Source organism: Haliotis rubra, unplaced genomic scaffold (genome assembly GCF_003918875.1).
Source record: "Haliotis rubra isolate DU_JTF1 unplaced genomic scaffold, ASM391887v1 Scf532, whole genome shotgun sequence".
NCBI lineage: Eukaryota > Metazoa > Mollusca > Gastropoda > Lepetellida > Haliotidae > Haliotis > Haliotis rubra.
In genome coordinates, this window is record NW_025767227.1 from 634,323 (window position 1) to 778,501 (window position 144,179).

A 144,179-nucleotide genomic window follows, 5' to 3' on the forward strand; every position below is an offset into this window, starting at 1 on the left:
ACCTCGATATTTTACCTCGATATTTAATCATGTAAAAATATGATGTCCAGAGCTACAGATAGCTTTTTGGGTCATTGAGTTATGTACTCGCGTGTGTTCATTTCAATTGGGTATCTCCATTTTCCTTAGAGTAACCAAATTAATTGTACTCAACTCACTTAAACTCATTTGGGTATTTTGCCATTTTCCATTAATTATAAAAATATAATAAAGTTTAAATGTTAGTGTTTGTTATTTATATTTGATCTGTAATATGAGAAACGATAAGAAAGACTGCAACTTGTCAAGTTCGTGTCCTGAAATAGAACCTCTCAATATACCTCAGTTATTTTATCTATCCACCGGTACGCAATATATGATTTCATATTTTCGCGTGTACGCATGTCGGATCACATTTATTGACTATTTACGAAAAATCAAGCGTAATTGTACGCAACAGACTTAATAGGAATTGGGTTTTCACATAAATAGTTGCGTAATTTACGCAGATACGCAGCTTGTCTGTACCTCTGGATGTCTATTACGTATGCTATGATATCAAAACACACATTTGATATATTTGAATCCATAAACTAAACAACCCCACATTGCCATTTCAAAATAAATCTGAAATTGTACTTAGGTACATAGGTATATATAGGTTTTAACTAAGTACACAGCAACTGCTTATTTGTATTTCTCATGAAACAATGAAGTTCCGTTCGTATCCTGAAAACAGTGTCGGCCCACTTTTTTCAGGCAATCAAACTTGCATGCAACACAGCGATTACTACTCTCTTGCTGTAACCCTTGTTTGGTGGTAAACCTACACATATTATTTGTCATCATTCACTTGATGGTCAGTTAATGAATTTATAACAGGTATAATTAGTGATAACACCACTCAGATTACCCGACAAAGGTTCCCATTTGGCATTTCTTGTGTCTGGAGTAAATACTCATCATTATAAATTGAGGTCTGATGTGGCAAATGTATTACATCTTATGTAATATGCGCATGGAAGTGCAGTAAGAGGAATTATCAGCTGAGTTACAAAACAAACATCGATCAAAGGATTAACCGATAACACGCCGATTGATTAATTGCTTTTATCCTGCACAGCGGATTTGTCAAAAGGTAGTGTTTATGTATGTAGATTTACTAATCTATACTGAATTACACCCTGTCGTAAAGGCTTATTGTAAAAACATGTCCTTCCCTCAAAGGATTAACCGCCAATACATTGATTGATTGCTCATTATTGGCTAACTAAATTACTTTTTTAAAGAATGGCGGACATCATGCAATTAGTTGCCAGGTGGGCTATCTTGGGTGACCAATGGGACTATACACCAATGTGAAAAACCTGAAACGATAGGTCACTTTTTCACATATTAGACTGTTAAAAGACACATGACATGGAACAGGATACTTTGTCAGTTGCAGATGAATGGCATATCATTCCTTTATGTGGATATTGTTGGATACATTCCCCGAACAAGGTAATAGCCTGATATTGTTGTTATAACTTTGGTCTGTTTTAATTTTAATATTTGCATATTGTTTTTATTTATTTGTTATGGCATTCAACAGAATCATTTATTTGTTTGCCGTGAAGTGTAATGAGACAGACAACATACACTAGGTCGCATTTAGGGCGTGTGTGTGAAATATGATACACGTTGGCAATCTAAGATGTATAGATATTACAGTCATGTTATAAATTCACTAGATATAAGCAGATCGTGTGCATTATATTATATTACAAATATGATAATAAACTAATTAGGATTATAAGACAAAATATAAAGACGTACAGTGACTTTGCTATTTCAGTCCGAACATTGTGTACAACTGGCAGATGGTTAAACTTAAAATGTTTTCATTTGTTATCAAAATAATGCCATTTAATACAACATTCAGATTGACTAGTAGTGAACCCGAGCACACTACTCTGCCCCAAGACTCCCTAGTTAGCCTTCCTTTAAAAACAAGGTCATAATTATATCCGGCTTCTCACCAAATTCAAGGTCAAACAATTTCTTAAATCGAATTCTCCATCCATTTACGTAAACATTTTTATCAAGTCAACATTACTATGAAATCAAAATTTCAAAATCAGCATTTTTATCAAAGTGACTATCTTTTTATAAGAAACCAAATTATTCATCAAAGTCTACATAATTTTACAACAAAATCAACATAAGATTATCGAGTAAAAAAGGATTTAATCTTTGCTGATCAGTCTATACTTATACTATCAATTGCGCATGAGGGTGGCGCAGCAGAGGTAACGAACCAGTCATTAATTCTGGGATATCATCCGGGTACTCACTGGAGAAAAACAACAACAAAAGCAACAACCAGTCCACGGAAATTGCTCTGGATCAGTGCCCCTTTAAGAACTGGTTATATTAAGGCCCGAAGACTCAGTCATATATTTCTTGCTTGAGTACCCGGTCTTCTATTACTGCATGTACGCTTGTATTACTTAAGGACTTATGGAAGTATGTAATGTTATTGTTTCAGGTGAAGTTGGGGACTGGAAGAACTGGATAACTGTTGCTGAAAACGAGAGATTTGATGACGTCATAGAGAGAACATTTGAAGGCACTGGAATTGTATTCACGTATGATTAGATTAGCGTATGATTATAAGGTGATCGTAATAACGTCGTACAAAGTAGACGTGAAATATGATTATTATCTGCGACATGATTTATCCAGTGACATCTGGATGAAACGTCAAGCTGGGACAATGTGCCCACAAAACAAAAGAACATAATCAGAAAGAATCTCGGATGCAACATCAAGTTCTGGATTCTGCTACAACGAAAGGACGCTGCAAATGTTACCCATCCTCTGTAGTCTTTCGCTAATATACAAATATATTGTCACAGTGACTACAGTCCGTTTGAGACAAAATGATACCGATGAATTACAATCTACTACATCTCGTTTTTCTCCCTGTTCCTTTAGTTGCCAATGCTCCCTTGTAACAAACTTGGAGAACGCACAAAATAAGTGATGACCGTTTCTTAAACAACTTTTCTATTTGTGTGACAAAATTATGCACTTTTTCTACAGTTGGTCTGTTGTTTTATTGCAGTCCGCGTTGGTTTGAATCCTATATGTCTATTTGTTTTGTGTTAGATTGCAATTCATCGGTATCATTTTGTCTCAAACGGACTGTAGGCGAATGCTACCCAATTAATGTGGCCCTCTTCTTATACAGAAATACATTGTTATAGGAACTATGCAAAAGTAACCCAACTTATTCATAATTCACCTGATGAAGGGGTAAAGATATACTCCGAAACATTGTGTTCCTCATAAAAAGAAGTTGGCATCCAACTCTCCTCCCCGGTGAATTCTAGTATAACAAAGAGACATATGTTTACTTGTCTGTTTACAGAGCATTTACCATTATTCAGTAACAAAAATGAACGTTTTAGAAAAAGGCATTGACAAAGTTTATCACATATTTTTCTAAGTTGATCACATGTGCAGGAAGAATAAAACATACCAAACATGTTTTGCATGTCTGTTAATATGGTTCGGGTGACACGCGGCTTTACAGCATTTCACTTTACATTCCGTAAAGCTCGAACAAAGCATTTCCTACATGTGTGCTGCTTTGATGAGTGAGTGAGTGAGTTTAGTTTTACGCCGCTTTTAGCAATATTTCAGCAACATCACGGAGGGGAACACCAGAAATGGGCTTCACACAATGTGCCCATGTGGGAAATAGAACCTGGGTCCTCGGCGTGACGAGCGAAAGCCTTAACCACTAGGCTACCTCACCGTCCCGCTCCTTTGATGAAACCAGCGAGCCTGGGTACAGTGCTGTCACGTAATCAGGCGGCCCCTCGGCCGAGCACACCATGGCAGTTTCTGGCATGGTTAAACCATTTTACATCAGTCACCTGACCAGCCGTGAGATTTATATTTAATGCACATAAAGATCAATAAATGGTTAACGGGACACGGGAGTCTGTGAGTGAGTTGGGGTTTACGCCGTTTTTCGGCAATATTTCAGCAATATCACGCAGGACACCAGAAATGGGTTTTACACATTGTATCCATATCGAGAATTTAACCCGGGCTTCCGACATGACGAGCGAACGCTTCAATCACAAGGCTACTCGAAGTGTATATCGGAACAAGCATGAGACCCTGATAGTGAGAGAAAGGGGTTGAAGCCCATTCAATGATATTCCGGTTAAGTCACAGCACCTGAATCACGTTACGCCGCTAGGAAACGTAGGGCGAAGACGTTTGTTTACCCCTGTTGCAGTCTAATAAACCGCATCATAGTTCACTATCGGAGGTACTCGGGGAGAGACAGTTGACTTTGCCCGTCGATGTTTAGTCGAGTGCATTCCCAAGGTGCGCCGGCGCTGTAAATTAGGTCACTGTTTTATCGTAGCAGCAAAGGATTTACCCATGGCCACAGTCATGCACAAGACACTGCCGTGTTCAGGTACTTGAATGTTGCAAGTAATCGTCAGTGTCAACTCTGTCTAAACACGTGACTGGGTTAATAGCAAAGTCATGTGAGGAGTACAAAGTTGAGTAAAGAAGGAGGTCAGTTTCAGGCATTGATATTACATGTACTGTCTGACATGGAAGATCACGAGTAAGTACATGTTACTCTCAAATACACTTCAGCGACAATGCAGTGATTTTCATTCATTCACGATCACAAATGTGTTGAGTAGATGCTTGGTAAACTACGCCCCAATTTGTGGTCACGTGTAATGGCTTAACCTACTGGCCCGTACAGGATTGCGGATTGGTGAATCATATGAGGGTTTCTGAATAAACTCTCTTAGAGTCAGGCACTCTAATCGCAAGCACACAAAGTCATCGATCTAGCCCACTTAGCCGTCTGGAAGTCTAGATCAGGCACTTTGTGTACCCCTCTGAAAAGTGTAAATGACGATTAGATGCCTGACATTCAGAGTGTGGGTTCGAATCCCGGATGCAAACCGACAAATAGATGTGGGCATATGTGGGCACAGATAGGACCTTATGTCAAGTACGCCGAAATTAGGCTACTACACTTTGTTATTCAGTATCATTGTTTTGAATAATAGTCAGCTCAACACTATTGACACTCAGTTGCCTATGGAGTAGCTATTAAAGGTTCATGCGTCCCTTGTCAACCAAAGTTGACCATAATTTGGATCCTTTGTTTGTGAGCACCATATCCATTAATACTGGTAGCATCAATCAGTAAACGTCTGTGACCTGTGCCAGGCTTTCTCTAGCTCTCACAAACCGTCATAAACATCAAAGCGGCGTTAGATCCAACTAATTCGCTTTTTCCTCAAAGAACCCCCGAGATTCTGGACCACCGGAATGAAAAAGGTCACGGATGGCGCTTCTACAAATGTGACGGCATCCTCCGAAGAATTGTCACAACCCCGAAGATGATGTGGAAATGATCCGAAACGTTCAGAAGTTCAAACTGAGAGACGATGACGTCATGATAGCGGCTTATCCCAAATGTGGTAAAAACAAAGATTGTCTCAAGACGATATTATCTTTTAGTTTACAGTGTGACAGAATGTCATTGAAAGCATGGTCCCGTGTTCGGCAGCATACCCTCGCAGGTTGTCAGAGGAATGCTCTTTACGAAAAACGAGTCCAATTCACCCGCACTACTCATATCTGTCTATTCTGATCGGAAAGACTGCATAACTAATCAATGTAGCATGATGGTCAAACATTGATTACGTTGAAACGTTTCACAACAAAATGGGGATAGGCATGGAACAATTCTGTGCCAGACTTGGAGAGTTTTTACGTGTCCTCGTTTGATAGTGACTAAACTCGCCGTGTACTGCAGTCGAGGCTACTCGGTAGCTTAGTTATGGCGGATTTAGCCGGTTCATTGTACGCAGTCATAAGACATGCAGAGAAATATGAACCTGAAGATACTGAATTTTATACACGGATCTTGCTGAAGAAACTGGACGGCAACGACGTTTTCCTGAAAATTATGTTGATGTTTATGCATGCTCTAATTTACGAACTAAATTATATATTCCGATCCCTCCAGGTACCCATTGGTTGTGGGAAATCGTCACCATGCTCAAGGCAGGTAACTCTGAGTACAACAAAAGCCGAAAGGAGATCGCCATGTTGGGGATGCCGGAGTTTGAGCAGGCTGATGAACTCCCTCCCCGAGGGTTCTAAACTCACATCTATATTTCCGTCATCTGCCCGAGAAGATGGTGGAGAAGCAGATAAAACAATCTTCATCCTGCGAAATAGCAAAGATGTTAGCGTATCGTATTTTAACATGGTCAACGGAAGCAAAGGAACTTTTGGGTTTGACGGGACGTATTCAGAATATCTGGATCTGTTTCTGGAAGGAAACGGTGAGAGACACATACATACTGATATGATATTTTAAGAAGCAGTGTAATGTCTGAGCCTGATGGTATATTAGGCTTATTACCGTGTATTAATATCTTTAGAATGTTCTGATTATTTATATTCATTTCATGTCAGTGTGAGTTTAGATACAGTGTCTGCATGTTGTTTGTTTACTGAATGTGGGTTCAGATGATCCTGCCTGCTGTTCTGCCCGAATGAAGGTTCAGATGCTCTGACGTGTGGCCTGGTTGCATCACTGCAACATGTGCTGGAATATGCTTCTGGACAAATAAATACAAAAAACCCCATAAAACAAATAAACAAAAATAATCCTTGTATGTGCATGACGCTACATAAATGACCCCTTCCATGTTCCAGTAAGCGGTGGTGATTATGTCGACTACGTGAAGGACTGGCTGCAAGTGAAAGAGGACAACCCGGACTTGCCAATGTTGACATTGTTTTATGAAAACTTGAAAAGGTTTGTAGTTGTTTTACTCAACAGGAATTAATGATCTGTTTGGTACATAGTTGGAGTGCTTGTGATACGTGTTGAATCCAAAGTAGAAACAAAACGTTAACCGGGAATCAGTCCGTGAAATATCTCGCTTTGAAATCAACAAAAAGCAAAGAATTATTTATGTAATGAACTAGGTATTCTGAAAATAACAAAGTTTGCAAATTAATGCAGATCTGTACAAAATATTACAGTAGCAGTGCAAATTAGAGCGTAAAAACGGAAAGTAATACCCACCTCACTGCAACAACAGTCAAGTATCCAAAATAGGGCTAGGGACCGCATATAACGAAGAAAATACTCCACAATAAGACTAGGTACCGCATATAACGAAGAAACGACTCCAAAATAGGGTTGCAATATCCTGTAGAACTTTCGAGAACAAGTCTATAAATAGCACACAACAACTTCTCGGAATAACAACATGTGCAATGTAATTACATTATATGGGATAAGGGGCATTGTCAGATGAATGCTAATGCCCGATTACACTTGCCTGTAGCTCATCTATATGCACATAAACTGTTACACGTATAATACATTGTCAAATCGCAGATGGTACCGGTATTAAATGTATGATCATCGAATAGCCATTTCGTTATCATTTTAGATTCTAGCTAAAGTGAATACTTCCAATGGATGGTCAGTTCCCGGATATAGGCTCTACTATCCCTGTGTTTATAAAATCGCAGATGGTACCAGTATTAAATGTGTGATCATCGAATAGCCATTTCGTTTTCATTTTAGATTCTAGCTAAAGTCAATACTTCCAATGGATGGTCAGTTCCCGGATACAGGCTCTACTATTCCTGTGTTTCTAATATACTACTGGCTTCCCCTGTTAATGATTCTGTCTATCATAGGCAAAGTTGTGCTAAACCTTTACTGGCTTCACCGTGTTATTGCAGGCATTTCCTCATACTGGTATATGTGCCTCTCAATCCTTATTTTTGTTCATCACTTGCTTGGTTGACCCCTTCAACAAAACGTCGCTCTCACTGTAACACACGACTGGCGTCCCAAAAGTAGTCGGCCTAACTGTACTAAACGCCAAAAGAAACGTTACCCTCCTTCCTTAATGACGAAGGTACCTATATTCAGTTGGCGTTGTGATGCGTGGACGTCAACTTTTGGTCTGTCTACGGTGATCCTAGTCTGTCTGTAGCGCTGAATATGTCTTATAACTGTGATATGGTGGCATCCGAGGGCGTTGGCGACAGCATTGTTTGTCGACAGCATCTGCGCCATCCCAATGGCTCTTTCTCTCTCTTCAGCTGTTAATCGTGGAATATTTCTCGTACGTGTGTATCATATCATGCATTCTAGTCTATCTTTATAGACACATTCTACACGTGAAATAGATGCATATACGGCTTGAATATTGCTGCGTTTTGGCGATTGATATTGCTATGTGTCAACAGAAAATGGAAAAATGTTACTTTGCAAGCAAAAATGTTAACACAGGTAATTTTAGATGTTCTTAAACACCTTTCACAATATCAAAGACGCGTTTTACTTGTTTTCACTCATGCAAATCAGCAGAAAATGTTTTAAAAGACTGAAACTATAGGAATGATTCTTTTACAATTTCACACACTCTACAACAGTTGTTTCTTGTTTTGATAGTTGAAAATGGTGGCTTTAAATGATTTATTCTCTTTCTCAAATGAGAATTATATTTCAGCCTTTATGTTGGACTGTTATTGGTTTATTTCGGCATGGTCGAAAATAGGACAATTTAACTCTTCTGAAAAGTTGCATTTCACCGAGATATGAATGCATTTGAGAAATGTTTTCGTGATTTGCATAGAACTGTGTTGTTAAGCTTTCTTGTAAACTAATATCTTCTGACATATCTTTGATAGTTTCATTAAGGTAAGAGGGTAACGTCTCTTTTGGCGTTTAGTGTATATTCTCTATGTCCAATGTTAGAAAAGCTTCCATTTTATTTTGAAGGAATCATGAGCAAAGCCTCATTAAAATATCACAAATGTGAGTAATGTGGTTAACGAGATATTAGTCATGACAACACATTGGGATATACTAGTTCTGTAAAAATTGCAGAAAGTGAAACAATGATCTATAATTGTGTACCTCTTGGCATGGATAATGGTATGCACTCAGATAATATCATATATATAATATGTTCAGTATAGTATTGATGACGTCCCGTCATAATCAACATAAAAAGACTTGGATTGCTTGATTTATATTTAGACAGGGCTGTTTTTAAAGGACACATCCATTTTAATCCATCAAAAAGATTGTGTCCAGATATTCAAGCTGGCACTGTTTACAATATTTTGAGTGCTGACATTTGTGTGACTATTCAGTATTCAGTTTGGATCCTTGGCATCATGTATGAATACGTGAAAACATTAATAAATTATGTCCTTATGATAAAGTCATCAGCAAGGAGTTGGGTAGTGTCCCCAAAACAAGCTCTTTCAGTAAACATCATGGGGAGCCACTTTAACAAGCGATTGTAGTTTCAAATTGCAAAGGGTTTTCCCCAAACACAGATTTCCACTATTTAGTCAATATCTTGGAGAAATAGGGATGGGTGAGTCCTACACCTCCTTTATCGATCTGCAACATGAGACGATTAAAACGTACACAGCATAATTCTAAATTTCCTAATTTTTGGAAATATGGTGATGTCCAAGATTAAGATTTCACCGGGAATGGTATCGCGTAGTGCAACGGTAGGTGTGTCCACGAAGTTTGATGGGTGTATTTTACCCACACTGTATTGGTTTCAGGATCCTGTCAAGGAAATCAAAACGGTTGCGGAGTTCCTGGGAGTCTCAGTCACTGATGATCTGTGCGAGCAAATAGCAGAAGCGTGCAGCTTTAAGAAGCTGAAGGCTGCAGATAAAGAGGTGAAGGAGGGTTATGAGGGATCTTCCGAATCCTGGAAGGAAGGTCACGCTGGGATGTATAGAAAAGGTGAGATCAATAATAGCCTTGTTTATTTTAGACATATATCACATGAGGTTAGTTAGTTTGTAAGTTCATGAGTTAGTAAAAATTTAAAGTCACATCGGTAGTATTTCAGTAAATCGTGACTAAAACATGATTTAAATACATGATAAATACATTCAAATTATAAAACAGAGGGCAGTAAATATGGAATATCACATAACCAGAATTTAAAACCAGCATCTAAATCTAAAAGTGGATTTCTAAACAACTAATAATTAGATCAACGTACTAGGGACCATGGGGACGTTTATAGCACTTTGGTTGTCTGCATGGACCCCAGCCGGATTTACTAGTCGGATGTTTAAAGGAACTTTAAATGTTTTTCGACTTACGTACCCCAACAGGAGGACCGGGCTAGAATTGATCTTTAGTAACCCATGCTTGTCGACAGAGGTGACTAACGGGATCGAGCGGTCAGGCTCGCTTGCTTGGTTGACACAATGCATGTCATCGGTTCCTAATTGCGCAGATCGATGCTCATCCTGTTGATCACTGGATTACCTTGTCCAGACTCGATTATTTACAGACCACCGCCATATAGCTGGAATATTGCTGAGTGCGGCATATAACTAAACTCACTCACTCACTCACAGGAGGACAATACTTTTACACTACTTCACCCCCTGTGAGGATACAGCCACTCACTCAGCTGCTCAATTAAACTACGAATTATAGCATATTTATCTATTTACAAACCATTTATCAAAATTGATGTAACAGTTTAATTCAATTCCGTTTTAAAATGCAATACGTAAAAGATAATTAACGTATGATTACATAAATACATAAACTAGTATGTAAAACAAAACAGTTTAACAATGGAAGACGATACAATATAAAACCAGGCTACAGACTGCCAACAACAGAAGGTAGACCACCATATTAGGAACCATGGGGACTTACAATACATTTGCTTCCTGCATGTACCCTAACTGGATTTACACCATCCCTTCATCTGTTGAGCTTAGGCAGTCTTGCAAGAATTAAAATATCACACATTCTACGATTAAAGAGAGTGGTATGTTTAAATTGACTTTCAATGTGTTGGGACTTATGTAACCCCACATGAGGACAATTTTACAATACTTCAGCACCCTGTGAGGATACAGTCACTCACAATCTCAGTTTTAAACTACCAATTTTTGAATATTTATCTATTTACAAATGATTTATCAAAATTTATGTAACAATTTATTATTTTTACAAATTCAACATTGGTATATTTATCCCTTGTGATGGAAAAATCAATGCAGTTAAGCAGGACATGCTTGACCGTGATTCTTTCATCACATGGGATGCAAAACGGAGGGTCTTCACCTTTCAATAAATATTCATGTGTACATCTTGTATGGCCAATGCGACATCGTCGCATGATGACCTCTTCAAATCTGGACTGAGAACCCAAATAAGTGCAGTCAATTGTTGGTTTTACCAGATGTATTTTATTGATACCTACCTGATACCTACCATGATATGGGTGTGCCACTTCTTATGCATTAGATCGCGGATATGTGATCTACTCACAGCTTTAGAATCTGAGAATGGAATATGAAGTGGTGTCACAGATATGTTGAGTGCTGCCCTACCTGAAATGCCATCATGTCTGGGCAACCAACAGTCGTATTGGCCAGTAGCAAGATATTTATATAATTCAATTTTTCGATTAAAAGTGGATATCTGCAATATACATTTTTGACCTGATTGCATGAAAGGAAGTCTGAAAAGATGATACATTGTTTATATTTAGGATGTTTTTAATATATTTAAGATCCGTTAATATGGCGTTTGCTTTTGCTGTAAAAATAAAGCTGGTATCTGGTATTCCAGACCATATTATTCTGGACCCAATGACCACAATCCTTGGATCCATCTGTAAAAAAAAAGGATTCATATGTAACAGATTTAATTTTTATTGATTAAATTCTTGTTTATATGGTAGTTCATTAGTTTCTGAGTTTTTTAAATGTTGTCAGTGTTAGGTCAACTTGTGGCCTCACTAACTGCCAAGGAGGAGAAGAAAGCATGTGGGAAGGAGATATATTATCCCGCTCAATGCCAGCAGCAGAAAGGAAAGGCCTGACTCTCATTCTTAGAGTCAGAATAACAGACGACCTTTTCTTGTACAGATCCTCATAGAGTGGATTAAAACAGTTATATGCCGGGTTGGACTGATTAGAGTGCATTTTAGTGATATGGTGCAAAGAGATAGTTTCATACGGCGTTAGTTATGAGAAGGCTCGTCTGCTTCAACGTAAAGACTGTCAATAGGAGAAGATCCAAGACAATTAAGTCTTATGCCTTGGCGGTGGATAGAGTCAGGTATTATGAGATTGCTTTTGCAGGCTCCACCATGTATTGTTACGGTTTAGAAATTGCCATGACAAAAGGTTTGTGAGTCCCCTTGAACTGGCAAAATAGAACACAGACAAGTTTAGGATATTCAATAATATATTAAATAAACAATAAACCAGGTTACAATTAATGACAGTACAAATTTCTAATACAATACTGTTGAGTCACAGATATAAAATATTTGGTCATAAAACTAAAATAATAATTAAATGTCTATAGTTACCACAGTCTTGATTCTGGTCGATGTACTGATTGAAGTTTGTTGACGGCAGTTGAGACGAGGGGGCCGGACGATGTTAGCAGACAGATGAGCGTAAATCCAAAGCAGTCCTCGATATCGTGTCGAACATCGCAGCAACCAATCCTCATATACCTATCACACAGTTCTCGAGAATTATAGCAGTAGCTACGCCTAACTACTATTTAGGTCACACTACGATCATGTAGAACTCACTCGAATGAACGCCACAGTCCCATGCCGGAAGTAGCAAAAAGGAGGTGTTTGCAAACATTTCAAAAGATTTATAGCTTGCTGTCTCCGTGCACACTCAACTAAAAGAGCGCCGCCTCAGAGCCGTGAAACATTTGTCACCTCACCACACTTCAATTGCTTTGCATACGGCGAAAGGGTTCATTTTAACGGAAGTTCATTTTTTATTCAATAACCATAAAACATGCCCAAGAATAAAATGCTGTGGAAGAGAAATATCAGATGATAAAGTTTTTTGAAAACATTCGGGAATGTATGGCAAAAGGTGGTGGTGTGTGGTCTTATGCTTAGAGCCCAGGTCAGAAACCAGGTGAGGTGCAACTTTGTTCATGTTTAACAGCTTGACTCCTGGGAGATCAAATTTTAGTCAAGCGACTTTCATTAATAAATACCACGTAGAACAAGGAATCAAAACTTGTCATCAGGAATAGTGGTGTACAAAGTTATAAGGGCAAATGTTTCTTACAAATACAAACTTTGAATTCGACATTTTGAGAATGTTATGTAACCCTCTTGTCTCAAATACTTAATGTGAACATAGACAAAGTCCCCTCTTTAATGAGACAAATATTTGGTGCTGCTTTGTCAGACCCAACAATACATCTCTCTTTGTTATTTAAGGGCTTTGAAATCCAGCACAATAGAGGAACTGACATGTTTTGGAGACCAATAAATGGCGATGTTTATATTTCAAATGCTGTTTAAAGTAGTAATTTATTCATATGGTAGGAGGATGTTCAAGATATATAACTATATTTCAACAAATGACGATGATTGTCATTGTCAGCTTAGGGTACGGCATCTGTTTGTATGACTGGTATCAGTGCAATGAATCTCGGGAATAGTAGAATTTACAATGTCAGCTGACAAGTCGACGTTTTGCAACAAGCTAACTGACTGGAATTATATATGAGAAAAGGAAATTGATGGTGTTTCCTGAAATGAGAAACTAATTATAGACGTTTTCGGACACAGATTATGTTACTGCAATGTAAGGCATCTTGTTGGCCATTTTCATATTTAAGAACATGCGGCGTTTGTCTGAATTAGTGGAGTCGGTTTCTGTTTGGGCCAAACGTTTCAAAGGAATATCAAGAACTGCAAACTCGAGTCAATATATTAGACTCTTATTGTTGGCAGACCGACCCATCAGCAAAGATGAACTCGATTAATTACTTTGACTGATACAGAATATAGTTTTGTTCTTGCTTTGTGAAATCCCAATGGATCCTGAAAGAGAGGCATCAGTTATTTCAAATGAATGGTATCATTTGACCTTCGTCCTTTCATGTGCCCACACAGGTAATTTATTGCATGTTTTGAAGCCGTGACCACATATCTCGCCATACCATCACTCAATGGGGACTTAATAAGATAGTGCTTACCTGAGCACTCAGGTATTACTTACAAAAGAACTTAAACAAGCTTTATAGTAGACTTATGGAGCTAATCTAAAATTTGGAGTGACAAAATGATGTCCAATGCATTTCCCTGTTATCACTTGTACTATCATTCTTCCCACAGAGGTTACTTGTCATATCTTCCTACGAACCTCTGTTCCCAAATTGTTTCAGATGAACAATTGACCAGTTTATGCATATGTATATGACGTAATTCATCTTTACGTAAGTGCTTAAGGGATGTTTTGTTTCAGGTGAAGTTGGGGATTGGAAGAACTGGATAACAGTTGCAGAAAACGAAAGATTTGATGATGTCATAGAGAGAAGATTTGAAGGCACAGGCATTGTATTCACTTATGAATAGCTAACGGGTTATAATGTGATCATGTCTAGATGCCTTCGTGGAAACCTAAAGTGAAATTGGCGACATAGAAACGTGAAGCGAATCAAACAACTTATTATTATAAAATGAGCGTGGTATGTGTTCGACGCAGTTTCCTATTTCCGTTTTATCACTGAGGGTCAAATTAGCCTAACTGACCAACTCGTTGAAACCGTCGAGCGAGCAATGGCATAGTGCAGACAAAGAAATGCATATGCACAGAAAAGATCTTGGAATCAAACCCATGTTCAGCAAATCAGCTAATATTTACCGTCATTACTCTGCATAATGATATGCGGCTCCTGAGTTGAATGGGCGACCAGTGCCTCCAGACAGACCACGATGCAACTATCAAGTATGATTCTGCATATATTTATATATTGTATTTGAGTATTGTTTATCATTTGAACACGAGAAATAAACATTAACTGCCATCACACCTTATTCATTATATATAGTAAGGGTTTGAGAGAGTTTAGTTTACATTGCTTTTAGAACTGTTTCAGTTATATCAGGTTGTGACGTGGTGATTTTAAAGGAAAGCTCGAACTGCATGTCCAAGACGTTTACCACTCTGGTTACCCAGGGTACGGTGTTGACCAGAACACAACACCCACCGATGATTGAACCCACGACCAGACCTGAGGGTCGAAACTCTTACCAGTCCCAACTGAACACCCTCTTAGTGGATATATAATAATATATGACTTCACGCGTTGTTTCCTCAGAAGATGATCGTAAGATGTCTTTGTTTACATTAAAGAACATCTATACAAATTTTACGGTTGTAAGTGAGTGAGTGTGTGTGGTTAACGTCGCTTTTATCTATTTTCGAGCAGTGTCATAGCTGCAGTGACATAGCTGCTTCCAGACACTTAAAGTAGTGGCTTCCAGCATTGTACATTTTTTTTTAGAAACAAAAGAGGACTCCTGTTTCGTTGACCAACGGGTTAGCAGCAGTATGATGTGTCTTGGCAGCCACAAAGAGTGGAACCTACTTCGTGAGTTGCCAAGGATAGGTCATGCAACACTTTCCTGTAATTGAAGAACGTGGATAGGATACAGTTTGAACAGGGAAATTAAACTGGTGTTTTGAATATTGCGTGAAACTGATTATAATAATTGTACGCCATTTAATCGATTCCCATGTTTGCAAGTTTCAAATGTTGGAACATGACGTCCGAAGGTGAAGGCTACATCTTTATCAGCGAGTGACGACAGTATCACAGCTGAGACGCCATGGAGCGATGTGCCAGTTACAAATGCATACACATGCTATTGTTTGTTATCATAACATAATAGGGTCATCAGACATCTTGGCCATTGGTACAGAGATGTGACGAACGTAACTTCCCTAAGCCTATTACTGAGGCATTTTTATTGTACATCAAATCCCATGGGACGTCCGGGACAGATTGTGGTTGTATCAAGAGATCATTTATGAGAATCGGATGGCTGACTGTGTGTAAGTGAATAGTATTTTCCCACCACTCACCCACTATCATTTAATATTCTTACGTAGACCACGTTAAGAACACAGTATTTTTATAGTAAAATTACTGGTTGAAACCTTGTAAATTTCAGTTTGTTCAGAAAGTCTTACAAGCAGCGTCCAAAGGACAAAAGGGCCAAAAATGAAAAAGTCAAAAGGGCCAAAGAAAAGTCAAAAGGGCCAAGGGAAAGTCAAAAGAGACATAGATTTAAGTCAAAAGGGCCAAACTTTAAGAAAAGTAAGATTAAAAGAAATTCATTACATGTTGTTGCAGTAGTTCTAATCCTAAACATCTCAGAGTGTCTCAGCATTGTTTATTTGAAACATCTCAGAGTGGTTAAGTGTTATTTTATGAGTATAGTCAACCATACAACTGTTTATTTAATAATTACAAGAGGTTTTAACCTCACTGGTGGCAATTACACTAGTCAGTAATCTAAACAAGATTAACGTTTTAATTAGTTGTGATTGGTCTCATGACTGAGAGTGCTATATAAGACGAACAGTTCAACCACAATTCAAACTAGTAACCATGTATGTAAAATGTGTTGCTTGTAACAAGACAGCAGTTATGACTGTACATGATGATCCCAGCTCTCCACAAGAATCCAGCCTCCTACCATTACAAGTCCAGCTGCTGATGTGTGGAGTGATGATGTCTGTAGTGAACTTTAAAGATGTGTGTGAATTATGAATATTTGAAGTACATATGAACATTTCATCACATATCAACAGCTGAATGTATGATGATCACACTATAAATTATTACTGTTATTACTACATATTATTACAAACATAATAACACATATAAACTATATATTAGTTTATATGTTCTTATTTGAATTTGATCTATGGCCCTTTTGACTTAAACCTATGGCCCTTTTGACTTTCCTTTGGCCCTTTCGACTTTTCTTTGTCCCTTTTGACTTTTTCAACTTAGGCCCATTTGTCCTTTTGCCCTTTTGCCTTCAACCCTCCATAACTGGTTCATCGCCATATCGTCATGCTGTCAAATCAGCTAAGGTACGATTTGTATCCATAGTCAGTTTTGATTAATAACCCTGCACGTGAGTGACGAACCTTTCGACTGCTAACTTCATCAGATCCCCTGTAAGATGTATTTCCCAAGAAGTGCAGGAGGTGTCTAATTCCCGTTGCTTGTCAAACTGCCTAGGTGTACCATCTTGTACTTCAGTTACACACATGCCACATACATATATACACACAAAACCATACATAATCTGACATGAACGATGTAATATATATATTTTAAATCGAAAATAGTGTGGTGACCTAAGCCATGTTTGTTCCATATTCTCTACTGGAGAATGCAAATCTGCACAAATTAGTTAAGATATAATTGAAAAGCGATTGATGCGTATCTTGCGAATTTCCTTTTCGCCAATGTTTGCATCATACATGCAGCCATTCATCTTAAATAAATATGTATCTATTTCCTTTCTGAATTTTAGTTAAACACGTTTGATTGCTCATTGGACTGTACTATACCACATTTATACATATACCACGCACGGGCGCACGCACACACACACACACACTGTGCCATATGAAGGGCGTCAGCCTTGTGTTATCAGAGGTTGTTAAAAGCCAGTTTCAGTTGAAACATGATAGTTTTTATCATCCTCATTCAGGGAACATTGAGAGAAAGGACCCCATGTCCCAAAGATACATAATTACAGTGTAAACTTAAGAACGTGGGCAGAATTGTGTATTTTACAGGGATCGAACCGGGCAGTTAGTGAACCGCAAAGGTTCGGATGCGTTGACACTCAACAACGCTTTTTAGAAATTCATTTTCAAGTACATGGCGTGTGTGGTCCTGTGCGTAGAGCTCAGGTCACAATCAATTGAAGTTAAGCAACGGTTGTTAAGCAAGTCTGAATTTGAACCTTGAGCGTCTGACAGGCGACCGGTTATATTCTCCACAGGGAGTGTTATGTACCCGTTGAGCAGGGGTAATCTGTCAGCGCTTTGAGCATGCAATGTGCATGGATAAATGCGCAATATAAATGCACTATTATTCATTATTTATTTGTTATGACACAGAAGAAAATTACGGCCGTTCCCAAAGTTCATGGAGAGAGTTTTAAAAGTTTTGTATAAGACAGATAGACACTGTCAATCGGACTGGTATAGACATGTCAACACTCGGTATCGGTAACGAAATGGTGTTCAGCTCTCCTCATGCTGCATGTGATCTTTCTCACGATGTCGTCAGTTTGTGACATTCGTTACTTCGTAACGTTTTGTGGGAGGCAATACTGAAAAGTAATCTTTGCCAGGGTTTATTTTTGACACCAAATATTTTATTTCGGTGTCACGTGCTCATACAAATACATATAAAAAATGACAAGATAAAACATATTGCAAAATATTAAATATTTGGCATGTAAAAAAAAGTGAGCACCCGGCCTATGTAGGCCTATGAGACACCACAATACGTTGGAACAAATTAAATAGTAGAAAAATATTTGTGTTGATGTGTTGATCAAAGGATTGTGGCAGCGGATTTCGATGGCTTCTAACCTTTTTTTTGTTAAATCCTGATTTTTGATGGCTGAGGAAACCAAAAGTTTAGGTCTCATTTTCATCTTTAAGCTTCAAGTACTTTAAGCTCTTGATCTATTAGAAGATGTTGACATTTCTAAGTGGGAAGGAGATCTAACCCTTCATGGTCATCATCTGTACAGATTCCTTCAGTGGGGTGGTGAGGTAGCCTAATGGTTAAAGCGTTCGCTCGTCACGCCGAAATCTCGGGTTCGATTTCCCACATGAGCACAATGTGTGAAGCCCATTTCTGGTGTCCTCCGCCGTGATATTGCTGGAATATTGCTAAAAGCGGCGTAAAACCATACTCACTCACGTAGTATGTACCTAAGCTACACACAAACTCACCCAAAATTACCATCACGGATTTCTTATTTCTGGAAGATGGGTCAGTGTACAAGTGCTGACTTCATTTTGTATCTTCTAAGTGTCTTCTGTTGAAGTACCTTAATACTGAAAGTTCATAAATCCAGTATGTTGGAAGTGGCACCATGGATTTGTATCTAAGCTAAAATATCAAAATACAGAACCCATAGCAAAGCAAAAAAGCCTTGTAAGGAATGATTTGTTAATAGTGGATTTTTATTTTCAGTCTTATTTTAGGGTGGTATACAGATGTTAAAGGTTTTGAAGAAGGAAACTGTACTGAGAATTGCTTTAATGTTAGCTTCAGGGCAGGTCCAGATACATCACTGGAAACATACCGTTTACAAGCCGAACCCCCTTTACCAGATTGTTGACATGCAAAGGGAATAAAACATGAATAACTGCTCATGGCACAGCACAAATACAACTCACTCACTCACTCATCCATACTGTAACAACTTTGATTGATTCTTCCCAACTTTACCTCGATTTCAGTGTCAGCGATACAATTTATAACAGTCAGAGGTTAAATTCTCTGGTTTGACATGAACATACAACAAGAAGATGACTATTCAAAGATATATCCTGGATATTATTTTGCATTCAGTGTCCACAACCACATGATCACCATATAACGCGTTATTCATACGTGAATACAAATCCCGTTTCTTCAAATCGGCGCTCAATGACGTCATCAAATTTTTCGTTCAGGGCAACTGTTATCCAGTTCTTCCAATCCCCAACCTCACCTGAAATAGCACATGAAGTCCAAAGGTAAGTAATATACGATAGTCAGTGATACATGATTACCTCCCTAAGTACGTCATTCGTGAGGTCCACTTCAATGTAACTCACTATAGTGTTTGGCGGCTGTGACAACGGTACCAAACCACCGGAACTGTATGAACAGAGACCAGGACGTCCTCGAGTAACTACACGGATGCAGGGCAGGTATCCTGTTAACCTTGCCCTTAAACGTTTTGAAAATGCTATTATGCTTGCTCATAATCCCTCATTCGTCACCACTCGCCCCTTTCCGTAAACTCCAAGCTATTCGGCTTGTCCCGGAATAACATGAGTTGGTCACGAATGATAATCCCTTTCGACAAGAAGAATGCAAGAGCACGTTCGTTGTTTGGACCCGAAGGCATAAGGCTCTAGAGACAGGAAATTAACCTACTACAACCCACGTATGTCTCAAAACAAGAAACATCATTAGTACTTACTACTTAGACCCTTTCTATCCTCGTTCTTAATGTAACGTACGAGGGACACGTATAAAACAATGACAAACCGGGCCAAAGGCCAATCTCACCTTTTTCTATACATTCCTTGGTGACCTTCCTTCCAGACGTAGGACGGATTACCGGTATGCTGCTTGACTTCAGTGTCTGCCGTCCTCATCTTCTTAAAGCTGCACGCTTCTGCAATTTGCTCACATAGTTCATCACTGACAGACAATCCAAGGAACTCGGCAACCGTTCTGATGTTTTTAACAGGATCCTAAAATCAACCAAATAAGGGTTATCATCCCGAAAAAATGTTATAGAAATATAGAATTATGGATAGTCCAGTACACTAAAGATAAACGTACGTTTAAATACCAAATAAGCGCCATTACAGTTACCTAAAGATTTATAATCATATACCCAAGGAACTAATGATATACCTTCCATATATCACCAGATTGATAAACGAGAAATGCAAACTAACGAAAGACTCGCCAATTTTCTCAAACCCTGTGACAGCAGTACAATACATTTGGCAGGCATACGGATTTAGGCACTTATGTTTCATGGTATTTCAAATAAGCAAAAAAATTGATGATCGATGTTGCTACACTTGATAAGGGTGTTATAGGCAATATCACACGCATCATATCAATGAACACCTCAACAGATGACATGCACATGGCGCAGTTATCTGCGACTTTCGAGTTTATTAAACGTATCCTGCTGAACGTCATCAATTATTGTGATGCACCACCAGTGTTTACATTCAAATCTTCAAACCGTGTACCCAGCAAGCCATTATGACAAGGTATCTAGGTCAACTACAAACCTTTTTCAAGTTTTCATAAAACAACGTTAACATTGGCAAGTCCGGGTTGTCCTGTTTCACTTGCAGCCAATCCTTCACGTAGTCGACATAATCACCAGATATCACTGAAACATGGAAGGCATTATATATGGCATGTATGTATGTATCCGGATGTGTCGATGAAAATAATGGCACAGGGGAAGCAACGATCTGACACAGCAACATTTCAAGCCAACATTCAGGTCGGAGCATGTGGCTTACATGACATCAGCTTCTGACAGCGTGTAAATACCTATTCAGACACACCGTAATAAATCAGAGCATCTGAACCCACATTCACGCAGTTGCACTTCAGGGCATCTGAACCTACATTCTAACAGAGGCACTTCAGTCCACCTGAGCCTACATTGTAAAAGTAGCACTTCAGGGCATCTGAACCTACATTCTAACAGAGGCACTTCAGTCCACCTGAACCTACATTGTAAAAGTAACACTTCAGGACATCTGAACCTACATTCTAACAGGAGCACTTCAGGACATCTGAACCTACATTCTAACAGTAGCACTTCATGACATCTGAACCTACATTCTAACAGGAGCACTTCAGGACATCTGAACCTACATTCTAACAGTAGCACTTCAGGGCATCTGAACCTACATTCTAACAGAGGCACTTCAGTCCACCTGAACCTACATTGTAAAAGTAACACTTCAGGACATCTGAACCTATATTCTAACAGGAGCACTTCAGGGCATCTGAACCTACATTCACACAGCAGCACTTCATGACATCTGAACCTACATTCTAACAGTAGCACTTCAGGGCATCTGAACCTTCATTCACACAGCAGCACTTCATGACATCTGAACCTACATTCTAACAGTAGCACTTCAGGGCATCTGAACCTACATTCACACAGCAGCACTTCATGACATCTGAACCTACATTCTAACAGTAGCACTTCAGGACATCTGAACCTACATTCTAACAGTAGCACTTCATGACATCTGAACCTACATTCTAACAGTAGCACTTCATGACATCTGAACCTACATTCTAACAGGAGCACTTCAGGGCATCTGAACCTACATTCACACAGCAGCACTTCATGACATCTGAACCTACATTCTAACAGGAGCACTTCAGGACATCTGAACCTACATTCTAACAGTAGCACTTCAGGGCATCTGAACCTACATTCACACAGCAGCACTTCATGACATCTGAACCTACATTCTAACAGGAGCACTTCAGGACATCTGAACCTACATTCTAACAGTAGCACTTCAGGGCATCTGAACCTACATTCTAACAGGAGCACTTCATGGCAATCTGAACCTAAATTTTAACAGGAGCACTTCAGGACATCTGAACCTACATTCTAACGGTGGCACTTCTGGACATCTGAACCTACATTCTAACGGTAGCACTTCTGGACATCTGAACCTACATTCTAACAGTAGCACTTCAGGACATCTGAAGCTACATTCTAACAGGAGCACTTCAGGACATCTGAACCTACATTCTAACAGTAGCACTTCAGGACATCTGAACCTACATTCTAACAGTAGCACTTCAGGCATCTGAACCTACATTCTAACAGTAGCACTTCATGACATCTGAACCTACATTCTAACAGGAGCACTTCAGGACATCTGAACCTACATTCTAACAGTAGCACTTCAGGACATCTGAACCTACATTCTAACAGGAGCACTTCAGGGCATCTGAACCTACATTCTAACAGGAGCACTTCAGGGCAATCTGAACCTAAATTTTAACAGGAGCACTTCAGGACATCTGAACCTACATTCTAACGGTAGCACTTCTGGACATCTGAACCTACATTCTAACGGTAGCACTTCTGGACATCTGAACCTATATTCTAACAGGAGCACTTCAGGACATCTGAACCTACATTCTAACGGTAGCACTTCTGGACATCTGAACCTACATTCTAACAGGAGCACTTCAAGACATCTGAACCTACATTCCAACAGGAGCACTTCAGGACATCTGAGCCTACATTCTAACAGGAGCACTTCAGGACATCTGAACCTACATTCTAACGGTAGCACTTCTGGACATCTGAACCTATATTCTAACAGTAGCACTTCAGGACATCTGAACCTACATTCTAACAGGAGCACTTCATGACATCTGAACCTACATTCTAACATTAGCACTTCAGGACATCTGAACCTACATTCTAACAGGAGCACCTCAGGGCATCTGAACCTACAGTCTAACAGTAGCACTTCAGGACATCTGAACCTACATTCTAACAGGAGCACTTCAGGACATCTGAACCTACATTCTAACAGGAGCACTTCAGGACATCTGAACCTACATTCTAACAGGAGCACTTCAGGACATAATATGAAGCTACATTTATAACAGGAGCACTTCAGGGCATCTGAACCTACATTCTAAAAGTAGCCCGTCAGGACATCTGAACCTACATTCTAACAGGAGCACTTTAGGGCATTCAGGCGTCAGACACGGGACCTCACATAGTCTAAAACCGAAATCACAGACGCCACAGACACACTTCATCCTCACGGAGACAGAACGTGTGTCAACTTTTATCTGATGAACTTGGAAAATGACAGAAGGTATATCCTGACCCCAGCATCTGGTTTCTCACTTGGACTCTCTTTTTGTTGTTAATTAAATATAGCAATTATGCCTTCAGATTAATATAAACAGGTAAATGTATGGTTATAAACTCATTATACCACCCCACTATGTTATGATCATGAGGCTTGGTATGACGTATCAGCATCACTCACCTTTTCCTTCCAGAAACAGATCCAGAAATTCTGAATACGTCCCGTCAAACCTACCGCTCACTTTTAGTCCGTTGAGATGGTTATAATAGGATACGCTAACATCTTTGGGATTTCGCATGATGAAGATTGTTTTTATTTTCTTCTCCACCAGCTTCTCGGGCAGATGACGGAAATATAGATGGGAATTTATAACTCTCGGGGAGGGGAGTTCATCAGCCCGCTCAAGCTTCGGCATCCCCAACATGGCGATTTCCTTAGCCTTCTTGTTGTACTCAGAGTTACCGGCCCTGATCATGGAGACGATTTCCCACAACCAATGGGTACCTGAAGGGATCGAAATAGACAATTACTTATAATGTAAGTGAGTGGGTGAATTGGGGTATACATCTGTTTGAATGGTATTGTGTCTAGACCAGCATGATCTACACAACACAAACCAGGTTAGGTTATAATAGGTGAGGTGAGGTGAAATTGGGTTTAACGTCGTGCTTGAGAATATTTCGCTCATATGACGACGTGCATGGGTGTGTATGTGTATGTGCGGCTGCTTGTACTAGCCCAGACTTAAGCTGATTTTATAGTGCTAGCTCACTGAGATACCATGCCCCAGTGAAGCATGAATACCCCACTCAGACACATTATACTGACTCCGAGCCGACCCGTCCTTGTTGTACCCATTAATGCCGAGCGCCAGGCAGGGACAAACAAGTACCATATATTTTAACGTCTTTTGGTATGACGCGGTCGGGGATCGAACCCGCGACCTTCCGCTCTCCGGGCGGACGCGTTAAGCGGAGCGTTCTCTTTTTGCCTGCAGGTATTGTTTGTGGATTAAAATCAGTGGACCGTAGTAATCCTTATAACAATGGTGATTAAATCTATGGTCTATATTAGAAATGCATATATGCCAGCAAATAAGCATGAACATTTCGTTTGTTTCACATAACACCCGCCAATACAATAAATACACGAATATGAATCATTTGACAAATATGGTGACATTTTTAACTTTACTAATATTGCATGTGACATCAACAAATACACAATCTTTCTTACAGCATCTCCGGTGGACAGTTTGGTTTCTTCTTGATTTTACTCTGAACTGATAACCATTGAATACTGAACTCTGGCCACCCCAGGAATTGGGAACAAATTGAATACGTGCCTCTGCCATTGTAGAATGACTTGTCGTAAACTAAAATTGCTGTTTCTTAACCCCCATGCATCATGTCATATTTGATTACTTTAAATGACTGACTTCACTAATCATTATGAACTGTGTTTAGTGAACTCCACTTACTCGAACAGACTATAAGTTTGCAAGCTATGGACTGAATCCTATTCCGCTTATAACCAATTAAAGTGCAGGCAAGAAGAGAATACACCTGTTTAGCATGGGTTCTTACCACATTTGGGATTTGCTGCAATCAAGAAGTCATCGACCCTAAGTTCAAATTTCTGAACTTTTCGGATCATTTCCATGTCATCCTCAGGGGTTGTAACAATCGCCCGGAGAAGACCGTCATTTTTGTAGAAGGACCATCCATGGCCATTCTCATTCCGGTAGTCCAGAACCTCGGGAGTTCTATGAAGCATCACAGGTTGGGCTTGATTTAACGCTGTTTTGAATGTTATGACGGTTTGTATTCATTGGTGCGAGGAGCCTGCTTAGTGCTACTTACAAAATCACCATTTTGCCCACAAACCAAGGATCAATATTATGTCGAAACTCATGGATTCTAGCCCTCGCAAGGGACGCAACAATGTCCATTTAGTTGAGTGACAGTCGCATTTAGATGAATGATATCAACACTAAAAGCGAAAGACAAGTTGCTGTTGTTTTAATTTCTCTTAAATTCAACGATTACGTTCCTGTGGTTAACATCATACACACGTACACTCGTGACCATGTCGCCTCATTTAGACTGACTTACTGACTAAGTTTGGTTTTACGCCGGTTTTAGCAATATTCCTGCAACATCACGGCGGGGGTCACCAGAGCCTCATTTAGAAACAAGATGGCTACGGACAAAGCACTGCACTGACAGAGAATAATGAGGGAAACAAGTACTTACCCCTGACCTTCCATATTGATCAGCGATCAACGCTTGTAACTGACGTTCTTGAACACACAACCGTGTACGCTTCGCGTAAAAAACAAAGCGACTTTGTTACGAAACTGAAGAAGTATTCATCCCAACCAATATACCAGTTCCATGTTTATAAGCAGCACTGTTCGTGTCGACTGTGTAAGTGTTGATTCTAGGGGAGCAGGGCAAGGACAGCTCTACACGAGGATGTTGAGGCAAGATCCACGGGAGGATGTGTCATATTCACAGAAGTCAGTATACTCGTTGCGTCCCTTGGGCCCAAACAAAACCTGTCTAAATATAGATAGTAGAAAAACCTATTGTGTTGGAAAATCAGAGGTATATAACGAAATTTTAATAGCTCTAGATTTCATTTAAAACCGCGTTCGGTTTTAAATGAAATTTAGAGCTATTATAATTTCGTTATATACGTCTGATTTTCCAACGCAGTAGGTTTATCTCCTAACTACCAGGACATTATTATGAACAATTTTAGTTGGAACTCTTTCTTTGGTTACGAGTCAATACGTGAAGTGGCCTCGTATTCCAATCTCAAGTGGCATCGCCCGAAACGGGGTGATTGGTGGAAAACCGTCAATAACTAACAAACTCCAGATTCAGTGATAACAAATAACGTTTGTTTTTTCCAATGCATTAATCACCAATCATTAACTGATAAGTTGGAAAACATGTATCAAATAAGTTTTAAAAGCTTGGTTCACATTTGAAAATTCCACCGTAGACCCTTTCCCCACCAGAATAAATGGCAGCAACCTCATGGCCTTGACCTTTTCTCGGATGTCATTCTTTACATTTACGTGCAAATTTGGAAAGATGCGACAGGAGAGCCTCTGACAGTTTGCGCAATGTTAACCTGATTGTATGACTGAGATAGTCTTTGATATCTAATTACTGGTACTGGTACAAAATTTAAGAGTAGATGCGCTTTTGCTGTAATGAGAAGTCCGTATTTAGATACTGTTGAATTTTGCGCCCTGTCAACTTGAGGATTTCACGCACTTCTACTTCTGCGTGCTACAGAAGAGTCACTTTGGTGACTATTACACACTCATGTGTGCACTTTGTGCTCAAATTCGATTCTACGGATATTATTATTTACATTTTGGAAAGTGTTTTGTGACCTAGAGGCTTCAAAGTGTAGTGATTCAAATTGAATCGGATTCGCTGGCATGTTCGCGAGTCTGTTGACAAAGAGCCAGATTTGTGGTGATATTTCCGAAAGGATGGAACAGGACATGAGGGTGTACCTCTGGCATAAACACGGTAAGGTCATTAATTATACTTTAATAGACTACTTTAGATCAAGCAGTGTAATGGATAAGAGGGATCATGACTAAGCTCAGTCATTTTTTCAACGATATTATATTTTTAGAAAAAATATGTTGGGCTAAACAGAACGTTTTGCAGATTCTGTAATTGTGTTTTAAATTTCTCAAAAATATATCATTTTGTTTGAATTGATAACCCAACTGTTTATTTAATGTGGACGGAAGGCATTAACATTTCTTCGGCGTTCAATGTTAATGCATCCTCCGTTACCGGATCAAGATCAGTGGCGATATCGTTGAAAGCTGATAGTAAATTTAATAAGGAAACTATGTAGCAGTCTATTGCTTCATCTTTTTTGACATAACATAGAATCAACGTCAACATATTTTTCTTGCTGAATGTTTATTCGGAAAGCAGACGATGTTTTGATCTTGTTCGACTGAATATTTGTTTCCATGCCGTAATGTATCGATGCATCGGTAGGCTGTTTGGTGTCCGCCATGTTGGTGGGCAGACAATAATAGTGCATTACCGTAAACCATGTATAATGGCGCACGGAAAATCAGAGACCTGTATAACATGATTATATACCTCTGAATGACTTTAATTAACCAATCACAATCCAGTGTTTACTGAAGTCGTGGTAGAATGTGGTTTGTGGAAGGCCAGTAAACACTGAATAATTTCCCCACGCTATATCCATAGGAGTGAGTGGTGAATGTGATCAAATGTTACGCCGGGAAATATTAATTGCTTCAAACATCAGTTAAGAAGATGCGACAAAAAACGAACTCTCCAGTGGAATATTTCCAATGTGTCAGCGACCCACGTTAACTGTTCACATAAGCTACACTATTGTCATAGAAAGACGCCGTAATTTATGACGGTACAACCTTGCTTCTGATCTAAACAAAAAGGCGCAGATAGACTGTGTTGTCTATAACCCCAATGCACTTCCTGGCATATCACCACGTGTTTGTGTTTCACATCAAAATTGTACCTGAACTGAGTGGGTGAATTTACGAATTTTCGCCAGTCGCGAGTATGCCACAGAGGTATATGTGACACGAGTGTGATTTGGCCATGAGATATAAACATACAATACACATAAACGTAATGCACCTTGTCTTCATTAGCTTCACAAGATACTCGTCCCAGATTTTGTCCTATGCTCGTTATCGTTGTGACAATGGCAGGTGCGATATAAACCTACAATATATATAAACGTAATGCACCTTGCTTATGTACATTATCAATGTGCCCCTTGGCAGGTGAGACATAAACATACAATATATATAAACGTAATGCACCTTGCTTATGTACATTATCAGTGTGACCCTTGGCAGGTGAGATATAAACATACAATATAGATAAAGGTAATGCACCTTGCCTCTATTAGCTTCACTGATACTCGTCCCAGATTTTGTCCTATGCACGTCATCAGTGTGACTCCTGGTAGGTGAGATATAAACATACAATATACATAAACGTAATGCACCTTGCTTCTATTAGTTTCACAGATACTCGTCCTAGATTGTGTCCTATGCACGTCATCAGTGTGACTCCTGGTAGGTGAGACATAAACATACAATATACAAAAACGTAATGCACCTTGCTTCTATTAGTTTCACAGATACTCGTTCCGGGTTTTGTCCTATGCACGTTATGAATGTGACCCTTGGTAGGTGAGATATATACATACGATATACATAAACGTAATGCACCTTGCTTCTATTAGTTTCACAGATACTCGTTCCGGATTTTGTCCTATGCACGTTATGAATGTGACCCTTGGTAGGTGAGATATATATATACAATATACATAAACGTCATGCGCCTTGCTTCTATTAGCTTCACAGATACTCGTCCCAGATTTGGTGCTATGCACATTATCAGTGTGACCCATGGGAGGTGAGATATAAACATACAATATACATAAACGTAATGCACCTTGTTTCTGTTAGCTTCACTGATACTCGTTCCAGATTTTGTCCAGATGCACGCTATGAACGTGATCCCCAGATAGTGTAAAATAGTGGAACGTGGCAACTAGTCTGTGAAATATTCAGTTTTCAATAACATGTATCATCGTAAATTATTTGTCAGTTTCCTCCATGTTAATAGTAGTACCACTTATATTAAGGAAACTGACAAAGTTAAACAAATAATTTATGACATACACCGTCATAAATTTTTTTTTAAACTTTGTCAGTTTCCTCCGCGTTAATATAATGGTTATGGGAAGACCTTTCTTCTGATTATGGAAATATTTGTTTTCTCTCTATATCTTTTTATACCAAGGTGACTTAAGACCGCAGAAAAGATTGCCGCCAACGACTCGTTCTGATGTTCTAATAAATGTCAACCAACGTATTTGTGAAACTCAAATACCGCTAAATACATTGTAAATATACACTTCCATACTATAAATATCGCATATGATTTGTTAACGCTTATAATTCCTCTCTAAATTATAAGTTCGGGTTCCCCTACTTTTAAAGAGTGCACTTCCCTCAGTTATTTGTCAAGTAAATAGTAAAAAGTCGGATAACGGTTCATGGCACAACACACACACAAAAAGTCAGTCCTCCATGAAGTTCGAATTCTGGAAAGGCAGTTAGAAGTTGGAGAAACATGAATACATGACACGTTTTATGGATAACAACTTCTTTTTTTTTGCGTTATACGACGTTTCATACCAAACATAATCTATCTATCTATCTGTCTATCTGTCTGTCTGTCTGTCTGTCTGTCTGTCTGTCTTTGCACTGCCTCAGCATTCACCTGGGGCGGTGGGGTAGCCTAGTGGTTAAAGCGTCCGCTCGTCACGCTGAAGACCCGGGTTTGATTCCCCGCATGGGTACAGTGTGTGAAGCCTATTTGTGGTGTCCCCCCGCGGTGATATTGCTGTAATATTGCTAAAGGCGGCGATGAACTAAACTCACTCACTCACTCACTCAGCATTCACCTGATGAAGGAGCAAGAATTAGCTCTGAAATGTCGTATAAAGCATAAACATCACTTATCCATGAAACGTGTCATGTATTAAGTCATCCATCTCGTAACAACATTGATAGATTCTTCCTAACTTTGCAGTGTCAGCAAAATAATTTGAAAGGATCAGAGGTAAAACTCTGTGGTTCGACATGAACATACAACATAGATATAAATATTCATAAATATATCCTGGATGATATTTGGCATTCAGTGTCCACAACCCCATGATCACCATATAACGGTTATTCATACGTGAATACAATGCCCGTTCCTTCAAATCGGCGCTCAATGACGTCATCAAATTTTTCGTTCTGGGCAACTGTTATCCAGTTCTTCCAATCGCCAACTTCACCTGAAACAACACATAAATGTATATGTTCAAAGGTGAGTAATAAAATTTAAGGTCAGTAAGTAACACATGTCTAGCTCCTTAAGTACGACCATCATGAGTAATTCCTGAAGAAAGTAAAACAGATGCATTCTGTAATTTGTGAGTGTCACAAACCTTCGTGTGAACATTGCCTCTTAGGTTACCCTCAGATCAAGTAATTATATTGTGTGCAAACTATACTGAACATCAGTTTGATCTATACATCCACATGTTCTCATGAGCCCTTCGGTAAGATATGTATGCTTGCATCCTTAAATATCTATAGATGTAACAATTCTAACCCACGTGTGTCTCACATCAAGTAACATCATACTTTGACCTACTATGAACAACGTGTGTCTCACAACAAGTAACAGTATTAGTACTTAGACATACTCTAACCCACGTGTCTTGATTTGATGTATGAAGGAACACAATGACAAACAGGTCTAAAGGCCAATCTCACCTTTCCTGTACAGTCCTTGGTGACCTTCCTTCCAGACGTCGGACTGATTTCTGTTGTGGTCCTTGACCTCAGTGTTTGCGGCCTTCTACCTCTTAAAGCCGCACGCTCCTGCTATTTGCAGACAGAATTCATCACTGACACACACTCCAAGGAACTCGGCAACCGTTCTGATGTTCTTAACAGGATCCTACAATCAACCTAATAAGAGTTGACATCCCGATCAAAGGTTGTCTAGAGAACTTACCCTTCCGCTACATGCAGTGCCCGAATCAAACCCGATCAAAGGTTGTATAGAGAACCTACCCTTCCGCTACATGCAGTACCACTGTCGTTGGAGAAATACAGAATTATGGACAGTCCAGTATACCAAAAGTAAACGTATGTGTAATTACCAAATAAGCACCAGTACAGTTAACTAAAGATATATGAGGATATATAAGGAACTAATGATATACCTTCCAAATATAACCAGATTGTTAAACGGCAAATGCAAACTAACAACACACTTTCCCCTTTTCTCAAACCCAGTGACAGCAGCACGTCACATTGGCAGACAAACGAAAATATGTACTCATGTTATATAAATGATCAACAAATTGATGGTCGATGTTGATGCCCTGATACGGCAACATCACACGCATCACAGTCATCAATGTGCAGCACAGATGACATGCACAGGACGTAGGTATTTGTACATTTCAAGTTTATTTGGAAGCTCCAGCTGATCGTCATCAATTACTGAGATGGATCACCGTTGTTTACATTCAACTCTTCAAAACGTGTACCCACCAAGCCATTCTGCATTTGACTACATGTATCTTGTAAGGCCTCTAGGTCAGCTACAAACCTTTTTAAAGTTTTCATAAAACAATGTCAACATTGGCAAGTCCGGGTTGTCCTGTTTCACTTGCAGCCAATCCTTCACATAGTCGGCATAATCACCACAACTTACTGAAACAGTGGAAGGAATTTTGTATAACATGCGGCACAGTTGACACAACGATGAAATAGCGCAGCATTGACACAACGATGAAATAGCGCAGCATTTCAAGCCAACATTCAGGTCGGAGCATGTAGCTCACATGACATCAGCTTCTGACAGCGTGTAAATACCCATTCAGACACACCGTAACAGATCAGAGCATCTGAACCCATATTCATATAGTAGCACTGCGGGACATCTGAACCCATATTCATATAGTAGCACTGCAGGACATCTGAACCTACATTCACACGGGAGCACTTCAGGGCATCTGAACCTACATTCACACGGGAGCACTTCAGGGCATCTGAACCTACATTCACACGGGAGCATTTCAGGGCATCTGAACCTACATTCAAACAGCAGCACTTCAGGGCATCTGAACCTATATTCAAACAGCAGCACTTCAAGGCATCTGAACCTTCATAAATTGTATATCACACGAACGACATTGACATTCTCAGGAGTGCACCGCACATGACATACCATATTACTGTTCTGTTGTTTGTAGAACTGAGTGGAGTGTAGTAGAACACAAAAGCACGTCTGGACATCTGAGCCAACATTCGCAAATCATCATGTGTATGCTTCTAAACCGACTTTCAGGAGGATTAATATCTACATTCAGCCATCGGAACGTCAGAATATTGTACACGTATGAGCACCATATTCAGGTGTTTAGACCTACAGCCCATCAACAACAAGTCAGAACATCTAAACTTTCAGTCAGGCAACATCGTTTAAGTCCATATTTGACAGCATCACGTCACAGAATTTAAACCATGCAGCATGCCAGAACATTGAAACCCGCACTCAGGAAACAGTAGGCCAGAGCATTTAAACTCATTTTCATGGAGCAGCCGTTCAGAGAGTTTTAGCGTGCATTTAGGCACAGCAGATCAGAGCATGCAGACCCACATTCAGACAGCATACGCCAAAGTGTTTATACCCACATTGTAACAACAGTATGTCAAGTCCTTTCAGCCCACATCCAGGAACGATTATGAAAGTGTTGGTACCCGTCTCAGGACTACATCTCAAGTGTACCACATCGGTACATATGATCCTACATACAGGAAGCAGTGCGTCAGAGCATTCAATTATTCAGTTAGACTTTCAGTTCGACTTTACAGCCCCACTGAACATTTATGAAGCAACGTGTCAAAGCATTTGAACCAGCAATCATCCAGCGGCTCACCAGAACGTTCAAGCCCTCATCTCGAATTCAGCTCGTCGCAGCATTAGATATTCACTTTCAGAAAGTGCATCATCATCTCTGAGCGTTTGAACCAAACATTCTGGCAGCGCAGCACGTAAGAGCATTCCACCCAATATTCAGGCCGACTTAAACCAACAGATACATTACCTTACATAGTCTAAAACCAACAGACACTTTACCTTACATGACCTAAAACCAACAGACACATTACCACACATAGTCTAAAACCAACAGACACAGGACCTCACATAGTATAAAACCAACAGACACAGGACCTCACATAGTCTAAAACCAACAGACACAGGACCTCACATAGTCTAAAACCAACAGACACAGGACCTCACATAGTCTAAAACTAAATTCAGACAACACAGAACATACGATGCTACTTCTCTCACTGAAGCAGCGGAACGTCAACACGTATTAAACCCTCATGAAGACAGCAGCACTTAAGGGCGTGAGGAGTAAATATTTTTCCGATGGATTCAGAAGGTGATAGAAGGTCTATCTTGACCCAAGCACCTGCAGCCCCACCCATTATGCCTACAGAGTGAGCATTTCGGGAAACCTACATCTGGTTACCTTCTTTCCGAGATGCCGACATAGAGAACCATGCAGCCTCAATGGAGATGCTATTAGACATGGAATATCAAATCTCGCTTGGATGCAAATGTTTGCATTTAGAACCATAAAACGACTGTGAGAATCATGTTTGGGCGAGTGAGTGCTTTGAAAAGGTCCCACATATTTCCACCTTGTTGAAACCCACGAGGACGGGTATGGTGCAAGCAAACCTATAAACATGGCCGGGTCACAAAGTCCACATATATTTGTGGCATATTAAACGGGACACCGTGAACTGCATTAGGTTTAACTGTTGAAGACAAGGACAATTAAAGTATTATATCTGCTATTTTCTGTAAATGTTAATTAAATATAGCCATTATGTCTTCAGATCAATATAAACATGTAAATATATAGACCGCCATATAGCTGGAATATTGCTGAGTGCGGCGTAAAACTAAACTCACTCACTCACTTTAAATACATGGTGATAAGCATATTATACCACCCTCCTCTGTTATGACCAGGAGGTTTGGTAATAGCATCAGAGTACTCACCTTTTCCTTCCAGAAACAGATCCAGAAACTTGGAATACGTCCCGTCAAACCTAAAACTCGCTTTCATTCCGTTGAGTTGGTTATAACAGGACACGCTGACATCTTTGGGATTTCGCAGGATGAAGATTGTTTTTATATTCTTCTCCACCAGCTTCTCGGGCAGATGACGGAAATATAGATGTGAGTTCAGAAATCTCGGAGCGGGGAGTTCATCAGCCCGCTCAATCTTCGGCATCCCCTGCATGGCGATTTCCTTAGCCTTCTTGTTGTACTCAGAGTTACCGGCCCTGAGCATGGTGACTATTTCCCACAACCAATGGGTACCTGGAGGGATCGGAATAGACAGCATAGTTTGAGTACGTGAGTTTTCTGGTGTATACGCCTGTTTGAATTGTATTTGTTTTGTTTGTTGTATTTTTGTCTGTCTGATCTACACAGTGCACAAATCAGGTAAGAAAATGTTGGATGGGTTCACAATGGATGGGTCATGAGTGTCTAGTCTTATGCAACCACATGCTTACTGCAGAGTTCAAAATCATTCATTCCCACAATTATACAGTACATTACCCAGCTTACCACATTTGGGATATGCTGCAATCAAGATGTCATCATCCCTCAGTTCCAGTTTCTGAACATTTCTGATAATTTCCATGTCATCTTCAGGGGTGGTGTCAATCGTCCGGAGGATGCCGTCATTTTTGTAGAAGGACCATCCATGACCATTCTCATTCCGGTAGTCCAGAATCTCGGGAGTTCTAGAAAGAATCACTGGTTGGGTTTGAATGACGGTTTGGAATCACTTGTGTGAGGAAACTGCTTGGTGCTACTTCCAATAATGACTATTATGCCTTCAAACCAAGCATCAATATTATGGCGAACTTGTGTTTGGACTTCGTGGATTCCAGCCCACGTGGATTCGTGGATTCCATCCCAAGGGATGCAATAATGTCCATTTAGTTGAGTGACAGTCGCATTTAAATATATGATATCAATACAATAGTGAAAGATAAGCCGCTGTTACAATCTGATGGAATGCGCACTTGCCTGCACAGTATGCACCCAGAATAACGAGAGGAACCAGTACTTACCGCTGACCTTCCATTCTGACGCACGTGCGATCAACGCTAGTAACTGACTTTCTTCAACGCACAAATGTGTCCGCCTCGCGTGACTTTGTTACTACCCTGAAGAAGGAATCGCTCCAACAAATGTACCAGTTCCTTGTTAAGAAGCAGGATTGTTCCTGTCGACTGTGTAGGTGTTGGTTCTGGGGGGAGCAGAGACTGGACAGCTGAACCTTGATCCACGGGAAGATGTCTCCCAGCTATTTCAGACAACCCTGACACTCTGTTATCAAGGCTGTTTATACAAGGCATGGATCTGTAAAAGGGTCTGTTATTGAGATAACAAACAAGTTCAGTATATCTGCTGTGCACAGTTGCGTCCCTTGGTTTGGGGAAATGCCCGTTTGCACTGACTATGTCTGCTGGTTTCTCTACGCCATAACAGGTGGGTTTGCCGAGTTGTTCATGTGATCACTCTTTAAGCCAGGTTAATTGCTGCAAGCATCAGTTATGTACATCCGACCCACAATCGACTCCAGGAGAATATTTCCAGTGTGTCAGCGACCCGCGTTTGTTCCCATACGCCACTACCAGAAGTGAATATTTCTCTTGATCACAAGTGCATTTTCTGTATGTTACTCACTGTGGTAAGTAGAGTTATCTTCTCTTGTTCTGATCTCGCAACTTTCAAAGAGTCAACGTTTACTTTATTTGGAGCAATATTCCAGCATCTCAAGCCTCTGGTGTCAGCAACACACAGTTTAGGTACAATCGAGCATGATCAGTTACATCCAAATTTTCACAGCACTGTTATTTTCAGGGGGGACAGTAGACTTGTCTTTGCATGGATATATAGAGCATATCACCCAAGTCTCTACTGATATCAATACTATCAACACGGGGTGATAAAGTTACAAATATTCGAGGCTTGCCGAAGATATTTTTACTTTTATCAGCGAGTGTGAGGTTCTATTTATCATCAAAAAAGACTCTTCATAAGGTTTCAATGAAAAATGTACATCTCTGAACACGGTACTGCCATTAGACTTGTAGTGGAGCGATGTCAGCATTGTGGCTTTATCAAGTTTTTGACGTCATAGGATTGTGAGTCATATAATTGATGTCGTCAGGGCATTGGACAAAATCTACTGTCAAAACGATATCTCCTAGGAGATATCGTTTGATCTCACACAAGCAATATCTCCAGTGGAACACAGTTTTGGATGATAAATTTGTTCACCTTTTCGCTAATTCCTGTTATCAAGACCTCGGTTCGATTCCCTACATGGGTACAATGTGTGAAGTCCATTTCTGGTGTCCCCCGCCGTGATATTGCTGTTATATTGCTAAAAAAACTAAACTCACTCACTGATAACAGTTGACTAAGAAATGTTCCTGGAACAGGATAGTTAAACAGATTCCTTATTCGGGAGAGATTTCGTATGAAAATTAAAAGGGGAAACTTGCATGCCACTGCTTATCAGCTGTTGGGAGTCCTTCCATTTGGCTTCGTGTTCTGCTTATGCATGGTTTTTAGCAGAATATCAGTTTTATAATGTTGCTTTTGATGCTGGCAGACCTAGTTTCCCATTGCTGCTGTTAACAATTACCTTGCCTTTGCATGTTTGTGCGACCGATGATGCATGACAAAATCACGTTTCTGCGAACACCTGGTACCGTCACTATTTTAACAGTGAACCGTTATGATAATGCTTATGGAAATGGTTTTGTTTGCTTTTATTCATCATACCAAAGGGACCACAAACGAAATTTACAACCCTCGTCGCCAAAGGCTTGTTATGACTGTACAATGAATGTCAACCTAATTGTTTGTGTCCTCACATGTACACATATACGTCATCGTGGATCCGAATGTCCAACAAAAATTGAAATCTCGAGTGTGTCTGAGATATTATTGTAATGAGCCTGTAAGTTATTATACAGACGTGCTTGTATCAGTGATTGAGGGATCGGACATAAAATTGGCAATTAGTGTCCACAACCACATGATCACAATATAACCCGTTATTCAAATTCGATGACGTCCTCAATTGTTTCGCTCAATTGTTCAGGATTTCCTCACACATAAGTAGTTCCTTTAAAGATGCATCGAACTAACAATGGATTGCAATTGTTGAATCTCCGATAGCAATTAACCGATGGTAGAAACACAAAAACTATCCACAGTTTAGTAATTGACTTCCGTTGATAAATGTGCAGCGGAAAATACAGGATGTTTGGGTGCAGACTTGCAGCTCCATTGAGTTTATGTTGTAACTGTTTACTTGATCTGGGCTTCAGGTTTATTGTCAGTTATTAAAAGAGACTGAACTATTCCAACTTGTTATATTTTTTATATTTCATATAAACTTTCATTCTCTTCCCACAGAGGTTACTCCTGTCATATCTTCCTACGTAACCTCTGTTCTAATACGGCCCTTTCATGGTGTGAGCGTTCAAGACTCGTGATTGGAGGCAATCAGATTTAGTTGTGCAATCAGCGACGTTGTTTCAAAAGTGATCATTCGCAAGGCCTCGGTAATTTCTGTATGCTTCGAGAAAAACTAAATTTCTTCCCCTGTGCGATGCGCAAACGTTTCTTCTAGACAGAACTCAGTCATGTTATGGCGGATCAGTGGCGTCTCCATCGCCCTCGTTGACAACGGACAAGCTAGCCATTAAACGTCTTGTGTGTAACATCAACACAATTCCCCGGCAGATGGGGGATATTTGTGGCCCCGCATTTGCTTGTGTTAGTCAAATTGAATCTAAGTCGATGTAACACGTGTTCTGATTGGATAGAAAGAAGGGAGATAATTCGTGTTGCGATCTTTTGCCGCTAGGGGATTTTACGAGAACCGGGAAATATGGCCGTATTAGAACAGAGGTTCGTAGGAAGATATGACAAGTAACCTCTGTGGGAAGAGAATGATAAACTATACACTCATTTGGAAAATGGCTTCAAATGAGACAATTCAAGGAAGGAAGTCAAACCCGGTGTAGTCAACCACAGAAATCTGATTTTCACTTGACATTGTTTAATTTAGTGACTAAAACTGGGTGAGACATGAAGTCAGTTAATTGGTACATGTTTCGTGAGAATAGATGTAAAGCGTTCACTCGGCACGCCGAAGACCCGGGTTCGGTTCCCCACATGGTGTCCCCCCGCCGTGATATAGTTGGAATATCGCTAAAAGCGGCGTAAAACCATACTCACTCACTCACTCACATATTTATTTTCTCTTCTCGAGACAATAACGAATCATACGCCTTTATGGATAACAACTTCTTGTTTATTGCACAGAGCGACGTTTCACTGTCGATTTATTCTTCATTATCAAGCTAACAGTGGCTACAATCAAGTGATGAGAAGTAAATATACAAAGTGCGTTGTGACCATCAAACTGGCATTAACAACAGCATATAATTGAATAACAAGTGGTACATGCTAGGAAGAGGCCAGGTGGGAAGTGAGAACGACAAACAGCACGGGCCATGCAGCCATTGAGCAGGAACGATTTGGTGGTAAACCAGTAAAATACAGACTCATAGTTTGCGAACAGAAACAGTCTATAGCTTGACTATCTCTTCGTAGGCCGATGGTATGCTTGTGGCAGCGGATTTCGATGGCTTCTAAACATTTTTCTTTTTGTTCAATCCTCATTCTTGTCAAACTGGATTATATGGCTTGGGGATGTTTGTTGGTGGGAGGGCTGATTGGTCCTGTACAAACAAGCCTGGCTGATGTACGTGACACTGGGGTGTGTGAGTTTCGGTCATGAACAATAGTGTGGTAGTCTATCTGCCTTAGTGTATGTTTTCCATAGGGTCAGCCTAATATAGTGATTTTATTTTCCAGACCATGTCTTCGAATTAGCCAGTTCTGAATGGAAAACGCATCATGCCAAGCAATCACACAGTTCCTCATAAAAAGCAGAAGAGCACTACCGATTTACAAATCTCAGCTCACGAAGAAATAATCGCTAAATGAGTGAACCATGGGAGAACATGTCGAGGTCATTTAGGACCTTAGAGGTATTCAGTCTGCTTTTGTCAGAAAATCTGTCAAATATAGGAAGGGTTGTGTTGCTTTTTTATCAATAGTGAGTAGTATACACATTGGTGTGTCCAATTTACTTCTACCTACATCAGTGCGATTCAGTTTGTCCCAGGGTAGATGTGATGTATTCAGATTTTGGCTTGGGTAAGGTAAACGGACCTGGGATACCGATCTATAGGATCCGTGCCGACAACGACATCTTCAGCTCAAATAAGAACACAGAAATGTTATTCAATCTGCTTTGGGCAGAAATCTTTTGAATATGATAATTGTTTTGTTGTATTCTCAATATATCAGTAGTGAGTGGTTTCGTGAACTTACTTTTACCTCCATTAGTGTGTATGTTTTTGTCTCATGATAGATCCGAACGACGTCATTCAGTTGGTGTCATTAATCACAACTACCATTACCGTCGAAGCACAACGCCATGACATTCTGAAGAACCTATACCGCTAATACGCTAAAACTTATTAGCAACAAATTCATTAAACGTGGAAGGAAGGGCCATAATGAAGTCTGTCATGTGTTACGTAAATTCATAAAGAAAGCATCGTCTGACATCATCTTGCCCATGTAAAATGATTTTATGAAACATTATAAAGCACCATGTTCTTAGCGATCATAATTTTGAAATATCAGTTTGCATGAAGCCATTGCATTTGCTTCGATCTCATGCAGGCGCATAGGTAAACTCGAAACCAGAATCCTTCATCTTGGCATTCCATATTTGATCAAATCTCTCATTTTCTGCCACAGTGAACCAATTCTTCCAGTCTCCGATTTCACCTGAAACAGAAAACGAATTATCAAGGGAAGCGTACTGGCAACAGGCACCCATTTGTCAAAGAGCCATATGATGGAAACATAGTAATGAACAACAAATACAAGGTGCGTTAGTTACATCTGGAACACTATGTATCTTGAAGAAGCGTGTATTTATATCATAATACGGAAACTTCTGATTTACATGCGTTGGTACAAGTACAGATGGCAACATTTACTGTATGTAGCTCCTTGTACCATTAGATATGTCGACAGTCAGACATGTCAAGTAGCATAAACCCATGATGTGTGTATGTGAAGGGTACGCCAAAAGGGTACTATTACGAAGGGTATTATTTTATATATATTTATTTCTAATCACCTATGCATTTCCAAGACTAAAGTGATAACTTCTTGTACCTTTTCTATAGAAAGTTCCTTCCGAGCCATCTGCCCAGATCTTCATGTCTAATTTAGTTTTCATTTCCTGATCAACTTTTTTCATCTTCTTAAAGGAACATGCATCCGCAACGTCTTCACAGAACTGGTCTGTAGATGAAAGGCCTAGGAATCTCGCGATGTCTTTCACAGTCCTGAGAGGGTTCTGAAAGTAGTGGTGTTAGAATCTTTGCTGCTTGTTTCAAAAAATGGTCACAGTTCTTGTCTGTTTGTACCATTGCATGTATATCATTAAGCATAGATTGTGTGATTTGTAAATCTCTGTAAACTCAAAAAACTAGTTTTAATATTATATTAGAGAGGCAGTTATACAATAATGTACATGGTTTACTTCATGTATATGAAACTTCCATGTTTGGTCAACAACGAGGTTTATGCAAGTTTGGAAAGAAAAACGAATATTTGTTGTTGGATGTCAATACTTACAAGGAGCATCTCCTCATAAAACAAATGCAAGACTGGTAAATCTGGTGCAGCTGCCAATTCAACTTTCCATGCACGCAGATAGTTGGGATAGGATCCATCCGGCACTACAAATAACGGAGCGTAGGATGAAGTTGAATCAATGGCTTACAGCTGAATCACCTTACACTTTATCTAGAAAAGTTTGATTCTCCAACACGTCAAGTTCCTGTCCATGAGTAGCATCAACCCCAAAACGGTTGTCGTAATACAGACTTGTGCCAGTTCTAGTGCTGGGATTAGGACATTGACGTGTTTGTAAATATAAGTTAGACCAAGTTTCAGGCTGCAACAAGATCATGTGCTAGGAACCAGTACCAAAGTATCTGGTGTTCTTTTGTAACGTCGTGGCTTTGTTTGAATTAAATCATTTAAATGGACATGGATCGTGACCCTTTGTGGACAGGACATTGACGTGTTTGTAAATATAAGTTAGACCCAGTCTCAGGCTGGAACCAGGCCATGTGTATTGCCACTACAAATAACTCCAAATCGTCACTCAACTCGAATCCTAATGTGTGGTGAACCTGTTGTTATTATGGAGAAGTCATGACAGCTAAAATAAGGAAGATCAAAGTCAAACAATGTGATCTAAAACTGAATCCATTTGCAGGTTAGCTGGAGAAGGGTCGAAGTTGGATATACAACTCATTTCCAGTTCCCGTCCCTGCATGGATAGGACACTGACGTATTTGTGAGTACAACTTCGACCCCATTCCAGGCTGAAACCAGCCCGTGTATGTTGACAACACCAGTGGATTCATTGCCTGATTTGACGTGTCATCGGCACTGATTAAAATGAACTTGTTTGTGTCCGTATCGCTGGAACAGGCGAGTACTCCACAATCTGACCTAGTCTGGTCACGGTGAAAGATAAACACCTTTTCCACATGAACGAGATATTCTTACTTTGATCAACCACTCGTTGTACTTACATTTCCCTGCGAGAAATGTCTCTGTAAACTCGGAGAAGTCCCCGTCATAACCCCACGGTTTTGCCCTGTCTCTGAGGTGGTTGAAGTAGGACACACAAACATCTTTAGGATTCCGCATGATCTGGATACACTTGATCTTCTTCTCCACGACCTGTTTAGGGAGCATGCGCAGAGGGAGATGGGTGTTGAAGACACGTGGAGGTGGCACTGCTTCTATTCCATCCTTGAAGGTCCATTCCAACATCCTGGACTCTTTCACACCCTTTTCATACTTGATGGTCCCACTGATAAGCATCTTGGTGACTTCCCACAACCAATGGGTTCCTAAAACAGTAATGCAGTTTTTCACCTGAAATGGTATTCTCAAATTGCAATACAATAGGCCAACCCAGTCCCTGTCGTTAAACCCCGCCCACAAGCTCTTTTTATATGTCGGGAGGCCAACTAAATGGCCAATCGCTATGGCGTCACTGCCGGCGAAATTTGGTTGAGCCAGTGGTGAATTTTGTGATACTCTGGTACTCTGGTGCAAAATAGAGGAGTAACTGAATTTTGTTGGTTGTTGTTATTGTAAAATTCCCATCGTATTATCATATAAACCCTAAACACAAGCACATGTCCAAGTTGCAGATTCTGCTACTATTTGGGTTCCCCTCATATCAGCAGGGCAACGGTCTCTGTCTCTCAGGACACCTTCACTAGTATTGAGAGTCTTGTGTGGCTAATAAGGTGGCTGGTTGATTCACTGTTTTACACTTAATGAGCGGACAGTCAGATCGTAAATAACAATGCCATAAATAGCTTTTGATGTGGCAAATGGATTAATTTTAGCAGTTCACCATCAGTTGAAGATGCCACCAAAGTTCCGTTCCAGGCATCCGAAGATCTGTTTGTTGTACCATTAATATAACAGAAAGTTCACCATCTCAGATCCCCACCCACTATGGTGTATCACAAGGACAATGTTATATGCCAGTGGAAGGCAAATTGAAAATTGATCAGTCCACCAGATTGGCCCCTGAGCCACCGCCTTCTGGGCATCCAGGCAAATTTCATAACAGCATGCTACAAATGCAAGCTGAGTTAAATGAACAATTCCAAATCATATATAAGTACAATTAATGCACAGGGCTTGGCATGACTTGCCGAACGATAGATTTGGGCCCATTCTACCACCCGTTTAGGTGAAGTGAGGGTCGACACATTCCGCAAGTTGTGAGAAACTGCGACACGCCATAATGTAACTGAGACATATTATAATAGCATGAGGCATGCGTTGACACGACCAAGATGCCATTCAAATCACAATTGAACAAAACTGCCTTCAGGTATGTCTTAAAAGAAGTCACTGTGATTCATCTTCATCCTCACTGTGTGAGGGTAGAAGAAGTCCTCAGTCTTTCATTAATGCTACAAGACCCATCTGAAATAGGAAAGGGGAGATCATCGAACCCTATGACGTGGCAGAGTTTCAGTACTCATTCTGTCAGAGGTTTGTCTGGATTAGACCCTCTCCTGGTGTCGCAGTGACGTAGCTGGAATAACTATGACAGCAGCATTGAATATAATTCGGGTAAGAATGGTTAAACGAATTGTCGTTAAAAGCGACTAACCGGATCAGGTGATCCGGGTCGCTGATTTGGTTGACACATGTCATCATGTCCTAATTGCGTAGATGCTCATGCATGTTGATCACTGGATCGTCTGGTCCAGTCTCAATTATTTACAGACCGCCGCCATAGTCCTGGAATATTGCTGTGTGCGGCGTTAAACAAAAATCAGTCAGACAGTCAGTCAATTGTATATGTACCTACCACATTTGGGATACGCACAGATCATGATGTCATCGTCCTTCAGTTCGGCTTCGCTGATACTTCTGAGTTTGTCTACATGATGACCTCCCTTCAGTACGGAAGGGGGCGGCACAAACAAATACAGTCCATCATATTCGTAACAATAGAATCCATGTCCTTTCGCGTTCCTCAGATCGAGCACCTCTCCAATGTTGGGATTCCTGGAAGCAACATTCATGATCAAGATATGTATGCTAAGTGATATCCATATTCGTGTCAAACTAAAATCCACCTACAGTACCACCTACAGTGTTACTGGAAGGTCGTTCCCGTTAATTTGTCACACCAACATGTGGCTGCCCCGGGTTTCTGGGCACAGGAGCAGAGTGAGATCTGTTACGCAGAAAAAATGAAACATCGAAAGCAATGTAAACAGTGAATGCAATGCGTATGTTTCATGATGTTTCTTTTGGTTGAAGTATGAATTACAGGGAAACTACTTTTTCCTAGTGGTAAGCAATTAGCTTGGGGGTAACTATACTGCTCTTTGCAGGGCCCTGTTGGGTCATTAAACCTCGCCTCTCTCGTTAGTTTACACGGCAGTGCTCGTGAATACTGACTATGGACCAGATTTTCTACAACCGCGTAAAAGCTCGATGTCATTTTGGAGAAAACACTCTTCATTCCAACCGTGAAGAGATTGAACTGTCAGTAAATAACAAGATTTCTCTTTTGAGAGATGGATTTCTTCAGATTGACAAGAACCTTTTAAAAGATTGAAATTCGATTCGGAATTCTTGGTCAAGGGAAGGCGAGATATGCTATTCAAAGCCATGATTTTGCAGAAGGAGAAAAGTTGATGGAAGAGGAGATAGAGAGGTTGGAAAGAGGATATAAATTGATAAAGATAGCTGATTCACCTGAAAGGGTTGTAATTACTTATCTAACGAAGTAGCAGACGATTGTAATGATGATGATGATGATGATAAAAAGATTGCAAAAGCAGATTCTGACCTTGTGATTCCGGAATATCAAGTCAGTCACTTTTCAGTATTTCTAGTTGTATTCATTTCGTAATGTTAGGCTAAGCACGCAATGGATTCCCAGATCAGAGAATCAGAGAACTGACAGCAAAGTCGTGGACTATGACTACTGGGCTATGCTAAAACATTTTTTAGCAAATACATGCCAAATGGAAACCCCGATCACACTGACGTTAACCCAGATACCCAATCCCAATGTCTGAATTCCAGCCATTGCAAATCCAGGATGCGACGTTGCTGATAGTTTGACTATCAACTGGAACAGGGTTGTTAATTAGGTCGTCCCTCCTGTTTGTCTAATTCAAAGAACCATTTGGCATATGTTTGAATGTGGTGCCATGGGCACCTTGGACGTTCCAAAATGGCACTCGTCATATTTCTGGCCAGTGTTATCAGCAAATTCTTTGTTTATTCCACAGGTTTCTGAGTGGATGAACTTACCTAGAGCCTGAATTGGCTACAAATATCTTCCTAGAGCCAAAAAGTCTTATGTAATTTCTAGAGTGAAAGGAGGATTATTCGGTGAACATAATTTGCATTTTAATATGTTGGCTTTGCGTGTTGATTTCAGAAGATTCTTATCTTTTATGTTCTGTTTACAAATGTGTTTGCCTGTACCTACAGAGATGAGATCAAGGTTTTGCCAAGTGGTTTTCGTGATTTAGCTGCTGTTTTGCCAGAGTTTTTGTGCACAACTTATGGTCTCGCAGCATCGAATCGGTAGACACATTCATGTTGTATGTCTGAGAAATTACCATTGTAATTTGAATCGTTTGAGTTGGTTCAAATATCATTTTAAAGCATTCGTCATGCTCATGTGTGTGTTGGTCTGCCGAGTCCAACAGTTTGATACAACTAAGAATCGTTTCAATGCGCTTACTTGCCCATGCTGTTTGTTTCTAAATCAATGGAACTTCTTCACATTGCAAGATCTAATATTGTATTATATGATACGCATATGATGCTTTTCATTGAACAATCAAAGATCGATGTTTATGGTTCGTTATTGGTATATTCTGTGTCCTGTGGCTTATTTGGAGCATATCTAGAATTGGCTAAAATACATCCAGATTCAAATGAATATACAGTGGAAGCCCTCTAAACCGGCATTCGTTGGGACCAACATAACATGCCGGTATAGAGGGGCACTTTTTCCTTTTCAACCTGAGAATGATCTTCCCTTTGCCGTAAAATACAACTGAGCAACGTGTTGATAGTCATCATATTCGCCGCTCACTTTGAACTGTTTGATGTCGTATCGTGCCATCCAGCGTGCCAGCCAACCATCTGATGCCTTAAACATGTTGACATTTAATTCTGAAGCAAACTGAATACCTTTCTCTTTTACAATAGGGCCAGAAATGGGCATGTTTTTTACAGCGGGCAGTCGAAAAATAATCATGCATCAGTGTGTTAATTTTGTCAAATTTACTGTTTTCATTCACACGACATTTAAACATGTGTCTAAACTCTTTCAGACGATGTCCCTGTGTCTTATTCTCGCCTAAGACAATTGTTCATGGATTCTTTTAGACAATTTGTGCCTGCATAGCTTACACAGCATCCTGCCTGGATGCTTCTGCTGCAGCTAACAGCGGTGTTAAGGATCCCATGTTTAAAAGACATGGTAGATGGAGAAGTAGGAACGCCAAAGATAGCTACATCAAGGGTAGCCTGCAGAACATGTTAAACGTTTCCCCTTTCCTTGGTCTGTAGACTATCTTTGTACCCTCAGCATTGCCACATCGTGGTGTGTGTATGTGTTCACACGAGAATGGGATGGGAGTTTTGTTGATGATAAAAAGAGGCCGCGTACTGCTATGTCGTGTACGTGCAGCCAGTTCCAATGCATTTTGTAGTTCGTATGTATTACATTGCGATAGGGTCTGTAAGAGAATGGATATTTCTGCAGAATACCGGCTCCTCTGTTTGTACACAGTTGGTGTTCATCTCAAACTTGCATCACGTAGGGTTATGAGTGCGTGAGTTAAGATTTTTAGTCGCATGGGTATTATTCCAGCCATATAGTAACTAAATCAAGTTATACATTGATAAGAAATAAAGTTTCATAATCTGTCAGCAAAGGACAGTAAAAACAACGAGACTATCACAGAAAGAGTCAAAACTAGCTAGCATATATCATTAAAAGTAGAACACTATTTTGTACCATACAATACAAAACTGGGCTGTTACTGATCGCCAACAACTGAAGGTAGATCACCATACTAGGGACCATGGGAACTTACAGTACTTTTGATTCCTGCATGGACCTTAGCTGGATTTACACCATCCTTCCAGCCGCTGGCGATTGTAGTCAAATTTAGCCATCATATAAAACCACAAATATGCTAAGCTTAAAGTTACTGGTACAGCCATCACTTAAAACAAAAAATATACTCAGATTAATAACAGGTAGATACATAAGTACCTAGAGAGACATAGACTAACATATCCATATCATAACATTTTTAATTGCAAGTATAAAAATATGCCAATTGTCAATTAATTCAATTATATTTCAAAGTCACTGAATAAGCGAGTGTGTGAGTGAGTTTATATTTCTCGTCAAATCAGCAGTATTTCAGTCATGTTGTGACGAGAGAATAATATACGTATATGACAAATGTATATCAATAGTATAAAATCCCGTATCACAGTTTTCTAAAAACTAGTTTGAGGGCAAATAAAATGTTATAGTAAACGATCAATTGACAAATACAATATAACAAGGGATCGCTCACTTAGGGTTATGCAACATTACTTTAGTCAGTACTGAAGTGGCCTGTAATAGCAGCCAGAGTTGACGCTAAAATAGGTCCAAAGAACGCTTCTCAAATGGCAAGCGAAGCCTGTATAAGGGGAACTTAAAGCAGGGGATTAGACAAATACTAAGCCATGAAACACATGTCTGACTAAAGATTACTACTAATAAATAATTCAGAAATATACAATCTTCAGAAAATACTTACATCACAGTTTGTTCATCACTTTGAGTCGATGACATTTTGAACAGCTGAAAAAGGAGTATGTCATCCAGTGTATCAGTGGTCTGCCACAGCGAGATAATCATGTCACTTGACAATGAAGCATGGACTTTGTATTTATTTTATCTTAACATCACAGTAACATCAATCAATCAATCAATCTTTATTCATACTGAAGGTCACGGGCCCATAGTATACAAGAACATAGTACACAATATCATAGAAAAGAATAAAAATAGTCAAATCACAATATGTCATATCTCATCAAAATGTATCACATCATATAACATCGCATTACACATACTTTGTCGTATCACATCATATCAAAGCACCCCAAATTACATCATGTCATATCATACCATGTATCATATCATATCATATCACATCGCACCACATCATACCATTTCGTAACAAATAACAATATGAGTACATACATTCTATGGATTATTATGTTTATTTCTTAGAGACAATGCTTGATAGATAAAGGTTGATAACTTATGGATAAGAACATTGTCATCAGTACTCATTAACAAAGAAAATTTCACCCTATCGGGATATACAGAATAATATCTTGGGACATTTTTTTTTCTTAACTCACAATATAATGGGCAAATTAAGAGGAAGTGATATTCATCTTCTACACAATTAAGATCACAAAATGTACAAATTCTATTTTCCCTCTCTATTTTATGATATCTCCCTGTTTCGATAGCCAAGTCATGTGAGGAACCCCTAAACCGAGCAAAAGCCTTTCGAAATTTCTTGATATTTAGTGACAGCAGATAATTCTCTCTGTATATATGGGATTTAAACATTCTATAATAGAAACATTTACTTGACAATGACAGTGCTCCTACCCATTCTTGTGTATATATATCTTTAAGCCTTTGAGTAACATTATTCACAAAATTTGTATGAAAGTCAACATTTTGCCTTTGCCATACCTCCCAGTAACATGAGATAATAAATAAAAAAATAGTATGTCAGGTATTTTTTCTTTAATTGCACTGAAAGCCACAGCCTACACTGAAACAGTGGAAGCAGTACATATGCTTTGAAAATTAATATCGTCTATTAAAATGGTACCTGTAACATTTTATAGTCTGATTAAACACAAATTTAATTGAAATTTGAACCAAAAAAATACATTGCGATAGCGATCTGAGACAAATGCACAAAAACGTGAACATCAACGGTGCTCAAAACTTGATTGCATTGGTGATGAATTCTGCGGCTTGTGGTACTTTGGTATCCGTCATTTGTAAATGACATCGAAATACGAAGTTTGTAAAATCCCACTGTAAACACAAGCACATGTGCAAGATGCAGATCGTGTTTTCTAAAAGTAGAACGTGAGCGGTCACAGCATTACCTTTGTTTGTTTATCCATTGTTCAAGTGAAGTTAAACCCATAATATGAATTCATAGGGTTATTGTGTGTTGTAAGGGTGCTACTATAAGAATAAATCGTCCATTTTGAATTTATAATGAGGTCCATGGTTTTGAGTCTATTTTTAGATGATGAGTCACTGCTCTCTATTGTATATTGAGATCTATTGTGTGAACACCTGGTGTGTCTATTTTTTGATGATGAGTCATTGCATCAGGTCTATATTTAGACCATGACTCATATCAACATCTGGTGTTTCTATTTTTAGACTCGGGTGGGTAATATAAAGTCCCCCGAACAGTCCTCCATATCATTCTGACTTCAGTCGCCAGAGACATCGTACGGATCTTATGCTCTTGACTCTACTGGTTCTATTGGCCTTGAAAATGGAAACCATTCACCGCGAGATCCTCAGGAAGAACCGCTCCAATCTCGTGACAAGTATACAACGTGTAGAAGATGTGGTCAACAAACTGATGCAGTTTGGTGTGCTTACTTGTTTCATGAAAGCTGAGATTATTGAGAAACCATGGACGTCTTTTGATCGGGTCTGAGAATTGTTAGATATGCTTCCTAGACGGGGCCCTCAAGCTTACACCCTCTTCTGCAAAGCATTGCAGGAATGTGGAGAGATACAAGCGATGACATTGCTGGGTCTTGAGACTGACAAGCAGATGACAGAACGACAGGATCCCAGATGCCATTTACATCTGGGGGACAACGTCTATGTGACAGCCACGACATGGGATGGCGTATTGAACATTCATGTGAGGAAGTATGAAGTGTACCCGAGTGGCAAGACCTACTCAACCAAACAGGGGATTGTGTTGAGTTTGAAACACTGGGTGGATCTCCCAGGAGCTATTCGATTCATTGAGGAGGCTGTCAAGGAAGGGAAACCTAGCCCCCAGTGGCATTTGGGAGCTAATGTGTTTGTTGTCATGGATAACACAGGTATAGAGATTCGACAGTGTTGTTGGGATAACTCTATGCAATCTATGGTTCCTTGTGCCAAGGGTATCCTGCTGTCCCTGGACCAGTGGAAGAAACTAGGATTCTGTGTGGAAGTGATGCCTGATTTTGTGCCCAAACTGAAGGGCATGGTCCCCTGTATGGCACAAGAGGATCATCAGAATCAGATGGGGTACCTCCAGTGTTCCTTCTGCAACCCTAGTGACTACAGTTACTGGGTGTAAAGCCATTCTTGGTTTAGACACTGTACTGTGCAGACGTGTTACCATTGGTCTGGGATATCATGGATGTGTGTGGACATTACCCATTCGACAAGACTGTCGTTGCCGATTGCTGTGCAATCAAGACTGAATGGACTTCATTCCTAAAACCCAAACACCTCCCCATATGCGAGTTTGTCCCAATGCATTCAGTTTAAAAGGACACCTCCAAGCCAGGACAATTCAGTCCGAGTTAGATGTTAAGCGTGAGCAGACGTGTGAAGCAAACCTCACAACCATGCCATCTTGTGATGACTGTGGACTCATATTTCAAGATGTGCAAGATTTGCAAAAACACAGAAGAAACTGGTGTCCCGAAAAGTCTTCAGTGGGTCCTCCTGGGATACCCCAAGTGAAAAGGCAGTGGGAGGAAGACAACAACTTCTCACCTGTGAAGAGACCACGTCCTCTGGTGGACTGTGACTATTGTGGTCAAGTGTTTAGCACTAACCATAACTTACAAAGACATTTACATGATAAACAATGTCCTGAAATGGAAAATGAGGACGATGATGTTGAATCATTAAGCGATGTCACACACAACAGGAAAAATAAGATGGCTGATCTTGAAGAGCAAGGTATAAGACAAATGTATTCACATACGCGTGAGCTGAATAAAGACTTTTTGGATGAGAAATGACAGCTGTACATAAAAAGAGGTTTAAATGAAGACATGATTCAAGCCAAACTGAACAAATTGATGTGGAGCACGTTTAAAGAGACGTATGCCCAATCTATTACTTATCTGTACCATATGCAGTATGGTCCAAAGACACAAGGAATACTGAAACAAGTAAAAGACACAAATAATATGTATCATGAAGTGATTTCAAAATTGTACCAATATAAGTCTTGGGTCGAAGGCATGACTGAAGATGAAGACATGACATCTGATGAAGAGAGTAAAGATGAAGGGTAATAAGACAACAGATGTAAAGTAGGCATTTGGGAGAGCTCCTATCCTAATGTCTACTCATTTGAAACGGAGCTAATAAACAATGAAATCTGTATATCTGTCTTGTTTCTAAATGTATTGTACCTCTGAAGGTCTGGGTTACCCTTCAGTAACCCATGCTTGTCATAAGAGGCGACTAACGGAATCGGGTGGTCAGGCTCGCTGGTTGACACATGGCACATTGTGTAGAATGACGCTCATGCTGTTGATCACTGGATTTTCTGGGCAATTATGTACAGACCACCGCCATAGAGCTGCTGAGAGTGTACTAAACTCACTGAATGAATTGCTGTAGGATTGACATAAGACAACTGTTGTACAATTCTTGGTTTTTATAATACCAATTTCAACCCTATTTCACTGAATCCACAGAAATGTTTAACCTCCTCATACTATTATCAGACATACAAGTTTCAGTTTAAACGTCATTCCTGTTCATTGTATTGAAGATAACAACTGTTTCAGTTCATTGTATTGAATATAACAACTGTTAATGATCTGTATTGAATACAACAATATTTTAATGATCTGTAATATATATATATATATATATCATTATATATATATATATATATATATATATATATATATAATATATATTCATTACAGATCATTAGAATTCGTTTCATTAGTGACCATTTGTAATAAGCAAATGTATATATAAACGGCGTTTGTAGATAAATATATATTTATAACACTAGTGACCATTTATATATAGCTATACATATATATAAACGGTTTATAAATACACAAGCTATTACAAATGGTCACTAGTGTTGTAAAGCCATTTTTGGTCTACAAAGCCGTTTGGGATATGTAGCCGGTTTGGTTATGTGGCCGTTTTGAAAGTGTCGTTTGCGAACCGGTTTGACACAGAACCGGTTTTTAGGCTGAGACACGTATATACACATATGTGATGGATGTATTGTGGATTTTTTAACTCTGGACTGGTAAGTCGATCTATGCAGTGTCTAACAGTATTTCAAGCACGTTGTTTTCATGGTCTGGATGCCTTTAACGACGTTACGGGTGTTACATAGCACACTGAACGATTGCAAAAGTATTAGTTGATTTTCGTATGAATAGTGTATATCATGTACATTTTGTAATACATGCTAAGGTTGTGTTTATTCTATGTATTTTGTATTTCTGTAGTCATTGTGTATTTCAATCAGGAGAAAAAAATGTTTGTCTTAAGACATGTTTTTTTGGTGTCGGATTGTCCAGGTAGTTTGTGTTACATTCCCAATGTACGGAGCTCGAATTCATGTTAAAAATACTAACATTTTATTTGTGCAAGCCTTAACATTCAATATGGCAGCCTGACACGCAATAGTGACATACTTTCATCCAGATATTGGGGGAGTTAAGCATGTTGTTGTTATCGTTTTGCATGCGAACGTTGAACATAGTACACAGAACGACTGTAAAAGTATTAGTTTAGAGCATAATTTTCGCATGAATAGTGTATATCATGTACATTTGTATGACACACCGAAGTTTATTCATATTATTGTGTTGGATTGACATAACACATGTTGCTCATTCTACAGGGATTCTAATATTCTGTATGCATAGCGATTCTACAGGGATTCTAATATTCTCCACAAGCTATGATTTCCACGATTTTCATTTTTTATAATTTCAATAGTGTCATTGGGTTTCAAAATGGCGGCGGGGGACGCGATCTATGACCTGGTTTCTTCAATGGGCGTGAAGGCCGTCATGCTTCTCGGTTCATTGAACGTAGGGAGAGGCAATGTTATGGCAGAATGAACATGGCACACCTCACTAGGAGGCTGTCGCAAATTAAAAGAAAGAAAAACAGTATTAACATGGACACTCGGTAACATGTATTTGAAGTTATTTATTTTTCACTCCATTATACGCTTGTTTTCTTAATCTTCATGCTTGGGTGGGAGAGGGGATTCCCTTCCCGTAAACATAGCTTTGAATGGATGTAGGTCGGACTTACGGGTGGGCAAATGAGTCATTCATTGTTGGAGTACAGTATGAATCAATCTGTTTCTTCACATGAATGGGTTACTTGTTCCAACCCCTCTAAACATCTAGATTTACCACCACTGTTTGCCTCAATAATGGATATACCCATTCATGGACATAGGTGTGCTGCTGGAAACAATGCATATATGTATTCATGGAAATATGTGTGGATACAATGGATATGTGTGTGAATCGATCTGTTCATGGACATATGTGTGAAGCTTGTGGTAAGGGATTTCCTATGGATCACATGAGGTAAGTTGTCTCAATTCCCTATTCTGATGTTAGTATGTTTCCACAAATGTGGAGGGTAACTTACCTTTATGTTCTGTTGATGTATAGTTGAGAGGCTGATGTACACAGTACACTCTGAGTCTGTTTAGTAATCCAGTGCACACAGTATAATCCAATGAGAAATGCACTCTGGTATATCCACAATGTGTGAAATCACTTGAATGTATATCCACTAGTGACTTCAGAGACTGAGTATGACTTGAGGCTGTTTGGTGGGGCTTATATACCAGAGTCTAAAAATACGTTGCGGGAAAACCCATGTACAACATGACTCATACTCTAAATATAGACACACCAGGTGTGCACACAATAGATCTAAATATAGACCTGAGACAATGACTGATGGTCTAAAAATAGACACACCAGGTGTTCACACAATAGATCTCAATATAAAATAGAGAGCAGTGACTCATCATCTAAAAATAGACTCAAAACCATGGACCTCATTATAAATTCAAACTGACGATTTATTCTTATAGTAGCACCCTTACAACAATTGTTACCTAAAAAAGCAATGAATATACGGAAATCCGATTTTTCAACAATTCGTTCTTTTTCAATTTCTTTTTTGCCATGGTTCACTTGGAATCCTAATTTAGATACAAATCTATGGTCCCACTTCCAGAATATTTGACTTGTTGAAATATCTGATAACGTTGAAAGGATCCGAGTTAAGTCAGCACCTGTTTAGGGCCCATCTAACAGATATAGGAAACTTGTGATGCCAAATTCATTTAACAGAGGGTCCCAGTTATCCAAAAAAGTTACCTTGCATTGGAATAGGATACCACAGCAAAAGAAATTATTATATTAACCTTTATTCAAAAGTATTATCATTACTGCTAATGTGAATTAGGTGGAAAGGTGCAATAAGTTCAAAATGTTTGTCAATTACACTGCCCATTAACGAAATCATGGCTTCTTAATCAGTAATAATCTTTGTTCTATTGGATCTGAGACGGTATCCCCATGGGACATAACACAAATTAAGTTATATTGTACATATCTAGGAAAGGCACAACACTAGTGAAGTGGCATGTATTACCTGTACATGAAATGACAGATGTTCAGATGCAGCTCAGTGAGTTTCATTTCATGTCAAAATATACATTAAAAGTATGCTTCATAAATACTGGTGCAAAATAACTTAACTCATCACAAGGCATACATACAACAATTATTCAGATAGATCCATTTGCTAAGATAATACTGATCTTCGTCCAAACTATATGCAAGTTGTTCTAAAATTTGGTGAAGTCTTATCAAAGTCTGGAAAAGAACACAATGTCATGAAAACGTTCTGAAGCATTTGTCTTCGGCAAACCACTGTGCAAGTAAATATATAACACATTTTGCAAATATACCAGCTTAGGTTTTTATCCATCAAATATGTTGACAACCATATATATATATGCTCAGATCGGCTCTTGCTCTAATATGTATCAGAGCAAGAGCCGATCTGAGCATCGGTTTTCCTATGTCTTTATGATAAGTTTATCCCATGGTTTGAAGGATTTCTGGGACACTCCAGGTTTATTTTCTAGGTTGAGAGACACAAAGAGACACGCTCGAGGTCGGCCCTGTGCAAACAAGCCTGTAAGGTGTGCGTGACACTGAGGTGTGTGAATCACCGACTAAAAATAAAGTAGTTTATCTGTCGTTTTCCATAGGTCAGCGTGATATAGTGATTTCTTTTTCTAGGTCACGTCTCCGACGACAAGCAAGGACATAACTCTTTATAAATAGCAGAGGTGCCCTGTTGATTTGCAAATCTGAGCTGATGAACAAATATTTACATAATGCAGTCGATTATCTACTGTCAATCTGAAACAAATATCCGGTAAGGCTGCAGGGTCGGCACAGGTACAAATATATGTATAGAGAAATGTACGATAAACAAAGTCAAAATACTTAAACGTACCCGGCACCCTAATCGCTGGACGAGTCCAAATTCCGAAACCAAAACCCGAAACCAATATAGTTGTTTCCGTTCAACCAATCCCATGTGGTATTGTACAAGTGATATCGTTGGAACCTTGATGACATAGGTAACAGTACTCAGCCCAGTGAGACATGTGTGAGATATGACGTAACATGTGTGCCTGAATCCTTTTTAGAGTCTACATTGTGTGTACAGGTTCTTAATGACACTATATCCAAGTTGGAATCGTCACTCGGATGTGGATGCAGCCTATACTAACTTCCTAACTACAGTTAAGCAGGAAATGGAGTCAACGCTGCCACAAAAAATGTGACATTCACCTGGGGACCAAATAAGAGAAAGAAGTTGCGGAAGAAAGCTTGGTGGACTGAAACTAACTTTGTTGTGGAATGAAATGTGTAGAGCTGAACGTGAATGGTGCAGATGTAATAACGTTCGCAAACGGAAGTAAAGAGAGTTGTAGGTCAAGAAGAGGACTGTTTTTGATAAAGAAACTAAACGATGTAAACAACGCTACAACAAAGAGAGTTTATCAGAAGTGGAAAATCTCTGTGAGGAAAATCAAAAAGGAAAAGTTGGAGTTGGTTTTAACAGAATTCACATTATCCCAACTGAGGTGAGACTTCCTGATGGTATTTTGTCTGGGGACCAGGAAACTGTGTTGAATACATGGAAAGACAGTTACAGTAATCTGTTAAATAACGGTAACTCTGATGTGATTTTCAATTCTGCACAGGAGCCAAGGGAGGTAACCGACGCAGACGACTATACATCTCGGCTCGATAACCCCTTCACGTTGGATGAAGTGTATGAAGCGAGGAAAGGGAAATCACCAGGATGTGACAACATACCTGTTGAGGTTTTGAAAAATAATACCAGTATTAAGTTTTTACATACACTTTTTAGCATGTGTTTTGCTAGTGGGAAAATACCAAGTGAATGGGCTATGAGTATCATCAAACCTATCCCGAAGTCATCATGTGCTGATAAATATTACCCTTTATCATACAGAGGTATCTCCTTGACAAATTCAAGCTATAAACTGTACTGTTCGGTGCTGAATACAAGACTGTACAAGTATACAGAAACCAGGGACTGTATAGCTGAGGAGCAGAACGGTTTCAGGAGGGGCAGGTCCACAGTAGAACATATATCATCACTCACGTCCATAGTTGAAACTCGGAAATCTTTAAAGAAATCGACGTTTTTAGCATTCATAGATTTTAGAAAGGCTTATGATAATATTGATAGGTCTATATTGTGGAGAAAACTGTCTGATCTTGGAATCTTTGGAAAGATGTATAAAGCTATTATCTCCCTTTACAAGAGTGTGAAGAGTTGTGTCAGAATATATGGAAATATGACTGAATGGTTTAACGTCAAGTGTGGGCTTAAACAAGGATGCCTTCCCTTCCCTCTGCTATTCAACGTCTACATCAATGATTTGATAACTACCATAAAGAGTTTCAATATTGGTGTGACGTTTATTGACGAAACACTGACAGTGCTAACTTATGCAGACGGTCTGATCCTGTTAGCTGAAGAAGAAGAGGACCTAAAAGTACTTTCGGACAGTTTACATAACTTGTGTGAGAACAATTTCATGACTGTAAACTCTGATAAATCAAAAGTTCTACACTGTAGACCTGTAAATATGCCAAGAACGACTTGTGCTTTTCAGTGTGGTCCTACGTGACTAGAGCTAACGGACGGTTACTGTTATTCAGTTTCTGGTGATCTATAGTCCGTGTTTATATTGTACTCTTGTCATTAGCGCTATATTTTGAGATGTGTGTTGAGGACCCACCTTAGGAACAGCTTCCTACCCTCTTTAGGAACAGCTTCCAACCCTCTTTAGGAACAGCTTCCAACCCTCTTTAGGAACAGCTTCCAACCCTCTTTAGGAACTGCCTCCAACCCTCCGTAGGAACTGCTCCCAACCCTATTTAGGAACTGCTCCCAACCCTATTTAGGAACAGCGTCCAACCCTCTTTAGGAACTGCTTCCAACCCTCTTTAAGAACTGCCTCCAACCCTCCTTAGGAACTGCTCCCAACCCTATTTAGGAACTGCTCCCAACCCTATTTAGGAACAGCTTCCAACCCTCTTTAGGAACTGCCTCCAACCCTCTTTAGGAACTGCTCCCAACCCTATTTAGGAACTGCTCCCAACCCTATTTAGGAACTGCTCCCAACCCTATTTAGGAACTGCTCCCAACCCTATTTAGGAACTGCTTCCAACCCTCGTTAGGAATCTGTTATTCAGGTATATTTTACGACCTTTTCGCACTTGACCCACTTCGATCAGTCTTCAACACTTCCCAGTATTTGCCTATTAAGCCATCCGTTGTTTGTGTTTCTCATCATTATTATGGGTAGGGATAAAAATTCAAGGTGTGAATTTAGAAACATACATAAATAGCTATACTTAGACGATTTTCGATTATCACATCAATGCCACATGTTGATGGGTTTCAAGTGAAAATGACATGTAGTGGACTTAGAATTAATCCCTGGACTACGGGTTTCGTTGAAAGACCTTTCTCATGTGCTCAAATGAAAATATCCTATTCTGACATCACCAATTGATTTAATTGCATATTATTTCTGTACAACTCAGCATGGGTGACTTATGTAGTCTCTATAATTGTGATGAAGATGAAACATAGCATGGCCAGGAGAGGAATATGCTCTTTGGAAATGCGGGGAGGTATCGCTTGATTTGGCAATTTGAGTTCAATAAAAGTATTGACATGTCACAGTGATCACCAAATGAGTTGTACGTTGTACCATATTAATGTCCTACGATTGTGTTTATATACCCAATCACTTATGAACTAATTTTACGAATAACTTCTACGAGAGAGATGCGGGAGGGGTTTAGACGTCTGTGTTCCGTTTACAACTTGTCCACGTTGTTTCAGAACCGTTCTAACAAGCCGATCTGAACGTCGGGTCTTTTTATATCATATCTTTATAAGTTTGCCCCATCGTTTGAAGTATTTCTGGGACACACCAGGTTCAATTTCTGGGTTGATAGAGATACAAGGAGACGGTGTCAGTCGGTCGGTCCTGTACAAATAAGCCTGTCTGGTGTACGTGACACTGAGGTGTATGAATCTAGGTCACGAACAATAGTGTGGTAATCTCTCGCAGTGCATGTACGTTGATGTTTTCCATAGGTCAGCGTGATATAGTGAGTTCATTTTCTGGGTAACGTCTCCGAATCAGCCAGTATATATACTCGGCGTCATTCACGAAAGGGCAAGCTATTGGTAACACTATTTCTTAAAAGTTGTAAGATCTTCGTTTTTGTTTGAACTGTATACAGCTGAATGTTTTACAAACTTTCTTAACAGTATGAAAAAACACATAAGGCCGTTGAAATGTCATTATTACGTTCTTTAATGTCCGATACATTCTGTTACAAATGACACGTTTTCTATTCAAATTGTCAGTATGGAAATGCACCTGCCTTTTGGAATCTGGTCGACCTCATCGCCAGGTTGCTGTCCGCTCTACTGTGAGTCAGAGTATTATTGGTAAAAAGTGGCAGAGATTTCAAGTCAATAAGTCCGTGGAATATGCACGTTGATCAGGTCGCCCCAGAGTCACAGAAATCTTAGACGATAGGCACATGATAAACATTGCGTTACGTAACAGATTCCTTAACGCAGCAGACCTTCAGACAGAACACATCAATGTTAACAATGTAAGGATATCCAGGAGCACCGTCCGTCGTTTAAGCGCAGCTGGACTCTGCTGTAGGCGACCTACAAATCGTCCATCACTAAGACCACGTCAAAGGCAGGAGCGTTTGAGATGGAGGAGACATCATGGCCACTGGAATCGATGGTCTTGTATGCTCTTCACAGATGAAAGCAGATTCAATTTGTCCGTCCATGATGGTCGGCAGAGGATGTTTCGTTGCAATGGAGAGCGAATCTCAGATGCAGCTATGGCCACGCATAACCGATTTGGCGGGGTCGATCATGGTTCGGCAGGGATACCTCCTACTGGACGTACACCACTGCACGTGGTCGACGGTAATCCTACCGGACAGCGTTATCGGCACGAGATTCTGGCTCCTATAGCAGTGCCATTCCAGTATTTCTGCATGGCTTTTATCTTCGATCCGCTTTTCTTAAAGACGACAACGCTAGGCCTCATAGGGCCAGGAATGTCACGGAATTCCATAGGCAGCATGGTGTAGAGCCAGACCTCAACCCAATTGAGCATGCCTGGGATGAACACGGTCGACGTGTGTACACACGTCACCCATCACCAGTGGATCTCCAAGGACTCCGCAGAGCTCTAGTAGAGGAATTCTTTATGAACTTGATAAGGAGCAGGAGAACAAGGTGCACCTGGGTCCCTAAACGTCATGATGAATCTCTTACTTCTATTATTTCTGAGAAACTTTTCTTTATATATCATTTGACCCTATATTAATGACGCCTATTATATACATATATATAGTAAATGGGAACACAAGCAGGGACATAACTCAAAATAAATAGCAGAGGTGCCCTGTTGATTTGCAAGTCTGAGCTGATGAACAAATATTTATTTAATGAGTGAATCATAGTACAATCAGTCGATTGTCAAACTGCAATAAATATCAGCTAAGGCTGAAAGGGTAGTTGTCGGCACAAGTACACAGATATTTCCCACAGGTACGTTTCTACATTCGCCTCAAAATACAGGAACGTACCCGTTACCCTCATATTCCGCAACCCCAAAACGAAACCAATGGAGTTCCCGTTCAACTAATTGCAAGTGGTTTTGTGCATCGCGAAATATTCGTTACTGTGGATGCTCGTTTCTCATGTAACCCACTCAACTGAATATAATAGAACAGAATGGACTCGTTCTTGGGTACGTTTCTGTACGTTGATTTTGGCTAGAGTACGTTTCTGTATACACAATCGTACCTGGAGTACACATCTGCAGTACGCGTGCCGACAACGACCCCTTCAGTTCAACAAAGAAAAATAGTTTTACATAGAAATGATATTCACTCTGCTTTTGGCTGAAAATGACATTGTTGCATTGTTATCAATAGTGAGCGGTATACACATTCGGTTTCGTGAACTTACTTTTACCTATATTAGTGTGACTGTTTTTGTCTCATGATAGATCCGAACGACGTCATGCTTCAGTTGGTGTCATTAATCACAGCTACAGTTCCTGTCGCAGCACAACGCCATGCCATTCTAAAGAACCTAAACCGCTAATACGGCTAAAACGTATCAGCAACAAACGCATTAAACGTGGAAGGAAGGGCCATAATGAAGTCATGTGTTACGTAAAGTCATAAAGAAAGCATCGTCTGACATCATCTTGCCCGTGTAAAATGATTTTATGAAACATTATAAAACAACATGTTCTTGGCGATCATAAATTTTAAATATCAGTTCACATGAAACCCTTGCATTTGCTTCGATCTCATGCAGGCGCATAGGTAAACTCGAAACCAGAATCCTTCATCTTCTTGTTCCATATTTGATCAAATCTCTCGTTTTCTGCCACAGTGAACCAATTTTTCCAGTCTCCTATTTCACCTGAAACAGACGACGAATTACTAGTATCAAGGAAAGCGTTCTGGCAACAGGCATACGTTTGTCAACCAGCCACGTGATAGAAACACTGTAATGAACTACAAATACAAGGTGCGTTCCTTCCACCTGTAACATTATGCGTCTTGAATATGCACGTATACACAAAGAACTTAGTTAAGCACCCCTGACATTTCTCACGATTGGAGGAGCCCCGACCCTAACCCTTTGGAGCACCCTAATCCTCCTGTAGAGAAACACTTGGAGGCTGCTTTACAAGAGGAATGGTGTAGACTGCCCCTTCGGAGGTTCAGGAGGGTGGCGGGGTATGAGGAGAAGAGTGCAGGCTGTCATACAGTCACATGGAGGTTACTCTCGGTACTGACCTTGAATCGTGTAAGACACGCCAAATGGCATTTAGAATGTTCAACATTAAACATTCGAGAGCCATGCTTGTACAACCATGGTTTTGTATGAAAATCGGTGTTTTTTACGTGTTGAAAACCTATCACTGGAAAAATACAGGGGGTGCTTAATTACGTTCTTTGTGTATATTTATAACATAACAACATGCCATAACAATAACCATTAAATATCTGATCTACCTGGTAATAGTAATAGAAGCGACATAACACTTTCTACATTCATAAGAAATTGTACAATAGTGACCCTATCATGGGCATATATTTGTTTCAACAGGAACACTGCTACCATGAAAGATCGCTAGAATGCTATTAATTTCACGTGCGAGGTACGAGTACAGACGGAAACGCTTACTGAATGCATTTCCTATTTATTTGCGTCATTAACCTGTCGACAGTCCGATTTGTCAAGTAGTGTACACCCATAATGTGGGCACGGTAGGAATATTCCAGTGTTCCAGTGTTGACAATCACCCTCATCTTAATAAGTCCTTAAATTAAAAGACCCATCTTATGTATACAATACGCGTACGGATACATATTGTTAAAGCTTGATATCTGTTATCTCACAAAGTAGATGACACTCATATGTGTCTATAGTAAAGGCATCGAGTCCTCCATGGTGTATTCATTGCACAGATGTTGACGTAAAGCAGTCCTTGTCTGGGACATGGTGTTAGCCACCCTCCCTATCTACTTGCAATATGTGACTTGTGAACATCCGGGTTATACTTGGTCTTGGCAACCCGAGCTTAGGCGACTAACGGGATCGGGTGGTCAGGCTCGCTGACTTGGTTGACACATGTCATTGGTTCCTAGTTGCGCAGATCGATGCTCATGCTGTTGATCACTGGATGGATTGTCTGGTCCAGACTCGATTATTTACAGACTGCCGCCATATAGCTGGAATATTGCTGAGTGCGGCGTAAAACTAAACTCACTCGCTCACTCACCTTTCCTATAGAAGGTTCCTTCCGTGCCATCCGCCCATATCTTCATGTCAGGTTTAGTTTTCATTTCCTGATCAACTTTTTTCATCTTCTTAAAGGAGCATGCATTCGCAACTTCTTCACAGAACTGGTCTGTGGATGAAAGGCCTAGGAATCTTGCGATATCTTTCACAGACTTGACAGGATTCTTGAAGTAATGGTTTTAGAACTTTTACTGCTTGTTTGAAACAATCATCACATGAGGCACACAACTTGAGTGGAGGGAGTTATTTGTCAATTTTTATCCCAAAATACTAGTGATTTTACGGCAGGGGCATGTGCAAAATGATTTACAATTGTTAATACATGTATATTGGTCAACGGTATTTTTGATACATATATATTGGTCAAATATATGTTGCTGGATGTAGATACTCACAATTTTCATGTCCTCATAAAACAAATTCAGGACAGGTAAATCTTGCACAGCTGCCTTTTCCTCTGTCCATGCATGCAGATAGGTGGAATAGGATCCAAACGGCACTACAAATTAAGTTTGAAACAGTGGCATATAACTGAATCCATTCCGACTTTATCAGAAGAAGGTCGAAGTTAGAGTTTCAAACACGTCAAATTCCGTTTAACGATTCGTATCGATCCACAATACGATTGTGGTAATCCATACCTGTGTCAGTCCTAGCTAGCCTTTGTTACTGGCGTGTTAAGGTAGACCCAGATTCTGGGTGGAACAAGGATATGTGCACCGCAAGTGACAAACGATCATCAGACAGTACGAGGTTATCCATACTTCCTTGTGCTGATGTAATACAAAGTGACAAAATGTATCCCAAAGCTCATACAAAATCTCCACTACAATCAGATTGTACCGTGAGCCTCTTTTCATCAATACCTATAACAAAAAGTGATGACACTAGAAATTAGGAAGATAAAGTTGAAACAACGTGGCATAAAATTTAATCCTTTAGCTGGAGAAGGGACGAAGCTGGATTTACAATCACTTCCTGTTCTTGTTCCGTTACCTGTCTGGACAGAACATCGCCGTGATTGTGAATACAAATTCGAGGCCATCGGAGGGTGAAACTGGCCTGTGTATGTTGCCGGTAGCATGGGATGCATTGCCTAATTTGACGTTTCATCGGCACTGTTTAGATTGAATCGTGACTCTGTTACACTTGGACCACGCCACGAATACAGAGTATACCAGTTTTTTTTCCTCTCATCGTAATGCTAAGTTCCATCAATTAAGAGAATTTTTGTTTAAGGCGGATGTGGATCGAACCACCGGACCACTGCTGTCAAGGCAGACACGGTATCCACTTTACCACAGAGGCAGTGAAAAGTCCTTGATGTCACTTAATATGTTGCAGCATGATCTCCTCGTAGCGTATATGGAGCGGTGGGGTAGCCTACGGGTTATACTCAATCAATCACTCGTAGCATTTATAGAGCGGTGGGGTAGCCTAGTGGTTATACTCAATCACTCACTCGTAGCGTATATTGAGCGGTGGGGTAGCCTACGGGTTATACTCAATCAATCACTCGTAGCATTTATAGAGCGGTGGGGTAGCCTAGTGGTTATACTCAATCACTCACTCGTAGCGTATATGGAGCGGTGGGGTAGCCTAGCGGTTACACTCAATCACTCACTCGTAGCGTATATGGAGCGGTGGGGTAGCCTAGAGGTTATACTCAATCAATCACTCGTAGCGTATATATGGAGCGGTGGGGTAGCCTAGAGGTTATACTCAATCACTCACTCGTAGCGTATATGGAGCGGTGGGGTAGCCTAGAGGTTATACTCAATCACTCACTCGTAGCGTATATGGAGCGGTGGGGTAGCCTAGTGGTTATACTCAATCACTCACTCGTAGCTTATATGGAGCAGTGGGGTAGCCTACGGGTTATACTCAATCACTCACTCGTAGCGTTTATGGAGCGGTGGGTAGCCTAGGGTTATACTCAATCACTCACTCGTAGCGTATATGGAGCAGTGGGTAGCCTAGGGTTATACTCAATCACTCACTCGTAGCGTATATGGAGCGGTGGGGTAGCCTAGCGGTTACACTCAATCACCACTCGTAGCGTATATGGAGCAGTGGGGTAGCCTAGGGGTTATACTCAATCTCTCACTCGTAGCGTATATGGAGCGGTGGGGTAGCCTAGTGGTAATACTCACTCACTCACTCGTAGCGTATATGGAGCAGTGGGGTAGCCTAGTGGTAATACTCACTCACTCGTAGAGTATATGGAGCAGTGGGGTAGCCTATTGGTTATACTCACTCACTCACTCGTAGCGTATATGGAGCGGTGGGGTAGCCTATTGGTTATACTCAGTCACTCACTCGTAGCGTATATGGAGCAGAGGGGTAGCCTAGTGGTTATACTCAGTCACTCACTCGTAGCGTATATGGAGCAGTGGGGTAGCCTAGTGGTTATACTCAATCACTCACTCGTAGCGTATATGGAGCGGTGGGGTAGCCTAGTGGTTATACTCAATCACTCACTCGTAGCGTATATGGAGCAGTGGGGTAGCCTAGTGGTTATACTCAATCACTCACTCGTAGCGTATATGGAGCGGTGGGGTAGCCTAGTGGTTATACTCAATCACTCACTCGTAGCGTATATGGAGCGGTGGGTAGCCTAGTGGTTATACTCAATCACCCACTCGTAGCGTATATGGAGCGGTGGGGTAGCCTAGTGGTTATACTCAATCACTCACTCGTAGCGTATATGGAGCGGTGGGGTAGCCTAGTGGTTATACTCACTCACTCACTGCCTCGTAGCGTATATGGAGCAGTGGGGTAGCCTAGTGGTTATACTCACTCACCCACTCGTAGCGTATATGGAGCGGTAGGGGGTAGCCTATTGGTTATACTCAATCACCACTCGTAGCGTATATGGAGCGGTGGGGTAGCCTAGTGGTAATACTCACTCACTCACTCGTAGCGTATATGGAGCGGTGGGGTAGCCTAGTGGTAATACTCACTCACTCACTCGTAGCGTATATGGAGCGGTGGGGTAGCCTAGGGTTATACTCACTCACTCACTCGTAGCGTATATGGAGCGGTGGGGTAGCCTAGTGGTTATACTCACTCACTCACTCGTAGCGTATATGGAGCGGTGGGGTAGCCTAGGGGTTATACTCAATCACTCACTCGTAGCGTAAATGGTTGTATCATTTGTCTGCATCCATATCGCTGAAACCAGCGAGTACTCGGCGAAACTCGCCGCAATGTGACCATGTATATCCACGGTGCTAGATGAACGCCTTTTTCACATGGACTTGAGGTTCTGACTATGATCAATCACACGCTGTACTTACATTTCTCTGACAAAAACGCCTCTGTGAACTCCACAAAGTCGCCTTCATAATTATACGGTTTTTCCATATCTCTGAGGTGGTTGAAGTAGGACACACAGGCATCTTTAGGATTCCTCATGATCTGGAAACACTTGATCTTCTTCTCCACGACTTGTTTAGGGAGCATGCGCAGGGGGAGGTGGCTGTTGAAGACACGTGGCTGTGGCACCGCTTCTATTCCATCTTTGAAGATGAATTCAATCATCCGGGTCTCTTTGACATCCTTTTGATACTTGATGGTCCCACTGATTAGCATCTCGAGGACTTCCCACAACCAATGGGTTCCTAAAACAGTAACACAATCGTTCAACCGAAATGCTATCCTCAAACTGAAACTTTTGTTTCAAACTAAGATATTTATTACATATACCATGTCTAGAAAGGTAGTTTACAGTTTTAACACGTCAAAGATGCATTCTAGAGACATCATTGTGGGCGTGCGATGCTGCACTGGTCTGCAGTATCTGCTCCCTTAGCCATCCCACGATCCTGTGATTGGTGGTTCTATCAGACATTTGCCTTTTGATCTTCTGCTTGTAAGCTACAGCCACTGGTGAACAAAGTGATGACATAAATCCTCCTGGGACTTATGTAGGAAGTAGAAGAACCTTAAGTCCCCTTGATCCCCAGGACGGTGGTCTAACTGTTGTCGCTAGTGGTCTATAACCTAGTTTTAATTCATGCTGAATACAAGGCAGATAATGTAATATTATTTTAATAAAGATTAGGTTTGTTTTATACTTACACTGTGATACTAAACATACTGTGTAAATGCACTTTGTAGACAGACTTTTACTATTATTAAAATTGTTCTCATCGCAATATGGCTGCAATGTTGCCGATGCGATGTAAAATTCTAACTCACTCACTTTGCTTGACAGCAACAAATACTTGGTGAACATTTATGACTAGCGTTAATCACACGGACTCGGCGTGATAGAAGTGAGACAACGTGATGCAGCTCAGACTCGGCGTGAAAGAAGTGAGACACCGTGATGCAGCTCAGACTCGGCGTGAAAGAAGTGAGACACACACCGTGATGCAGCTCAGGCTCGGCGTGATAGAAGTGAGACACACACCGTGATGCAGCTCAGACTCGGCGTGATAGAAGTGAGACCCAAGATACAACTCAGACATGGCGTCACAGAAGTGAGACACACACCATGATACAGCTCAGACTCGGCGTGATAGAAGTGAGACACCATGATACAACTCAGACTCGGCGTGATAGAAGTGAGACGCACACCATGATACAGCTCAGACTCGGCGTGATAGAAGTGAGACACCATGATACAGCTCAGACTCGGCGTGAAAGAAGTGAGACACCATGATACAGCTCGGACTCGGCGTGATAGAAGTGAGACACACACCGTGATACAGCTCAGACCCGGCGTGATAGAAGTGAGACACACACCATGATACAGCTCAGACTGGGCGTGATAGAAGTGAGACCCAAGATACAACTCAGACATGGCGTCAAAGAAGTGAGACACACACCATGATACAGCTCAGACTCGGCGTGATAGAAGTGAGACACCGTGATACAGCTCCGACTCGGCGTGATAGAAGTGAGACACACACCGTGATACAGCTCAGACTCGGCGTGATAGAAGTGAGACACACACCATGATACAGCTCAGACTCGGCGTGATAGAAGTGAGACCCAAGATACAACTCAGACTGGGCGTGATAGAAGTGAGACGCACACCATGATACAGCTCAGACTCGGCGTGATAGAAGTGAGACACCATGATACAACTCAGACTCGGCGTGATAGAAGTGAGACACACACCGTGATACAGCTCAGACTCGGCGTGATAGAAGTGAGACACACACCATGATACAGCTCAGACTGGGCGTGATAGAAGTGAGACCCAAGATACAACTCAGACATGGCGTCAAAGAAGTGAGGACATTACACCATGATACAGCTCAGACTCGGCGTGATAGAAGTGAGACACCGTGATACAGCTCAGACTCGGCGTGATAGAAGTGAGACACACACCGTGATACAGACTCGGCGTGATAGAAGTGAGAGACACACCATGATACAGCTCCGACTCGGCGTGATAGAAGTGAGACCCAAGATACAACTCAGACTGGGCGTGATAGAAGTGAGACGCACACCATGATACAGCTCAGACTCGGCGTGATAGAAGTGAGACACCATGATACAGCTCAGACTCGGCGTGAAAGAAGTGAGACACCATGATACAGCTCGGACTCGGCGTGATAGAAGTGAGACACCGTGATACAGCTCAGTGAGTGAGTGAGTGAGTCTAGTTTTACGCCGCACTCAGCAATATTCCAGCTATATGGCGGCGGTCTGTAAATAATCGAGTCTGGACCAGACAATCCAGGGATCAACAGCATGAGCATCGATCTGCGCAATTGGGAACCGATGACATGTGTCAACCAAGTCAGCGAAACTGACCACCCGATCCCGTTAGTCGCCTCTTACGACAAGATAGTCGCCTTTTTATGGCAAGCACATGGGTTGCTGAAGACCTATTCTACCCCGGATCTTCACGGGTCTGATACAGCTCAGACTCGGCGTGATAGAAGTGAGACACACACCGTGATACAGCTCAGACTCGGCGTGATAGAAGTGAGACACCGTGATACAGCTCAGACTCAGCGTGAAAGAAGTGAGACCCATGATACAGCTCAGACTCGGCGTGAAAGAAGTGAGACACCGTGATACAGCTCAGACACGTCTTGATATAACTGACACGGTTCAATTATAACACCACATAATATAACTGATATGTTCTGTGATATAACTGCAACATGTCATTGAATAACTCAGACACCTGTAATCAAATGAGACAGATGTGGACGCAGTGATATAATTGACACATTCTGTAATGTAACTGAAAAATTATGGGCTTTCACGAGGACATTCAGTGATATAACCGAGACTCTTTGCGATATAAATGTGACACGATGTAATATAACTGAGACTTGTTGTGACATAATCGTGACACGCCGTTATATAACTGAGACTTGTTGTGACATTACTGTGACACGCCGTTATATAACAGAGACTTGTTGTGACATTAATGTGACACGCCGTAATATAACTGACACTTGTGACATTACTGTGACATGCCGTTATATAACTGAGACTTGTGACATTACTGTGACACGCCGTTATATAACTGAGGCTTGTGAGATAACTGTGACACGCCGTTATATAACAGAGACTTGTGACATTACTGTGACACGCCGTTATATAACAGAGACTTGTGAGATAACTGTGACACGCCGTTATATAACAGAGACTTGTTGTGAGATAACTGTGACACGCCGTTATATAACTGAGACTTGTTGTGAGATAACTGTGACACGCCGTTATATAACTGAGACTTGTTGTGAGATAACTGTGACACGCCGTTATATAACAGAGACTTGTTGTGAGATAACTGTGACACGCCGTTATATAACAGAGACTTGTTGTGAGATAACTGTGACACGCCGTTATATAGCAGAGACTTGTTGTGAGATAACTGTGACACGCCGTTATATAATTGAGACTTGTGAGATAACTGTGACACGCCGTTATATAACAGAGACTTGTTGTGAGATAACTGTGACACGCCGTTATATAACAGAGACTTGTTGTGAGATAACTGTGACACGCCGTTATATAACAGAGACTTGTTGTGAGATAACTGTGACACGCCGTTATATAACAGAGACTTGTTGTGAGATAACTGACACGCCGTTATATAACAAAGATTTGTTGTGAGATTACTGTGACACGCCGTTATATAACAGAGACTTGTGACATTACTGTGACAGGCCGTTATATAACTGAGACTTGTGACATAACGTGACACGCCGTTATATAACAAAGACTTGTTGTGAGATTACTGTGACACGCCGTTATATAACAGAGACTTGTGACATTACTGTGACAGGCCGTTATATAACTGAGACTTGTGACATAATCGTGACACGCCGTTATATAACAAAGACTTGTTGTGACATTACTGTGACACGCCGTTATATAACAAAGATTTGTTGTGACATTACTGTGACAGGCCGTCATATAGCAGAGACTTGTTGTGAGATAACTGTGACACGCCGTTATATAATTGAGACTTGTGAGATAACTGTGACACGCCGTTATATAACTGAGGCTTGTTGTGAGATAACTGTGACACGCCGTAATATAACAGAGACTTGTTGTGAGATAACTGTGACACGCCGTTATATAACAGAGACTTGTTGTGAGATAATCGTGACACGCCGTTATATAACAGAGACTTGTTGTGAGATAACTGTGACAGGCCGTTATATAACAGAGACTTGTTGTGAGATAACTGTGACACGCCGTTATATAACAGAGACTTGTTGTGAGATAACTGTGACACGCCGTTATATAACAGAGACTTGTTGTGAGATAACTGTGACACGCCGTCATATAGCAGAGACTTGTTGTGACATTACTGTGACACGCCGTTATATAACAGAGACTTGTTGTGAGATAACTGTGACACGCCGTTATATAACAGAGACTTGTTGTGAGATAACTGTGACACGCCGTTATAAAACAGAGACTTGTTGTGAGATAACTGACACGCCGTTATATAACAGAGACTTGTTGTGAGATAACTGTGACACGCCGTTATATAACAGAGACTTGTTGTGTGATAACTGTGACACGCCGTTATATAACAGAGACTTGTTGTGAGATAACCGTGACACGCCGTAATATAACTGAGACTTGTTGTGAGATAGCTGTGACACGCCGTTATATAACAGAGACTTGTGAGATAACTGTGACACGCCGTTATAAAACAGAGACTTGTTGTGAGATAACTGTGACACGCCGTTATAAAACAGAGACTTGTTGTGAGATAACTGTGACACGCCGTTATATAACAGAGACTTGTTGTGAGATCACTGTGACACGCCGTTATATAACAGAGACGTGGTACAACATTACAATTTGTACTATTTTTCGGAACTGTTATAACCTAATTGCGACCCAGTGTTGATTACAATTCTCTCACTAAAGTTTGAATATGTCCAGACCTGCGAAGAAAAGCAACTAACGGGATCAGTTGGTCAGGATCGCTGACTTGGTTGACACATCAGATCCCAATTGCGTAGATCGTTGTACATGATGTTGATCACTAGATTGTCTGATCCAGACTCGATTATTGACAGTCTGCCACCTTATAGCTAAGAATGTTGGTGAATGTGGCGTGAAACAACAATCAGTCTGTGGGGTGAGGTGAGGTGAGGTGAAATTGGGTTTAACGTCGTGCTTGAGAATATTTCGCTCATACGACGACGTGCATGCGTGTGTATGTGGATGTGCGGCTGCTTGTACTAACCCAGACTGAAGCTGGTTTTATAGTGCTAGCCAACTGAGATACCATGCCGCAGTGAAGCATGAATACCCCACTCACACACATTATACTGACTCCGAGCCGACCAGTCCTTATTGTACCCATTAATGCCGAGCGCCAGGCAGGGACCAACAAGTACCATATTTTAACGTCTTGTGGTATGACGCGGTCGGGGATCGAACCCGCGACCTTCCGCTCTCCGGGCGGACGCTCTAACCACTACACCACGGAGGCGGTCTGTGAGTTGAATATGTGGAGTACCTACCACATTTGGGATACGCACAGATAATGATGTCATCATCCTTCAGTTCGGATTCTCTGATACTTTTCATTCTGTCTACAGGATGACCTTCCTTCAGCATGGGAGGGGGCGGCACAAAAAGGTACAGCCCATCATGTTCGAAACAAAAGAACCCGTGTCCTTTTGAGTTTCTCAGATCAGCGAGCTCTCCAATGTCAGGATTCCTGGAAAACAACATTCATGATGAAGATACGTGTGGATTATTAGAGATAGCATATAATGTCAAACTAAAACTCTACCGTCAACCCACCTACAGCACAACCTACTGAACTATCAGAAGTGCTCCCCTTTGTTTCACCCTCCTGTGGTTGTCCGAGCTCTCTGAGGACAATGGTCTGTGGGGTAGACTAGTGGTTAAAGCGTTCGCTCTTCACGCCGAAGACTCGGGTTCGATTCCCCACATGAGTACAATGTGTGAAGCCCATTTGTAATGTCCCCCCGCCGTGATATTGTTGGAATATTGCAAAAAAAAACGGCGTAAAAATCACTCACTCACTTCTGTCAGATATGTTAAGCAGAAACATACTGAAATCGAGGTTGCGATACTTGAAATTGGGGAACAATGGAAGACCTGCCAGGCACCTATGGTTTTGGGTTCGAATCCCGTTTCGCCCTGCTTATGTGTCTTGGTATGGCTACAGAATACCGGGGCCCGCTGTTGTAATTATGTTCAACTAGGATAACGTAGGGTTATGCGCCCACATAAATTGATACACTAAAATATGGCTGAAATAACTGATTAATTGTACGAATGGTTGGATGAGTCAATATGGGTTCGGGGTAATATCCGTCTTATAAATTGCCAAGAGCGTTCTTTGGGGAGCTCTGGGACGAGCGAGCTTTGGTCCACGGACAGAAGACAGGAGTCAGCGGTAGAATTGATGATGACAGGTGTTAAGTCTATTATGGTTGGAGAATAATGGTCGAAAGTTGGTTGTAAACACCGGGACCTGGGGGTGGGTGGGTGTGTGTGGAAGGAGGGGAAATGGGGGCGGGGGCACAATGAGTGTTTGAAACAGTTAGGTATTTGAATATATATGAAGTTGTGAAGAAACTTATTGCAATGGTTTGCTCTATGACATAAAAATTGAGCAAATCTGTCCTTTCACATGTACACTGCTTCTCACATCTGTTGTTTAGTCATTGTTGAGCAATTCCGCTGGAAATTCCCCATAATCCCCCCTCTACTGACCACTAAAAACCTTTAGTGGTAAATCTGCACATTTGCGGCAATATGTTTATATGGAGTACCCTTGTTCATTAACAGAAATAAAGTAAGTACACAAGTGACATACTTTCAAGGTTGTCATTACTGCCCGGGTGAAGTAGGTTTGAGCACTTTCAACACACAAATGTGATTACTATAAACTAACGCTTAGTCTCTGAATATATAATTTTGATAGTAACAAACAAACCCATTTGAATTGAAAAGGAGCTTCGGGGATTCATATGAGGGAAACTAGACTTGCTTCATTTCGGGCTTTAGCACTGCAGAGAGGGCTAGGCAGAAGGGAAAATAATGTTGTTCAGGGACTGTGAGACAGACCATTGATTTCTACAGTGGTGATGCATTGATCGGTGTGAGAAGTGGCACGTCCCTGAACCTTCAACATGAGTATAGTCAGGACTGAAGTAGCCATAATAGCAGCCATAGGTCGCAGCTTCCGAAATTGCCTGCCAAACCCACGCATTTGTATGGTGAATTTAACGCAGGGATACCACAAGAACTCAGCCAGATAACACACGTGTGTATACAGAATACTACAGAGAAATAATTCAAGAATGTATAATCTTCAGAAAATACTTACATCACAACTTTTTCATCACTTTGACTCGAGGACATGTTGCATGTCAGTGGCCCAGTTCAGTTTTTCTTCTTAAAGCTCGCAGGTCGGTCACTGATAAGCGACGCGGGGTCAGGCAGCCTGACAAAAAGCCGGTATGCCTGTCTCGTCATGCAAGTGTGTCAGCGGTCTGAGGTCACGAGAGGATAATGTCAAATGTAAACAGCGGACTCTGCATTTCTGATCGGGCAGCATCACAATGACTCGGCAGAAATAGTATTTTAATTATTTTCTCTTCGTATTGCGCTCAATGCCATGCGCTAAAGCAGCTTCGTGAGTTTCGTTCGTGCGTATATATGTTACAGTCAATCTGTGTAATCAGTCATTTCGCGTAATGACTAAATGAATCAGTCATTTCGTGAAGTGCCGTGAAATTCGACTAAAATCTATAGCCTTCTCTTACACATAATGCCTGACTGAAAATTTTGCAAATCAGACAATATGTGTGAAACACAAATCTGGTCAATTCAAAGGATATTACTTACTGTAATTGAATGCAGTCTTTAATCACTGTTTTTTTTTAGTTGGTTTGTGTGTGTGTGTGTGTGTGTGTGTGTGTGTGTGTGTTTTGTAATAGCATTCTTTCTGGCTTGTGTCACATCTCTTTGCACAAATCTATATACACGTTCATTAATCAAACATCACTTTCATTAAGTGACAGGTACGAAAACAGTACTTGTTGCAATATATGCCTTGAAAGTTTGTTGTTTAACGCCGCACCCAGCAATATTCCAGCTGTGTGGCGGCTGTACGCTAGGGTGTATTGAACAGCAGCACCGTGGGCAGGTTCCCCCCAGGGTGTTATGTCAAGTAAGAGGTGGCTCTGACATCTATGCAGTGACTGGGAGGTCCTTGTGGCTCTACATCAAGTTGAAAGGATACCGTTGTTCAAAGGAGTCGGGGTTGACCGTAACTCCCATTCCCTATGGCTGTATTTGTACAACAGCACACCATGAGCAGGTTCCCCGAGGGCGTCGTGTCACGTAACGGGTGGCTCTGTAATCTATGCAGTGACTGGGAGGTCCTTGTTGCTCTACTTGAAGCTGAAAGGCGTCTCATGCTCGAAGCGGAGAACGATATATGGTTCTACACCATATACATATACAACTTGAAAGTGTTTTTACTCGTAAAAACAGATGTCTCCCCCTTCCCCCAATTCAGAGTTGAGACCTCGAACAATTCGTTTGATTCCTTCAATTTCAAAATCTCTAAAATCTCTGGAAAAACATATTATACAAGTTTCATAGCAGTACATGTATATGGTTGATGCTTCTAAGCTTACTAATTATTGGTATTGGAATTATGTACACAAACTTCGATGAAGATAGGTGAAGTGGTTTCAGAGTTATGCTCCGAACACAAACCCTACCTTTCAAAAAGACCAAGTCCAAATTTGTTGCCATTGAAACAGAAAAAAAATAAAACTGAAAGAAAAGTTCAAACCCCCAGAAGGCACATCTACATGATATGAAGAGGCAGTATACCAAATTTGGTTAAGATTTTCAAGTAGTTTTAGAGTTATGTTCTGGAAACAATGGGAACGCCGACGCCAACGCCAACGCCAACGCCAACGCCAACGGAAACTCAACCCAAAACAATATCTCTCCCGACCCTTCAGGGGCAGACATAATGCGCATCCGCATGTTGAGTTCCTTGTTGAATGGTTGGTTGGTTACTTGTTTAACGCCTCAATCAGCAGTATTCCAGCTATGATGCCGCGGTCTGTAAATAATCGAGTCTGGACCAGACTGTCCAGTGACCAACAGAATGAGCTTCCATCTACACAATTGGGATACGATATGTGTCGTCTCTTACGACAAGCATGGTTTGCTGAAGAACAATTCTAATCCGGATCTTCACGTGTTCAAAGGAACTGTAATCCATCGAGGCAGTGGTGTGTCGACAGAAGACTATTCAACGGTGGATAAATCGTGGACATTTCTAATGCGCTTTAAACTCATCGTGTTCATTTTGTTGTCGAAAGTCTGACTGCCCTTGAACAGGATGGTGACTCGAGATCGAGGTCCCTTCCAAGTTTCATTTAGTCTTTTGATTTCATCAGTGGTCTGGTTGTTACTGTGCACTTTAGCGTATAAACGATTCATGTTTTAACGTGCAACCATTGATCCCATACGAGCCTCTTGTGAAGCTGTGCTTTTCATCCGTGAAGGTGCAACTGCATGGGATAGGGTCAAAGAAAGCCTAGGATTTGCCAAGCAAATATGACCCTTCCAAGGTTTTGTTGGACTACAATACCGCTGGATGTACATCTGAAATGAACTGGAAGAGGAACCTGTTAATTTGGACTACAATACCGCTGGATGTACATCTGAAATGAACTGGAAGAGGAACCTGTTATGTCCCTTGCCTGACCATTTGTCACAGCACTTAGAACAGAGACTGTTTTTTGTCCGAGTGGTTGATTTGAAACACACCCTTCGGTGCCAGTTCATTACATAACCTGACAGATGAAATTGGGGAGAGAGTATTTCCAAAGGACACTTATAGTAACTGAGCGGCCCATTTAACTTCTTCACGTCCGTAGGAATCTTGATTGACTTTGATCCAACTGTTCACCGGTTTGCAAAACAAGAACCATGCTCTGCTTTGTTAGTATTGTTACCAGATACACCTCTTGCAATTTGTCCGCAAATATAACCTTCCTCTTTGATAGATACATCCTTCGAACCTGTTTGTGTTTGGTTTTGCCATTTTGCATTGTCCATTATATTCTATTGTTAAAAACTATTCGCATTACAATTTCTGTTTTCATTGACCTGGTGAAACGTTTGAAAGTACGTTACGTGGCATATACTATAACGGTATAAGTAATTATAAGCATTTGCTTGGACTTATTTTTAGAAGTCATCTTGCTGACTTGATTCGAACCAGTTTGTGTTTGGTTTGCTCTATTTTTCTTTTTACAGCGCAACTGTGAAAATGTTTAATACTATCCTTGATTGTATAGTTATCTATTTAACACAAATAATTTCAATGATGTTTTGTAGGAGAGGTAGTTGATGCATTCAGGAGTTTACAGTTACTAGCTCCCTGGCTACTGCCCTGCAAGAATTCTATTTCAGAAGGAGGTAGAGGAATGTATAGTATGACGACGTTGTAATGGTATGACATTGAGTAAGAGCAGGACAGTTGTGTGAAAATAAGTTGCTATGTTTACACAATGTCAAGGACAGTCTGGAAGCATCTAGAACAACACATTCAGATTCTATATGTATGCTGTGGGCGTATGCATATCTCAGCTCACATTACACATATCAGTCTATGAAGATGTTTTCTCATTGGATATTCAGATTATGGACATTGAGATCCTAACCTTCTTTTCTATTGGCCTTCCATGAATAATAAGGTAACTTATATAGCGCTTAACTCAAAGGAATAGGGACAGAATAGTTGTATTCTAAAAATAGCTAAGTTTACATTTCAAAAGGAATCAATACAAAAGTATCAGTCACCATGGCGGTACAAACTAGAGTGGTAGTGCAAATTCAAAGTTAATATAATAAAGAGCGGTGATTGTGATATTCTGCCATGACTACGTGAAATACTCGGACTTGATTGGACAATCAATAAAATTAGACACTATCAATCTTGGATTGAAAATGCGTCTGATTTCATGACCGCTTCACTGCGCACGTATACAACACTGCCGCACTACTTCAGTTTGACCACCAACATGGCTAACATCAACACAACACAGACGTGATGGAAATGCTTATAAAATATTTATCAAACTCGAAAAATACAATTATATTTTTTTTTCCTCCACAATTATTATGGACCCTCACTATCTCATTACCTTCTATTATAAAGATATTCAAACTCAATTACAATGCACAGCCCCAAACATAAACAAACAACATCTAACTTAAACATCAGAAAGCCTTGTAAAAATACATCACTATCTATTCACAATTTGCAGCAAAACACCAAATTTATTCCACTCATAGTATGAATCAACTCCATCATGTCCTATGCATCGTTCAAAAAACACATGTCAAAAATTGAATAACCAGAATTCTGCTCTTTGTCAGCTTCTCGCAAGGCTGTCACTTCTGGTGATCTATGTTCGTACACTTTTAAAATAGCTTGGCCACAATCCAGCCCCAAATGATGAATAAAATTTCCATGGAATCTCAGATGAGGGGCAATGGGTAGCTCCCTTATATACACACAAATCAGAAACTCGAAAGTACTACCCCGCAGCAGCTTCCAGAACTTTCTGTTTAAATCTAGTAATGTCTAAATATAGCACCAGTCTACATCTAGCACAAGTCTAAATATAGCACTAGTCTAAATATAACACACCACTTTCCCTCACTGACTATCCACTTATACAATGTATTACTTTAGAACATTGTTACACCGAAAATAACGCTGACAGATAACACATTGAAGAGTACTATTCGTATGTTTATCCTTTTGTAGCTTCTTTTTGTTTGTGGGCGACTAACGGAATCGGGTGGTCAGGCTCACTGACTTGGTTGACACATGTCATCGGTTCCCATTTGCGTAGATCGATGCTCATAGTGTTTTTATTCAGTGATTGTCTGGTCCAGATTCGATTATTTACAGACCGCCGCCATATAGCTGGAATATCACTGAGTGCAACGTAAAACTAAACACACTCACTCACTCTTCTTGTTGACCCGTGAAGATGAGGATTAGAATTTATCTTCAGCAACCCTGTTTGTGGCAAAAGGCTCTTAACGGGATCGGGTGGTCGGTTGACACATGTCATCGGTTCCCAAAAGCGAAGATCGATGCTCATGGTGTTGATCAGTGATTGTCTGGTCCAGACTCGATTACTTACAGACCGCCGCCATTGCTGAGTGTTGCCTTAAACAACAGCCAACCAACCAACTTCTACTTGTTACAATGACTGACCGAAAGTTACGGGAATTGTATACACTTGTAAGCGCACTGCAATTGAATTTTTGCAGTCTTGCGCATGCCTACTGTTAGACTAAGGCTTAGTCTCTGAATATATATAATTTTGATAGTAACAAACAAGCCCATTTATATTGAAAAGGAGCCCTAGGGAGACCAGAGATCCTGAACCTGAGGAAACCTAGACTTGCTTTATTTAGGGCTTTAGCACTGCAGAGAGGGCTTGGAAGTAGGGAAAATAATGTGGTTCAGGGACTGTGAGACAGACTAGCCTACTGTGTACAGTGCCACAAATAGTAGATTACGAACGTCCTTCACCTCAGTGCAGCTTATCATTTATATGACCCATTTTGATGGTGTAATGCATTACTGCATTGAACAAGGCCGCGGAAAGTCACCATGGCTTCAGAGGGCGAAACGTCTGTGATGTAAGTCTCTTCTTGTTGTTTTTTTTCTGAATTGGTTTCAAAGTCCCTACACAGTCTTCACAATTGTACTGACTATTAAAAGTGTTGAAAGTGCATGTAAATTTGACTGTTTAATGGAGGTATGGTTCTGCAAACGTACAGCTGTTCTGAGATACATGTTTCAATACAGAGTAATCGTACAAAGGGTGGCGCCCGTTTCTGGCGTCCCCCGCTTTGGTATGCATGCTAAACTAGGTTTTTGTTCTGACATTTCCCTATCCTATTGACGATCCCATGAATAGTGCTAGAAGGTAAGGTTATAATGGAGAGGCCTGCATAATGAGGTCGTTGCGGAGATGCATGCAATTCACCAGTAAGTGACGATGTAGTTATCAGGGTGTATTTGTGTGTATTATGACAATATCTGACTTAAAGATACACCAGAATAGTCTTTGGTATTCAGTAGAAAAGACTGACTAATTATGTAGCTAATGTTTTCATTTTTTCCATTTTCCATTGGTACGTGAACTCCATAGATTGAGTATTGTTTCAAATATATCGCTGCGTATCAACCTGATAAGGAATGATGCAAGTGTTTGATGTTTGAGCGCAAGCTAAAAGTATAAAAAGGCCGAGCCTTGATTCGAACTCACAACCCTTGATTGCAGGCACCGGTACACTTCGTCATTCTTCAGTGTTTGTTTTGCGTAGATAACTTATTTGCAATGGATGGATTGATGAAGAGATGGAGGGATGGTTGGATGGATGATTGATGGATTAATGGACGGATGGATGGATTGAGGGACGAGATTAAGGATATAATCAAACACAATGCCTATATATCTCGGTTATGACCAGGGACCCTGACCTGAGTGAGCTTGCCGATACGAAGAATTCGAAAGGACATGGATTCCGCTGTTTCAAGCATGATGGGCTGTATTTCTTCATGTTGCCTGAACACCTGGTGAAGGGACAGAAACAAGCAGACAGAATAAAAAGTGTCACAGAAGCCGAACTGAAGGACGATGACATCATTATCTGTGCGTATCCCAAATGCGGTATGTACTCTGTATGTTATTACATGTCATTAACAGTGTCCCCAGCTCCTGTGGCATTATTGCCACACAGGGAGTGATTCAACAACCGGCAGTCCTTTGACGGAGAGCGATCTCTGCCATCTGGGTGAGATGGAAATCACATATATACCTGTGCATGGAGGAATGGTTGATTTAACGTCAGTAATAGGCGTGTATGTACAAAACTCAGCACGGGTATGATATTGAGATGAATCTGTGATAGAATCTCGGATCCCGACGTCGCTAAGGGATCAAACAAAATGTTGATTCAATAATACTGAAGTAAGTTATCTCAGTCAGTATTAGGTGTACAAGACAATTATGTGGTCGAGCATGTCTTTACAGAAACAAAGTGTAGCCTGGTGGTCAAATCGTTAGCTCAAAGATCCAGGCTCTATTCCCTTGTGGGTACAATGTGTGAAGCCCATTATATGTCAGTATTATTTGTGCAGGAGTGAGTGAGTGGGTTTGGTTTAACGCCGCTTTTAGCAATCTTCTAGCAATATCACCACGGGAACACCAAAATTGGGTTTCACACATTGTATCCATGTGGGGAATCGAACCCCACCGCCCAGGTGTACAGAACAACTGGATGGTTGAGTATGTCTTCACAGAAGAAAAACGGGTAGCCTGGTGGTTAAAGCGTCCGCTCAAAGATCCAGGCTCTCTTCGACCGTGGGTATAATGTGTGAGGCCCATTTCTGGTGTCTACCTCTCTTTTGCTGCTCACGCAATGACGAAAAGGACACACACACAAAATTCATTGATTTCACTTACGTGGGACGAGGAGATCTTCCTGTTTCAAAGTCCATAACTGTGCATGTTTCTGGACATGTTACAAAATATATAGCAGACACAAAATATGTTTAAACTAAACGTTAGGTTTTTGTGGAGGGTCTGACTAGATTTAACTGTTTTAGGAACCCACTGGTTGTGGGAAGTCCTCGAGATGCTAATCAGTGGGACCATCCATTATCAAAAGGATGTCAAAGAAACCAGGATGTTGGAATTCATCTTCAAAGAAGGAATAGAAGCAGTGCCACAGCCACGTGTCTTCAACAGCCACCTCCCTCTGCGCATGCTCCCTAAACAGGTCGTGGAGAAGAAGATCAAGTGTATTCAGATCATGCGCAACCCTAAGGATGTCTGTGTGTCCTTCTTCAACCACTGCAGAGATGTGACTCCACCATATAACTATGAGGGGGACTTCGTGGAGTTTACAGAGGCGTTTTTGTCAGAGAAATGTAAGTGCACTGAGTGGTTAATCACTTCATAGTCCATAGTTCATACAGTTCATCCATCAACCTTCAATGCTTATTAATACTTTCTGGAGTAATCGCCACTTGCTGTTATGTTTATGCAAGAATTCAAGCAAAGGCCTGATTCCATCGTGCAAGCAGCCAACGAGAACAAACACCAAAATGATCACAGGTGTTATCGTATGAACAGTCACGATTCTCACTTGACAAAGTCTGCAACATGTCCAGGCAGTCATCTCAGCGCATATGTGGCCAAGTGTACAGAGCGTCCAGTCAGAGATCAGGGGCCGTATTTATAAAAATTCTAAGAATTAAAAGTTACTCCTAAGTGTAGAAAATACTGAGATTTTTGTGAGAGTTACTCTTAAGTTTCAGAATTTTCTTAAGACCTAGTTATAAAACATCTTTACTCTTAAGAGTACTCTTAGAGTGAGCAAATGTTAGGAGTCCTCACAGAGGACTCCTAATCTACCTAAGAATTTTCTTAACTCAACAAAATGGCGGCCGCTAGACAACGCATCCGTCACCTCAGAAACTTTCGAGAACGTAAGGACGTTTTAACTTTTTACGATGACAATGAATTAGTCAAAAGATTCCGTTTTGATCGAGCGGGAATCATATTTTTGACAGATTTGGTGAGAGAATCTTTGCAATCACCCACGGACAGAAATTACTCTATCGCACCTGAACTGAAAATTGCCATCACCTTACGCTACTTAGCCACAGGTAAAATGCAAATGTGCAATGGAGATGACTTGGGACCGTCACAGTCCACGGTCAGCTGTGTCATCAATGATACATTAAATGCTTTGACATCGCCATCTATCGTCAAGCAGTTCATAAAATTCCCAGTTCATGTGCGTGAAATACAAAGAAAACAAGCAGCGTTCATGAACATAGCAGGTTTCCCAGGCGTCATTGGTGTCATTGACGGTACACACGTACGAGTAATTGCACCGTGAGATCATGAGGCAGAATACGTGAACAGAAAACATTATCACAGCATCAACACACAGTTTGTATTCGATGCCGATTATTACATTTTGGATGTGATCGCGAAGTGGCCTGGTTCTACCCATGACGCTCGCATATTAAACGAGAGTGGTTTAAAAGTGCTGTTTGAGAGGAACTACATGCCCACAAGTTGCCATCTACTCGGAGACAGTTGCTACCCCTGCAAACGCTGGTTACTAACGCCATATTTGAGACCTCTACCCGGCCCCCAAACAGATTACAACAGGTATGATATGTGTCCTTGTTTTGTTTACCTCGTGATCTATAAACGATAGATACGTGTGCTAAAAAAAACCATTATTACGAACTTGCATTCATAAAAACTACATTTTACCTACCCACAGAGAGTTCTGACGGATATGCACACATGTTCAGCCTGTCATAAAAAGGGCACGGTCTGCAACATCCCCTTTAACTTTATTGGTTAGAGTAATTTCCCTTTCTTTGTGGGTTTCTACTAAAATCATGCAGGACAATCCCAGAAATAAGATCATTATTCCTTGTATATATTAATCAAATTGTAACACAAGCTGTTATTACTTTACCCTGCATCATCACAAAAGTATACATGACTTCACTACAATCCAGTTATCAATATGAATATTTTTAAATACATACCTTTACTCCCATCAAATTAAAACCAAATGATATTTTTGTAAATACACAACATCTCTGCCATCGAGTTATCAGAACATTTTTTTAAAATACATCACTTCACTGACATCCAGTTAGCAAAAAAAGATATTTTGAAGCCAATAATCTGAAATAAATATATTTTAGAAAAAAAAATTCAATTGAGAAGACTTTATGCAAATAGTCCTTACCAATCTTATTTCAGTTTTTACATAGTTATTTTAATGGCAAATAAAATATGATTCTAAATACATTCTGTATGTATGATATTTGTGAAAAGAAACACTTAATAGATGCAATGATTCATGATATTGATTATATTGTAGAAAAATGACACCTGCATTTAATGAATAAATAACTTACTAAATATACAAGATGCTTATAGCTCTTAGGTAAAAAAGACTTTCCACTTTATATCCATTGTTACATATGTCATGTATATTTGTTTGGGAAAATATTTTATGACAAGACACTGCACAATGTAAGTTCCAACTTCTCTTTGATAGTGACATATGTTCAAATTTCATGTTTCTTTTAAGGGACAGAGATATACTGTCAATAGAAAATTAAAAATTTTGTTTTGCTTATATTTCAGAGCACACAAGCGCACAAGAGCTGTTGTAGAAAGGGGGATTGGTCAGCTAAAGCGAAGGTTTCATGTTTTGCATAGTGAAGTGAGGGTATGCCCAGAGAAAGCATGTAGGATAATCATTGCTTGTGCCATACTGCACAACCTATGCAAGCAGAGGAATCTTTATATACCTCCTGATGAAGGCACTGATGATGAGGGCGATGAGGATGGGGACAGTGATGATGGTGAAGATAGTGTTGATGGTAGCCTTCCCCCACAACAAACTTCCACCGTTGATGGACAGCGATACAGACAGCATTTCCCAAATGTTCATTTTCAGAGTATGAAGCAACATTTATTTAGAAAATGCATGAAAATCAGTACAAACATTATTTTTAAGGAGTAACTGCAATATCTCTACTATAACCATGTTACCCCTGTACTAATTCAAACAATTTTGATATTGGAAAGCATGTACAGACATAGTTCTTGCATTTACTTATCAGATTGATCTGTCTTCATCTTTTCCAATTTAAGCATTAATAATTCTTTCTGAAGCTGAAGCACGTCAATCTGCAACAATGTTTTTTTCCTGGAAAGTTCTTTGTCACTGAGGTGTCCGTTCATTGTGCAGGGTAGAACTTGAGTGGAGAATGCTGCTGTAGCTGCACAGCTGGGCTGGGGTGAGGCTAGCACATCCAGGGGGAAGCAGGCTTCAGCTTCAACGACAGCAGCTTCCTGACTTCTGAAAAGAAATATTTAACTGTATTGCATGACAAATCTATGAGAAGAGTTTTCTGTAAATTCAGAATGACCTTGCATGATTTCAATGTAAACTCTTAGCGTAAATATAACAATTTGAATCCAAGTGAAATTTTATGTGTAAAATGTAATAGCAACCACGTCGACGATGAATATCATGTGTGATTTGTGTGCAAGCACTATCGAGACCTGCGAAATAAATATCTTCCAAACTTATGTACAGGGTATAAGGATCAACATTTTATGATAAATCTTTTAAATTCTAAGAATGAAGATGTTATTACCTCTGTTGCTCGTTTTCTGAAAAATGTGTTTATATAATATATATTTAATACATGATAAGTATGTACATTTTGAAAATGTGTAACTTTACTATGTGTCACTTGGCCTAAATTACTGAATAAACTGTCTGTCTGTCTGTCTGTGAAAAGAAATATTTTAAATGAATGTTTGAATGTAAAATTTAAAGTGAATATTAAAAAAGTATTGTAAACCAAAAGGAAAAATTGTTAACCAGTTTGATATGTCCATGACCTGTAAAAGGGTTGAATCGAAGCTCCCCTCAATTCCACTTATGCTGACATTGGATTGGCCAAGAACATCATAAACTGCTTCAGAAACAGCACTCAGCTTGCTTGGACCAGGCCCTCCACCTGCAAACATTTCAAAATTTTGAATGCTTATGTACTTTTTGATGCATTTAATAACCGATATCAAATAAAAGAAATAAAAAAAATTATTAATTTTTGCATAGATCAGTCTTTTGTTAGGTGTAGAAAACATGTGAAATGTGATCATTCTTCTAAACACTGGTTCTATACTAGTGGCTCATGTCTATTGTATCATGGTTCATATTACTCAATTATGTAGCTATCATGTTTGAATTTACAAGATAGTGTATAATAAAACAAACTCTGAAAATAATTACAATTAATATGTTTTACTAACTTTTTTTACATTTATTTATGTTCTAGGAATATGCCCCTGTAGATTATGTTGTATAAATGAGAACACATCTCTCACGTAGAAATACAACATACATGTATGTACAAGTATCAAGCAATGTTTTTCAGTTCATACACTGGCCCATATATCAGTATAACTAACCTTATTTTAAAAACTTGTATTGAAACAAAATACATGTAGCTCTTTAATTCTCATATATATCTACGAGTGTGTGTTCACATGTACTATATATCTGTATCTAACTCTAACTTTGTGTATACTTGAAATAATTGAGGCTTGTATAGTGTGCATAAAAATTTGAAATTGAATAATATTATCATTTTCCAAGATATCTGTGATCAAAAGACTTAGAAATGTAATTACTTACCAGTGCCACTGAGCTGTCTCTTGAAAGCAGATATTTCTTGCCTTGACTTGGACTGGATGTTGTACCATCTTTTCTCGCAGTCATCGTTTGACCTAACAACGTTAGGAAATGCAGCATTGATATTGGCTGCCACCTCCCCATGCCCCCCATGCCTCCTTCTTCATTCTTGATGTTACTCCCGGTCCAAACTTGCCCTTGATGATTGACTTCCGCTCATCAACAAGTTGGACCAACAGCAATGTCTGGTCAGATGTCCAATTTGGCTTGCGTCACGTGGTATAAAGTTTCGCCTCCAAACCGGAAGAGTGCTTTAAATTCTAAATATAGCACAGGGAATCCCCTGGTTACGACCAATGTCAGCTCTAAGAATTACGCTCAGAGTTTCCTTTTCCTCTTAGCTAAGAGGTACGCTCAGAGTCATTATAACTACACTTTTAAGTGTAACTCTTAGCTGAGAATTTTCTTAGCGACTTAAGAGTATTCTTAAGAAATTTCTGAGAATTTTTATAAATACGGCCCCAGAAAGTCTGTGGTTCGATCACGGTCGAGTGACAAAAACAGACCTCCTGACTGTGAAGATATTTTGTTCTTGCCACCTTCCTGGCGCTCAATATTAAGGAAATAGATCAATTTCTGATCGGCTGGGAGTATACAGTGTGTGAGGGGTGTATCCACGTGGCATAACTTGGTGGACTAACTTTGTGAAACACTCCTTGTATGGTTGGTGTCTTCACGGACACCTGGTACCATCACTATTTGATAGTGATTATGATTATGATGACACCTGATTATGATAGATGGAACTGCATAGTCCGACATCCACACGTCCCCTGTTAAACAGGAAACGGATTAAGTTTTGTGTTTCATAGTTATCTATTTCCTATCTACTTCCTAGGTCCGTTTGGATCCTACTCCACCTATCTGCTATCATGGAAAACCGAAGTGGCAGCTGCACCAGAGTTACCTGTCCTTGATATGTACTACGAGTACATGAAAATTGTAAGTATTTACAATTATACAACAACGCAAGGTGTTGTATGTTTTCTTCTATTGGCTGCAAACTTGCAAAAGTATTCTTGTTTACACAGACCTGGGGTATTTGTGTACCCTATACTATACAAGAACCATTAAAAGTTATGATTACACAATGCCGTTTAGAAAGTGGTCAAATGTAACATATGTTATATTTGGGATTACACTTTCTTAGTAAAGTACAAATTCTAGTACTTTTTTGAGTTGAGCCCCATCCGGGATTCGAACTCACACCCTCAGAGTCAGGCACCTAATCGCCAATAAAAGTTGTACGATATTTCACAAATTTCGTGCAGAGCTAATATGATAATCGTTTGAGCGAAAACCGGGTTACAATTGATCTTCAGCGCTACATGCTTGTCGCATAAGGCGGCTGATGCGATTGCGTGTTCCGACTCGCTGAATCAGTTCAATATTCGGATTACATCCTTAAATTTGAATCAGTAAATCAGTAATCGTGTGAGGGATAAATGAACAACATTCACTGATATTTAGATGGGTCTAGAAACTATGTTTTATGGATAGACAACTTCTTTATTCAGTTGCAATTATTGTAGATGCCATTTTGGTGTCCCCCGCCGTGATGTTGCTGGAATATTGCGAAAAGCGGCGTAAAACCAAATTCAGTCAGTCAGTATTGTAGATGCGACGTTTCGGTGTATCGATATCCACCAACAGAAGCTATTTCCAATCGAGAAAATCGTATAAAGATATGCCATAACACAAAACAATGTTTTAAAACATGGCGACAAAAATTCAAAACTGTTAACACCACTATTTCCAGAGTCCTGTTAAGGCTGTTAAAGACATCGCCAAATTCCTCGGCCTATCATCTACTGACAAGTACTGTGAAGAGGTCGCACTTGCTTGTTCCTTTAAGAAGATGAAAAAGGTTGACGAGGAAATAAAAGGTGACGGTCCAATGAAGATCTGGGCAGACGGCAGCGAAGGAACATTCTACAGGAAAGGTATAAGGCGTCTCATTTCAATCTGAATCTCAAACCCAAGGCAACAAAGTGATTACATTTTTTTTTAATAAAATCGATTTATTTGTCAGTTATCTGAAAAAAAATATACAACCAAACATCCAAAGAAAGATAACATTTCTGAGGTCCAAGATGTCTGCAAGACATTCATATTTCCCGGGAAGATGAAACTACTATGAGAAATGAATGGGGTCTTCAAAGCATTATAGCACCATATATATCAAATGCAAGAGGGGTCGCTATTTTATTTAAAAATAATTTGGAAGTAAGTATCCACAAATTCATGACTGACAACAGTGGAAACTATATAATAGCAGATGTAACTATAGAAGGAATAAGAATCACATTGACTAATATATATGGTCCTAATCAAGATCAACCTGATTTTTATAATGCATTATTTCATAAAATTGATGAATTTGAAAATGAATCTTTCATGATATGCGGAGACTGGAACTTAGTTCTTAATCCTTCCATAGACTTAGAAAAGTATAAAAATATCAATAACCCAAAAGCAAGAAATGTAGTGTTAGATAATATAGAAAAGTATGATTTGACAGACATTTGGAGGGAGAGAAATTATGATGCAAAGAAATACACATGGCGGAAAAGAAACCCTAAACAACAGTCCAGACTTGATTTCTTTTTAGTTTCTCCAGATTTAGCAAACATGACAACTGACTGTTCAATACTTCCAGGATATACATCTGATCATTCAGCAATTACCATGTCTTTTTCTAATCAACTTAATAAGGAACGGGGTGGAGGATACTGGAAACTAAATACATCATTACTTTATAACCAAGAATATGTAAACACAGTGACATTGAAGATTCTAAACTACAACTTAATATAAGCGACACTTTGTTCTTAGAAACATTTTAATGAAAGTAAGGGGGGAAACAATATCATTCTCTTCCTACTTAAAAAAAATCAAAACTGAAAAAAAAAAAAATTTAGAAGGAAAATTTTTGCAGTGGAAGAAGAAATCAGAGAAAATTTCCAAACCATATGTGAAACTAAACTTTCTGAACTATCCAAATGTATTAGAGTTTGAAAAATTAAAAGAAGATGAAATAAGAGGTATACAGATAAGAAATAGAATTCAGTGGTATGAGGAAGGAGAAAAACCAACCAACTATTTCTGTCATCTCGAAAAAAGAAATTATACCATTAAGCTTATGAATAGTGTTATCAATGACAAAGGGGAAATAATATCAGATGGTAAGGCTATATTAAATGAACAAAGACAATTTTATGAAAATCTATACTCATCAGGTGGTAAAATAACAGATGAATATATTAATATATTTGATGATATTATTACACCCAAACTGCACACTGTACAGGCTGAAAATCTTGAGGGTGATATTACTATAGATGAAATAACACGAGCCATTAAATCAATGAAAAACAACAAAAGCCCAGGAGCAGATGGTTTCCCAATAGAATTTTTTACATTTTTCTGGAAAGATCTTCATATTTGAGTTTGTAGATATATATCTGAAGCATTCAGGCAAAATATGTTAAGTCCAACAATAAACAGAGGCGTCATCACATGTATTCCAAAAGCTAACAAAAATAGACAGTTGTTAAAAAACTTGCGCCCAATTTCCCTACTGAATTCTTTGTATAAAATACTCAGCACATGTATAGCCAATAGACTTAAAAAAACATTGAATACTCTTATTCATGAAACTCAGACAGGTTTTATACCTGGAAGGTGTATTAGCGAAAACATTAGATTATTATACGACATTATGTTTGAAGCAAAAGTACAAGATAAAAAGGGACTCTTGTTACTTATTGACTTTGAAAAAGCTTTTGACACTGTCTCTAAAGAATTTATAATTTTAACAATTGGAAAGTTTGGCTTTGGACCCAATATGGAAAAATGGATCAAAATATTAATCAATAATGCTACATCATGTGTTATACAGAATGGTCATTTATCATAATTTTTTGACATTGAAAGGGGCTGTAGACAAGGGGACCCAGTCTCTCCCTATATATTCATCTTAGTGGCTGAAATTTTAGTAACAACACTGCAATAAAAGGAATTACATTGAATAACACTGAACATAAAATTGGACAGTATGCAGATGATACTGAATTATTTCTCGATGGGCGTGAAGAAAGTTTAAGGGCAGCAACTGACACTCTCAATAATTTCTACAAAATGTCTGATTTAAGAATAAATATAGATAAAACCAAAGCAGTGTGGATTGGCTCAATGGCAGGTAATAGCATGATTTTATGCCAGGATCTTAAGCTTGATTGGCATAATGGGGATTTTGATATTCTAGGAATAAGACTTAATCCTAATTTAAATAACATTTGGGTAATTAATACAAGAAGAAGACTAGAAATTATTAATAGAACTCTAGGGAATTGGAGGAAAAGAAAGTTGACATTAATAGGGAAAATAACTGTTATTAAAACTTAAGCACTTTCATCATTGGTGCATATATTCACTTCACTCCCAAATCCTCCAAAGGAATTCATTGACAAATTAAACAATATATTTTATAAATTCATCTGGAATGATAAGCGGGATAAGATAAAGCGAACGACACTTATTAGAAAATATGAAGAGGGGGGACTCAGAATGGTTAATGTACAGGTATTCATAAACTCTTTAAAACTGTCAGTTTTACATAAATATCTTCAAAATAATAGCAGTTCTAGCCCTAGTATCTTTCCATTTAAAGATATATTTCTGCTTGGAGCCAATATTGAAAATTATGTCAGTATTATGAATCCCTTTTGGAAAGATGTATTGGCTGCATGGGGAATATTCTATAAAACACATAAAACTGATTTTACAGATATTGATCAAATCTTATCCCAACCCCTTTGGTTCAATCACCAATTCCAAAATAGTAATTTCATTATAAGACATTGGCATCTCAAAGGTATTCACTCTATAAGAGACTTGTGTAATGATCAAGGTATTTTGCCATTTAGTGAACTTAAGAAAACTTACAAAATTAAAGGCACAATTCTTGACTATGATCAGGTTCTTTCAAATATACCACAAAAATGGAAAGGAACTATAAGAAAGAATTTATTGATTGTTCATAATAATTATCGTAACACATCACTGATAGATTTACTTTCAGCACCAAAGAGATCCAGATATTTCTATGATAAACTTATAACCACTGAAAACCTACATTCAACATGTGAAAAATGGCAAAATATCTTTGATATTGCAATTCCATGGCAAGATATTTTTTGAAAATATAGAAGATGTACAAAAGATACTAAATTGATTGACTTCCAGTTTAAATTTATTCCACAATATTGTCTAAACAAAGAAAGAATGATTGAGAATGAAATTAGTAGATGATGAACCTTGCTCATTTTGTAATTGAATGTTAGAAAAGTTGATACCTGTTTATTGGGAATGTGAGTGTGTGAAAACGTTCTGGCTGAAACTGAAAGAATATATTGAAGATAAATCATCAGAAAACTTTTACCCTGACAAAATATACAGTCTTAATTGGCGGAGATAATAACGACCTTATGAATCACATACTTCTTGCCAGTAAACAATATATATCCATATATCAAGTATTAAAAAAAATAAGTTATCACTGGATACATTTGTAAAAATATTGAGTGATATTTTCAAGACAGAAAAGTTTATTGCCAGTAAGAATAAAAAAATATTACAATTTGACAGAAAATGGTCATCTCTACTGCACACATTCCCAGCCAAATGAAGATCCCAATATCTGTAATGCCAACCCATATGCTGTTCTACGATGTACAAGTGTTGTTGCATCATGTACTTTGTATACTTGTATCTACTGATTTTGAATGAATAAAACAATTATTATTAAAAAAAAAAAAAAATTAGTAGTAGTAGCAGTAGTAGTAGTAGTAGTAGTAGTAGTAGTAGTAGCAGTAGTAGTAGTAGTAGTAGTAGTAGTAGTAGTAGTAGTAGTAGTAGTAGTAGTAGTAGTAGTAGTAGTAGTAGTAGAGGTAGTAGTAAATGGTAATGATAGTTTACCCCCTACCTTTGCTTCATCCATTATTACGTTTCCAACATAATTCGCCTTTACAAACATTTTCATATCACAATACGGGTTCTTTGCTACATTCGTTTTCTCTTTCAGGTGAAATCGGAGACTGGAAGAATTGGTTCACTGTGGCAGAAAGCGAGAGATTTGATCAAAAGTGGAATGCCAAGATGAAGGGTTCTGGGTTCACGTTTACCTACACACCCGTGTGAGGTCATGTAGCGAGTGTCAGCTGTATTAACCTTACCATTCCACGTGCAATACTAGAACCCGCCTATCCTTCCATGAAGGAAAAAAGAATGTGCTTATTGCTTATAATATATAAGCATACTTTTTTATCTTCAGTTTATTAAAACCTAATTTCAAAAGAATTCATAGAAATGTGCCTTGAATAGATTGTTGGCTAAGATTTTAACCTACCTTGTGACATTAAACGTATCGAAGACAAAAACTCATAAAAATCAAAAACGTTCATGTGACTAAACGTCAGGACTAAACGTAAACTAAAACGTACACCTCTCACAAGTGTAAGCTGCAACTTAACGACACCCACGGCCGAAAGCATGTCACACTTGTCGGAGGGGTACACAAAGTACGTGATCTAGACTATCAGTTGCCAGAATTCCACTTGGTGTAAACCGCAAAGTAGGTTAGATCGCTGACTTTACCGTGCTTGTGATTAGTTGTCTAACATTGAGAGTGTTGGACAGTACTCAAAACATTAAAGTACCAGAATCTGTACCTTAATGAGAAATCATGTGATATCACACTGAATGTTGATCATTATCTGAAATAAAATTTTTAATTCATTATTCATACGCACATTTTACATCATTAACTGAAAGTGTAAACAGAAGGACAGAATGAATGATCCTGGAACCTTTGTTCACTCATCCTTGACATCAAAAGAATTACCATATATGCACAACGAGCTTGGCCAATGACATCACGGAATTTCCGGAAACATCAGCGCATTGGTAATTGTTTTTATGCTTTTCACTGTAACCAAGACAGATAGTCAGAACTGTCAATGAATATTGTTGCCCGTGATTGTGCGTCACTCATTGGGTCTTGCAGAATGGAAACTTTGATAGTTTCTTATTTATTTACGAAATCAGTGTACGACACTTGTTTATCACACACTAATTCTTGCGACGATACTTTACTCCTACATATTCTGAACAGCATTAGCCAATCTAGGCAAAGAGACGACGAACGGATCCCTCAAAGATGGGGAAAATGCTACACGGTGTAAAAATAGATTTTTGTTCTTTTGACATTTCATGCAGTTGCAGTATTCGAACCAGGGTAACGATTCTAAGGTTGCTGGTTACGTTTCATAATGAATCATTGATAATCAAAAAGAAGAAAACCCATGATTATTAACATGCTATTTATAAAACTAAAATCTCCATATAAATATTTGGTATTCTGTATCCTGTGACTGGCGATTTAGTATATTATTGAAAATGATGAGTTTTATGTTGTACATGATTTTCTAGGTTAAAACAGTATTGCAACTTTTCTCAAACTGTTGGCGATATACCACATTTCACAACTTTGAAGTGTACATTTGATTCACCTTGAATTTAATATAACTTCAAAGTGTTCCAGTGCAATCAACATGTAATAACGGATGAAGCCAAGCCATACTGACTTTTATATAGTAGCCAGTGAAGGACTATACCAGCCAGCTTATTTTACATTTGCTTTACTTACTGTTGTTGGTTACTTAACAGTTGGGCCGTTAGATCAAATAAGAGACTTAATAAAATACTATATGATATACAACTCATTACAATTTATGTTCGGCACAACATTTTGAATGGCAGTTCTAACACCGCAAGCCGATGTCAGCGAGAATAACGTGACTCTCCAAGATGTTTGACGGTCTGGCCTTCTGGAATATTATTATACTTTGAAGAGTTATGTGGCCTGTGACGGCCATTATTTAAAACCCATCGGCTTTAACTGCAACACTATCCGCGTAGAACGGTAAAAAAGGTCATCAGAGGTTCAGGGCTGGTATATAGCTTGTGTTAATGGTACAGGAATAGTGTTTATCGAGCTTGGGCGAGCTGAATCAGTGTGGGGTAGCCAAGTGGTTAAAGCGTTCGCTCGTCACGCCGAAGGCCCGAGTTCGATTCCTCACATAGGTACAATTTGTGAAGCTCATTTCTGGTGTCCTCCGCCGTGATATTGCTGGAATATCAGTCAGTCAGTCAGTCAGTCAGTCAGGGTAAGTTTAGTTTTACGCCGATTTTAGCAATATTTCAGCTATACAGCGGCGATATCAAACGGTTTTACCACTAGGCTACCCTACCGCCCCGGAGCCGATTTAGGGCAGGGACAATCTGCATCATTGAATTGATGCTAACATGTGACGGGATGGTTTAAACCCAGCTAGGATCCATGCAGGAAGCAAATGTACTGTAAGTCCTCATGGTCCATAGTATGGTGATCTACCTTCAGTTGTTGGCAATCTACAGCCTGCTTTTATATTGTATTGTAATTTATAGTTAAAATATTTTAGATTTAATGACAAGTCTTAAATTTATATCTGTGATAATCTTGTTGTTTTACTGTCCTTTGCAGATCGGCAAGAATATTATCAAAATTTGTTTTTATTCATTTATGAATTTATAAATTTCTTAGTGACGATATTGCTGAAATACTGCAGATGTGACTTTGAATTTTAACTCATTCACTTATTGAATTGATTGCTACAAGTCACCAATAACACCAGGTGTTCGCCGAAAGTGAACGCAAACACGTCCTACCTTTACCATTGGCACCCACTAGTCACACGACTTGTTTATACCGGTGCGTATAGGAAAGCTGGTAAGCTGGTATAAGTCATGTATGGAAGGATTCGAACCCGGGTCTTCATAAAATAGGTAGCTTGTGATATGTTCACGATGAGTTCCATAGATGCTCCCACTGCCCGCTTTACTACACCGAGTGGCAACTAGACTGACGCTTAGTTTCTGAAAATATAATATAATTTTGATAGTAACAAATAATCCCATTTAAATTAAAAGGAGCTCTGGTGAGATTCGAACCTGGGGAAATCTGAGATTGCTTCATATAAGGCTAGTTAATGGCGGCGACGATTCAGGGACTGTGCGACAGACTAAGGGGCAACCTGCGGCACGTCAACTGATTGTTCACTCTTTGCACAGATGTTTAACAAACACGTAAGTACACCATCTGGCACATTAGCAAAGTTAAAAGGTCAGAAAATAGTTTCACACATGCCAATGTTGACAAAGGTGTGAGTGAGTGAGTGAGTTGATATGTAACGTTACATCGGCAATATCTCAGCCATATCGTGACGAAAACAATTTATACAATAAAGATGAAACCATCTCGAAGACTAAAACCTCTCGACGATGGACAGTAAAAATGTTGGGAGAGGTTTCCCTTTGTTTTTGTATACTGAGGCTCATTATTATTCGTTACACTGCTATACTGAGTCCAACAAGCTCTGGTAGAAGGTCGCGTCAGATACCACTGCAGCACTTTATTTTATTACCCAGACACCCGTCAGCACTGATATAGATGACACATTCTGCAATGTAACTTCAACATGATTTTTTTTCATGAGGATAGTCAGTGATGTAACCGAGACTCTTTGGGCCATAACTGTGACACCCCGTAACATAACTGAGACTTGGTGCTACATTTCTGTGACACCCCGTAATAAAACTGAGACTTGGTGTGACATTTCTGTGACACGCCGTAATATAACTGAGACTTGGTGCTACATTTCTGTGACACCCCATAATAAAACTGAAACTTGGTGTGACATTTCTGTGGCACGCCGTAATAAAACTGAGACTTGGTGTGACATTTCTGTGACACGCCGTAATAAAACTGAGAATCTTTGGGAAATAACTGTGACACGATATGATATAGCGGAGACTTGGTGGTTCATAATTGAGACACGCCGTAATATAACTCTGCATTTATGTTCGCGCACCATCACAATGACTCTGCAGATATAGTATTTTAAGTATTTTCTCTGAAAGCCATGACGACGCTGAAGCAGTTTCGACAATTTCGTACTTGCTTATATATACACATTCATTAAGCAAACACCGCCCATATTCGTTATGTGACAAGTGCTAAAATAGTACTGACATGTACAAAAACAGTACTTGTCGCAATATATGCTTTGTACAACAGCACACGCTGAGCAGATTCCCGAGGGCCATATGTCAAGTAAGAGGTGGTTCTGAAATCTATGCAGTGCCTGGAAGGTACATGTGGCTCTTGAACGCGGAGAATGATAAATGGTTCTAAACCATACACACAATGCTGATCCGGATGTAGAGTACCTTATTACAATGTTAGAGTTGTCTTTGTTGTCGCAATCAGCAATATTCCAGCCATATGGCGGCGGTCTGTAAATATTCAAGTCTGGACCAGACAATCCAGTGATCAACAGCATGAGCTTCGATCTACGATGACATTTGTTATCCAAGCCTGACCACCCGATCCCGTCAGGTGCCTCTTACGACAAGCATGAGTTACTGAAGATCAATTCTAATCCGGATCTTCACGGGTTCAAAAGAACTGTAATCCAATGATACAATGATTGAACGGTGGGCAAATTGTTCAAATTCCTAATTCACTTTAAACTCATCGTATTTATTTGTTGTGTGTTTGGTTCGCCATTTTCGCATTGTTCATTATTTTCAATTATTAAAATGCATTGCATTACAATTTCTGGTTTGTTTGCATGTGAAAGGTTTGAAAAGTAAGTTTTCATATATACTAGGCACATAAAAAAACTGTGCATACAAAAATTTAAAATCTAAATTTATCAAACCTGTGTAGACACATAAGGATTTAAACTCAGAGTTTAGTGACATGTATCCAACATCCTTGAGACTTGCAATACGTTGTTGCACGTGCATTCTGGGAAAGAGAAACAGAGCAAATGACACACAATACTGTCACTTTGGAAAGCTCAACCCCTGCCCTTGCGATCGTTAAAAAAATTAAACGGCCATTGAGACGCATAGCATACCAAGGCTCACGTCTGCACAACGTCATGAGGCCATTGGGATGGTCCGTGGGGGAATGTCTCAACGACAAGTGGCTGCACATTTCCACTGCCACCGGAACACCATTTCTGCACTGGTGAGACGCTACCAGAACACAAATAACTTCATCGATCGGCCACGTTCTGGACGTCCATGTGTAACAACGCCAAGACAGGACATATGGATGACTGGATGATGACTGCCCGAACCATCCCAGGACTTCGCCGTATCCACCCCAAAACAGTTCGACAACGTTTACGTCATCATGGGATCAGACCGAGACGTCCCGCCATACGGCCTATCCTGACATAACGTCATCGACAAGCTCGCCAAATGTGGTGCCGAAATCATGTCTGCAGACCCTTGTTTTGGTGGAGAAATGTTGTTTTTACACATGAGTCCAGGTTTAACATTTCCCATAGTGATGGACATCAACGTGCCTATAGACGCGTGGGAGAACGTTATGCACAGGCCTGTGTCTTGGAGAGGAATCGCTTTGGTGGTGGTTCCGTGATGATTTGGGGTGGATTAACAGCACGCCAAAGAACTTCTTTGGTGATTGTTCAGGGCAACTTAACTGGTGTGGGCTACAGGGATCAGATTCTGCGACCTGTGGCAATTCCTTTTCTGCAACGTCATGGCCCTGGGTTAACATTCCAACAGGACAATGCCCGCCCTCATACGGCAAGGGTTGCTATGGATTTCTTGCAACACCACAACGTTGACGTACTGCCTTGGCCTGCAAAATCACAGCATGTTTGGGACGAGATGGATCGACGTCTACGCCGTCTTCCTCATCCGCCAGATAACGTCCTTGACCTTGCAACAGAACTTGAAAGAATCTGGCGTGACATCCCACAAGCCTTCCTTGCACGTTTGATAGGCTCTATGCGTCGTCGATGCACTGCTGTTCTCAATGCCGATGGTGGACATACCCGTTATTAAGCTTGTGACAAGGTCGTTTGACCCCTGTCCCGCTTGTGGACTCGTGACGTCATTGTGATTGACTTTTGTCATCAGTTCAGCGCAAATACCTGCAATGTTTTGTTGGGGAGGTAGTTGATGTATTCATGTGTTTGCAGTGACTAGTTCCCTAGCTACTCCCCTGGAAGAATTATATTATTATTAATAATTAGCAGTATATTGTATAATATAATGACACTGTAATCTGATGACATTGATTCATGGAAATAAGTTGCTATGTTTAGACAAAGTCAAGGACAGTTTGGACAACACACATTAAGATTGTATATGTATGCGGTGGACGTATGCCAATGTCAGTTAACATTACATATACACCAGCAGTCTATGAAGATCGATTCTTTTCACATTAATGTTATGGATATAAAGATCCTTTCCTTTTTTTCTGTTAAGACTACTACATATATATCGCTGAACATAATGGACATTATTGACAGACAGACAGGCAGACAGACAATACTGTATTACCTTAAAAGGATTTCGTTTTGGATCACAGAGCTTGACAAAAATACGAATAACACAAAATATGTAATTACTAAAAAAAAACATAAAAGAGATAAATATATGCTTAAAATAATTAAGTGAATAAGATGATAACTGGACATTCAACATTTGTTTAAACTTGCAATACTTTGAGGTACGTTCGAGCTCGTTTAGTCTTGGTGATTGGCACTGTATAGCGGGGGCCCGAAGGTAGAAGCTTATAGTCTAGATTTAAAAAATGTGTTGTGTCATTAATGATTTTTTCAAACGTTGAAAGTACTTGCCGCTCATAGAGAAGTGAAAGATTATCAAAAGTGACCCCAGTATTACCCCGGAGAACTCAAGCTGCTTGAGTAATATAATAAAGAGCAATATGTAATATTCTCCTCTAAGCAAAGGTTTTCTCAGCTTGCTTAAGCAGGGTTCCCAGGGTATCGTATGATGATCATCACACACAATGCTGGTATTCTTGTTACTTGAGATGTCATGTGAGATAACAGGCAATAGCTAGCTCCCCATATATACACGAGAATAGGAAGCTAGAAAATTAAACTTTGTAGCAGCTTCCTGAACTTTCTGTCTAAATCTAGTATAACTCAAAATATAGCGCAATCTCACCGACTGTCCACTTGTACAATATATTACTTTGGAACATTGTTACACATCGATAACTCTGACATATAATACATCAAAGAGTACTATTCATATGTTTATGCTTTTGTTTTTTCTTCTTGTTACAATCGGGGCGGTGGGGTAGCCTAGTGGTTAATGCGTTCGCTCGTCACGCCGAAGATCCGGGTTCGATTCCCACATGGACACATTGTGTGAAGCCCATTTCTGGTGTCCCCGCCCGTGATATTCCTGAAATATTGCTAAAATAGGCGTAAAACTAAACTCACAAACTCACTCTTGTTACAATGACTGACTGAACAGTACGGCAATCGTATACACATGTAAGTCACTGAATTTTATGCTGACTCAGTTGTCTACTGCTGTGGTTACTACTTGGCAGTCATGTGCATGCTTAGTGTTACAAAGAAGATTACACACGTCCTTCGCCTCCGTGCAGGTTATCATTTACATGACCCATTTTGAAGGTGTAATGCATTACTGCACTGAACAAGGCCGCGGACAGTCACCATGGCTTCAGATGGCGAAACTTCTGTGAGGTAAGTCTCCTCTTGTTGGTTTTTTCTGAATTGTTTCCAAGTCCCTACACAGTCTTGCGGTTTTAGAAATTATATTATCACCAGCTTAGGGTACGCCTTGTGCATGAGCAAGATTCACCTGCAACCACGAGCACTGGGTCAGTGTGATCTGTATCGTTTCAAAGGTTCCTTCACAATTGTACTGGCTATTAAAAGTGTTGAAAGTGCATGTAAATTTGACTGCTCAATGAAGGTATGGTTCTGCAAACGTACAGCTGTTCTGAGAAATATATGTTGCAGTAGTTATATAATGGGGGTTGTATTACAGGGTACCTATAGGTTTATTTCTACGTAATTCAGCGCCTTGTATAAAATAGTAATTTTCGAGCAGAGACATCATTCGATGTACAACCGAGCTCGCCAGCCTAGACCCTCATCTCATTTTCGCTAGGTCTACCCATTTTTTCAGCAACTACAAATCAACTACTGACTAGACCTTGACATGCCGAGTGGAGTTTCCTTTATAAGGGGTCTTGGAAACTCCCAACGCGTCGAGGTCTAATCAGTGGTATATGAGCGTGTGTCCGTACCCGTAAGTCGTGACACCGTCGACGGCGATCCACCGTTTGGTATCCATGGGCGACAAGGAGGTTTTATTCAGGGTGATTCCATAGATGTTGTGTTTGTCGCTTCTCAACGCATTCATTCGGTGTTTGAACGTTTCATTCTTGAACAGAGCTTGTTTGAAGAGGGCATGTTTGATGTGTTGTTTCACCACATATTTTTTTACTCCTTTCGCCTTTCGGATCTCACCGTTGGCGGCTTTCAGGATGGAATACATCTTGGATCTCAATCCGATCTATTCGGCGATGGGTGTGCCCGCGCATTCGTCTTTCATCTTGCCGAGGACCTTTTTATTGGTCGTGCTGTGTAGGGCGTGGTCTTGGGCGTAATCGCTGGTATCGTACAAGTGGCTGTGTTTCGCCATGTCCTCGTACACGTCCTCGGTGCGTATATTCAACAACAAGGAATCGGTGTTGGTATACAGCAGCTCGCATTGATCGCCGTATTGCTTCTTGAGTTGGTTGTAGTAGAAATCGTACATGAGATGTTTGGACAGGTCGAGGATGCTCATCCCCACGTAGACGCTTGATGTGGCTTTTGTTCATGTGGAGCGCTGCCAAGTCGTTATCGAATACCTTGCTTCGGTTGAATGGCGGGCTGGCGATCGGTTTTCTGAGTTATTCCTCCTGGTGCAATCGCACGAGTTTTACGTTGACGCGTATTCTCAAGTTTCCTATGGTTTTGCCGAATACCGAATTGTTCATGAGTTTTTAGAGGTGTTTCTCGAAGTCGCTCGTGGCTCGTTTTCTCAATTCGGTGTTCAACCGAATGTACGGTTCCATCCAGGGTTTTTTGATCAAATTTGAGCACTCAGTGTATTTTGGTCAGCTTCATACCCAGCGACAGGTACAGCTGCAGGTTGCAATAGAGCAGGATGTACTTGGTTTTGTTCATCAGGTTGGGGACGAGTTTTTCCACCTGTGCCAGTGTGTTCTCGCCCAACAAGTCTCGCTGATAGTTACACATCCATCGACTGACCATCAATCGTTCGGGAGCCAGCGGATAACTGTTGTGCGATTCGTGCAATGCTTCGGGGTACTCCAAATCCACTTCGAACAGGTAGCCTATCTCGAAGTTGTCGGGGATGGCCATTATGTTCTTCGGATTAAAATGCTCGCTATTAACCCATTGGAACCCGCCTGTAGGCAAATACTGACTCATAACCCAGACGTACAGGTTGTTGGCATGGAGATAGAGGGGATGATTGGCGGGCTTGTTCGAATCGTATTTTTTTCACGTATTGGTTGTTTGCTTTCGCGTACCGTTTGGAGACCACGGAAATCCCGCCGCGCATGCCTTTCTCGACGAACAAGTGCATGTCGTAATCGGTGAACAATTCCAGTTTGACGCCCGTTGTCTTCAGCAGCGCGTCCCGCGAGAGACCGGGGCTGGTGTAGTACCACGCGGGATCGAGTTTATACTGTTTCAACATGTCTCGAACACGTCGGCCAGCAGCAGCACGTCCGTTTTCAGGTAGAGATTGTGATAATCGCCTAAATGCAGACAGCCCAGTTTCTCACACACGTTCTGGGCGTGGTCGTAATCGCCCTGGGAGATGGTGAAGTCGGTTAAGTTGCTGTAAAATCGGTCGATGGGAGGTAGTTGGGTCTCGTCGAACTTAGATCAATCGTTCATGTACTCGTACGGGTACACGCCCTTTTTTAGCAGCAGAGGTCGAGTCGCCTCATTGGTGTATCAATGGGTGATGGCGAAGGTATCGTTGGCCTTGACCAAACTGTCGAGCATACGTCCGAGTCAGTCTCATGCTAAGATATATTTTGTTCTGACATTTCCCTATCATATTGACGATCCCAACAATAGTGCTAGAACGTCAGGTTATAATGGAGACGGCTGCATCGTAAGGACGTTGCGGAGGTACATGCAACTCACCAGCGATGTAATTATCAGGGTGTGTTTGTGTGTATTATGGCACTATCTGACTTAAAGATACACCAGAATGTTGTTTGGTACTCAGCAGAAGACACTGACTTTTATATAATGTATTTATTTTTTCCATTTTTACATTGGTACATGGACTCCAGAGATGCAGTGTTGTTTATAATGTATCACTGCGTATCAACCTGATAAGATGGAAAGTCCGAAGTGTTTGATGTTTGAGCACAAGCCAAAAGTATATGAATGCATTGATTCGAACTCACCACCCTTGATTGCAGGCACTGGTACACTATGGGACGTCATTTTTTGCGTAGATAACTTATATGAGATGGAAGGATGGATGGATGGATGATAGATGGATGATAGATGGAGGGATGGATGGGGGGTGGAGGGATGGATTAATGGATGGATGGAGGGATGGAGGGATGGATGAATATATGATGAGGGATGATAGATGGAGGGAGGGATTAATGAATGGATGGATGGAGGATGGATGGATGGAGAGAGGGGGTGGGTGGATGGAGGGATGGATGGATGGAGGGTGGATGGAGGGTGGATGGGAGGGATGGATGGTGGCATGGAAGAGGGATGGACGGAGGGAGGGATAGATGGGAATGGATGGAGGAGGGGGGGGAGGGAGGATGGATGGATGGATTAATGGATGGAAGGAAGGGTGAATGGATGTAGGAATGGATAATGGATGGAAGGATGATGGTTAGATGGAGGGATGGGTGGATGGAGGGATGGATGAGGGTTGGAGGGTTGGATGGATGAGGGATGAGGGAGGGATGGAGGGTGGGCTGGATGAGGGGGTGGATGGAGGGATGGATGGATGAGATGGATGGAGGGATGGATTGATGAGGATGGACGGATGGATGGATGGGGGGATGGATGGGGAGGGAGGGTGGATGGATGAGGGATGGAGGGTTGGATGGATGAGAATGGATGGAGGAAGGATGATAGATGGAGATGGATGGAGGAATGGATGGAGTGGATGGAAGGAGGATGGATGAAGGGAGGGAGGGATGGATGGATGGAGGAGAGGGTGGATGGAGGGAGGGTTGGAGGGTTGGATGGATGAGGATGGATGGAAGGAGGGTGGATGGATGGAGGGATGGATAAGTGGATGGAGGGAGGGGTGGGTGGATGGATGGATGGATGGATGGGGGGATGGAGGGTGGATGGATGAGGGTTGGAGAGGGAGGATGGATGAGGGATGGAGGGAGGGAGGAGGATGGATGGTGGAGGGATGGATGGATGGATGGGGGAGGGATGATGGATGGACGGATGGATGGATGGGGGGATGGAAGGAGGGATGGATGGATGGAGGAGGGATGGAGGGACGGATGGAGGGATGGAGGATTAATGGATGGATGGAGGGGACGATGGATGTAGGAATTGATAAATGGATAGAAGGATGATGGTTGGATGGTCGGATGGATGGACTGATGGATGGAAAAGACCAAAATTGTTGTTTTTCGTAAGGGTGGCCCAACGGCAGCTACAGAAAAGTGGTACTTTAAATGTGAACGTATGACTGTTGTTAACGAATATAAATATCTAGGGATACTGTTTACACATACACTAAATCTGAACAAATCCATTATTAATTTGGCAATTAGAGGGAAAAGGGCCCTACTTCAATTGCTCTCTGTTATACCAAAGTTGGGGGTTGTTGGTCCCAATATATTTTTTTCAAATTGTTTGATTCCCAAGTACAGCCCTATTCTTTCTTTATGGGTCTGAAATTTGGGGCAATAAGAATTTTATGCCATTGAAAAGGTTCACCTTCTTGCATGTAAAAGGTTTTAATTGTTGGGATGTCTACCCCGAATAATATGGTATACGGTGAATGTGGGAGATTTCCTTTGTACATAATTTCTTACTCTCGCTGTTTTAAAGTGCTGGTGTAAAGTAATAAATGTGCTTGTAGAACATCGTCTGCCCAAAAACCTACATATGATGGTCCATCTTGATAATGTGGTAAAATACTTGGGCAACCCATAATCGTATTCTTTTGTTTAGATACGGCTTTGGATTTGTTTGGCTATCCCAAACCTGGGCGACGTTAATGCATTTATCAAACTCTTTCGTACCAGGGCTGTGATATCTTTAAACAAGACTGGCATTCATCTTTATATGAAAGCTCAAGATATGATTGCTATCGTGAGTTCCCAAACCTTTACTTGAACCTGAGTCATATCTATACAACTTACGTAGTAAAAGCTTCGTAGTGTTTTCATGCGCCTGAGACTTGGCCTAAATGATTTATATATCAATCAAGGAAGATATTCATCTATTATAAAATCACAAAGGTTCTGTCCATTTTGTTTATACTGTAGAGAATGAATTACACTTTCTATTTCTTTGTCCTGCATATAATGATTTAAGGCAACTGTATTTTCCACAATGGCTACAATCAAATATTAATGCTACAAAACTATATTCAATACTTTCATGTAAAGCATCCCTATTACAATATAAGGTAGCTCTATTTATTTATCACGCGCTTATATTGAGAAGACATTCAATGTAACGTGTGTGTCGCATGTTGTATATGTTGTACATATCATACATATTTATTCTGTATATGGGCCTCTGGCCTTCATGCAATAAACTATGAAGAAGAAGATGGAGGGTGGATGGATGGATGGATGATGGTTGGAGGGTTGGATGGATGAGGGGTGGATTAATGGATGGAGGGATGGAGGGAGGGATGGATGGATTGATGGAGGGAGGGAGGGGTGGATGGAGGGATGGAGGGACGAGATTAAGGATATAATCAAACACAGTACCCACATATCTCGATTATGACCAGGGACCCTGACCTGAGTGAGCTTGCCGATACGAAGAATTCGAAAGGACATGGATTCCACTGTTTCAAGCATGATGGGCTGTATTTCTTCATGTTGCCTGAACACCTGGTGAAGGGACAGAAACAAGTAGACAGAATCAAAAGTGTCACAGAAGCCGAACTGAAGGACGATGACATCATTATCTGTGCGTATCCCAAATGCGGTAGGTACTCTGTATGTTATTACATGTCATTAACAGTGTCCCCAGCTCCTGTGGCATTATTGCCACACAGGGAGTGATTCAACAACTGGCAGTCCTTTGACGGAGAGCGATCTCTGCCATCTGGGTGAGATGGAAATCACACATATACCTGTGCATGGAGGAATGGTTGATTTAACGTCAGTAATAGGCGTGTATGTACAAAACTCAGCACGGGTATGGTATTGAGATGAATCTGTGATAGAATCTCGGACCCCGACGTTGCTAAGGGATCAAACAAAATGTTGATTCAGTAATACTGTGAATCATAAGTTATCTCAGTCAGTATTAGGTGTACAGGACAATTATGTGGTCGAGTATGTCTTTACAGAAGAAAAAGTGTAGCCTGGTGGTCAAATCGTTCGCTCAAAGATCCAGGCTCTGTTCCCATGTGGGTACAATGTGTGAAGCCTATTTCTGGTGTCCACTTCTCTTCTACTAGCTGCTTACTCACGCAATGACGAAAAGGACACACACACACACAAAATTCAATTACTTCTTAATGTTTCAGTGTCAATAATTGTGCATGTTTCCGAACATGTTACAAAATACATAGCAGACACAAAATATGCTTAAACTTAACGTTAGGTTTTTTGTGGAGGGTCAGACTAGATTTAACTGTTTTAGGAACCCATTGGTTGTGGGAAGTCATCGAGATGTTAATCAGTGGGACCATTCATTATCAAAAGGATGTCAAAGAAACCAGGATGTTGGAATTCATCTTCAAAGATGGAATAGAAGCAGTGCCACAGCCACGTGTCTTCAACACCCACCTCCCTCTGCGCATGCTCCCTAAACAGGTCGTGGAGAAGAAGATCAAGTGTATTCAGATCATGCGCAACCCTAAGGATGTCTGTGTATCCTTCTTCAACCACCTCAGAGATGTGACTCCACCAGCTAACTATGAGGGGGACTTCGTGGAGTTTACAGAGGCGTTTTTGTCAGAGAAAAGTAAGTACATTGAGTGATTAATCACTTCATAGTCCATAGTTCATACAGTTCATCCATCAACATTCAATGCTTATTAATACTTTCTGGAGTAATCGCCACTTGCTGTTATGTTTATGCAAGAATTCAAGCAAAGGCCTGAATCCATCGTGCAAACAGCCAACGAGAACAAACACCAAAATGATCACAGGTGTTATCGTATTAACAGTCATGATTCTCACTTGACACAGTCTGCAACATGGCCAGGAAGTCATCTCAGCGCATATTTGGCCAAGTGTACAGAGCGTCCAGTCAGAGATCAGAAAGTCTGTGGTTCGATCACGGCCGAGTGACAAAAACAGACCTCCTGACTGTGAAGATATTTTGTTCTTCCCACCTTCCTGGCGTTCAATATTTAGGAAATAGATCAATTTCTGATCGGCTGGGAGTATACCGTGTGTGAGGGGTGTATCCACGTGGCATAACTTAGTGAACTACCTTTGTGAAACACTTCTTGTATGGTTGGTGTCTCCACGGACACCTGGTACCATCACTATTTGATAGTGATTATGATTATGATGACACCTGATTATGATAGATGGAACAGCATAGTCCGACATCCACACGTCCCTTGTTTAACAGGAAACGGGTTCATTTTTGTGTTTCATAGTTATCTATTTCCTCTCTACTTCCTAGTTCCGTTTGGATCCTACTCCACCAATCTGCTATCATGGAAAACCGAAGTGGCAGCTGCACCAGAGTTACCTGTCCTTGATATGTACTACGAGGACATGAAAACTGTAAGTATTTACAATTATACATATATATGTTTTCTTTTATTGGCTGCAAACTTGCAAAAGTATTCTTGTTTACACAGACCTGGGGTATTTGTGTACCCTATACTATACAAGAACCATTAAAAGTTATGATTACACAACGCCATTTAGAAAGTTGTCAAATGTAACATATGTTATATTTGGGATTACCCTTTCTTAGTAAAGTACAAATTCTAGTACTTGAGTTGAGCCCTATCCGGGATTCGAACTCACACCCTCAGAGCCAGGCACCTAATCGCCATTGAAAGTTGTACGATATTTCACAAATTTCGTGCAGAGCTAATATGATAATCGTTTGAGCGAAAACCGGGTTACAATTGATCTTCAGCGCTACATGCTTGTCGCATAAGGCGGCTGATGCGATTGCGTGTTCCGACTCGCTGAACCAGTTCAATATTCGGATTACATACTTAAATATGAATCAGTAAATCAGTAATCGTGTGAGGGATAAATGAACAACATTCACTGATATACCATGACACAGAGACACGAACTATATGATTATCCGGCAAAGAAAACCTTCTTTTAGAGGCGTCTAGAAACCATGTTTTATGGATAGACAACTTCTTTATTCAGTTTGCAATTATTGTAGATACGACGTTTCGGTGTATCGATATCTATCAACAGAAGGTTTTTCAAATCGAGAAAATCGTATAAAGATATGCCATAACACAAAACAATGTTATAAAACATGGCGACAGACATTCAAAACTGTTAACTCCACTATTTCCAGGATCCTGTTAAGGCTGCTAAAGACATCGCCAAATTCCTGGGCCTATCATGTACAGACAAGTACTGTGAAGAGGTCGCACTTGCTTGTTCCTTTAAGAAGATGAAAAAGGTTGACGAGGAAATGAAAAGTGACGGTCCAATGAAGATCTGGGCAGAGGGCAGCGAAGGAACATTCTACAGGAAAGGTATACGGCGTCTCATTTCATTCTCAATCCTCAAACCCAAGGCAACAAAGTGATTAGCTTTTTTAATAAAATCGATTTATTTGTCAGTTCTCTGAAAGAAATATACAACCAAACATCCAAAGACAGATTACATTTCTGAGGTCCAAGATCACTGAAATGCCAGTGAGTGTGATTGACTGGAAGATCTGTCGCATTTACACCTTGTTTTGGGGTCTGTTAGTTGACAAGTCCGACACGAAGAATTACTCTCAGTCATCGCTGTTATCAGTCATTTAAATTTAGGAATTCTCATCAAGATACTGGTCAAATATTATTTTGACAGTTTTGCTTTCTGGTATTCTCGTCCACTGAAACTGAAGATCATATAAAAACAAGAATTTGTCAACCTGGCCTACTGGAGTTTCTACTGAGCCAAAACCATGACATTTTGAAATGCAGTGAAATATCGACTTGTTAAAGCAGGAGACAAATTCAGTAGCAGTAGTAGTAGTAGTAGTAGTTGTAGTAGCAGCAGCAGCACTAGTAGTAGTAGTTGCAGTAGTAGTAGCAGTAGTAGTAGTAGTAAAGGTAGTAGTAGTAGCAGTAGTAGTAGTAGTAGAGGTAGTAGTAGCAGTAGTAGTAGTAGTAGAGGTAGTAGTAGTAGCAGTAGTAGTAGTAGTAGTATAGGTAGTAGTAGTAGTAGCAGTAGTAGTAGTAGTAGTAGTAGAGGTAGTAGTAGGAGTAGTAGAAGTAGTAGTAGTAGCAGTAGTAGTAGTAGTAGCAGTAGTAGAAGTAGTAGTAGTAGCAGTAGTAGAAGTAGTAGTAGTAGCAGTAGTAGTAGTAGTAGTAGTAGTAGTACTAGTCGTAGTAGTAGTAGTAATAATAATAGTAGTAGTAGTAGTAGTAGTAGTAGAGGTAGTAGTATATGGTAATGATATCAAAGTTTACCCCCTACCTTTGCTTCATCCATTATTACGTTTACAACATAAATCGCCTTTACAAACATTTTCATATCACAATACGGGTTCTTTGCTACATTCGTATTCTCTTTCAGGTGAAATCGGAGACTGGAAGAATTGGTTCACTGTGGCAGAAAGCGAGAGATTTGATCAAAAGTGGAATGCCAAGATGAAGGATTCTGGGTTCACGTTTACCTACACACCTGTGTGAGGTCATGTAGCGAGAGTCAGCTGCTTTTACCTTACCCTTCCACGAGCAATACTAGAGCCTGCCTACCCTTCCATGAAGGAAAAGAGAATGTGTTTATTGCCTTTTGAATTATATCAGCTTTTTTTTTATCTTCAGCTTATGAAAACCTAATTTCAAAAGTATTTAAAGAAATGTGCCTTGAATAGATTGTTGGCTATGACTGTTACCCTACCTTCAGCATGACGCTAAACTTATCTAAGACTAGGGCAAAAACGTTCATGTGATTGAACGTAAGGACTCTGCTAAAACGTACACCTCTCACAAGTGTAAACTGGAACGACTCCCACGGCCGAAAGCAGTTTACACTTGTCGGAGGGGTACACAAAGTACGTGATCTAGACTATCAGTTGCTGGGATTCCATTTGGTGGAAGCAGCGTTGGCTGAGTGGGTTAGATCGCTGACTTACCGTGCTGGTGATTAGTTGTCTAACATTGAGAGTGTTGGACAGTACTAAAAACATAAAGTACTAGAATCTGTACTTTAATGAGAAATCATGTGATATAATGAATATTGACCATTTTCTGTAAGGAATTGAATTTAATTCATACGCACATTTTATATAATAACTGAAAGTGTAAACAGAAGGATAGAATGAATGACCTTGGAACCTGTGTTCCCCCATCATTGATATCAAAGAAATTACCATATATGTACTTCAAGCTTGGTCAATGACATCACGCAATTTCCGCAACATCTGATAATTGTTTCTATGATTTTCACTGTAACCAAGACAAATAGCCAGAGCAGTCAATGATTGTGCGTCACTTATTGGGCTCTGCTTAATGGAAACTTGGATAGTTCCTTATCAATGTACCAAATCAATGTATGACATCTGTTTATACTATCCTAATACTGCAACAATTCTTTACTCTTGCACATTAAGTTATTCGGTGCAACAATTCAATTCAACATTAGCCAATGCAGGCAACGAGACGCAAGAATGAATCCCTCAAACATGGAGAACATGCTAAACAATGTATAATCTGAGTTTTGCTTTGTTGACATTTTCATGGAAGTGCAGCATTCGTAGTACAGTATTAGTTTTTGACCAGGGTAACGATTCTAGTTTTGTTGGCGACGTTTCAGAATGGACTATTGTCGATTTCATAAAGAAATAAACAACAGCGATTACTAACATGTTATTTTCCAAAATACATTTTACGTTGTATGTACTTTTCTAGGTTGATACAGTTATGTAACTTTTCCCAAAATGTTGGCGATATACCAAATTTCACAACTGTGACGTGCATTATGTGATTAAACAAGAATTATTTTTAACTTCAAAGTGTTCCAGTGCAATCAACATGTGATAACGGTTGATGCCAAGCCATTCTGACTTCTATATAGTAGCCAGTGAAAGGACTATACCAGCCAGTGTATTTTACATTTGTTTTACTTACTGTTGTTGGTTACTTAACATTTAGTCCGTTAGATCAAATAAGAGACTTAATAAAATACACTAAGATATACAACTCATTACAATTAATGTTTGGACAAGACAAATTTGGACAAATCTAAAACGGAATACTGGTCGAGAACTAAAGCAGGAAGCAAGCGGATGTCAACGAGAAGTACGTGCATCTCCAAAATGTTTGAAAGGAACTGACCTGGAATATTATTATACTTTGAAGAGTTATGTGGCCTGTGACGGCCATTATTTAAAACCAATCTATATTGACACTGCAACACTATCCGCGGTAAAACGGACAGAGAGGACATCCGAGGTTCAGAGCTGTGTTAAGGGTACAGGAATTGACATGGTGTTTATCGAGCTTGGGCGAGCTAAATGAGTATGTAAGTTTAGTTTTACGCCGTTTTTAGCAATATTCCAGCAATACCACGGCGATGGCGAACGGTTCTACCACCAGGCTACCCCAACGCCCGTCGCTGATTTAGGGCAGGTGCAATCTGCTTCATTGAATTAATTGCTACAAGTCACCAATAACACAAGGTGTTCGCCAAAAGTGAACATAAACACGCCCAGCCTTTACCAGTGGCGCCCATCAGTTACACGACTGGCGTATAAAGGTGCGAACAGGCTGATGTAATATGACATACTCCTTTCATGTGTCACGAGCAGACAAGAACAACTAGTGACGAGATAGCACATGTAATGTTTGTACTATTTAATGTGTACAAACGCTGTAGGCTTATGTGTAAATCTAGGTCGTTTAAACATGTGGAGCTGGTCACGATAGTGCACAAATCCAAACTAGTGGAAATCGTGCAATATGTTAAATGCAAGTCAAAATCTGGGACATAACACCAAGACGACAGTACAAAAGGGTATGTTAAGTTGAAGAACACTGTATATAACATTTTGATTATAAACTTCTGGATGTAAAACCATGTACATTCTGTGAACAATGTTTTGAATGTACAGGTTCGATAGTGACAGAATAATTCAGACATATTCCGAACTGGCCGAAATGGCGGCTGGGGTGTTTCTCCATCTGTCATTAAGTCCAAGATGTGTGGAATATATATTATTGACAGTGGCTATGTTCACTGCTACCTGGTAGCAAACCCTAAGTTTGAATCAATTGCTAATTACACAAGTGGTACGTCGGGACCTTAAATTTGGTAAGTTGGCGTAGGGCATCGGGTGTTTCGGATACCCATCATCTCATCCGGAAATAGTCCAAAGATACACGACGGGAAACGTAATGTGTAATGCCTATCTCTAGCTATTCCACAACAGCTGTCGCGCTGCTGATGACGTCATTGCTACGGCAGCGTACTACTTCTATTACAGGTATACAGGTAATGAAGTCTGTCACAGATGCACAGATGTTTGACAAACACTCAGCACACCGTCTCGCATATCAGCAAAGTTTAAAGGTCAGAAAATAGTTTCACACATGTCAGTGTTGACAAATGCGTGAGTGTTCGATGGGTGTGTGTCATACATACGGATAATGTTCAACAGAACAACGTTTAAGCCGTACTCGTTATTGTCACGTGACCATGACATCAGTATTGTACAGTTCTCGACTTGAATGAGTCAGCATTTCATGTGAGGAGAATCTGCCCCGGTCTCACAAGGTCTTATAAGATTCTGTTCACTGCTCCAGCTTCAGCAAACATACACTGGACATCCACCATGGAGGGTGTTGACAAATCACTGCAGTAAGTAACCATTCATACACACGTTGCCTGTAACAGCTGTATGGTGTTTTGTAGATCTTGATAACATTATGAAGCTATAAACCAGGGTCGGTTGATACAAACAGGTCTGAGTCTCGCAAAGACGGAATTGCGTAATAGTGAAATATCTTGTTGTTGTCAATGTGATCCCCCTCAAAGCAATGCCCCTGGTCAGCAAATTGTTCAGTGCAAAATGCCACTACACAATAATTGGGTCCTTGACCTTTGAATTGGAACACACGGTTTGAGGAACGTACGGCGATGCAGTACAGGCAAAAAGAGAGCTTAAAATGAAATGAAATGAAATCAGCAAAGATGGATTGGTTGGTTGGTTGGTTGGTAGGTTAGTTGGTTAGTTGGTTAACGCCGCACTCATCAGTGTTCCAGCTATATGCAAAGATGGGTTGGTTGGTTGGTTGGTTGGCTGGTTGGTTGCTGAACGCCGCACTCATCAGTGTTCCAGCTATATGCAAAGATGGGTTGGTTGGCTGGTTGGTTGGTTGGTTAACGCCGAACTCATCAGTGTTCCAGCTTATATGGAAAGATGGTTTGGGGCAGATGTGGAAGTAGGCATGAAGACTGCTGCTTTGGGATATGTATCCTGCTTCACTGGGTCAGTACATAGACTAGACATCGCCGTGGTCTCAAACAACCGACCTTCAAGAACCTGTAACTCCAAGAATCGCTTCGAGGAATGTGATTAGTCCCGAACTGAATCAACAGCTTAACTCTACCAGAATGCCAGTAGTCCGAATTTAAGTGTATTTGACTCAAAACAACATAAAGCCCCTTTTACAATAACGTATTCTTCGAAGTGATTAATTTGAAACATTTACCACTATGGTGTAGCACCTTTGCAAAATATTGCACATGTACGTGTTATACGTCGTTAGAAGGGCATTTTAAAGGGCTTTCATGTGAGCTATAGAAATGAAGGATCGAACCAGAGGTATTGCTGTTTTGGTTAGATTCCCAAACTATTGTACTTTTAGTTCTGTCAAGCATATTCATTCCTGTATAGCTCAACTATCTAATGTTGCACAACAACATATTACATATTTCCAGAATCCCACATGAATGATCTTACACATGCTATATATATAAATATTAACACCGCCGGTACGTATAGCTGGTGTACAGATTCATCTAAATTCCGCCAATCTATATCACGTCCCATATATGTTATAATACTTATATGGCTCCACTACTTAATGTGCAACATGTGCATGTTATACATTGTCTAAAACACGCCTTAACTGGCTTTCAAACGCACTATATAAATGTATTTTCTGAGGTGATGTGTAAGAGTAGTAGCCGTTATATCATGACTGCATGATGTTGGCGAAAAATTGGTATATCACAGAAGAATTGAACTTCAGTAAAATTACACAAAACATCACGTCGAAGTTTCAATCTGGACTGGTTCCCAGCATAATATTCACGTTTGCATATTTGGAGAGAGCGTTTCCTCAGATTTCCAACAATGTATAACATGCATAGATACGACAAAGTAGAAGGCTTCCAAAATGCAATGGCGCGGACGACTTTCCACCGGAGGCTGGGTGGAAGACTGACTGACTGACTGAGTTTGGTTTTACGCCGCTTTTAGCAATATTCAGAAAGCAATATCACGGCGGGGACACCAGAAATGGGCTTCACTCAGTGTACCCATTTGAGGATTCGAACCCGCTGGGTGGAAGAAAACGCAAAGCTTTTAATCACAGAAACCTTAAATGCTCGGGTATAAATTTGCATAAAATCAAACGGAAACATTCTCCGTGTAGCTCCAGGATCCAGCTATCCAACGATACGCAGCATGCGCGTGTAAGGCGATTTATGCAGCTCCCAAAGGAGCCGTGCTGAAATAGGTGATACAATCTGGGAGGATCATCAAAGTAGTCTATCAACTCTACATGCACGCTCAGCCAATACGTCCAGTGATGTTGAGAGATATATCTGAAAGCGCTTATATTTTATTTTAAACATAAATGAGCACTGACTGACTGAGTTTAGTTTTACGCCGCTTTTAGCAATATTCCGGAAGCAAATATCACGGCGGGGACACCAGAAATGGGCTTAACACATTGTGCCCATGTGGGGAATCGAACCCGGGTCTTCGGCGTGACGAGCCAACGCTTTAACCACTAGGCTACCCCACCGCCCCCATAAATGAGCAAGATGTTTTAATGAAAGGGTGCTCAGGTTACTATGCTATTTTAGGACGGAAATATTTTCTGCGTCAATAATTTTCAACGTACAACATTGCAAGAGCAATTCGCGATGACGGTTTACGGTGCTTAACTTAGCTTATACAGACAATCAGTAAATACCCAGCACTGTATTCATGAACAGTGTGGACAAGGTAAATATAGCTACAACAGGTAGGAATCAAATTAGGTGTCATATGTTTTAGCGTCATTTGTTGTGAATAAGAAGGTGGCCATGTCCTAAAGATGTACGATCAGAAGGGATGTAGTGATCTTCGTAAAATACCTTCGGACAGTCTCCTGTACTTACTGATTAGTGTTCTATGAAACAAAATGCTCCTTTACACTTCATACATGGTTCTTGGATAGGATAAATTCATTATCTCGGTGAACGTATAACCAATGCATTTGACTGGACCTCACATGGGCGAATAAGTAAACTCAAGCCCAGAATCCTTCATCTTCTTGTTCCATATTATATCAAATCTCACTTTGTGCCACAGTAAACCAATTCTTCCAGTCCCCGATTTCACCTGCAGCAGAAAATGAATGTATCAAAGCCAGCGTACTTTAAACAGGTGTACGTTTGTCAACAATTGTGTATTGTGGAGAGGTTTATTCCCACAGTACTGTTATTAGAACCTAATTTTGGGTAGGTGAGTGGATGAGTGGATGAGTGGCTGAGTGAGTGCCGAATGTGGGATGCTTTACCTTTCCTATAGAACGTTCCTCCAGTGACATCTGCCTACAGCTTTAAGGGAAGTTCATTTTCATTTCCTGGTCAACTTTTTTCATCTTCTTAAAGGAGCAAGCATCCGCAACCTCCTCACAGAACTTGTCTGTAGATGCAAGGCCAAAGAATCTAGCGACGTCTTTGACATGACCTGACAGGGTCCTGAGATTCAATCGTTAGAGCGTTTTGAAATGATCATACATTTCTTGTCTTTTGATCTATAATAGTCTACACACGACCCTTGTTTTTGTGAAGCACAAACTCATTAGAGTGAATGAATGCTTTTTTATCGATTGATTGATTGACATATTGCACTTAGGAAGCTGAAGACCAATTCCTACCCAAATCTTCACGGGTTGTCATTCAAACGTCCGTTGTGTTAAGGGGACAGGGCATCTTACAAAATGGCGCAACTAGCTTGCCTTACAATTATGCTTCAGTGTTTGTTCAAGAACGCCATTTATACATGCGTGTAGCTACTCAAAAGCATGGAGCCATCAATACTTACAATTTTCATGTCCTCGTAGTATATATCAAGGGTAGGTTACCCTAGTGCAGCTGCCACTTCTGCTTTCCATGACTGCAGATAGGTGGAGTAGGAGCCAAACGGAACTAGGAAGTAAGAAAGTTAAAGTTAAAGCAATGAGATAATAAGTGAATCCTTTCGAACTATATCTGGAGAAGGTAGAAGCTCGAAACTCCAATGCTTTAACCCAGGTTCGTGAGAATCGTAGAGGCGAGGTCGACCGTGCCGTGTCCATCTTGTACATCTTGTACTTACGCTTCTCTGTCAAAAACGCCTCTGTAAGCTCCACGAAGTCTCCTTCATAATTATACGGTGGAGTCCTGTCTCTGTTGTGGTTGAAGTAGGACACACAGGTGTCTTTGGGATTCCGCATGATCTGGATACACTTGATCTTCTTCTCCACGACCTGTTTAGGAGCATGCGCAGAGGGAGGTGCGTGTTGAAGACACGCGGATATAGCACTGCTTCTATTCCTTTTGAAGAGGAATTCCATCATCCGGGTCTCTTTCACATCCTTTTGATGCTGGAGAGTCCCACTGTTTAACATCATGATGACTTCCCACAGCCAGTGGCTTCCTAAAACAGTCAAGTCCAGTAAGATATCCGCAAAAAGCTTCATTATTGTTTTATTGAACAGGATTTTCATTTGAATGCAGATTCACCCAAATTGTCTCGGTCTGTTTATTTTGTAAAGGGTATGATCATAAAAGAGCTTTGTTGTATACTGAAAGAGAGATATGATTATTGCGACACAGACTCAAACAACAAGCAACGTGCATAGTAGAATACACGCTGTTCTTGGTCTTTTAGGTATCAAGAACACAAAGGTATGTTACAGTATGAATAATATTAACACCTCTCCTCAATGGACATTAAAAGTACTGGAGTATCATAGATTGTGGTTTAAAACTAGCACGAGATCGCAGAAAACCCAAAGGGACCACTGATTATAATGCTTTATAAACGTAGTTCGTTATATGACTTTCGACTACAATAAGCAGCAAAGGACCAGAGACAGTTCTGTATATCCGTCAGTTAGTTATATGGATTTCGACTACAATAAGCAGCAAAGGACCAGAGACAGATCTGTATATCCGTCAGTTAGTTATATGGATTTCCACCACAATAAGCAGCAAAGGACCAGAGACAGATCTGTATATCCGTCAGTTAGTTATATGGATTTCGACTACAATAAGCAACAAAAGGACCAGAGACAGTTCTGTATATCCGTCCAGTTAGTTATATGATTTCGACTACAATAAGCAGCAAAGGACCAGAGACAGATCCGTATATCCGTCAGTTAGTTATATGGATTTCGACTACAATTAGCAGCAAAGGACCAGAGACAGTTCTGTATATCCGTCAGTTAGTTATATGGATTTCCACTACAATAAGCAGCAAAGGACCAGAGACAGTTCTGTATATCCGTCAGTTAGTTATATGGATTTCCACTACAATAAGCAGCAAAGGACCAGAGACAGTTCTGTATATCCGTCAGTTAGTTATATGGATTTCGACGCTACAATAAGCAGCAAAGGACCAGAGACAGTTCTGTATATCCGTCAGTTAGTTATATGGATTTCGACTACAATAAGCAGCAAAGGACCAGAGACAGATCTGTATATCCGTCAGTTAGTTATATGGATTTCGACTACAATAAGGCAGCAAAGGACCAGAGACAGTTCTGTATATCCGTCCAGTTAGTTATATGGATTTCGACTACAATAAGCAGCAAAGGACCAGAGATAGTTCTGTATATCCGTCAGTTAGTTATATGGATTTCGACTACAATAAGCAGCAAAGGATCAGAGACAGTTCTGTATATCCGTCAGTTAGTTATATGGATTTCGACTACAATAAGCAGCAAAGGACCAGAGACAGATCTGTATATCCGTCAGTTAGTTATATGGATTTCGACTACAATAAGCAGGAAAGGACCAGAGATAGTTCTGTATATCCGTCAGTTAGTTATATGGATTTCCACTACAATAAGCAGCAAAGGACCAGAGACAGTTCTGTATATCCGTCAGTTAGTTATATGGATTTCCACTACAATAAGCAGTAAAGGACCAGAGACAGTTCTGTATATCCGTCAGTTAGTTATATGGATTTCGACTACAATAAGCAGCAAAGGACCAGAGACAGTTCTGTATATCCGTCAGTTAGTTATATGGATTTCCACTACAATAAGCAGCAAAGGACCAGAGACAGTTCTGTATATCAGTTAGGTTATATGGTATGGATTGATCAGTTAGTTATATGGTTTCGACTGCAATAAGCAGCAAAGGACCAGAACAGTTCTGTATATCCGTCAGTTAGTTATATGGATTTCGACTACAATAAGCAGCAAAGGACCAGAGACAGTTCTGTATATCCGTCAGTTAGTTATATGGATTTCCACTACAATAAGCAGCAAAGGACCAGAGACAGTTCTGTATATCCGTCAGTTAGTTATATGGATTTCCACTACAATAAGCAGCAAAGGACAGTAGTAGACAGGATGACAGTCCTGGACCAGGGTAATCTAAGGCTTCATTTAATAGATAAAGCCTTAGTTGGACCCTTACCATTACCATCTACTACAGAGCTTTATTTCATAAAATAAGACTTTAGTCGGGGATTTCAAGCAAAATGTCCCCGGCAGCCACAATTCCCAAAGAAATGTATTGCGCTTCCTCCCAAGGGGAATTGTGCCGGCTGCCATCACACAAAGTTGCAGAGACAACGGCGGGATACGAACTCCACCGGGTATCTTACCTCTATGTCGTGTTGACAGGAGGTAATACTGTGTCATACGGTACGATCAACAATTCTTCTTTTACAAACCCTCTGCCCGGTCCATCCATCAAGTAGTACAAGTTAGGTTCGTCGGCTTTTATATCCACTTTATCTATGTTGTAAGTTTTGACCGACCATATCGGATCGGTGGCACGCTTGCGACTATCACCCTCATGTTCTCCCGGTTGGTATAGATACCTCACGAGAGCTCGGTCGGGTATCTGTTTCTCCTTACCAACCCGTGATGGAGCAGCCGGTTCGGCCATCACTGATTTTAATTTGATAGCGTCTGCCGGTTTCTTGTCAGTGAGTCGTGTGATTTCATGGTTGATTGCCGACACCACCTTAGGGAGCCGTTCAACCCATTCCGTCGATTGTTTTCCTGGGTTGGTCATCTCTCTAGCGTACTGGTGCCCAAATAAACGTTCAGCCAAAGTCCTATTAAATCTTTCAACTATGGCTTGACTGCGATGAGCCCCGGCAGTACCACGCCTAACCCTTGTATCGTGCTTAGTCAGCAACTGCGATACGGCACCCATGAACTCTCGCCCGGGGTCAACTTGCAGCTCTGTTGGCCAAGTCAGTGGACTGCGTTTGTATATGCGTTCCATGGCTTGAGCCACCAGATTCGAATCTTTTCGCGGTCAATGGTTCAGCTTCCTTATACCGGCTGGCTACATCCACGATAGTCAGGGCATACTTGTAGGTTTTACGTCTCACCCTGTCGTGAGGTAGGAACAGCAGGTCTGCTTGGTGAACGTTATTAGGTATATTAATACCAAACTTCCTTCTAGGCACATAGCGTGGTGGTGGTAAATATATCTGCCAAAGTGCTTGTTTTTCAAGCCATGTTTTGACCTCCTCCGGGGATACTCGAGTTATTTTAGCCAGCTTATCTACAGCGCTAGCTCCTTTCCAGTACCCACGCGGACTGTAGTAAATAGCCTCAAACTTTTTCTGGTTCCGTGACATGTCACCATTTATTTATACCTATGTTCTTGGTTCAATTTTCTCATGCCCGTACGCGTACGTGTTTATCCCATCAATAGCTATCCAACGTTTGGTATCCATAGGGGATAATGATGTTTTATTTATAGTCAGCCCGTATATCCTATGCCCATCACTTCTAAGTGTGTTCATTTTATGTTTAAAGGTACGGGTCTTGAACAGAGCTTCCTTGAATCTGGCGTGTTTGATGTGTTGTTTCACCACGTACTTCTTAACACCCTTAGCCTTCCGGATTTCACCATTGTCGGCCTTCAGTATGGAGTACATCTTAGGCCTCAACCCTATGTACTCGGCTATGGGCGTGCCAGCACACTCGTCCTTCATCTTACCTAGGACCTTTTTATTCACCGTGCTGTGTATGGCATGGTCCTTGGGGTAGTCGCTGGTGTCGTACAAATCGAGGTGTTTTTTCATGTCCTCGTACACGTCCTCGGTTCGAATCTCCATCAGCAGGGAATCCGTGTCAGTGTACAGCACTTCGCACCTGTCGCCGTACTGTTTCTTAAGCTCGTTGTAGTAAAAGTCGTACATTAAGTGTTTGGATAAATCGAGGATGCTCATCCCAACGTAAACAGGTCGGTTTAATATTATGTGACTTTTCTTCATGTGTATGGCAGCCAGGTCGTTATCGAATATCTTACTACGGTTGAATGCAGGGTTAGCGATCAGCTTCCTGAGTTTTTCCTCCTCATTCGACCGAACCAGCTTCACGTCCACGCGTTTTCTCAGGTTCTCCATCGTCTTACCGAATACCGAGTTGTTCATGAGCTTATACAAGTTTTTCTCAAAGTCACTGGTGGCAAGCTTTCGGAGGTCCGTGTTCATTCTGATGTAAGGCTCCATCCAAGGACTTTGGGCAAACTTCAGCACTCTGTGTATTTTGGTCAGTTTCATACCCAACGACAGGTACAGCTGCAGGTTGCGATAGTGAACGATGTACTTGGTCTTATTCATTAAGTTAGGCACGAGTTTTTCAACGCCCGTCACCCGCCTATCTAACAAGTTATGTTGGTATTCAGACATCCAGTCTGGGTTAACCCTCATACGTTCGGGGCTAGGGGGTAACTGTTGTGTGATGTGTGTAATGCTTTGGGATACTCCAAGTCAACTTCGAGGATATAACCTTTGTTCGAATCCGGCGCGATGCTCATAATATCGAAATCGGATGATACCCATTCGAATCCCCCTGTGGGTAGATACTGGCTCATTGCCCAGCCGTACAGGTTGTTGGCGTCGAGATAGAGAATGTGATTGGTTGGCTTGCTAGGGTCGTAGTCCTTCACGTATTGATTATTTGCTTTAGCGTATCGTTTGGCTGCCATGGAGATCCCACCTCGCAAGCCTTTCTCAATGAACAGGTGCATGTCATAATCAGTAAGCAATTCCAACTTAACTCCGGTCTTTTTAAGCAAGGCATCCCACGACAGGCCTGGGCTGGTGTAATACCATGCCGGATCTAGTTTATACTGCTTGATACATGTCCGTCTAAATGTCTCAAATACGTCGGCTAATAGTAGTACATCCATCTTCAAGTACAGATCGTGATAATCACCCAGGGTTTTACAACCAAGTTTATTCCATACATTAATAGCGTACGAGTAATCGTCTTCGGATATTTCCGAGTCGGTCAGATTGCTGTAAAATTCTCTGATGGGGGGGTAGTCTGGTCTCGGCGAACTTAGTCCAACTATCCATGTACTCATAGGGATACACACCTTTCCTCATAAGCAGAGATCTAGTCTCGGCGTCTGTGTATCGATCGGTGATAGGGAAGGTATCGTTGGCTTTAATCAGGCTGGCTAATGACGACAATAGAAATTGACACGAGTCAATGAACCTAAGTCCGTCTAAGCTGAAAGAGAGATATTTCTCCATGTTGTTGGGGATGCACGTTATATTACCATCGATTTTCGCGATGGCCTGCATGATTAAGTGAGAGTCGTACCCTCTCAAGTTGTGAAAGACAACGGGAATGTTTATTGTTTTAGGGTTGATTCTAAGCTTGAGGTTACACTCGTTATGAGCGGCGCCTCTATACTTACCGGTTATGTGACAGTGATCTCTCACCGAATCACCGTTCAGTGGTGAGTCACACACGTGACAGTTAATGCTACGGGAGTGAGCTAACCTATCGGCTCGGGTCATACGCATGGGAGCGATTCTATACAACGCCTTCCTAATAATTTCTTCTTCCTCCTGCAAACACTTTAGAAACCTTTCAACCGCGTCAGGACCCCCTGTATACTACGGGAGATTTCGTTTCACCGTCACAACGGACGACTATGTATCCAAATCCACATGCTTCATGCTCTTGTGTTTTTGTGTTTGTGGGTAGAGCATTGAAGCCCCAACAACCCTGCCTGTGGGAGTATCCTCAACAACCTTAATTGGTTTGACCAATGCTTCAAAGTCGGCGTATATAATATAAGGCACGGACATTTGGTGCTTGTGGTTGTAGAATTTTAGGATATTGTCACCTTCCTCGGGCATGTCGATGCGTATAGCCGTCTGTCCCACACCTTGGCAATACTCCTGGTGGGATTCTAATAAATCAGCTCGGCTGAAACCGTGCAGACATCGCATACAAAAGTGTTTTTTCCCATCGTGTTTCGACTGATCGTGCAACAACCGACTGAAATGTTTTATCCACGTGTAGTGATACTTTTCACCTCGTTGGATCATAAATATATTGATAACACGTTTCCCCACCAACGAGCTGAGCCTGTGTATTATTGTTGTGTCGTCTTCGTGTCCAAAGACATTTATAGCTAGATTATTCTGTTTTTCTACTTTAGTGATCTGAGATATGGTGGTTGGTTCATCTATACCATCCCAGTTGAGTCCATCGTCTTGGGGATAGCTAGAAAGCCTGTCTGAATGAGTGTCAGCTGGAAACAAAGCTGATCTGATAGCTAATCTCAAGCAATCGTTTCCTCTATTCTTAACGTTGACCATGGCATGTTTTTTCTTATAGTATGGAGGCAAGTCTAGGTATGACCCGCCTCTGAACGGCACGTAGTTAGCTATGTCTAGATAGACAATATCGATTTTATCTACAGCCCACCCGGATCCCAAGTGTGTGTAGCGTTCTAGGTGTTCCTGTATCTGCTGAAAACTAGTATCGATCGATGTGTTTATAGTCTCTATCTGGGTCACGACCTCTTGTACACCTCGGAAGTAAGGCTGAACGTACTCAGTAACATCCCCTACGTTCTTCTCGAGTGTCATTTTAATTGTGATTTGAAATTTAATACTTCCAAGACTGGCTAGTTCCTGTTTTATTTTATCATCTATCAGGGGCTTAATATCTGAGACATCTATATTCCTATTAACATGCATGCGCCAGCCTCTTAAATACTTACCTACAGCGCGCGCTCAGTGCGTACGAACTGTATAGTATTCATAATTGCGTACACACCTAAGGAATTAATGTCTAATTGGGCCGCCGTAAATGTAAAAAAATCATAAGGTGTTATATATCCTCTCCGTCACCCCAACCAACTATATTTAGATGGGCTGTTTCGATCCAGTGCTCACACTGTTTGATATAGTATTCCTTGAAGTTTAGCAGGTATTCCGATATACTTGTATAACAATCTATCTGATATTGAGTCGTGATGTTCCCCACACATACGAAGGGACGAGTATACTTAACACCATCTTTAATCCATACCATTTTCAATATTACCTGAAATCTGAAGCGTCTCCGTAAGTTCAGTTTATCTTTGAGTATGTTTTTTTACCCGAGATTCGATGTCTTCACTGGGATCAAGTTCCACAAACATATCTATATGTAAGTGTGTAATAATCTCTAATTGGGGCATAGTCAAAGGGAGGTAACTCACACTGCTATCTTGAGAAATCGCCTACGTTCTTTTATGTAGGCCTTTTTATTCTCGTAGATGAGGTGATGTCTGACTACGTTCGCCCCGTGAGCTTTACATAAACAATGGTGTCCTTTGACTCCTATACCACACACAGAACACGAGTAGTTGGGACTTCCCATGTGGGAATAACAGTACCCATGAGTACCGCATCCCCTACCACAGGTCTCGGTCTTCCCCATAAGTATATATTCACATCGGTACATGTTAACATATTTATATGTGTATTAGTCTAATTGTTTCACAACCAAAGCAGTCGCCGCTATACCCAGCGCTATGAAGGTCAGTTCACGGTCCATTTGTCCCTTGGATGGTGTGTAGTACTGAGCGAGTGTTGGCTTCTGTAGTGGCTCCAATCGTTTACCAGTTAATAAGTAGTATTGTCTCGCTGCGTCGTCGACATCGTGGAATGTTTGAACGGCATGGTTTTCACGCCTGAGTTGTTCGTTAATGTAATCGATCCGCTGGAGGCGTTGTTTAGCGTACTCGGCCTGTGCTGCCTGTAAATTCTCAATAGCGAGATCGTGCCGCTTCCTCTCCGCCTGTATTTCAGCCGCGTGTGACTCTCGTAGTTTAGAGAAGAGGAAATTACTCCCGGAAAATGCCAGGGCATTCACTAACGCACCACCGACCATCATAGCAATCGTAGCCATCCTTATATTTATTTCATAATATCTTCAGGTATTATTCCTTGTTTTACTAGGATGTCTTTTGTGGCCATCGCCATACCAAGGTTCATTATTAGCATACCCATATCCTGCAGGTTGAAATCTAGCTTGATAGTTGGTTGTTTAAGCACCATTTTGGTCAACCGAGCGTATCCTACGGCTAGACTGGCGACCACGGTGGCGTGGTATGCGTCGTTGACGAACGTTTTCCCCTCAGACATTATGTATATGATATAAAAATATATATTTTATTGCATGATATGCGGGTTGACCTTTAATTCCGGGTGAGGGGACTCACTGCGTCGTGTATATAACCACGAGATAGCCACGGCAGCAGTTGCGCATACAACTAACAAGAGTCGCTCCGGGTGAGTCACCCTGATAATTTTATGTTGGTTACACCACCGTTTTTTACCGGCAGCTACTCTCTTAGGATTCTTCTGCCTGGTCACCTGTGAAGGGGTCACCTCCAGTTGTGGGGTCTCCTCTGAAGGGGTCTCCTCCAGTTGTTGGGGTGGGGTCTCCGCCAGTTGTGGGGTCTCCTGTGCAGCATCCATCTATACTATTATTATTATTTTTCCTCTCAAATTGACAATGCTTTGCCGTGATAATCGCCGCCGTCACCGGGGCTAACAACATACCGTATTTGTGATACAGCTCGCAGCTAATAGAGCTCAAGGCGTGTTCGATAAAAGGGTCTTTCTCGAGGTCTTCCCACAGGTAAAGTCGGCGCTCCGGGGGGATGGGAAGGAAGTATGACGCAATACCAGTGTATATCTGGGTCATAGCCGATCCTATTGTCTTTGTCATTTCTGAACCTAGTCTAGCCTCGTATTTAGCGTACAGTTTATCGATTTCTTCGGCTGACATTTTGTGAATTTTATCCGGAGTGTACTCCCCAAAGTAATGTTTGGCTTTGCCACCAACAGCCAACGCCACCAGTTTCCTCTCGCTTATCATCATCCACCTGTGGTGATTGGGGTACCAACAGTTGCTCTAACAATTCCTCACACTCCATCCTATAATGTAACAAGTAAGTTTTAGTTTTAACTATATAATATACGATATAAGCGAAACACAGAGAAATAAAAGTTAAGTTGAACACGACAAACACTTCAAATACCATAACTATACTAAGCATTGCTAAGCATTGTTAAAAATTTACTAAGCATTTGCTAAGCATTGCTAAGAATTTACTAAGCATTGCTAAGCATTGCTAAGCTAAAACACACTATAGGCTACTGGTTGGTCTGTCTTAAGCACGAGCTTAGCGTGTTTAGTTTCAGCGAGCTGTTTCTTCACCCGTTCCCGTTCTAATTTGCTCATCACATCGTTCTCTCTCAAACACTCTTCGAACGAATCCCTGTCCTTGCAGTGAAATAAGGCCACCCATCGCGTCTGCTCCCTGAGGTCTTTCAACACCGAGTTGAACTTCTGCGTTAGCACCCAGACGCTGTGCTTTGCGTGTCGGCCTGAAAATGCCAGGTACGATAGCATATCTCTCTTTTTTGTTATCTCGCGATTAGCTCTGCAGTCGTCCAGTATGAACAACGTCGACTCCCCTTTAAATTTCATATGGTAAGCTTTCAACCAGTCCTGTAGACGTGGCCCCGGATCGACTCTGTGTACGTCCGGGTCCGTCATCACCCAAGGTCTTTCCGTGTACGTTTTATTCATGCTCAGAGTAGGGCACATGATAACGATGTGGTCGAACACATCCCTGTAGTACCCCTCCAACATATCCAACACGAAAACGGTCTTCCCACAGCCAGTCTGCCCGCACACTATGGCGCAGTGTGGGTCGCGGTGTGGGTCGCGGGGAAAATCAGTAAATGGCTTGCACGAATCTCCCATTGTCTATATTAAGTTGCGCGTCCATAATTACGTACAGATATAATTTCAACTTGCCAGCGGGTTGAGCCTTCTTGGTAATCTGGATAGTAATTCCTTCGCTACCATTGTCTATTCTACGGCCGCTACCGTGTAGTTTATCGTCATCCGTGGATCGCATGTCCAACCACAGCGCGTACTTGTTAGTTAAGTATTCACCGATTTGCACGGATGATAGGTCCAGGTCTTTGGCTATGTATGGATGTTTGCTCGGCAGCTTTTTTATCTCATCCCACTGCTGGTACGCACGCATACCATGACTAAACAGCTGGTTGGGCACGCCCTCGATGGTCACTTCCACCTTTTCAATCTCGGGGTTGAAAAACTTCTCGCTGTCCCTCCGGAACGGTTCGTAATCCTCCACGGGGACGACCAGGATGCCTTTCATCGATCGCGCCGGCACGTTCAGGTTGATATTCCACACAGTGTCGCTCTTATCCCGCACGATGGATCTATGCCTCAGTACGCGATCGTACAGGATGGCCACATTACCCGAGTACTGGTTTCGAACCTGCCTGGCCAGCTCCGGGTTAGTGACCATGTCGAACTCCAGAGAGATGTTGTCTATGGTATAACTAGCCTCATCGCCGTTCGGCGTACGCACTACTTTGCTGTAGTCGTTAAACGTGAGCTCGTATTCAAGCCTATCACCCAGCGCGGCCTGGTAAAACGGCGCGTGTTCCGTGAGCAACTCGAAGTCGAGCGGCACGCAGAACCTGTTCCCGTACGCTTGAGCGATGGCCTTTTCACCGTCCGATAGCTTGTCTAACTGGTCTGCCGTGAAGGCATACCCAATGCGCGACCTGGTCGATTTACTGATACCTTGGTACACGTCATTGACGCGTTCTCCCTCGCTTTTCCAGAGGTCCCTGTAGCAGTGAAACACGTCGCTGTCGTCGATACTCAGCACCTCGTTACCGGTGATCTTGATGGTGGTTTTCTTGATAATGGCTCGACCTACGTTCCGCACTAGCTCGCGTTTGTCGTTGTCGGAGGTCAACGTGATGTTGAACGCCAGTCGAACAGTGCCTGGTACAATGAGGTCATTCGCGCCAAGGTTTGGAAATCTAACCAGCAGCGTTTGATTCTGGTCTATCTTGCTGGGATTGTTGGTGATGGTCACCGACTGACGCACGGCTTTGACACCTAGTGGCTCTCTCGATCTCCTGAAAGGATCTAGTTTTCTACCGTACATTGTTATATAAATGAAATATATAAGTTTTAATACTAAATAATGGCTGAAGGTGGTTATGAGGAAATACCTATGGAGGATATGTGGGAGGATGAAACCTCGTTCCCCTTAAGTACTGAACTTGTACAGTCGGCCGTCGATGATTATTACGACGCAGTTGAAAATAAAGACAACATCAAGCCGTTGGGGAGGGACTATTCCAAGTTTATGGTCGATAAGAAGGGCACGCTGCGATTGAAGGCTTACCCGTGGGCTGATATCATAAAAAAAGACGGGAAACCATATGCTTTGTCAACACTCACAAGTCGCCCTGGTGGGAGTCAACTGCTCCGTGGGGAACTAGGCTTCATAGATTACGGTGGCGCACGGTCTAAGCTTCCCCCGAAGGTCGTCCAAGATCTGCAAGTAGCCAGGGCCAATACTGGGGATGCTAAAGAAACATCGGACAGTATCGAAAAAATATTGGCTACGTACCATGACAAACCCTTGCCTGGGCTCGAATTTCCCCTGAGGGAACTGCGAGGTTTAGACGAAGCCTTGAAACATGTACGTGGAGAACTCGTTAACAACATGGGGAAACTGAACGAAGTCGACGAGCGCATCGCTCGCGAGAAAATAAAACTCGCCGAAGCAGACGATGATATGAAACGTCGTATCGAGGAGAGAATAAAAAACTTGGAAGACGAGAGACGGACTCGGTTGGAATCCGCTTCCTCAAACCGGGAAGCCCTCCGATCGCAGATCAGTCGAGTACGGGAAACCATCGATCGAGTCCTAAATGAAGACACCACGCTAGCTGATAGGATTCGGACCCTGTTCCGGGAGCAAGGCATCACCATCGCCAGCATTCTGACTGCACTGGGCTTCATCATATCAACCCTGGTGGTGTCACTGATGCCTGCCGGCGGCGGTGGGGGTACACCCACGCATGCACCAAGTGGTGGTGGTGGTGTCAGAGACTGGATTAAAAAACTAGGGGAAACTCTGGCTAAACTGGCTGGTAAGGCTGCCGAAGCCCTACCCGGCATCCTGGGTAGCATCGTCTCGTGGTTGCTGAGCGCTCTGGCTAAAACTGCCACGTGGCTCAGTCAAAACCTGTGGGCAGCCATCGTCGCCGTGGCGGGTCTGGTGTACGTAGCGGCTAAGGAATTTTTAACCAAATGAGCCCCAAAGCTACCCCACCAACCACCATGGCTGTTTTACGATCGATGTGCTGCTGATTGGACGCTGCAGGCTGGGGCTGTAGGTGTGTGTGTTGAACCCTAGGCTCCGGGGGTGGCGCTACTATACCCGTTTCACCGGTCGTGGGTGGTGGGACGTGGGGGACGTTGACATCGAGGTTGACGCCCAACTTTTGACCCGCCGTGGCTATAACTATTTCGTTGTTGTAGCCCACCACTTTTTTTACTCTCAGTTGCATATCACTCGGAGCCATGTACAGTCCCACGTCGAACACGTAGTCGACTTTCGACCTGGCATATTCCAACACGTCTTGGTAGCGTTTGATGGCACTCGGGAGATCAACTGGAGCATTGATAGCATCCTCAACGTTGACAACGAACTGTTTCTGAGCGTCGTAAGCAGTCCCCTTACCTAGGATATTGGAACGCGTTTGCGTCTGCGCACCCAACAGTGCCCACACGTACGTTCGAATCGAGTCATTCAAGCGTTCGGTGCCGGCACGAGTATACCCTTTCGATTCCAACATGAATTTTTTCCAATCACCCCCCTGCTCGAACCTCCAAACTCGGTAATCCTTGCTGTCGTCGAATGCCATGTAACGGTCATCCCACTCGTTTGTTGTGATATGATGATACGACTTGTATCCCCAATCTTGCAACTTCTCGCTGGCTTCCACGAGAGGCATGTTGTGAACGATAGGAATACCCAATCCGTGGTTCGGTCCCGGCAAACGCCAATCCGTTTTAGTGTCGATTCCGAATTCGTTGCAAATACGTTCGTAGGCCCGTCTATCGTATTGGTTGTTTACTGCATTCCACGCTTTTTCTTGTGAGAGTGGAGCGCTGATCTCTTTGAGGATACGCCTGACCTGGTAGTACACGTGAAACGTGAACACAGACTGACTCAGCGGTCCACGCCGAGTGTCGGATACACCACACCCCGTTGTAGCGCACCACACTGCGAAGTTGAGTTGATTCTGCCAGAACTGCATCGGGTTGTTGAACCAAGCGTGCACTGTCTTAACGTTAGTCACCGAAAACTTATACTTATCGAACACATCTATGAACTGGGCGTCGAAATACAATCCATCAGCGACCACGATCTTCATGTTTTAAAACTATTATATAATGAGTTTATATAACATGTACATAACACTTCCAGGAATAACGAGCGGCGAGGCCGTTCAGCTGACGCACGCGATCGATAACACGTCGGGTCAACTCGAAGTAGCACTGTGCGATATCACCTACCTACCACGATGGACTAACATCAACGCTAGCAACAATAAACTGTTCGTAGGTGGCGCTAGCAACAAGATAATTGACGGTTACTACAGCGTGTGCTCTCTAAGCGACGAGGTCTTCAAACCATTGGGAGCCGAACTCAAGATGAACGACTCAAACGGTACAGTGGTGTTAATCAACAACGGAAGAAACTCCTTGAGGCTCGGTCGACCACTGGCGAGGACACTCGGTATACACCCTTAAGAGATAAAACCAACGACTACCGTCACAGGCACTAAGTTACCCGACTTAGTACCGTACCGAGAGCTGTGCATTCATCTCAGCCAGGTTAGCACAACGGACAACATTCAAGGGGGTCACCCTTCCACTATACTGAGAGCCGTACCGGTGAAAACGGAGAAATACAACGACGGCAGAACCGAGTCGTTTTCACCGCGGCAGTATAAGAGGTTAACCCAGGGCAACATCCCTGAGCTGATAATATCGGTGTTAGATATAAATCATAATCTCGTGAATATAGGATACCTCAGCGTAACGCTGCACATAAAATGACCAGCGCACAAGGTCCCGGAATGAAGTTGAAAAAATGCATCAATGTGGGGATCTCCGATCTCGGGGACACACGCGGATTCGACGACCCGGTAGATGGTAAAGTGTACGCCTTGCAACTTAAAAACAGCATTTACAAACGCGTTGAAGTCCCCTCCGGTGGTACTAGCAACCTAAGCGATATAGTAGATACCTCAAGAGCGGCAGTCAACACTAAGTACACCCTTGTCAACACCGGTGATAACTGGATGATATACCCATCGTTCGGGGGCAAACTGTTCGACTTAACCGATGTTGAGAGCACTACCGTCGCCCGAAACAAACCATATACGCTCGTCTTCACCGATGATGACAAGTGGGTGTTATTACCGGGTAAAGTCGACTGGTTTCTCAATATTAGGCTCGGCTCCCCCCTACGTGTTCACGGATAACAAAGACAACCACCTAAACAAAGTCGTGAACAATGGAACCCTGCTCGTGGCTTACATCCCGACTCATAGACGTAGCGTAGTCATCAGCCCACTCGCCAGTATGGCAGCCCACATGCTATCGAGTAAAGCGGGCATGCAAAACGTGGTATTGCAGTTGGTGTCTGAATTCGAAGGCGTGGTCAGGATCCTGGAGAGTCTACCGGCGAACTCAACACTTATCATCCAAGTCTACCTAGGGGAACCATCGCGGGATGATGTAGAGATCGTGAAGGGGGTCAAACTCCGGTGGGGGAAACAACAACAGTATCACGTTTGCAACGTTTACGTGCGGGTGGGTGTCGACTCCAAAACCAGTCTGCAGGGTGTCACCGTGGTCGTGGAAGACACTATATCACTAACCAAGATCTTCCTACCCGACAACATACACTTCATGGGGGTGAAGTGCACCCCCTGAACTATTATCAGAAAACCAGTTGGAAATTATATCGTAATAGTATTATAGCAATGTCTTGGCTTCGCCCCAACACTACGATTAACGACTTAGGGGACACGGAGGGATTCGACCAGCCTGGTGAGGAAGACACCTTGTACGTCCTGCAATTCAAAGACAACGTGTATAGGCGGGTATCGTTATCAGATTTTAAAGAACCTGAATGGTTAGTCAACTTAACCCTCTCCTCACCCTATATCTCCCTGAAACAAAATAATACTATCTCCGAGATTAAGAACAACGGTATAATTCTAGGATCGTTCGTTCCGGAATCTAGTGTACAAGTCATACCAGTACCGGGCTTCCCGGGTAACATGTTAATTTCCAATGAGAAGGTAAAGACAGAGATCAAATTTCCCAGTCCCCGATTAATTAGAAGTGTCGCGGAAAACTACACATTCATCATAGACGTCTATCTCGGAGGTAACCCGTCGCCTGGGGTGTATATTTACATTATAGATGATATGATCATATATTGGGAAGCCAGGTGTAATAACCAACGTTGTCGTATTACTAAGGTATCGGGAGACAGACCTTTAGCAAGCCTTGATGGGGTTCGTCTCCTTAATGGGAGTAGTGTTGAGACCCTGCTTTTTTACACGCACGTTAATCTAAGTATTATCAGCTTTAAGTACATTAATCGAAGGTTAAATGAAACCCAATTAAATTATCTTTTGCAATATATATTATAGGATGGGACTGTACCCAGGCATAGATGAAGTAGCGAAGACCCTGGAAACCGTAGACGGGTTCCGCTTGAGGCAATTATGTGATGTAAGACGTCAACTAGAACAAGACCGCGATAAGCGGAAAGCACTTTATAAGAAGTACCATAGAGCTTTCAATGCCGTGGACGGGACCGATACTACCCTTATGGCAGCCAGCATGGGCCTAGGGGTGGCAGGTGTTGGGTTGTTAGCTACCATCGTGGCCGCACCTATAGTGATGGGGCTCGAAATAACGGCTGGGGTGACAGGGGTGTTGGGGTTGGGGCTTAAGCTTGTATCCCGCAGACTGCATCGTAAAGCATTGAAACACGATGAAATCAGGGTTCTGGCTGAAGCAAAGCTGAACACGGTGAGTGAGCGTATTTCCACGGCACTCACTGACAGTAAGATCTCGGAGGAGGAGTTTCGTTCAATCCTCTCTGAACTCACAAAATATGACAAAATGAAACAAGAGATTCGATCCAAGTCTCGTAAGTCTGCTATCAGCGAGGACGAGAAAAAAAAGTATATAGAACAGGGGATACAAAAAGCCCGGCAAGCTTTTATAACGAACACCAAAGAGATCATAGGCGATTCACATTAAACTGTTTCATCGAGGCCAACGTGACATAGCGGCACGTGGACATAGATAAAACGAACTACTTGAGGGATGGGCCAGGCAGACAGGAATTATTGATTCCAGACAACGTGTCACGTGATGCGTGGGTGCGCATGATCTACCCGTTAAACTGACCTACTTCAGCTAAGTCCGCGGTAGCTCAGTCGGTTAAGTGGTGCGGCCCATTATGTATAGTCTGCGCAAGCTGTGTATGTGGGTTCGTATCCCGCCGTTGTCTCTGCAACTTTGTGTGATGTGTGAGACACAATTCCCCTTGGGAGGAAGCGCAATACATTTCTTTGGGAATTGTGGCTGCCGGGGACATTTTGCTTGAAATCCCCGACTAAAGTCTTATTTTATGAAATAAAGCTCTGTAGTAGATGGTAATGGTAAGGGTCCAACTAAGGCTTTATCTATTAAATGAAGCCTTAGATTACCCTGGTCCAGGACTGTCATCCTGTCTACTACTCAGTTAGTTATATGGATTTCGACTACAATAAGCAGCAAAGGACCAGAGACAGTTCTGTATATCCGTCAGTTAGTTATATGGATTTCGACTACAATAAGCAGCAAAGGACCAGAGATAGTTCTGTATATCCGTCAGTTAGTTATATGGATTTCGACTACAATAAGCAGCAAAGGATCAGAGACAGTTCTGTATATCCGTCAGTTAGTTATATGGATTTCGACTGCAATAAGCAGCAAAGGACCAGAGACAGTTCTGTATATCCGTGAGTTAGTTATATGGATTTCCACTACAATAAGCAGTAAAGGACCAGAGACAGTTCTGTATATCCGTCAGTTAGTTATATGGATTTCGACTACAATAAGCAGCAAAAGGACCAGAGACAGATCTGTATATCCGTCAGTTAGTTATATGGATTTCCACTACAATAAGCAGCAAAGGACCAGAGACAGTTCTGTATATCCGTCAGTTAGTTATATAGATTTCCACTACAATAAGCAGCAAAGGACCAGAGACAGTTCTCTGTATATCCGTCAGTTAGTTATATGGATTTCGACTACAATAAGCAGCAAAGGACCAGAGACAGATCTGTATATCCGTCAGTTAGTTATATGGATTTCCACTACAATAAGCAGCAAAGGACCAGAGACAGTTCTGTATATCCGTCAGTTAGTTATATAGATTTCCACTACAATAAGCAGCAAAGGACCAGAGACAGTTCTGTATATCCGTCAGTTAGTTATATGGATTTCCACTACAATAAGCAGCAAAGGACCAGAGACAGTTCTGTATATCCGTCAGTTAGTTATATGGATTTCGACTACAATAAGCAGCAAAGGACCAGAGACAGATCTGTATATCCGTCAGTTAGTTATATGGATTTCCACTACAATAAGCAGCAAAGGACCAGAGACAGTTCTGTATATCCGTTAGTTAGTTATATGGATTTCGACTACAATAAGCAGCAAAGGACCAGAGATAGTTCTGTATATCCGTCAGTTAGTTATATGGATTTCGACTACAATAAGCAGCAAAGGACCAGAGACAGTTCTGTATATCCGTCAGTTAGTTATATGGATTTCCACTACAATAAGCAGCAAAGGACCAGAGACAGTTCTGTATATCCGTTAGTTAGTTATATGGATTTCGACTACAATAAGCAGCAAAGGACCAGGGATAGTTCTGTATATCCGTCAGTTAGTTATATGGATTTCGACTACAATAAGCAGCAAAGGATCAGAGACAGTTCTGTATATCCGTCAGTTAGTTATATGGATTTCGACTGCAATAAGCAGCAAAGGACCAGAGACAGATCTGTATATCCGTCAGTTAGTTATATGGATTTCGACTACAATAAGCAGGAAAGGACCAGAGATAGTTCTGTATATCCGTCAGTTAGTTATATGGATTTCGACTACAATAAGCAGCAAAGGACCAGAGACAGTTCTGTATATCCGTCAGTTAGTTATCTGGATTTCCACTACAATAAGCAGCAAAGGACCAGAGACAGTTCTGTATATCCGTGAGTTAGTTATATGGATTTCCACTACAATAAGCAGTAAAGGACCAGAGACAGTTCTGTATATCCGTCAGTTAGTTATATGGATTTCGACTACAATAAGCAGCAAAGGACCAGAGACAGATCTGTATATCCGTCAGTTAGTTATATGGATTTCCACTACAATAAGCAGCAAAGGACCAGAGACAGTTCTGTATATCCGTCAGTTAGTTATATAGATTTCCACTACAATAAGCAGCAAAGGACCAGAGACAGTTCTGTATATCCGTGAGTTAGTTATATGGATTTCCACTACATTAAGCAGCAAAGGACCAGAGACAGTTCTGTATATCCGTTAGTTAGTTATATGGATTTCGACTACAATAAGCAGCAAAGGACCAGAGACAGATCTGTATATCCGTCAGTTAGTTATATGGATTTCCACTACAATAAGCAGCAAAGGACCAGAGACAGTTCTGTATATCCGTCAGTTAGTTATATGGATTTCGACTACAATAAGCAGCAAAGGACCAGAGATAGTTCTGTATATCCGTCAGTTAGTTATATGGATTTCGACTACAATAAGCAGCAAAGGACCAGAGACAGTTCTGTATATCCGTCAGTTAGTTATATGGATTTCGACTACAATAAGCAGCAAAGGACCAGAGACAGTTCTGTATATCCGTCAGTTAGTTATATGGATTTCCACTACAATAAGCAGCAAAGGACCAGAGACAGTTCTGTATATCCGTCAGTTAGTTATATAGATTTCCACTACAATAAGCAGCAAAGGACCAGAGTCAGTTCTGTATATCCGTCAGTTAGTTATATGGATTTCCACTACAATAAGCAGCAAAGAACCAGAGACAGTTCTGTATATCCGTCAGTTAGTTATAAGCAGCTTTTAGCGTATTTGTGTCTTGCTATGACTATATGTGCCATGATATTCTTGAAACGCCTGATAATATAACTGAACGACCAAATGATGAAATAGCTGAGACATCTGGTGACATAACTGAATATAATAGACATGGGGCGGTAGGGAAGGCACGGAGACTTACAGTCCTTTTATCACCTCCATGGACCCAAGCCGGATTACACACACCTTGATTTAAGTGAGACATGTCAGAATATAACTGAGTCACGCCGTGATATAACTTAGGCATACGGTGATATAACTGTGACATACTGTCATATAACGGTGACATATTGGGATATAACTGTGACATACTGTGATATAACTAAGAGACACTGTGGTAACTAAAATATAATATAAGAATACTGATACAACTGACGCAAGCTGTGATGCAACTGACACAAACCCTGACACAAGCTGTGATGTAACTGACACAAACCTTGATGTAACTGACACAAGTCGTGATGTAACTGACACAAACCTTGATGTAACTGACACAAGTCGTGATGTAACTGACGCAAACATTGATGTAACTGACACAATTCGTGATGTAACTGACACAAGCCATGATACAACTGACACAAACTGTGATGTAACTGACATAAGCCGTGATACAACTGCCACTAGCCATAAAATAACTGAGATATGCTATGATACAACTGACACAAGCCGTGATATGACTGAGATATGCTGTGATATAACTGACACTAGCCGTGATATGACTGAGATATGCTGTGATATAATTGACACCAGCCGTGATGTAGCTAAGATATGCTGTGATACAACTGACACTAGCCGTGATGTAACTAAGTTATGCTGTGATACAACTGACACAAGCCGTGATATAAATGAGATATGCCGTAAAACAACTGACACAAGCCGTGATACAACAGATATGCCGTAAAACAACTGACACAAGCCGTGATACAACTGACACAAGCCGGTATGTATGGGCCAGTTTTGCACTTACCCGATGACGTGGAGGCTTTGTCTGTGGAATTGTACAGCTAAATAACATTCAGTCATTCATTGTGACACGTCGTGTACCTACCACATTTGGGATACGCACAGATAATGATGTCATCGTCCTTCAGTTCGGCGTCTTTGATACTGTTTATTCTGTCTTCAGGACGAGCTCCCTTCAGCATTTCCGGAGGTGGCACAAACAAATACACCCCATCTTGTTTTGTAGCAGTGGAATCCGTGTCCTTTCGAGTTTCTCAGATCGTCGAGATCCCTGGAAAACGCCGTTCATGACCATCACTAGACTAACGCTTAGTCCCTGAATATATATAATTTTGATAGTAACACATATACCCATTTAAATTGAAAAGGAGCCCCAGTGAGTTGGGAGATGAGCCTGAGAAGATCTAGACTTGCTTCATTCAGGGCTTTAGCATTGCAGGGAGGGCTGGGCAGTAGTGAACATTATATGGTTCAGAGACTGTGAGACAGACTAGATCACCACATGTATGTGTTGTGCTAGATAACACCCTTATTCGTATCTAACTTTTCCATCCACCCGTCAGTTCTTACCTGTCAGCCTGTCTGACTCTCAAAAGGTTCTTCGTGATTTGGGAAAGAGACAATGTCAGATCTCAAAAGTGGAAGAATCTTAATATCGAGGCTCTCGATATTTGAAATGATATCTAGAGTAGAGGACAGACAAGGCAGGAAGCAATGTGTGTCATATCGTTATAGTGTCTACTATGTTGCTGTTGCATGTTGTTTGCGGATATTTCTCAAATTGACAAGATAGGTCCACCTGCGGGTCAACAACATTTTATTGTGAACTCTCTACTGGGAGCTTAGTGCTAAGGCCCAGTTACTAACTCGAACAGAACTAACGATGTTGCTTCTGTTCCTAACAAGGTAATATCGCAAGGCCATAAGGCACCTCGTCAACAAATCATGTGTCTCTTGGGCACTGGTCATTTTACTCTTGACGGCACAAATATGCAGTCTTGTGATCTCGTTACATACTCCCCGTGAGGTATTTGCCAAGAGGGGAGCCTACGGGTGTTATGACGCAACCGGGAGTTCGCCCGAAGCACACCGCATGTCATACAGACCCTGAAACAAATGTTTCTAAGAAAGCCCATGCAAGTCTAGGATATGTGGCAAGTTAGGTTTCCACAGTTTCTGAAAATGAAGAAAGTCTCTGGGCTCCTTTGCATTATATTTTATGACTATAATTTAGGAACTGTTTTTTTCTGTGAAATATGTCAATTTCAGAGACTAGATGTAAGTCTAACTGCACGTGGCACGCTTCATAGTGCATGTGATATACAGTATATTGCACTTGATGTACTGTATGCTGCATGTGATATACAGTATATTGAACTTGATATATTGTATACTGCATTTGATATACAGTATACTGAACTTGATATTGTATACTGCATGTGATATACAATATATTGCTCATGATGTACTGCATACTGCATGTGATATGCAGTATATTGCACTTGATATACTGTATACTGCATGTGATATACAGTATATTGCACTTGATGAACTGTATACTGCATGTGATATACAGTATATTGCACTTGATGTACTGTATACTGCATGTGATATACAGTATATTAAGTGCAATATACTGTATATCGTATGCAGTATACAATATATCAAGTGGAGTATACTGCAGATACCTCATGAACCCAACGCTCGAGGTGTCAAGCTAACATACCCACGTAGAAAGGAATCCTTACACTGCTGACAATAGAACACTCTCAGTCATAAACACACGTGTATTGGAGGAAGAGTGCTCAGATAGATTCCATATATACATAATCTTCCGAAAATACTCACACTACAAACTTGCCATCACTTTGACCCGAGGACATGTTGAATGCCAAATGTGTGGCTCGGTTCAGCATATATATTACTTATGGGTCCAGTGAGGCAGCCAGCTGATAGGCGGCCTGCTTTTATCAGCCAAACACAATGTTGGTACTCTAGATAACCCGCGCATAAAAAAAAACCCAAACCAATGACCTCTGTATTATGTGCGCCATGTTTATGAAGAAATGCTTTATTCAGAAATAGAGAACTGAATTAACATTAAGTATGTCCTTTCTTAGCGTCTATGCAGCAAATTTCCCCTGTCTGTGTCATGCATGAGATCTATTCTCATGGTGAAAGTGAACTCTTGTCACAGTGGTGTGAATAGGTCCATATTGCTGAAAGTATACAAAGGGGTGGAATAACGGAGAAACCGTATGACAGACTTTGAAGGATGGGCAAATAGTTAATGGAATCGTTAAGGGTTAAGTGTCTACATCTGAAATAAGAGGATCAGCCACTGAACAATCAACCGTTTGCCTCAAGGACAAAACAAGCATTATGTTCAGGCGCGTAGCAAGCCAATGTTTTCGTGTAAGCCCGATAGGTTGGAAAGGTGTATATTTAGAGAGTATTGAGGCCTTGCCGAACCTTTATAGCAACAATCATGTGTAAGCAAGGTTTTTGTTTTATAATGGTAGGTACGCCCCGGGTGTTACACTAAACAACTAATGACACCAATCTATTTTTATAGTGTCATCCTCAGAGAAATACCAGTCTCGATTGTCTGACCAATAATATTCTATGTACACTGTTATTTTGTCAGCATAATGATCCTAAGCATAATGATTTTACTTCTCTGTCCAATCTCCTTGTAAAACAGAATGAGTGATTAGGTATGTAAAATATTCCACCAATATATAGCCGTGTACACCTTAGTGCTATATGTTCCAAATTAATTACTTCGAAGAATATGTTATTGTACAACTGGGTTTGTGCTTTTGGGAGTCAATACACTTAAGTTCAGTCTACTTGCATCCTGGTAGAGTTCAGTTCTTGATTCACATCCGAGACTGATCACATTGTTAGAAGCGTTTCTTGGAGTTACAGGTTCTTGAAGGCCGGGTGTTTGAGCGACGTCTAGCCTATCTACTGACCCAGTGAAGCAGGATGCCTATCCCAAGGCAGCAGTCTTCATGCCTACTTCCACATCTGCCCCAAACCATCTTTGCATATAGCTGGAACACTGATGAGTGCGGCGTTCAACAACCAACCAGCCAACCAACCAACCAACCAACCAAAAACCAACCAACCATCCAACCAACCATCCAATCAACCAAGCAACCCATCTTTATTGATGGCTTTTGATTTTAACTCTCTTTTGCCTGTACTGCATCATTGTACGTTCCTCAAATTATGTTCCAATTCCATAATGTTATCAAGATCTGAAAAACATCATGCATCTGTTACAGGCAAAGTGTGTAGGAATGATGACTTACTGCAGTGATTTGTCAACTCCTTCCATGTTGAATATCCAGTGTATATTTGCTGAAGCTGGAGCAGTGAACAGACTAGTCCTCTTATAGGAACTTGCGAGGCCGGGAGAAATTCGGGTCTCATGAAATGCTGACTAATTCAAGTCGAGACACGTACAATAATGGTCACGTGACAATGAAGGGCACAGTTTAAGAGTTGTTCTGTTGAACATTATCCGCTTGTATGACACATATATCAGCGAACACACACACTCTGTCAGCATTGGCATACGTTAAACTATTTTCTGACCTTTAAAATTTGCTGATATGCGAGACGGTGTGCTGAAGGGTGTGCAATCAGTTGTCCCTTAGTCTGTCTCACAGTCCCTGAACCACATTATTTTCCCACTGCCTAGCCCTTCCTGCAATGCTAAATCCCTATATGAAGCAAGTCCAGATTTGCGCAAGTTCGAATCTCAGTACTTTTGCATATGTCCTTAGTCCACTTGGGTAGCCAAGTGGTTGAAGCAATCGCCCGTTACCACCCGTTTTCGAATCCCCACATCGTTACAATGTGTGAAGTCCATTTCTGGCGTCCCCGCCGTAATATTGTTTACAGAGGCGTAAAAGCATACCCATTCACTGTAAATATCTTCACTTGTTAGGTATGTATTTGCAGTCAATTGTTATCACCAAGAAGAAGGACATACTTAGTTTATCACCTGTAAATAGAAGCGCGAAGTTGTTGTAGCACGGCTTGTATCAGCAGCGCGATCGCTGTTATAGATTAGCATCGTAAAAGTATTGTCCTCCTGAGAGGGTACGTAAGTCCCATAACTGTCAAAGTATATTTAAACGTACCAGAGTTTTTAAAACGTACTATTTTGGTTATCTTAAAGTATGGCTACATTTTCCTACAATCGCCAACTTGGGATTCATGCATGCAGCTAAGGCACCGTAAGTCCCCATGGTCCCCAGTATGGTGACCTATCTTCAGTTGTTGACGTATAGCCTGTTTTTATATTCTATTGTAATAATGGTAAGAAAGTTTTAGATGTACAACCAGGTTTTATGTTCATATCTGTGATCGTCTAGTGGGTTTTACTCTCCTTTGTTGGCATATTTTCATAATTCCACCCTGAATTTATCATGGATTTAGAACTTGTTTTAGTCACGATGTGGCTGAACTATTGCCAATGTGACTTTAAATTTTAACTCACCCACTCACTCACTCACTAGACTAGCTAGAGATAAGCATTACACAACTAGTTAGCTTTTTCCCGCCGTTTATATGTGGATTATTTTCGGAATAAATGACGGGGACCCAAAACACTCAATTCCCTATACCACCTTACCAAATTTTAAGGCCCGACGTACCACTTGTGTAATTAGCAACTAATTTAACACTAGGGTTTGATATCAGGTAGCAAGGCACAAAAACACTCTCAATAATATATGCCCGATATATTCCACACGTCTTGGACTTAATGACGGACAGAGAAACATCCCAATTGCCATTTCGTCATGTTCGGATTATGTCTGAATTATTATGTGACTATCGAACCTGTACATTCATAACATTCACAGAATGTACGTGGTTTTACATTCAGACGACAAATAAAAGGGCATGTTTTGTACTAGTTTGTAATTAATGTGTTATATACAGTGGCTACCACTTAGTCCCGACACACCCTTTTCACTATTTGTTTGGTCTCATGTCCCAGATTTTGACTTGAAATTGAATATATTGCACGATTTTCACTAGTTTGGCTTTGTGCCCAAGCATGAATCGCTCCTCATGTTTAGACGACCTAGATTTACACATAATCCTACAGCACCGTACACATTAAAATAGTACAAACATTACATGTGCTGTCTTATCACCTGTTTACCTGTCCACCTCGTGACACATGAAAGAAGTATGTCATGTTGCATCAGCCTATACACACCTTTATATGCCAGTCGTGTAACTCGTGGGCGCCACTGGTAAAGGCTGGACGTGTTTGCGTTCACTCGGCGAGCACCTGGTGTCAATGGTGCCTTGTAACAATCCATTCAATGAATCAGATTGCCTCTGCCCCAAATCACCGCTATTATTTACTTCTCAGTCAAACCGAAAAATACAGGCTAGAATTGATCTTCAGTAACCCATGCTTGTCCTAAGAGGCGACTAACGGGTGGTAAGGCTCACTGACCTGGTTGACACATGTCATCGTATCCCAATTGCGTAGATCCAAGCTCATGATGTTTTAGCCAAAAGAAACATATGTCCGGGTTATTATCTGAATTGACATTCTGTGATGTTATTTTTTCATATTCACTGTTGACGGTGTTAAATCAATTAATTCAACAATACGTGACTTCTAGTCTGTCAATACCTGTTTTATAGACCTGAGAAAAGCAATATTGATTTCTTTGGGGCCATACAAGAAGTACTGACCTGAGTTTTCTAACTGTATTAGATATCTGACATATTATAAGAAACAGACACAGACACAGACACAGACACACACACACACACACACACACACACACACACACACACACACACACACACACAGACACAGATATATATCTATATATGTATGAAGGAATATGACATATCATGAATCATACATCACATACAGTGAACCACTGTAAAAGAAACAAAGACTGAATAGTTATAGTGCAAGAAAATGTATTGCTGATAAAAGTAAGTTACAGTAATATATTGAAGATAATACGAAAATCTTGGCATCAAGTGGTCGCTGTAAGAATGTTATCAAATATTCACAAATTGGGAGAATTTACATTTTTAAATACATCCGCATATGTGATTGAGTGAGAAACAGTAATGAACATGATAGTTTAAGAAATGTAAATTTCTTTCCTTCGGACTACTTGAAGGAATGAAAGGAGAGTACTTTACACTATCATTACAAAAATATCAGTTTGAAATACACATGTTCACAAATATGGAGAATTTACATTTTTAAATACATCCGCATATGTGACTGAGTGAGAAACAGTGATGGAAATGATAGTTTAAGAAGTGTACATTTCTTTCCTTCGGACTACTTGAGTGAATGGAAGGAGAGTACTTTACAGTGTCATTACAAAAATATCAGTTTGAAATACACATGTGAATAACGGAAGCCATCACTTGCTCTATGACGCAGAATCTGAATTTGAATGTTAATATGCAACATTTCTTTTGCTAAAAACACAAGCCTTAAAGAATTCAAAATGTTTCGGTTTATGGATACTACTTCTGGTTCTACATACATAGTATGGTTACCGCCTGACTACATCAAGCCTACCTCTAGAATTCAGCACCGAATACTTAAGGAACGCTGGACAACGTCCATGACATAATTTGTGCAATTGTGTTGCAAAACACGTTGGCGAAACAATGTCTTATAACTAGTGTGTATAAGCTGATAAACATAGTCCATCACCTCTACATGCATGGTCAGAGAATTAAGTCCAGTGATTTTGAGACTTTTCAATATTTGGAAACTAAATGTAGCGTGTGATGGCGCGTGTTATATCAGTTTGTGAAAGTGCTAATTTCGTTTTAAACATATTTTTTCAACCGAGATAAATCAGCGTGATGTGTGAATAAAAGAGTGAGTGAGTGAGTATGGTTTTACGCCGCTTTTGGCAATACTGTAGCACTATCACGGCGGGGCACACCAGAAATGGGTTTCTTACACTGTATCCATGTGGGAAATCGAACTCGGGTCTTATGCAGACAATATGTCAATGCCCAGCATTGTATTCATGCACATAATCAGGACATGATAAATGTAGCTAAAATAGATAGGAATTCAATTAGGTGCCATATGTTTTGGCGTCATTTGTTGTGAAGATGGCCATTCCCTAAAGTTGTACGATCAGATGCGATGTATTGATCTTCGTAAATACGCTCTGACAGTCATATCTCGGTGCACATGTAAACAATGCATTTGACTGGGCCTCACACTGGTGAATAAGTAAAGTCAAACCCAGAATCCTTCATCTTCTTGTTCCATATTACATCAAATCTCTCACTTTGTGCCACAGTAAACCAATTCTTCCAGTCCCCGATTTCACCTGAAATAGAAAACGAATGTATCAAAGTCAGCGTACTTTAAACAGGTGTACGTTTGTCAACGGATTGTATTGTGGAGAAGGTATTATTCCCACAGTACTTTAATCAAACTTTAATTTTGGGTAGGTGAGTGGGTGAGTGGATGAGTGAGTGCTTAATTGAAGTGGGATGTGTTATACCTTTCCTATAGAACGTTCCTCCTGTGCCATCTGCCCACATCTTCATGGGAAGTCCACTTTTCATTTCCTGGTCAACTTTTTTCATCTTCTTAAAGGAGCAAGCATCTCCAACCTCCTCACAGAACTTGCCTGTAGATGCAAGGCCAAGGAATCTAGCGACGTCTTTGATAGACCTGAGAGGATCCTGAATTTAATCGTGTAAGAGGATGTTGAAATGATTATATATTTCTTGTCTTTTGAGCTATAGCATATCCACACACGATCCTTGTTTTATGAATCACGAACCATTGAGAGTGAATGAATTGTTTTAGCGATTCATTGATTGAATGATTGCACTATCACAAGGGATAAATATGTTAATGTAAAACCGGTTGAAGATCATTTTAATAATGTTCACTGTCATTTAAGAACTGATTTAAAAAAATAAATAATTTGATTAATAAATTCTGTATTATATGTTATGTAGAAAGATATAGTTTTACATTGGTATAGTTTAAATTAGCAACTGAGATTGTTTGTGGCCGTATCCACAAAGGGTGTTGAAGTACTGTCAAATTATTGTCCCCCTGAGAGGATACGTTAGTCCCGAAAACATTCCGTAAATTTAAATTTGCCAGATACTTTACAATGTAGCATTTTTGTAATTTTCAAACCTGACAACGGCTGAAGGGATGATGTAAATCCAGCTAGGGTTCATGCAGGTAGCAGAGGTACTGAAAGACCCCATGGTCCCTAGTATGGAGATATACCTTCAGTTGTTGGCGATCTATAGCCTGTTTCTATATTGTATCGTCTTGTATAGTTAAACTGTTTTAGATTTAATTACTACTTTTAAATTTTTATGTCTTTGACAGTCTAGTAGCTGTACTGTCCTTCGTTGACAGGTGTTTATAATTTACTTGTAATTATCATAAATATATAAGTTGATTTATTCACGGTATGACTGAAATATTG

General features: G+C 40.8%; 8 protein-coding genes and 1 long non-coding RNA gene across 11 annotated transcripts in view; 3 read left to right on the forward strand and 6 right to left on the reverse strand.

Annotated features, from left to right (window-relative positions):
- Positions 1 to 14,929, forward strand: part of LOC124253133 — a 20,748-nt gene extending 5,819 nt beyond the window's left edge. Inside the window, 5 exon segments of the mRNA XM_046686850.1 lie at positions 2,510 to 2,616; positions 6,047 to 6,368; positions 6,745 to 6,846; positions 9,644 to 9,832; positions 14,365 to 14,929. Coding sequence (XP_046542806.1) covers positions 2,510 to 2,616; positions 6,047 to 6,368; positions 6,745 to 6,846; positions 9,644 to 9,832; positions 14,365 to 14,474 — 830 coding nt within the window. The 3' untranslated portion in view covers positions 14,475 to 14,929.
- Positions 14,930 to 19,557: 4,628 nt separating this feature from the next.
- LOC124253134 (sulfotransferase 1A1-like) lies at positions 19,558 to 35,492 on the reverse strand. Its single transcript, XM_046686851.1, has 7 exons — positions 35,375 to 35,492; positions 34,863 to 35,041; positions 23,752 to 24,075; positions 20,980 to 21,083; positions 20,234 to 20,421; positions 19,774 to 19,850; positions 19,558 to 19,667 (listed from the first exon to the last, which is right to left on the reverse strand). The coding sequence occupies exons 1-7, from the start codon at positions 35,386 to 35,388 to the stop codon at positions 19,558 to 19,560; spliced, it is 996 nt and encodes a 331-aa protein (XP_046542807.1). The 5' UTR covers positions 35,389 to 35,492.
- A 3,129-nt stretch (positions 35,493 to 38,621) lies between these two features.
- Positions 38,622 to 55,792, reverse strand: LOC124253137 (sulfotransferase 1A1-like). 3 transcript variants are annotated; one of them, XM_046686855.1, is made up of 8 exons: positions 53,749 to 53,950; positions 51,222 to 51,254; positions 47,834 to 47,877; positions 43,843 to 44,042; positions 42,029 to 42,352; positions 41,058 to 41,161; positions 40,593 to 40,776; positions 38,622 to 40,196 (listed from the first exon to the last, which is right to left on the reverse strand). In XM_046686855.1, the coding sequence occupies exons 2-8, from the start codon at positions 51,222 to 51,224 to the stop codon at positions 40,081 to 40,083; spliced, it is 975 nt and encodes a 324-aa protein (XP_046542811.1). In that variant the 5' UTR covers positions 51,225 to 51,254; positions 53,749 to 53,950; the 3' UTR covers positions 38,622 to 40,080. The 3 variants fall into 3 exon arrangements, with proteins under 3 accessions (XP_046542811.1, XP_046542810.1, XP_046542812.1); XM_046686854.1 differs by lacking the exons at positions 51,222 to 51,254; positions 53,749 to 53,950 and adding an exon at positions 55,645 to 55,792; XM_046686856.1 differs by lacking the exon at positions 51,222 to 51,254.
- A 4,400-nt stretch (positions 55,793 to 60,192) lies between these two features.
- On the reverse strand, positions 60,193 to 73,512 carry LOC124253135 (sulfotransferase 1A1-like). The gene is made up of 6 exons (XM_046686852.1): positions 73,427 to 73,512; positions 71,583 to 71,782; positions 65,916 to 66,239; positions 63,012 to 63,115; positions 62,597 to 62,780; positions 60,193 to 61,227 (listed from the first exon to the last, which is right to left on the reverse strand). Exons 1-6 carry the CDS (start codon positions 73,459 to 73,461, stop codon positions 61,112 to 61,114), a joined length of 963 nt encoding a protein of 320 aa, XP_046542808.1. The 5' UTR covers positions 73,462 to 73,512; the 3' UTR covers positions 60,193 to 61,111.
- A 5,173-nt stretch (positions 73,513 to 78,685) lies between these two features.
- LOC124253140 (sulfotransferase 1A1-like) lies at positions 78,686 to 93,257 on the forward strand. Its single transcript, XM_046686858.1, has 6 exons — positions 78,686 to 78,798; positions 79,636 to 79,835; positions 80,774 to 81,097; positions 86,321 to 86,424; positions 87,242 to 87,425; positions 91,568 to 93,257. The coding sequence occupies exons 1-6, from the start codon at positions 78,770 to 78,772 to the stop codon at positions 91,681 to 91,683; spliced, it is 957 nt and encodes a 318-aa protein (XP_046542814.1). The 5' UTR covers positions 78,686 to 78,769; the 3' UTR covers positions 91,684 to 93,257.
- LOC124253142 lies at positions 83,780 to 85,697 on the reverse strand. The gene is made up of 3 exons (XR_006892105.1): positions 85,426 to 85,697; positions 84,607 to 84,745; positions 83,780 to 84,075 (listed from the first exon to the last, which is right to left on the reverse strand). It is a non-coding gene; the product is annotated as an uncharacterized LOC124253142 (long non-coding RNA).
- Positions 93,258 to 99,037: 5,780 nt separating the features above from the next.
- LOC124253138 (sulfotransferase 1C4-like) lies at positions 99,038 to 110,049 on the forward strand. Its single transcript, XM_046686857.1, has 6 exons — positions 99,038 to 99,155; positions 104,473 to 104,672; positions 105,336 to 105,659; positions 106,332 to 106,435; positions 107,205 to 107,388; positions 108,422 to 110,049. The coding sequence occupies exons 1-6, from the start codon at positions 99,127 to 99,129 to the stop codon at positions 108,535 to 108,537; spliced, it is 957 nt and encodes a 318-aa protein (XP_046542813.1). The 5' UTR covers positions 99,038 to 99,126; the 3' UTR covers positions 108,538 to 110,049.
- A 4,087-nt stretch (positions 110,050 to 114,136) lies between these two features.
- The window catches only part of LOC124253141 (sulfotransferase 1A1-like), a 33,450-nt gene continuing 3,407 nt past the window's right edge, over positions 114,137 to 144,179 (reverse strand). Inside the window, exons 4-6 of the mRNA XM_046686859.1 lie at positions 143,226 to 143,409; positions 142,896 to 143,048; positions 114,137 to 114,299 (exon numbers count right to left, since the gene is read on the reverse strand). Coding sequence (XP_046542815.1) covers positions 142,933 to 143,048; positions 143,226 to 143,409 — 300 coding nt within the window. The 3' untranslated portion in view covers positions 114,137 to 114,299; positions 142,896 to 142,932. The remainder of the gene's footprint in view (positions 114,300 to 142,895; positions 143,049 to 143,225; positions 143,410 to 144,179) is intronic.
- Positions 114,685 to 135,860, reverse strand: LOC124253136 (sulfotransferase 6B1-like). Its single transcript, XM_046686853.1, has 4 exons — positions 135,764 to 135,860; positions 115,446 to 115,766; positions 115,213 to 115,276; positions 114,685 to 114,826 (listed from the first exon to the last, which is right to left on the reverse strand). Exons 1-4 carry the CDS (start codon positions 135,858 to 135,860, stop codon positions 114,685 to 114,687), a joined length of 624 nt encoding a protein of 207 aa, XP_046542809.1.

What these genes read in the sequence shown, in the direction of transcription:
- LOC124253134 (XM_046686851.1), bottom strand. An exon ending in TTTATGAAAACTTGAAAAAG is followed by an intron (nt 20,422 to 20,979) that starts GTTTGTAGTTGA and finishes GGTTGATTTTAG; the next exon opens with GATCCTGTTAAAAACATCAG. An exon ending in CACAGCCGCCAAACACTATA is followed by an intron (nt 19,668 to 19,773) that starts GTGAGTTACATT and finishes GTGCTATTTCAG; the next exon opens with GTGAGGTTGGGGATTGGAAG.
- LOC124253135 (XM_046686852.1), bottom strand. Translation starts at nt 73,461, where the DNA reads ATGTCCTCGAGTCAAAGTGATGAAAAAGTTGTGAT. An exon ending in AGTGATGAAAAAGTTGTGAT is followed by an intron (nt 71,783 to 73,426) that starts GTAAGTATTTTC and finishes GTTGTTTTCCAG; the next exon opens with GAATCCTGACATTGGAGAGC. An exon ending in AGGAACCTTCTATAGGAAAG is followed by an intron (nt 61,228 to 62,596) that starts GTGAGTGAGCGA and finishes CGTCTGTTTCAG; the next exon opens with GTGAAATAGGAGACTGGAAA.
- LOC124253137 (XM_046686854.1), bottom strand. Translation starts at nt 55,728, where the DNA reads ATGGGATTGGTTGAACGGAAACAACTATATTGGTTTCGGGTTTTGGTT. An exon ending in AGTGATGAACAAACTGTGAT is followed by an intron (nt 44,043 to 47,833) that starts GTAAGTATTTTC and finishes TGTTGCTTCCAG; the next exon opens with GAATCCCAACATTGGAGAGG. An exon ending in TTTATGAGGAGATGCTCCTT is followed by an intron (nt 40,777 to 41,057) that starts GTAAGTATTGAC and finishes CACTACTTTCAG; the next exon opens with AACCCTCTCAGGACTGTGAA.
- LOC124253140 (XM_046686858.1), top strand. Translation starts at nt 78,770, where the DNA reads ATGGCTTCAGAGGGCGAAACGTCTGTGAT. An exon ending in GGCGTTTTTGTCAGAGAAAT is followed by an intron (nt 81,098 to 86,320) that starts GTAAGTGCACTG and finishes TCTACTTCCTAG; the next exon opens with GTCCGTTTGGATCCTACTCC. An exon ending in AGGAACATTCTACAGGAAAG is followed by an intron (nt 87,426 to 91,567) that starts GTATAAGGCGTC and finishes TTTCTCTTTCAG; the next exon opens with GTGAAATCGGAGACTGGAAG.
- LOC124253138 (XM_046686857.1), top strand. Translation starts at nt 99,127, where the DNA reads ATGGCTTCAGATGGCGAAACTTCTGTGAG. An exon ending in GATGGCGAAACTTCTGTGAG is followed by an intron (nt 99,156 to 104,472) that starts GTAAGTCTCCTC and finishes GATTATGACCAG; the next exon opens with GGACCCTGACCTGAGTGAGC. An exon ending in CTGTGCGTATCCCAAATGCG is followed by an intron (nt 104,673 to 105,335) that starts GTAGGTACTCTG and finishes TAACTGTTTTAG; the next exon opens with GAACCCATTGGTTGTGGGAA.
- LOC124253136 (XM_046686853.1), bottom strand. Translation starts at nt 135,860, where the DNA reads ATGCTGAAGGGAGCTCGTCCTGAAGACAGAATAAACAGTATCAAAGAC. An exon ending in GGCGTTTTTGACAGAGAAGC is followed by an intron (nt 115,277 to 115,445) that starts GTAAGTACAAGA and finishes CTTACTTCCTAG; the next exon opens with TTCCGTTTGGCTCCTACTCC. An exon ending in GAAGTGGCAGCTGCACTAGG is followed by an intron (nt 114,827 to 115,212) that starts GTAACCTACCCT and finishes ATTGAATCTCAG; the next exon opens with GACCCTGTCAGGTCATGTCA.